Raw genomic sequence first — 144,179 nt, 5'->3', positions numbered from 1 at the left:
CTATAAAGTAGAGTAATAATATAATCATTCATTATTAAGCAAAAACAAACAAGTACTTGACCATTACCGATAGTCAGCATTTGCTCTGAAGCAGATGTATCACTAAGCAATGTAACTCTCATGTTTGTTGTCAGCTGCAGTTTCTTCACATAGCGCCATAGATTTGACGATTTGAGGCAAGTGTTTATTTCGTCGACAGCCGTAGATCTTGGAATTACTGGCAGTATTTGGCGGAAATCGCCAGACAGTAAAATCATTGCTCCTCCAAAACATCCTGACTCATTGCGTAAATCTTTTAATGTTCGGTTAAGTGCTTCTAATGCACGTTTATGCGCCATTGTGCATTCGTCCCAGATGATGATTTTCGATGCCGCTAAAACTTTTGCCATTGCTGAGTGTTTTGCAATATTACACGTTGGTTCTTCAATAGTTTGAAGATTTAACGGTAATTTTAAGAATTTTTCATTTTTCTGAATGAGCCGTACGGCATCCTTCTAACAATGTGACTGCTATTTCAGAAGAAGCAACTGCAACCGCTTTGAAATTGGTGATAATTTCCAATGTTTTCCCAATGTTGGCTGTGGCTGGAGTTCGAAGACAGTTCCAGAAGACTGTCTTCGAAAAAAGGAGTAGTGACGAAGGGTGTTTTAGCAGAGGCGCACACTTGTGTCTTCTTGGGGTTGAACTGGACTAGATTTAGTCGTCGTCTCTCTTTCGTCTGAAGTGTGTACTGTTGACTCATGGTCCAAGTGTTGTCATCCGCTTAGCAACGACTGTTGCTACGGTGCCACATATAATTGATATGCGCGGAAAAGCCAGAGAAAGGCTAAGACCAAACTTTCGCTGCCGTACTCGCAAGTTGTATAATTTCTCGAGGAGCCCATAAGATGGAAAATTCGAGAAAAGGCTTTATGCTCCAGCCGATCGAAGGCTTTGATGTAAGGTATACAAGAAGTTGAGCAACGATGCCGAAGGCCGTACTGACCAAGGCTACGTAAGATACCTCAGGAGTTTGCGTTTTTCTAGTATCTTTACATTTTAAATCTGAAAACCTCATTTAAGCTGCTGAGAGTGGTGCTGAATTTGTAAATAGGTGAATGAAAATTTAAAGTTCAAATGGTTTCGTTGGTAAAGGGCACATAAAACAGTCCTGCATATTTGTACCAGGTACACGAACTTTATAGTTTTGCCAAGTATTCCTACTTTTAATCTTGACTCTCCGTTAGCTGTATGATCCATTTTCTTCCAAATAGAGAATAAAGTTTCTGAAATATAAAAAAATATCGTTATTTGGTTTAAAAATTTGTGCGGTTTGTGCGTGATGACTCTTACTAAAGTATTTCTTCGCGTGCTAGTTGTATAAAGACGTTTCATACGAACTCGTAAACTACCAATTATAGCAGGTTTAGCCTATTTTCATTATCCGCATTGAATTATATATTGTTTTATTACTTTAATAACTTAAACGATGAATTTAAGTGTCAATTAAAATCGGTTTACGAAATTCGTAATTAAATTTGTCTTGATTATTAAGGCGTTTACACAAACATGTTGTAGTGCTAAAGAATTTGTTAAATTGATGCCAATCCTAAAAACTACAGGTTCAAATTGAAAACATATTTTTGTAGTATTTTAACGGAACAACAAATTTACGAGCACACTTATACGGGCCAAATCTGGGACACAACTAATCTTAGTTATAAAACTATAAGAAAAACATTGAAGTAAAATAGAACCATGACCGCCACGACTAAATGGAAAATCCTGCCGCTCCACTTTGAGATCTGGCGTTCCACGTCTTTTTAAGATACCACACACCACCCCTAAGAAACCAGCTGCCATTTCAGATATTTTCTAACTGTTAACTACCCCTAAAGTCCCTACTTTCAAGAGAAGAACGTACCAGTACGATCAAGGCTGGTAACGAACTTGCAAACCTGTGACCTGCCTGCGTGTTTGCTCCCTATGCTATAAAAAATAATAAAAGTATTGATGTCTCCTGTAGTTAACATCTAGACTAGACTAGATACAATCTAGCTAACCAACAGTCGGTAAGTTTTAAAACGTATTCTGAATCCATCGCGCCCTTAAGACAAAATTTTTAAATACGTAATCTTAATTTTGGTACAAGCTTTGACTTGAGTTTTTATTTTATTTCCGTAACAAACACTGGAAAAAATTGATAAAGTAAATTAATGCAACAGTATTATTGTACGAATATAATAAATTAATGATTTATTAATTTATTATATTCGTACAATAATACCGGTACAGGTATCAGAAATATAATTTCATATTCTAGAAGGCCAGAAGTTCGATGTCCAAGAAGGAGAAGATTAAGGTGGCCAGCCCTGTAAACGTTTCAAAGTTTGTATGTCAAAAACGTATTAATTTGTTAGAAAATTATGAGTCATAAGTCGTACTGAGTCTCAACATAGTCAATCATACACCAAGATTTGGAGATATTAACATGTAGCCTTGGCTTTATACTACATAATATAATGCAAGAACTACGAAACCGTACTTCGGTAAGAAAAAGATTGTAGACACACGCAACACACGGTACAACTCAACAGAATGAAATGAAATCCAGTAATAAGTTGATGATAATCACGGGACAGTGATATACCATTTAAGATTATGATTGGATTTTTTTTTAATATTTAACTCTACTCCCCTGCCGTCGTGTCCAGGGACTTTTTATATCTCACAATTTTTTTTTTTAGTGTATTGGACGTGTTAATTTATACATGTTAGTTACCCTTAAGTAACAAATACTAATAAAATCCTTCATACATAAAACAAACAAAAAATTCTTTTATTAAGTAAATAGTCTTAAATCTACATTTTAGTACATCCCTTTTAAGTTCTAGAATCTGTGTTAGGGATGAACGCTCTTTCCTATATGTTGATACTTAATCTTCTCAACAAAGTTCATAACATATATACATATAGTGAAGTTTTAAAGTACATCTAAAATAATTGTAGAACGCACCATTTGTTGTTTGTGCTATATTAAGAGACACTTAATTTGTGTGTTGATTTAAAAATCACTACGGTTTTTAGTATTCAGAGGGAAGCATTAATTATCAAGTGCTTTAAATGGAAATAACAATGTCAACTGTAACAATTACTCAACAGAAGTTTTGTTGGGAAAATGAATGTCATTTCTTTTGTGCACTTATAAAATGGATGTTTTGCTTTCAATTATTTTCTCTTTTAAGTACTGTAAATTAAATATGCTTTCGTCTGTAATTTTGGAATAATTTATTAGTATGATTTTTCTATCTATGCTAGTAAGTTGGAAAACTAAAAATTATTGTTCTATTTAAAAAAAACTTAATTAATAATATATAATTAAGATATACTTTGCGTTCTGATGTTTGTCAATGATTGACTGAAATGTTAATATATACATAACATATCAATGAAACAATTGATATGAAACCTTGACATTAAATATAAAGTTTTGGTTTATAAATGAGGATAATTATGTTAAATAAACATTGAGTAAGTAATTTATGTAGACTATTATTACATTCGCGACGTTTATAGTTTTGATTGAAGTATTAACTGCCGAAGCATTTACTTATATTTGAATTTTGATTTTCTTCATTTGGGTCTTAAAATCGATGCATTTTATGAATTTTAAAAAATTCATTTTAGATATATAAAAGTCACCTAAGTCGCCAAAGGATGACGAAATATTTTCAAATTAAGCTTTGTTTAATAACTTTAACTCAGTTTTTTAAATGTACAAATTATTTATTTTTTCATACGATATTTAAAATAAAAATAATTAATTAATTTTTTTTTTAAAACAGCAGTCAAGATGAATTATATATTAATAAGGTACAGGAGAATGACGTATGTTGCTTTAATTGAATTGGATTCTATTTTTTTAAAGTATATGTACATATTTTGTTTATAATATACGTATATTTATTTCTTAGACAACAGACCTTTTTTAATTTGGGGAAACGCGTTGGCTTGTGAAGACACTTGACACAGCAAGTATCCCTCACAGACCGGGCCATACACTTTTACAAATACGTAGGGAAGATCGGGTCTAGTACTTGCCCCTGCCTCACCATCCCTTCTTCTGAACGCATGGACCCTTGCTTCCCCGCTTGGGAACGTTTTAAGTTTTAAGGATTTAGTGGGCGCGTCACACATTTAGCCGACGGGTTTGCGGTTTAAATAAAAATACAATTTGTTTTTATTAATTATATATTTGAGGACCTAAGTGTAATAAAAATAATTTCCAAATATGTATACATATTATAAATCAGAACCTTTGACATGTTGAGGCAACTTTAACGTGCTAACGTGCTTTAGCTAAGTAAAAAATATTATCACTACATTAAAAGTAGTTACATTTTAATGTAGTGATAATATTTTTTGCGAAAGATATTAGACATGAAATAATACGACAATGTTATAGTACAATTCATTAATATGAGAAGATTTAATTTAAAAAAAATGGTACATTCAATTGAATTAAATCGTTAAATTTTTTTGTTAATTGTTTTTCAACTGTTCAACTACGAAATTTAAATACACCGAAATCAATGACATACTTGAAATTGAATTTCTATTGATATAAAGACGTAAAGAATTTTACAAATTACCATCAGTCAGTCTTGCAATTTATTGACTCTAATCAATGACAAGAACTGTTCACATTTATAAGTACTTCCAAACGCACAAATCATTCTGCTTGTGAATTTCCTAAGCTGCGGAAAATTGTCTTTAGTAGGTTTTTATGTAGAAATCTTTTGGTGTCTCGCCTATGAGTTTAAGTACCTAATGTAATATTTTTTTAATTGGGTATTTTTCAAAATGTTTGGCGGCCCGGATGATTTCTTTCAGAGGGCCGGTGGTTACCCATATATGTCATAAATGGTTACTCAGCTGGCTTTACAACCCAAAAGAAAAAAAAGTCTTTATTCACAACCTATTTTATTAACTTACAGCTAAAATCCCTTACATGAGAAAACGTATTCAAACTTATGGTGCGTTCCGGGTATATGCGTGTCAATGTAACTAGGTACTATTTAATAGTAATCATAACAATACAGTATTGACAATTTTCCTAACCTACATAGTAAAAAAATATATATAAAAAGTTTGGTCCCTGTGTCAATTAACCTTTAAAGCTGACAGCATTTCCTTGAAGTATTGCGATATTTATTCGTTGAGCGAGGAAATCACCAGCACTGGGGTACTACCAGGTGCCAACTTAAATCTCTCAGCGCCTGTGAACTTGCACCCCATGGCCCAAGATATTTACTCCAAAGGGAACAAATTCGAAGTTGGAGGAAATACTCTTATATCTGAGCCGTTTATCACAATAATATATGAAAACTGTTTCTTTTTTTGTGTACAGTATTTTTTCCTAAATTCCTTCACTAAATCATTACGTTCTAACAATGCAATAACTTCTCCCGATAAACTGGGAAACAAATAGGAAAATCCAATAAAGGGAATGGAACGAATACAAGACGTCAGTACGTTTTCAGTGCTAACGACCGATGCACGTGATTAATTTAGGCTGTGCTTTTGAAGGAAATTGTTAATGCGTTGGCTTGTTTTGTACGTAATTTACTTTCCTAGTTTTGATTTTGTTATGTTATAAACTAAATATTAGTAAAGAAATTGTAAATTTGTTTAACGTATATTATAAAACAATTCGTACACAAATATACTGTATTCAAGATAAAAATGCTTGAAAACATACTTGTTCTGCTCCATAGGACAAGTATGCAATGAAGATTGGACAAGCAAACTAGACAAAAACAACCGGTTGCTAATCTAGTTATATAGGTTTAAGCATATTAGAAATTATAAGATTACTAGCGGATCCGACAGACGTTGTCCTGTCTACACGTCTTTAATTTCAAAATTTCAATTTTTAATAAGCCATTTTGATGAAAATTATTATTCAAATATTATGACAATATCTAACGATCCAGCACATGGTCACACACGATATAACACAATGATAACAAAACTTTTTTTAAATTTCGGGACAGACTAAAATTAAAATTCGAATATTATTTAAAATTTGACACTGCGATGGTAGCGCCGTCTGTCGGATCCAATGTAAAACATTCCAAAATCAACAACAACTAATAAATTGAAAATTAATTAAAAAAACATTGTCCACCGGACAAAATTGTGAATCTAAACCATTCCCAGATCCCCTTGAACACACACAAAAAATTTCGTCTAAATTCGGTCCAGTCGTTTAGGAGGAGTTCAGTCACATACACACGCACACAAGAAATATATATATTAAGATATTTAAGAAAAAAATGCTGGTCCTCCTCCATAGGACAACCAAACTAGTGAAAATCAACTAGTTATAAAGACATTTCCATTCTCCGCAGGAAACTGCCCTCCGGAACGGAAAACTAGATTTTTTTGAATATTGTTAATTTATTATTTTGAATAAAGTGTCTTTTTAATAGGCCTAATTGATATAAAAGCTTGAGTTGACTAGACTCGACGTCCTGGTAGACCATGATTTTACAACACACAAATAAACTTTGTGTATAATAATTAAAGATATAATGTACTATTGGCGTTCTGTCTTTATCTAGGAGTTACTAAATCCATCAATGAATTCTTAAGTAATTGAACAGCAACTGAGAGCAGGCAGTTTGCCATGGCTGATAGATAATGTATGACTATGGAGTTTGGTTAACATTAAAAGTTCCAAGTTTAAAAATATTTCTCTCGCTACGTACAACTTCTCACATCATATCTCACAAAACTTTTCCAATTATTTCCATGTAATACGAAATTTACGGAACGGTAAACGTATGCTTCAAACCCATTTTAGTAGCTGCAAAGGAATTCGGCTCATTTAAATAAAAATTAATATATTTTTAATGACACTAATATAATAGTAAAATAAACCTCTATTTCTTCTTATTTCTTTAGATTTTTAAATTTTAGTTAATTTTTTTTATGTAATTAAAACTGTAGTAATAGTAAACAGTTAACTTTTGTAAGATACTCAATTCCTTACTACGCTTTCTTCATTAAATACACTTTAAATATATTATTAATAATCTGCTGCAAATTTCCAAATGCTACAACATTTCTTAAGACAGGGTACAAAAACGAATTTATTTGTCACTATATTATTAGCATATTTATTACAAAACTCAATTTCAGCATTGATAATTAATTTTTCTTTCATTCCGCCTTACTTACACTTGTTACGTTACTCCTATTAACATTTTATATTATTTAAACATAAACATATACTATTTTCTAACGTGTTATAATTAAATTGGACCAAATAGTTTTTATATATTTTTCATAAGTTTAAATTTGGAACTCCAAAGGCAACTGAAGTCTGAAAACTTTTACTGCCCTACGTCAGTACACGGCGCGCGGCCGAAAGACGAACACGTGATGTCAAAATGCGGACGCTTCTCCTGATATACTTCGCGACGTTAGTGCAAAGTGATATTAAGGGTGAAGTGAAGTTAAGGCACGCAAGGACCTTGATAAGGCATGGCCGTTCGAGGGTGCACTTTGCACGACTTCACACAAGGTCGCGGGACCTGGTTCCTCAAGTAATAGAAGCTGAAATTACAAGTGAATTGGGTAAGTTTTATTTAATATTAATGTTTTAAGAGACACCTGTCAATACTGTGGATTAAAACCAAAGTTTTGTAACCATCGATAAAAAAGCGTATTCTTTAAAAAAAACATATAAGATCCTTAAGCCTGTCAGCGTTTTGAGCTTCTCTGTATTAATTGCTTTAAGTACAAAACATAATTTTAAACTACTTAGTGGTATAGATTATTTAGTTATTATAGTTTTAATATCTATTAAAAGAAAATATACAATGTTTTTACACCAAATTTCCGCTTTTGAAGTAGTTTAAATACAATCGATATAGTAGAGGCGCGGCAATATATTTACGAAAAATCACAAAAAATTATTTGTGTTACATGATATCAAAAACTATAGTTTTCATGATTCATCAGCTTCAAGAGTTTTGTAATATAAAATTGTATAGCAATGTAAAAATATTATAGAAATATAAAATTGCAAAGACTAAAATGGTTTTTTTTAAATATTAAAGCTCTTTGTTACAAGTTTTATTTTCATGCATGGTATATTAAAAAATGTTACATATTTATTACAAATTTAACCTTTATTTATATAATTTATTTCAAATGTTCATATTTTTATGTATGAGATTTGTACAAATCTCATACATAAAAATACCTTTCGTCGTGCTAATTCCAATCAGAAGTATTTTATATTATTTATTAAGTTTCAACTGAAGTTATTGATATTCAGATCTTAATTTATATACCTTAAATCACCGAAACATTATTGAAGCTAAACTTAACACTCTTTTAATTATGAAGAACAAAGGGTTTCCTTTCCTTTTGATCTTTATAAAATTTTGAGACGGTTCAAAAAAATATTAAAATAAATTAAAATTTATTATTGGTTTAATATTTTTTGTGGTTTATTGTGGTATAAATATTATAATAAAAACGCATTTTATTCAATAATTTTAGTTATTGTGGTACATTATATGGGTAAAAGTAGTTTAGTAATAAAATTACAATGTAATTTATACCTTCTGTAATATATTAAATACAAAATAAATCAAATCAAATGTAATTCAGCAAAAAGAAATTACAAAATAAGCATTGATTAACAAGAAAAGAACTTAATTATAACTAAAAAAATACTTCAGATCAAAAAATTTACTTTATAGGTAATATTAATTTTAATGGCTGCTATGAAGAAATAAAGACTTATTTATCTTAAAAATGAAATAAAATTTATCTTTTATTATTATTTTATGAAATTTGAATTAAACATAACCATATTCTCTCTAAAGAATACTTATATTTTGAGTACCTACGAATCTAATAAGATAAAGAATCTCAAAAATATCTTATTACCCAAATGGATTAAAAACCGTAGCGTACAAGCTTCGTTGGTGTGTATTTAAACTGAATACATTGAAAGAAGATGCTTGATTGTGACCTAATTCGGTCTTTTTTAATCAAAAGCGAAAATCACGACATAAGGAAAGAAATTTGAGCTCTGAAACTTAAGAACTTCTTTTTACCTTTTAAAAATACTTTCAATTCGCAAAGTCATCTTGAAAACAACACCTTTTATTCCAAAGCCTTTATAAACTAGTTTCTGTCCGTAATATATTTTAAAGAAATTTCTTTGAATTTCCTACCTTTTATCAATCACAATATTATTATTCTTCTAATGAAACAATAAAAACATTACTGTTCAACTTTGATTCGCCGATCGATGTAAATCAGTTTCATCTTGTTTAAATTCATTTAAAACCTTTTATTCTGCAACGTTGAAAAAATTTACATGTTTTGGTCGTTTTAAAAGGTATAAAAAACAAAACACGTGATTTAAGCCATACACAAAGCATTTAGCTTTAATGTTTATTGCGCATTTAACATTTGCTGGAACGGTGAATGAAAACATGTCTTAGACCCAAAAAGTCGACGACGTGTGTCAGGCACTGGAGGCCGATCACCTACTTGCCTATTAGATTTAAAAATGATCATGAAACAGATTCTGAAATCTAAGGCCAAGACCTAAAAGAGGTTGTAGCGCCACTGATTATTATTATTATAGTTAATTATTGAAGTAAGAGGGTAAATGTATAAGTAAGGAGTTTGTTAAGCTGTCACGGAAGCTGTTCATTATAAAGAATATACCCTTTATCGGTTTTGGATAATACCTTTTATACTAATTTTATGAAGTTACAGGGTGGTTTTGTTTGACACAGTTAAGTTACATCCTATACATTACTAACTGTACTCTGCGGTTACACCCGCATTGACTCGGTCGCAGGACGATGCCAAAAGTCAAGCCAAAAGTAAAATATTATTTATTCATATAGATAGACACACTTATGAACGTCAAAAAAATAAATACATTAAATGCTTCTAATAATATATTTACTGCCAGTTCTCAAATCAAGGGCGTAGAACGGAGAAGAACTGCTAATAAAGTCTCCGCCACTCTATTTAATCGCCAAGTTTTTGTTTTGTTTTACACAACGTTTGTAAGGAGCTGCAACCATTACACCATGTTCCAAATGACATCTTAAGATTGTCAAAGATCTTCTATTGGCAGGAGGCATGGAGAAATAGGAGCATGCACTATTCTCGTGGGAACAACACGCGAATAATAGTCGAAATAACTAACATCACCGCATACTAGAATAAAATAGGATCACACATGTAGCACCCGTTAATGTTCTAGAGTCTGAGGCTTTATACAGCAAATACAGTATTAAAATTAATAGAATATTACTTTTAATAAGAAATTATTGTAGTATAGAAAAAATAGTAGTACATATCTTTGCTCTATTGTCAATAGTTTTCGCAGTGGGTGATTTAGGAATCATTGGTATTTTTCACACCTTGTGTTACACTATCGTAATTTCATACAGAACGCTAACTTAGTTAATCTTCGATTGTACTTAATTAAATTACTATATACATAATATAATATAGGTATAGATAAGAATTGCCTCAAACAATCTCTATTTAACATACAGTAAAAAATTATATAAAGCCATTATTTCGTGCAGAAGCCGTGTTCATAAAATAAATTATATTATATGTATTTTCACGAGCGTGGAATTTGATAAATAAGCTTTCTTCCTTCACGTGTGACAGTAATAATGTTGAATTATTTGTGTTTAGGTGTATTATCAATACATTAGGCAGATTTGATTATTACATATAACTTTATGACCCATTCTTATCTAAGGCATCGGTTAGACTAATTTTTAACATGAGTTTACCAGCATTTAAACAAAATTTAGAGTTTCGAACCTATTTCTAACGATTACTATTTTAGGAGGGTTTTTTATAGAACAGGGGCAAACGAACAGGAGGATTATCTATGTTAAGGGATACTATGGAGGACTCTCAATGAGAGGACTCGTGAGTGCATTCTGGAGAACCCTAAGTATAATTTGTTCAGAAATATTTAAGTAAATGGTTATGATATTTTCATCAGCACTTTCTCATCTCTCAAAAACTTTGACCTTTTGCTCCTTTTCAAATTATTAGTAGCTTTTAAGATAGATATGATTCCACTAATTAAGATTCCAACCACGTCAATATTTAACAATTGACATATTCGAATCTTTCGGCAAAATATTCTATCTACGATATTTAATGTAGTTTCCGTTGATGTCCCATAGTCTAAGGACGCCCTGTATATCTATTTTTTCATTAAAAAAAATACTTAATAATAATAATATACATTAGTAGATTTGACTCGATAAATTATTGCGTTAATCAACTCATACGGCCCTTTCACGCCGTAGCTGCATAACAACTAAATCTCAATCATACTGCAACCACGCAGACTCAAGTGTCATCACTGACGGACAACGGCGTTTTGTCGAGTATTAATTTCCGTTGCAACGCTCCCTGCGTTTGACATTTGGCTAAGAGCAGTCTAATTCATGTGATCGTATCGCAGCCTTTATAACGCATTTTCATAGTAATATTTAAATAAATGCTAAGTTATATTTGCATACAATATTTGATTGTAAAAAGGTTGTAGCAGGGTGGCTGAGAACTCTAACATACGAGGAAACTGAGCACATTTTGGTGCGAATTCGCTAGTTTGAGACGGGCCGTATTGTGAACTTGACAGCGTGCACACTCACTCACACACAGCACACACATGCACACATACACACACATTCACACATTCATAGATTAAGTTAATTTAGATTTAGATTTAGTTAAAGTTTGTTTAGTTAAGGGAAGTAGCGAGCCAACCCCAACACAAGTGTCTCTTGACTACTTACGGGGGTTGTCTCATACTCATTTAATGATGTTAAAAAAAAAATTTTGAGAAACAATAAAAATTTTATTATTATTATTATTATTATACAAAACATTCCGTAACTGCTGATACTATTTTGCAGCTAAACCAGATCAGTTGACGCCTCGGGGAGCATGCAAGCTTGAATGTAAACGGAAACTGCAGTCTAAAACTTTCCTTTATTATGGTTAAAAACGTTTGCTTTATATTTTAATTTGGGCCTAAAACATCACACATGTTACAATGATGGCAATACAATTATGAAAAAGGGATATACACCTGTGAAAATAACGTAAGAACTTAATACATCCCTAGTTCTCGGATCCGAGTATTCGGCACCCAATGTGCTGTTTGACGACCACTCGGAACCGATTTTTTTCCTAAATAAAAATAATAATATACAATCATACATATTTTCAACATTCATATTTATTCAATCAAAATTCGCCATAAAGTTTTAGTTTCCGGCTGTTACTTTGTATCCATTGTTTAAGCATTCAATCAGTTAAGAAGCGCAGCGTTAACCAGATACTATTTACTCACAATAGCGTAACCCGCAATATTGCCGTACACATAGTGAGTGGACCTTTTGTATCGAAGCAGTCGCACGGGTCTTCCAAGCATCATTATACAATGAAAATAAATAGACAGCAATTAGCAAGCAATATAAGAAAACAAAAGAAAACAATAGTAACAGTAACTAATTAACACTGGAAGGTTGCTAAAACGACTCGGGGAAAGATGTCTATGGAGTTGCTGGAACTGTTTTAATCTAGCTTTTCTGAGCTTTTGAGTAAAAATAAAGAGGCTATACTAAAAGACTATGATTGCGATAACACTCCAATAAGTCCAGACTAATTTTGGTATCTGCTTCATTAATACATTTTTCTTTTCTGAAAAGGTCTGTGCTTTGTGTTTGCTTATGCTGGGAACGAACTAAAATATTCACACTTAGCAATTTGATACTATGGTAATATTCTGAGTATTTACTTACATAGGCGTAATTAAAGAAATATGTGTGACATACGAAAGTCTCACTTAGCTAAGTCTCCACTCTGAATCTAAACTTTATAGCACCTAAGTCCCAAACTTGATAATCTTAATTTAGTTGAGTGTCGGACATCTTCAGTATGAGAATAAAATTGTGGTAATCTTTTACGGATTATAGTTATGTATTATTGTATTTAATTAAAACTTATGATTATTTAAAATAATTTTAAATTTAACCGACGTTTCGCGTGCTTTACAGCACAAATTGGAGGCGGACACTGATTTTATATTATTTCAATACAGTAGACAACTATTTCTATTAACGTTATTATCGTATTAGCCTTTATATGTGTGGTTAGCCTCTATGGTGGTTGTAATAATATTAAAACTTATCTTTACGAAGACGCCTATTCAAGAATTCAATAACGAAATTGCCTACCTTCGTTGATTTGATACTGAAGACTTATTATCCAATTTATCGCGGAAAATTAATTAAGATAACATTTCATCTGATAAATATTAGAATAGTCGAGGAATTAAAATAGATAAGTGGTTCTGTGTTTATATTGATCACGTTTGGGACCTTGCAAAAACGTTTTAGATTTAGGCAAAGATTCAAGGTAGAGATTTGAAACTTAGTGTGTCCTCCATATGTTTTATACATTTAATTAACCCTGACTAAATAAGTCAGCATAGACCCTTATGAGCAGTATTATATGGCTAAATAATTGCGGATAATACAATGTAATAAAATAAGCCTATATTGTTGTACTTAGTCTGGTATTTATTTATTAACCACGCTACATGTTCTTGGAAGTAAATTTGAGTTGGAAGGCAACTTAAATACAAAATATACCTACTGCGAATAAGATTTATATGGACTGTAGGACAATAATCAATGCTATGAATGATTTAATATGTGTTGCGATTTCGACAGAAAAGCCTACATACTAGCCAACAGACAAAAATAACATTACAGATCTTTTGGAATTCTTCATATTTAGAGAATTATACCCAAATGTTCTCCAAATAGAGGAAGCCTAAGTGGTGGATACGACAAAATCAGTCTAAATTTGGTTTCATAAACTTTCCTAAAGAAATATAAATTACGACCCAGTATTTTCAGTTTATGTACAGATCATCCTGACACTTATATGGACATATGGTTGCCAGCTATGGGGCTGTACTAGTAAAAGCCGCATCCAAATAATCTAACAATTCGAAAACATAGTGATCAGGGGAATAGTTCTCTCTCTGGAATAGTGCTCCCTGGTACATTCTCAATTACGTCCTCCATCGGGACCTGAATGTAGAGGACGTCGCCACATTAATAAAAAAGACTGATGGAGCCCACCTCTTGACACCAAGGGCCTAGTGAGAAGACTGAAAGGACAAATAATTTGAACTAGTGCATTAGTGTTAGTGCACGTTATAAATTAGAACTTTTGATAGAGACTGTAAGTCGAGTTATTGGATACTTCCAAGTACAAAAACCTTGTTGGTAATAATTTACTTTGTTAGACTTAAATAACTTATTAGTCTTAAGTTAGGATAGATCGAAGTGCTCCTGATATCTTAGTAAAGACACATGATTAAAAAATAACAATTGGATTTTTCTGTACATTCAACTAAGTGTTAATAAATTAATAAAATCAATCAATATTTAATCTTTTATACAATTCCGCACTTCACACAGAAAGCCTTTGTTATACCATAAGAATGGTAATTTACATACCACGAATAAACAAATAAAGTAATGTATAAACGTATTTCTCGTCTTTATTTTGCGAATGAAATGAACGTGCTAACGTTGTGTCGTAATCGTTCGTAGCTTATAAGCACTCAAGCTTAACTAAGAAAATAACCTTGTAATTACTCGCATGAAACCTTTGCCTTGAGGCAAACATTAACTTAAAGTAGTGCAGCTACGATAGCAAAACGAATCAATGTTTCAAATTATTACTAACTAGCAGTTTAAACGTTGCATTTTAGAAATGAAATTTTATCCGTTCCTTGGCTTGAGTCGGCGGCATTTAAGCCTTCCTTAATTAGCTTACATATTACTTTTAAAAGAAGGCTCATCTGATGTTAGTGATACCACCCCGCCGATACTCGAATTGCTAGAAGGCTCGCAAGTGCCGTCAAATTAAGATTTGATCTGCCTTAGCTTGTCCCTAAGTCGAATTGATTCGCTAAATTCAGTGGGCAGCTGGTTCCACATAATTGTGAAACGCGGTAAAACTGTCTTTAAAAACGCTCAGTTGTTGCACGACGCATATCGAGGTGATACAGATGGTATTTTGTATTCTACCTGTGTTAATCCAAACAGCTCATCTGCACCCTCTCCACGGTAAACGAGGTAGAAGATGCAGAGAGACCCCACTTGTCTAATCAACACAAATGTCTCCTGATCTTGGATACAATGACTTAGATAATCTGATGTCCGCTTACAAAATATTTCCCGCTAAGGATATACCTATATACAACTTTTTGTCTTTATGCCAAAATGGCTCCGAATGTCCGAGCCGTGCAAGAGATACTCTTGCTCTAATCGCAGTAAAGTTACCTAATAATTTGGTAAAGTGGTAAATTGAATTAATCTCAAAGAAAAGACTAAAAAAAATGCTATGCAGTCCCCGAGTGCCACACGTTTTTTTTTACGCAATACAATACAATTACAAGTCATCAAACACTAATAGGATGAATGGACTAGAAAAATGTACCTAAAACTTTTCTACATAACAATCAATTAAACCGACCAATTGAATAGGTTACATAAATTCAAATGTACCAAATAAACAGGCGAGGACTATTACGGTTTACGTCTTAGATTTTACTATCTCCATTTGGTTTATGTCTGCCTGGTAGTCGGTAAGGCGGGAAGGGTTTTATGTTGATATCAAATCTGAATATGGTGGAAGAAAATATAAAGCTAAGGTTTTATAACCTAATTATTATTATTGGAAGCAGATAGTCCGCGCTAAATGTTTCGTTGCTGACCACGACGCTCAGAAATGAGCTGCCGACTAAAGAGAGAGATTATTATTTTTGGGTTAAAGAAATAAATCAGTGGCGCTACAACCTCTTTAGGTCCTGGCCTCAGATTTCTGAATCTGCTTCATGATCATTTTGTTTTAAATCTAATAGGCAAGTAGGTGATCAGCCTCCAGTGCCTGATACACGTCGTCAACTTTTTGGGTCTAAGACATTTCGGTTTCCTCACGATGTTTCCCTTCACCGTTCGAGCAAATGTTAAATGCGCACATAGAAAGAAAGTCAATTGGTGCGCAGCCCGGGATCGAACCTACGACCAGGTATGAGAGTCGCATGCTGAAGCCACTACGCCAACAATTTTTAGGTTATACTTTTGTTAACATCGAAAACATTCATTGTGTCTAATAAAACTTTTTACTATAATGATGCCGGTTTATGCTTAGTCATTCTTATAATATAAGCACACTCAAATAAATTAAAAAGGCTTAGTTGAAAAACGAAGAATTTTGAGAAATCGCATTTAAAGATTATGATTTGTTCCAATCCGATTTTAATAAAATACTTTTTATGAAACACGATAATGGTACTTTATAGATTTGTTCTTTGATAATCTCACTTTAGTAAGCTTTAATTTCACTTTGAATAACCATTGATTAAAAAAATTATATTTTTGAGCATATAGTACAAAATTTTTCCAAAAAATTGTTTTATACTGAATAATTTCAAGTAACGACAGCAAATATAAATTATTTTTAGTGTTCTTAACGGTTGTAACCAAACTTAACAGTTTTTTGTCCAACGTTTGGGCAGTCTTTGCTTCTTTATATATGGACACTTAACTAATTATTTACTTGTAGCAGTAAGATTGGGGGATGTGGGCAGGGGTGTGAAACACAAACATAATTACAGAGTAATTATTTTCATATTTCTTTTTCTTTAGGCGCTAACCGCTGGAGAATTCAATTTTCTGCCCTTAGCATTTAAAATCACACTAAAAAAAATTCGAAGGCCCTTGTATTAAGGGCTTAATTAGAATAAAATTCTCTTATTTATAAAATTCTCGTATTACGGTGTTTGTAATTAACTCATCAGAAAGGACTCGACCGAGTTTCATGAAATTTTGTATGCATATCGGTTTGATCCGTCAATTGGTCATCTATTTTTCATCATATTAAGGTTGTCCCTAAATTTTTATATTTAAATTTTACTACATTTTTTTTTAAATTATGATACACTATACAAAAATTCATACAGCCCTTGTCAGTCCTTTACGATTAACTTCTATTTTATTTGCTTAATTATAACTTATGACTTGAACTCAGGTTGATTAGAAAATTTCACAGAAACACCTACAAAGTTTTAATTCCAGAAAATCGAATATTCTCTGGGATTGCATAGCAAAATTCCCCATATTGGTATGTACTAAAAGGAGGCTGTGTAAAATCACAATAAGGAGAAACGAAGTTCGCGGGGGCAGCTAGTTTTGAAGTGAAACTTCTTTAGAATCGTTGTGATTTCAAACCGGATGCAACGAAAAAGCGACAGTAAAAAGAGACAGAAACATTAATTCATATGATTTAACGTGGGAGAAAATGAGATAGATAAACTTCTTTCGAATCGTCGTGATTTCAAACCGGATGCAGCGGTAAAGAGAGACAGAAACATCAATTCATCATATGATTTAACGTGGGAGAAAATGACATAGCAGGCATTATACAGCCTCTCTTTACTGCCGCTTTTTCATTTGATCGAATTTCAAACTTTCGATGTTTTAGTTTTTCCCAAATTAAAAATTTATATTAAACTTATAAATTAAAATTTATCATTAAAATATACTGTTTTAAAAGAACACACACATTTAGATAATGGAAAATGATTAATTTACTAGCAGACTCGGCCAAGCGTTGCTGTGGCTAAGGTTTTTGTTATATTACATAGTAGTAAATTAATGAAGGGAAACCGTAGGAGAACTTATGTGAAACGTTGGTACCACGACACGAACCTAAACTAAACTACCTTTAACTCAGCGCCATCTGTTAGAATTGTATCAAATAATAAACAAATGTTAATGTTATCGTAATTTTAGTAAGGATGCCTATTTTTTTTGAAAATGAAATATAGCCTATGTCACTCAGGAATGATGTAGCTTTCCAACAGTGAAAGAATTTTTCAAATCTGCCAAGTAGTTTCGGAGCCTATTCAATTCATACAAACAAACAAAAAATCAAACCTTTCCTCTTTATAATATTAGTATAGATATATAATTAATAATAAAAAAAATGTTTTTGAAGGTTTCACTTCTACCATGTGTGAATTGCACATATGTTTTTTTTTTATAGAACAGGGGGCAAACGGGCAGGAGGCTCACCTGATGTTAAGTGATACCGACGCCCATGGACACTCTCAATGCCAGAGGGCTCGCGAGTTCGTTGCCGGCCTTTTAAGAATTGGTACGCTCTTTTCTTGAAGGACCCTATTTCGAATTGGTTTTTATAAATTTTTATAAGTTTTCTATTAAACTTATAAATATCACGTAGATTATTCCGAGTTCAGTTGAAAATATTGACCCGTATATGAAAAATAAAAACAAGATTTTACCCAATAAAACGGATATCGACGTTTGTCTATGTCAAATTATTCCACTTAGACCCTACCGTATTCGGAATGTATTCGTTCCATTAACTATATTAACGAATAGAAAATACGACCAATGAACCGCTCTTAGCGAACGTCAATATTATTTGGTCTTATAGAATGCTTGGTTAATATAATGTATAGCTTTTACCATTTGTATATAAATGTATGAAACATTTCACTATTAAGTGTATGTGTATTTAGACGCTAGTGTTATTTATTAGTAGTTGTAAGCGATTAAACAAATTATAATTTATACATATTTCATATAGAAATCTTACGCGTATTAAGCGCTGGTTTATTATATATTACTATAGTATATTTATATAAACCTATAACATACAGGGCTAGATCAAATTATTCAATTTTCTCAAGACAACAATAAAACCTTTTGTGTTACGGTTCGCGTCGACAGATGGTTGTAAGCGCCGTGATATTAAGTCTTTACATATGAAATTGACGTTTATTCGCAGGATTTCCATATTAATTTTTTTACAGGTTTTTACTAGTTTTGTGAAAACCATAATTCATTTCTGTTATATTTTTGAAGTGAAACTTCTATATCGGCGTTGGAAAAAAAATTACCGTCACATTTTTCGGTAACGCGTCACATTTTTCCGTTACGCGCAATCTTTTTCTTCCCTACCCTCCCTAGCACAGTTGATTCGAAGAGTTTCGTAGTCATTAATAATCAAAATATAAACTAACAATAACAATAATTATATTATAAGCAATTTAATTCTGTAATAATCTTAGTATTAATAAGGTAAAATAAATAATTATATTATTCGTATTCAAGTGATAAACACCAAAGAGATAAAGTGCCAATATAGTGAAGACAAGTGACAAAGTACACAGTACTTGAAGTGCGTGTAATTAAAGTAATTAATGACAGTATTGTGTGTGTGTGTGTGTATTTAGCGAATTTCTGTGCGTAATTTCCGTTTTTTTAGTATAAACAAATTCTTCGTAGATTTCATTGAAAAGTAACCCTTAAAGAAATCTACGGCGTTTTTTATCCGACTATTATGGCGTATATTAACTAGCTCGTAAGAATATAAATATTGGTAAAAAAATTATTATATTATATATTTATATTATTATATGATTGTTATTTTAAGTATAATTTACCTAATTTCTAAATTATTAGTTTTATAATGTAAATAGTTGTTAGTATTATTTTATTCGCGGTAAATTAGATTTTGTATGTTTTAACATGTAGTTTGGTTCTGTCAATTTCTGTACACTAAATTGTTTATATGTTTTTTTTTTATATAAAACAGGGGTAAACGGGCAGGAGGCTCACCTGATGTTAAATGATACAGCCGCCCATGGACACTCTCGATCGAAATTAGATATTAGTTAAATTGGCTTTGGTAATACGATCTACGGGAAATAACATTATTTTGAAAAACACCAAAGAACCTCATTCCATGTTATGTTACTATTCCTGTTTTCAATTTGACAGGCTTGGAATTATATATTTTAAATGCTGTTTCTGAAATTTAATAGCCCCGTTTAAATTAATTATAAAACATGGAACCAGTTGACGTTTAATTGTATCAGGAATATATGACAGCTATCCTGAACTTTGCATTTGTGGCAGGAATTATCCAGTTTCATTAGTTATCTTTAATGACCGCTACAGCTTAATAAGTTTTTTGCTAGCACGTTTAAATAAAATTGTTTCGTGGGAGTTAACAGATGCCAAAACATATGAAATATATTTGTCTGTGTATTGTTTAAGTTAACTGCAAATACAATTCTAATGTCACAAGATAAGACTACTCCACGTTGTATAAAACTATTTTAAATTAAGTCTCACGTTTGCGAAGTCTAAGTTTAATCTGAATTTATTTAACTTCCTCTTGTAACTTAGCAGAAGTTGCATACAATAATCGAGGGAGAAGAGAAAACTCTCAATAGTCTTCGGTTACATTTGATTTCCCTTACCCTAAGGTTAAGTTGATTAAATTTATTTATATTTATAGTAAATGACTTTTTTAATTGTATTTACTATCAAACTGAACGTATTATTTTAAATAACTTTAGAAAGCAACCATAATTATGCGTTTATATAATTAAATGAAAGTACTGGTATATCGAAGGAGTAGCAAAATGAAGTTATGACTATTTGAGAAGTAAAAATTATTTAGATTATTTATTATCGGCATTAGTACCAGTTAAGTATTTCATTATTTGAACACGTTTAAACGAGTATATCTGTTAAAAATGATAATTTCACAAGTAATATTGGTTTCGATTATTCGATTCAATTAATGGAAATTCAGGGTTTTTTGCAACCATTTTGTTCCATATATTAAAATTTTTTGAATCCGAAAAAAATCATCTAACTAAAAATCTAAATCATTGTCAAATCCACGAGAACACAGATAAATTTAGCAGTTTAATTATACGCACACTGAAGATTTAAATGTATGAAGATGCAGCTAGAAAAGTTTTCTTTATCACTTGAAAAATTTGTAAACAAGCAACGGCTGTTAAGTTTTAATAGTTAAAGTTAGTCGCTGAGTTAATAATTAAGCATCTAAAGTTTCAAGATCACAATTAACAGATGTTGGATGGTTATCCATATCATTTAGGAATCAATGTGTTTTGTTGTCTTACTAAGAACATCGGATAAGTCTTTAAAAGCTTTTGATTCCGCCGTTGGCTATGTATTAATGAATCAGTCGGATGTATTCATAACAGGAATATTGTAGAGTGTAATACTATAATAACGCTTGCAACAACATAATATGATCAAATATTTCACTAATTGAAACTTGATATTGGGACGATGATATACCTAATGTACCTTCGACCAATCGAACAACGGACTAGCTCGCCTGAAGGCGTGCCTGATATCTAGAAGTTGCGTATATCTTTAGCGGTTGGAGTAAGTTTGTTAATGCATAGATGTCGCTATATGTTTTGAAAATGAACTAAGGTCCGAGGTAGAGTAACCCCAACCCTAACCACTGAACTGCTCGTAGTAAACGAAAAATCACATTCCTTTGAGAACTTTTCATCTTGGAATGCATTTGTTTCGGTACTATATATTATATAATGTGCCGATGTACAGTCTTTATAAGTTTTTTCTTAACATATATTTTTCCGTCAGCCTACTAGCAGTTTTGTTTGTCATATACACAGGTTATACTTACACGACTCTTAGCTTTAATGTTTATTTTATTCATTTATATATAATATTTTTTAAATTAATTAAATATAAACATGTTTTTAACTATATTAACATAAGCCTGCATACGCAAAAACACTCTGAACTGACCTATACTATGAATAATCTCACGCGGGCATTTTTCGTCAACTTTAAAGTCATACAATTTATATAAAATCAGTGAATTTAATTATATGGACTGAAGTACTGATTATAGTGTTTAATTTGCTACCCTTCCTTCTTCTGTTACAGTTATATGCCTACGCATATGCACATATAATAAACATGCTACAATGGGATGCATGTTTGACACAACTACGTCTGAAGAGCAGGCAGCAGTGAATGAGCTCCAACTCTTAAACTCAGAAATGTACTTAGAAAATCTAAATGGCGTATGATGTGAAATCACGCAAACACTAGACAAACATAATAAATTGCATGAGTTAACGCTATCAACAACTCCAAACACTTGACTATTAAATTAATTCAAATGTGTATAAATTGAGATTTATATGTGTCGATTTAAATAATTTGCGGTATTCGAAACAAGGTAGGCAAGCCAAGTAATTCCAATCATTAATTCTCAATACAAAGCCGATTTCGATTCATTCAGCGACAATTCAAAAGCCAATGGAAACAATTAATCACGTGGTAAATTCACTTGGAAGTTTCATCAATATGATTGGGATGTTTTATTATTATTTTAATAATATGTGTCAAGAGGCAATGCACTCCTATAAAATAATGTAGTAGGGCACCTATCAGGTACCTAATCTGTTAATATGTTGTACAAAGTACGTAGTACAAAGAATAGAGTATCTTACTTTTAAGAGGCTGTAGGGAGTGTCTAATAGACACTTTATTATGTTAAACATCCCTTTTAGTAAATAGATTAGTTTTAAATTACTTATTAGTATTAAGTTTATTTTCCTTTAATACAATATTCTACAAGTAAGGAAAATAAATTTCTATATATTCTTATAAAAAAGTAACAAATATAATTCAATAGCTGCAAGGATTGTTTTATGAAAAACAGTAATAGTAGTAATATAATATAATATATACATAACTAAAACACATTTATAGTAAACAACAGTTATAGTAAATACTTATAGTAATTATTATTAAATATTATATTACTACCATTACTGTTTTTCATAAAACAATAAATATATAAATAAACAAAGCATGGTGACCATATACGCCGATAGATGACTAACATGTTCTTACACAGCATTTTGATGAGTCTTTATAATATTTTATTGGAAAACCTTCAGGTGCTGTATTACCATAAATAATAGAAAAACGGATCAACAAACAACTTGTAAAGCTTTATAGTGTTTTTGACTCACTCTGAGAATCACTCAGACGTTGGTTCAGGCCAACACTGAGTTTCAAGGGCCTCAACTCAACTTGACGATCGTAGTTCAGCGGTTATGAGCTACTAGCGTAAGGGTGTCTCCTACGATCTCAGCGTGGGCTGCCGTGGGGTGGTCAATTGCCTAAAGTGCAGGACCGAAGGTCACTGAAGTGAGCAAAGTACATAGTAAAAGACTCATACACCTTCCCCGGTGAACGAGATTTTTCCGAGATTATGACTCTCGGTTCTCAAGCGTGTTAACGTTGTAACGCATTCCAGTTCAAAACTCGCCCACAGATCACTGCTAAGGTTTGCCTTACTAAATATATTACTATACGCATTGTTCATGATAGGGATGTCTTACTTGGATCCTAATTATGAAAGTCAATAAGTACCAAAAGTGTAAATGAGCGTAAATTTATTAATCCAATTGTTCCTATGTACGAGTTGCGAAAGTTTTAATGAAAATACAGAGTGAAGTTGCCCCGTCTCCGGCTTACTAATCAGGTGAGTAATATCTGCCAAAACAAAAAGGGTACTTCCGCAAACAAGCTAATTTAATTTAGTTCATATTGTTTCCGTTAGTCATTAATTAATAGTTTTGAACTTTTAACAATACAAATACAGGTACAAGGATGAAGTATGTCGGGTCTGTTCACAAATTTTACCCTCAGCCTTACACAGTATATTGTTGTCGATACTCATGAGTGCGTGGTACCATATCTTGGGAATAAATCTTGAGGTATAAAAATATCGCGCGATAAAGAAATCCGTCTCACATTCCTCTGGTCTCGTCTGTCTGGAAAAGATTTATGTAGTTATGGAATAGGGAGTGCACTGCTTTATAGTATCTCCCGTGGGGTGCTCAGGGAATGTTTGTGATAAGCCGCCGTGGACGAGTTCCAGAACTTAAATCATGGTAGGAACGGAGTCAAAGGAGGCAATTGCAATTTAGATAACTGTTAGCCGCGGTAAATTAGTTAAATCTTCATAAATGTACAATTAAGTGTTTTGTATTCGAAATAAAAGGCTCGTATTGCAAAAGTATGATTTGGATTATATAAAGCATGTTTAGCGTTTGAGCAACAAATGCTAGGTTGTAAACAGAAGATTTATAAATTTAGTTTTACACGTTAAATTCATCACATAATATATATTACTTTACTAATATTAAATAGCTGTTTGGTTGAACGCGCTAATTCAATTAAATATCTTAAGATAGATAATCCATTTATACAGCAATGATGCCATTGAAGCGTAAGCGACTCTTAATCCTGTGCTATTGATTTATGATCATCAACATTGTTTTGTTTTCTTGAAGTTGAATTAGTTTGGATATAAGTTTAAGACAGGCTTTCCCTAAAAATGCTCAGTTGTGGAGCGACGAAAGTCGTCGTATTCTGGCTTTGACGTCAGATGATAAAACTCAGCTATAGGTATATCTATATCCGAACAACTTTTCTGAACACTCTTTATGGTAAATTCTTAACCACAGTCGCGTGGGTACAGATATAGAAGAGCACCGCAGTTTTCTTACAATAGTAAAGATTCAGGTAAGGCAGGACAGAGGTGGCGTCCATGCGTCGGGTTGTCTCTCTCCCTAAAATATGGCGAGGGGGCCGATGGCTGGCCATGCTTCATACTCGTGAACGTGTGCTACTTGTGGTGACTGGTCGTACTTGAATTCGTGTATGCGGTGATATTAGTTATTTATACTACGTATTTGTATTATTTGTTCTCACGAGTATGTAAGTGCATGCTCCTATTTCACCATGCCTCCTGCTGATAGAGGACAAACCTTTGTTTTAAATTTATTTTATTATTCTTTATTACTCAATATGTCATATGGAACATGGTGTAGTGGTTGTAGCTCATTACAAACATTATGTAAAAAAAAACTTGGCGATTAAAAAGAGTAGCGGAGAGGTTATTGCCAGTTATTCTCTTCCGTTCAAGGCCGTAGATTTGAGAAATGACGTTCATAAGTGTACATTATGTTACCTATATGAATAAATAAATTTTGACTTTTGACTTTTTTTAGACCATCCTTGAGAGTGCTAGTCTTATTCTGATCGATTTTTGGATTCCTTATTACTATACTGACACGCGACAGCCGAACGCATAACGCTGCACATCTTCATGACGCTAATATTATTATTATTGCGTTTCATCCGTAAATAAATACCCGTATACGCCTGATGAAGCTTCACTTCAAAAATATCTGATGATGTAAACGTCACACTCAATTCACGTTGCCTGTAAAGCTTAGGTCGTATAAAATTATCTGTAACGTTATGAAATTCGCACGACAAACCAAAATATGAGGTAAAAGTAATGCCGTGTTTTGTACATTTTCTTGTGAGAATTATTTACCGCAGTACCAGTGAAAGCTTTTATAAACTTTTATTATGTTCAAAATAATACCTGTAATATTTACTGAGAAAAGAATACCCTGAAAGCAAAAGATGTTAATCTCAAAGGTTTTAATTAGCTAAGTTTATATTTAAATGAAACCTTAGCAATTATGTAATAAAATGCATTATTTAAATCATGCTGAAACATTTCAAAGAAGTCTGGAAGGTCTCTTTCTAACGAAATATGTTTACGCAGGAAATTATTTTAATTTTTAAAAATCCTTGTTAAAAATAGATTTGTAAGATTAGTTTCATCAATTCATAAATAGTTCACAGCGACTTCGTTTATATGTATTATCTACAACTGTAATATTTTGGTAACACCGTGAATATTAGAACTCAATTTTGCAGGTAATTATATTATAAGTACCAATATTTTACCCCACTACAAAACTAATAAAAATTCGCCTATTCGTGATGACTTTTGTCATTGGAAAGCAGGTAAAATATTTGAATTTATCAATCCTGAATTTCATCCGTTCTAAATTTTTAAATTAATTCACGAATGGTACTCTAATTGCTAACCAATTAACTAGGACGCATTACAAACATTGACATACGATATTAATTCATCGTTCCGATTCACTTGGATGCACTAGAGGCATATGGGATTCAGAAGCACCTTCACTGAGTAAGTAATGGAGAATTAATTAGATAGCATTTCGATCTGAATATTGGAATTAATAGGATGCTCGAAAACACGTAGTATAGACAAAACAAATTATAGCAAAGGTTATTGAAGTAGTACATTTAAAACAATTTAAAGTGTCTTAGCGAGCTTCTCGAAATGTGGTGCTGGAGAAGAATGCTTGGGGTATCTTGGACCGAGTTCCGCACAAACGTCTCGATACTTAAAGAAAAACACTTTTTAACGGATTATAGTTATGTATTATTGTATTTAAACTTATAATTATTTGTACATAATTTTAAATTTAAACCGACGTTTCGCGTGCTTTACAGCGTGCGTGGTCACGGTGATCCGTTAAAAAGTGTTTTTCTTTAAATGTGTAAAAGTTATGTTAATAAAAGACAATACTATGTGTCTCGATACTTCAAGAACTCGGTATTAAGCAGCATCTATTTTCCACAGTACAATCTTGCATCCTTACATTCTGCGGACACGTATCTCGGCGTGGTGATCAGTCAATAGAACGCCTTGTCGTCCAGGGGAAGGTGGAAGGCACTAGACCACGCGGCAGGTCACCTACACGTTGGACTGATCAGATTAAGTCTGCCGTAGGAGAATCACTGAATCAGTGCAGCAGGATGACCTCCAATAGGCAACGATGGTGGAACGTCGTGAAGCGCATCACATCTGCGCCTTCAACCATATACCGATCACGACTACTCTATCAAGAGCGTAGCGAATAAGAAGAAGCGAGCTTTAACCGATAAATGCATCCACATTCACTGAAAATATCTTTATCGTTGCATAATGTAATAGTTCCGTAGAACCTTATTATTATCAAAGCATTTCCGAACGTTCTGGAATTCGATCGTTTATTTGATAAAAGTCGTACTAACTGTAGATCTATTGTCAATGTACTACGTCTCGGTAAGTATAGACAATAGAGCAATTGTAACATAAAAGCAATGCAATAAGTGGTCAAAACGGATGCATGTTAATAGGTTCAAGGTGAGCAGTTAGGGCGATAAATTGTCTGTGGCCGCCATAATAAATTACCGTAGTTAATTTAACAGGACCTATATACAAGAGATAAACCAATCACACTGAGAGCACCAATAGAACAAAGTTGACTTTTTCACAACTGAGTGTTTCTTGGCAGTTTTTGACGCGCAACACCACTATGAAAGCTGCAAATTCGACTGAAGCTCCTTCAAGAAAGGAGCGTACCAATTCATAAAAAGTCGGCAACGCACTTGCAAGCCTTCTGTGCCATCTGTTTGCCAGCACACATAAAAAGAAAAAAAACTGTAGCCGATAGATACACTGGTACCCCTGATGGTACACATAGAGAAAAACGTCAACTCATGAGATAGGAAGCGTGCCCACGTCTTTAATAATATTAAAATCTGCCCAAAAAAATATATCTAGTGCTTAGCAATTATTCTTCTTATTTTAACCATTATTTTTATTTTATTTACTTTACACCATATTACACAAGACTTTATTACCGATATTGCTAACTTTCACTAATATTATTATTATCATTTCCTACTAAGTGTTAATATATTCTTTTATTCGACTGAGGCGCAAACTTATTTATTTTTTGCCGTTCATAAGTGTACATTATGTTACCTATATGATTAAATGAATTTTGACTTTTTTTGACTTTGACTAGCTGACGTGGTCTCTGGCAGAATGACCAGCGCTGTGGCACATTCTGCTGCTCAGCATAATGCTGAGCCAGGGCCATTATCAGCCACAGCACACACGCAATACATGCTTGAGACGAACCGAATGGGAAAAGGAAAAAAATATATACCTCTCATTATATCTTTTATTTAATTTTTTCTCTTTGATTACTGCTATGTTGTGTGTTTATGTGTGTGTGTTGTGTTTGTAAAAATAATATGTCTATGTCCATGTCTAAACTAATGTAGTAGTGTAGTAAACTGAAAATTGCTGTACAGTATAAACATTTATGATTTTATTTGAAAGCTGCATATATATTAGTAGTTTAACAAAGGTTGGTCCTATCTAGCACGAACAATTCATAAAGTTGAATACCTATCGTTATAGAAAAGTAACTGCATACTTTTGAAACTAAACGGAAGCAGGGAAACGCAACGTCCATATTTGTTATACCTATTTCTCTGTTACGAAGTATTATAAAGGATAATTTAATAGACTGCAATCTGAAAAGATTTCATTTATTTAAAAAAGATAATGAGCTATTCTGTGCGCATCCCGGAACTATTTATGGTACCTATAACTAATAACAATGTGTCCCAGAATGGTCCACTCGTTAGAATGTGCAAATATTATAATGCTGTGTGTTCTGAAGTTGATATTTTTCACAATAATATTTGTAAATTTAAGAAGATGGTTCATGGTGAATACTTGCAACCTTAATAACTAATCTGAATTAATTAATATATATTATATATTTTTTCTTTTTATTTTTTTTTGTCATTCAGTTTAATATGTGTATTTTGTTTGGTTGATATTCAGTGTAAAATGCTGTGTACAGATATAATTGGATATCAGATTTTCAGACGTTGTTTAGTGTGTAATAACTGTATGTATGTAATCAATCTGTTTTCTGTTTTTGTACCTAAATGTAAAAATAAAATAAAAGTGTAATTATCTTGCTTGTAAACTTTGTAGCTTAATTACAGAACACGAAATTAAACTTTTCCCCTTATCATATAACTGGAACGGGTTTTGAATTTAAAGCGAAGTACACTAGTGTTCTCTTCATGTACTGTTGCACAATGATATTCCGTATTAGAATTTTTAAACTCACATGTAAATGGGAATTATTTTTTTGCATACAATTGCAATATTCCTTTATTTAAAATTCAGAATAGGTGCTGTTTGTAATGTGTTTTATTTGTGTTAATATTAAAGCCATATGACCATAAAAATACACGGTCAATTTTAAAACTTACTCACGAAATTTTATAGCTTAAAAGAATGATAAGCGATACAATGACCACTATTTAGGCTTTGACTTGTTTAGGATATCGCGGAATGTCATCTACATCATGAGCACTCCCCACATACACACCATCACATACATACCCACACTTTTACACCATCACATAACACAACCAATTTAGGCTTAGTTAAATAAATTAAATCACAATTAGTTAAATGTATTAAATACTTTTTGTTTGTTTGTTCTCTTTTCTAAATCTTTTTCTAGTAAAATGTATCATGTATTCCATCTTTGGCTGTATTTTCAGTGTATTTGTTTATAATTAAATATAATTTATGTTAGCTTTAGGATTACTAAATAAATAAATAAGAAAACAAGCTTTTATTTTATAGTAAACAAAAAACTTTATATTGTTGGTGTAATTTGTTAAAAACCTCATCGTTTTACCTTTGTAGACACTTAAATGATCAAAGCATTTTAAGTAATTACTTACTCGGTTAATACAGCGACGTCGAATCATTTAATATTTCTACAAATTACTTATTTATATATTATGTTTGAATAACATGCCCATTCTGTAAAATAACTTAATCTTTAATGATTATTAGGTATAAATATAAAACTACATACAATTTGTAGGGTACGGGGATAATGAAAAATAAATCATGTCATGAAAAGTAATTTTAAGTGCCACTGATAGGCATAACAGACAGAATGTGCTGCGGTGAAAATCGTTTGTTGTTTTTGCGCACAATAGTATCAAACAAGATGGCTGCGGGCGCATCTGTTTATGAAATGAAATTTTCTCGTGTCTTCCATCGACAGTATTTCCTTCTCTCTCTCTCTGTAGAGTTGTGTTGACATTTTGGTACAGAATATATAATGAAAAGTAAAGAAGGCGGCAAATGTGTTTTAAAACTTTTTCTTAGAATAAAAACTCAATAATTTATTATTTTACTAGCGGATCCGACAGACGTTGTCCTGTCTACACGTCTTTAATTTCAAAATTTCAATTTTTAATTAGCCATTTTGATGAAAATTATTATTCAAATGTTATGACAATATCTAACGATCCAGCACATGGTCACACACGATATAACACAATGATAACAAAACTTTTTTTAAATTTCGGGACAGACTAAAATTAAAATTCGAATATTATTTAAAATTTGACACTGCGATGGTAGCGCCGTCTGTCGGATCCAATGTAAAACATTCCAAAATCAACAACAACTAATAAATTGAAAATTAATTAAAAAAACATTGTCCAGCGGACTAAATTGTGAATCTAAACCATTCCCAGATCCCCTTGAACACACACAAAAAATTTCGTCTAAATCGGTCCAGTCGTTTAGGAGGAGTTCAGTCACATACACACGCACACAAGAAATATATATATTAAGATATTCAAAATATTAGTTTGAATAATGTGCTTATATCCAAACTATTATATATTTAAACCAACTCTACTCTACTCTCATGTATTTACAAAACAATTACACTTTTCGCATTAAACGAATAAACTAGAATGTATACAAATATATGCATGAAACTAACTGGAAGCAGAGCTTTTTCTAAGATAAATGTTTTATACGTTTGCATTTTATACACGTGATTTCTAAACCCTGTAAAGACTGCGGTTGGTGATTGAATCCAAAGCGATAAGTACGGAAATCGAAGTTAATGGTATGGATATTAAGAAGATATTTATTTTTTAGAACTAAGTCATTTTATACAAATTAAAGTTCAATAATGTTGTTGTGATGATCATAAAAAGTGTAGTGAATTGCCTTCATGAAGATATCAACAAGACGTCTTTATTGATATAAACAAAATATTAAAGACGAAATATTAGTGTTTTTTGTATGTATGTTTGTAATTTTTTCACACAAAAATTATTGGACTGATTTCAAAAATTAACCATTCATTCACAATTAGAAAGCTGCATCTTCACTGACTGCAGTTGCATGTAATCCCGACTCGCAATTCATTGCAATATTACATCGCTTTCTCAAGATTAGTACACGTTTATAAAACGTATTTATACCTTAGGTATATATTGAATTAAGTCCCCAGACCGCGTCTATCAGCCTGCATGGACGCTTATAGTTCTAAATGTATCGAATAAACTTTTTAAGGTTTTCATTAAGAGGGAGTAAATTCTGGAACGTTTTAGATGAAAAATTGTAGGATGATATATACACAACATATACTCGAGTGAACTATATTATATAACATTATTTTTTCGGTATTTAGAAAGGAAACATGTTGCGCGTAAACGTTTCTTTTGTCCATAGTGGAAAATTTAATTATCAGAGGAACAAAACAAGTTACTACCGTTTCCGGGTTTTTAATCATGTTTAACGACTGAAGATCTTTGAAGGCGAGTGCAGATGAGCATTGTGCATACAAACCGTTGACTAGTTTTTAACGACAACGGGTTCGAATTAAAATACTGGGTATAGACATACTTTGTTGTTGCTATAATTTTGTTATAACATGATGTTTGAAATAATAGGATATTTGGGGAGTATATCATGTAGATATGTTTTTCTATAAATTTCTAAAAGTGTAAATAAATAAATAATTTGGGCATAAACACTAGGTAAATGAAACAAACATTGATATTAATTGACGTGGAATAAGTGATACCTGTATCTTATATTTCATAATCTAATATTTATATATTTTTTAATTATTAAATTTAAAGGTTAGTCATTAGATATATTTTTATATATTATGTTTTTTTAATTAAAATAAACATTAAAGTCACATTGACATCGCTGGTTTTGTAATTTATAACTAAACGGCGCCGTTTAACTAACGCGCTGAAATATATTCAGCCGAAGCGTTTGTTACAACTTTTAATTAAGTGGCTGGCTAATGCTTAGGCCATTCGTACTTAAGAGTCATTATTTAGCAGAAATGAAAAACATATTAAATTACTTAAGTGAAATTCGCATTATTATTGTGACTACACTCTTCCATTGCATTCGTTGTTTTTCATGAAAATTTGGAAAACACCATCAAAGTTGTAATTATCAATATGGCGTAAGCAGCCATATTGATAATTTGAAGTGTTACGTTTCGAGTTGGAGACTGGCGCAATTGTCGGAATACAATTGAAATAAACAGTTAACAGGCTAGGTTAACTGTTAATTTAAATTTAATATTTATTTACGTACATACGTCATCCATCCAAGTTATACCTAGATGTTTCATCAACTGGCTAAACATTTTTCAGGCCGCTGGCAAAACGGCGCTGTTTATTTAAACGCGATATATCTGCCAGCAATACTAGAACAATATACATAATTAGCTAACTATTTGTCGCATCGAAATCCTCCTCCTTAATTCAAAAACATTGTTATGTATATAAAATCCCTTAAAATGTAAACTCATTTATTCATATAGGTAACACAATGTAGTGTACATTGATATATGAACGTCAAAAACTAAATATTATATTAAACTAGTGATCCGCCCCAGCTTCGCACCGGTGCAATGCTGATGAAAAGCAGGTTTTTATTATGTATTGTTTTTTCTATCGCTGAAAAGCTCCGATAATATACGCGACATATACCATATAGACATATACCATCACGTATTTTTCTGTAGACCTTTTAAATGTGTACAATACTTAGTACATTATTTTGATAAAACTCGTAGGGATCAGCCTGCGTTTGCAATGTAAGCAGAAAAAACATATAAACCTTCCTATTGAATCACTCTATCTATTAAAAAAACCGCATCAAAATCCGTTGCGTAGTTTCAAAGATTTAAGCATACAAAGGGACATAGGGACAGAGAAAGCGACTTTGTTTTATACTATGTAGTGATGATTCTAACTTTACATTTACTGCCAGTTCTTAAATCAAGGGCGTAGAATGGAAGAGAAGCACTGGCAATAAACTCTCCGCCACTGTTTTTAATTGCCAAGTTTTTTGTTTTATAAAATGTTCGTAAGCTGCAACCATTACAACATGTTCCAGATGACATTTTCAGTATAATAATAAAATAAATTTAAAACAAAGATTGGTCCTCTATCAGCAGGAGGCATGGTGAAATAGGAGGAATGAGGAGGAGGATAGGAGGTGGAAAGATAAAAGATAAAGTAGTCTTGATTGACACAATATTATCTAAATATAAGGCTTCTCAAAACACGCAGATTACGGGTAACTGACAAATATTTATTTTTCGTCTAAGATTGTGAGTTATTTTAGGAATGAAGGAGGAAAATAATCGATTAAATATAAAGCCTGTCGTTTCACGTCGCTGCTGCCGCCCACTTAATATCATGCGTTTACGAGATATCTTTATGATACCTGCGACATGTGAGTGCTTTTAACCTTGTAATATGAAATCTAAAGAATTTCGTGTATATTTTGGTCTCCTCTTAGGTTGAATGTATTAGATGGAATGCAGACTCGTTTCTGAACCCCACTGGTGTCAAAAATATGTGTTAATAGTTCGTTTTACATGCCAAATGTATGGAAAATGTTTACGATTTATTTCATGCTTTTGAATAGTTTAAAACACGAAGCGCAGTACAAGCATTTATAGCAAATGGTTTTATTTGTTGTTCCCTATTTGATTTTAGTTATTGTTCGCGACATAGGTCAAAATAAATATCGTAGGCCATTTTTAATTTTTCATTTCTTAGATCATTATGTTTTAATTCATTTCTATCGGGTTAAGTACGCATTTGCCTAGAGATCAAAATATTGAAGCTTTCTTAAGGGAGCCGTAATTCGACAAATTTACCCATTTTTTGACGTAATATTTTTTGGTGCAATAGGGAAAAATGATAAGAGTACATTTTTACGATGCGCACGCACACCGTCATAAAAAACTGACACCCTGAAGCTATAGTCAGCATTTTAGTTTTTTATATTATAAGTATCGTTTTTTCTAAACACGTAAAAGTGAAAGAATAAATTCGAAAAGATTATTTATTATCTTGTTACGAAAAAGAAGTATAACTCCTAACGCGTACATAAATACACGCAGAAATAAAAAACTTGGCAATTAAAAAGAGTCACGGCGTTTATTGTCAGTTCTGCTATTTTGTTCTATGCCCGTGATTTGAGAACTGGCACTAAATGTTAAATTTTGAAGCATTCAATGTTTTTTCCTTTTTTGACGTTCTTAAGTGTACCTACATGAATAAATGATTTTTTTTGTACCGAATAAGTACAGTAAATTCAGAATATAATCTACATACATACCTATCTTTCGCTGAGAATCCATTAATTATAATTACGCTACGTAAGACTTCTCTTGAACATCCAGAATATTTAAGCATTTAACATACCACAAGATTTAATTTAATTATTCTTAGATAAGGGTTTGGCTTGGAAATGAAATTAGAAAGCCTTTTAGCTTTACAATAAATTCTGTTAAAAAACTAATTGAACCAACTTCAAAAACCAACTAAAAATTAATAAATAATATTTCTTATTTATGGGATTTATTAGGTTATTTGTAAGTTCTATTATCGGTACATGTTAATAAACTAGTCTTATCAATCACTAGGCGAGGGCACTGGTTTCAATTTGTTATAAATTTAATTCACACATTAAGAACTCTTTTCTCGGATCCGAGTGGAGCGGAGCCATGGTGGCTGTGCCACCCACTCGGATCCGAGTATTTGGCACCCAATGTGCTGTATGCCAAGCACTCGATCCGAAAAATGTTTTTATTTATAATACAAGTATTCATTCATGCGTATTTTTAATTCACGATTACTTAATCAAAAATTACTTTATATCCATTGTTTAAGCATTTAATGTGTTAATATAATAAAAAATCTGCCATTACAACTATGCTACAACTACAAATCATTTCACATCTTAATCATCGAGTTTGGTCTACGGCGACGGAGCTATGAATATATTTATATATGACTAGCATATGCTACAGAATTTTGTTTCTGTACACGCGTCTTACATAAAAAAAACATCTAATAATGTAAATCATTTTCGACTTCACTTGAGTCCAAGTTCAGGATGTATGTAATTAATTAATTCGTTCATAATTAAACTTCTAAACGGCTGTACAGACTTTGATAATTTTCTATGTGTTCAAGTGGAGTCGAGAATGATTTACATTTTTTTTATGTATGTCTTGTGTACAGGGTAACGTCTGTCGGATCCGCTAATAATATATAAATTACTGGGCTTAAAGGATCCCACAAGAACTCAGATATATTCGTGATAAGTAGTCTAGTAAAGTTCTGTTATAAGCTTCGTATTCTTGATCTTGGACAACATTATTCATAATAATAATAAAAATATTAAATTAATAATAAAGATATTATGCTTAAAATTACAGTGTACATAAAAATGTACACTGTACTTTTAAGCATAATATCTTCATTACGCACCCAGCTATTATTAGCCTTGTGAATGGATCCCACAAAATCCCACATTTATGGAGCCCATTTAGCCGTACTGGTCTATGTAAATTAGTCAGCAGATACGACAATCATAGCTAGATTACACGCCTATGCTAAACTGCGGTCTCTGTACATTGTAACAATTGCTTCTATCTATATCTTTGTATGACGCAGTGCTTGTCAATTAGATGTGATTAATTACGAAGATACTGTTTTGTAATCAGTGTACCTAACTAGTTCAGATCAATTGGATTACTTTATGATGTTAGCAGATTGTGTCTTAGATAATTAGGGTTTATATATGGGCTCTTCCAATATTCGCTTTTGATATAGATTAATCTGTGGGTCAAATTCAGAGTCGATACTAAGTGTAAATCCAATACGTTTTCTCATAAAGGATTCATAGTCTTGACTATGAATTTTAACTGTGCAACTTTCAACCAAAAAGGTGTTTTTGGAACCCCGACTGACCCAATAATCAACCTCGTGTTTTATGTAAAATAATCTATAGTACGGTTCGTTAACAGCATTTCAAGATATTGGACGCGTTGACGCATTATGCGTACGCATAATGTCAATGTATGTTTTTGATAATCCGTTTAAGAAATCACAATCAAACGTAACGTTTCCTTTCCCGCCATTTCTAGAGCCGTAATTGTCTCTTAACAAAATGATTATTTTGTGAAGAGATTATTATTATTTTTATGGTTGTATAAGTGTAACCTGTTGTGGATGCATCCAATGTGTTTGTATTGTGTTTTATTTTTGACTTTGTTTTTATTATAAGGATGTATCTGTTTGGTTTCCCAATAAATAAATAAATAAATTCCTTTGTTAGCAAAGATCACCAGTAAACATCACCGATAGACTGTGTATATGCAAAGCACAGTTAAATTGTTAGCTGTTTTCACAACATATTCTATGTTGTGAACTCATCCCAAATATGGTAGTATATTCAATTTAGTTCTAAATTATAGCCTCGACGGGCCGGATTCCACAACAGATTTATTTCTTACCCAATCTAACGTAGATCAAATTATAATGTCATCCAAAAAGGGACATACGTTGAGGTGATACTTTTGGAGACTTTTCTAAAGAATTATTTGTAATATTCATATACCTATTCACGACAGCTTTGCCGTCTTCTTCACAATCAGTACAGTTATTACAAAAGCCGGTTTCATTGAGTAATGATGCGTATTAAGAAGTGCCTTAAATTTTAAATTAAAATTTTTAAAAGAGAAGATTTTTTATATAAATGGTATTCAATCTAGAAAGTTATAATACATATAATCTTTCTCAGGTTGACCTATTTCATCCAAAAAATCTAAAAAAATGATACTTCACGCACCGTCACTCGATTGTATCGTATCGGGTCATTGAAGCATTCGAATGTTAGGTGGGTGTAAAATTCTTTACGCAACGAACTGAGAGGCTCTTTGAGCGACTGAATTTGGGTCTCAAGATTATGTGACCTAGCGATGATGAAAGACCTATTATATTTAAGAAAATATATTAAAACAAGCTTTTAGGCAAATGTTTTTTTTAACAACGTAGTTTCTTATCAGCCAGTTTCCGACCTGACGCTTCTACATAAAGATGTATTGACTGTATTAAAGATAACAATATCAGCTACACTAAGTACACTTATGCTACGAATGCTACGAAAAACATGAAATAATAAAGAAAAACACTTTTTTAACGGATTGAAGTTATGACCGTGACCACGCACGCTGTAAAGCATGCGAAAACTCGGTTAAATTTAAAATTATGTTTAAATAATTATAAGTTTAAATACAATAATATATAACCTCAATCCGTTAAAAAAGTGTTTTTCTTTAAATGTGTAAAAGTTAATAAAAGACAATACTATGAAATAATAATGTAGGTAACATATTAAAGATGATGATTGAAATGAAATGATTGTTATACTTATAGTTCGCATAAGCAAGGAGTTGTCTCTACTTTAAGAACTGCATATCAGATAACTTGTTAGTATAGTATTTTTTAAAAGGGCAGCCAAGAGATTAAATTGCCGATACAAGATTTGATGTCCAAAACTTTATATTAAATTGCGACACCTGGTTGTCGACAACTGAGCGTTTTTATCGCTCTTTTTGCGGGACACAATTACTATGTGGAACCATCTGCTCATTGAAGTATTTCTGAGCCAGTCGACTAAGGGTACTCCAATAAAACAGCGTACGTATTCTGAAAGGTCGTCAACACACATGCGGCTCCAAGTGTGGCTGGCAGTGTGAGTGTCCATGCTATAACGTTATCACGTGAGCTTCGTGTCCATTTGCCTAAATAAAAAAGAGTTTACTGTAATTTTGATTACTTTATTGTTGTTCTTACAACATCAATTTGCTTTAAAATAGCCAAACTACCAATATATAACATATTTATTATATGTCAATTAATTTATCTTCGACCGGACCGAAAGTACTGGGCCGTTTTTTAATTCTTCCACCATTTGAATGCTACATCATCATAATCACTGATATACATTATCACACTTATATAGACTATTTTAATTACAAGAAAAAAATAATTCTTATTTTTATGATAAAAAAATAATTCTTATATCTTATTACCTTACTAGCCTACTAAAATAACAAAAATGCTATGAAGTCGTAAAAAATGCCTATAAAATATATTTCATCGCATGCGCTGCGAAAACAATTGATTGAATATGTTCCACATTATTATGGAACATATCAATATTTAGTCTTCATTGCGTTACTTACATACTACTGATGTGCACATTCGCTTAAACAGAAAATAATAGTAAAAAAAAATGAAAACTTCCTCTAAGATATTATTCGAAAGGAAATTCCAAGTATTTTCCGAATTCCTGTAACATAAGCCCCGAAGTTGTTTGACTAAGCCGTGCCCTCTGGCGAAAGATAAGAAAATGATTGGATGAAAGGATGTGACTTTGAAGTACGTAATAAAAGCTTCTAAAAGGTGCAAGGGTAACTAAAGTGCTTTTTATAACTTCACTAAGTAATGGTTTTGCTATTTATAAAAGTTAGTGGTATTTTTTATCTTCCGTGGTGTATGGGGTAAAATACGAAGGAATTCCAGAAGAATAAACAATAATGTCAACAATTTTAAGTTATTATATAACAGTTTTACATCGCGCAGTCTGAACATATTACGTCCAATAGTTAAGCATTGAATATGGTAAAAATAAGTATTAAGGTTAGTGCTCAAAATCACCTGCCTTATGAACATACCTCACATTACCTTTACGTACGTACCCTTACATTTACACACATTACCGCCAAATGAAGTATTCCTTGGTTAAATGTATTGAATTTTTATGTAAATATTCTGTATTCCATTTTGGCTACATTTTTAGTGTAATTGTTTGTTTTATATATATATTTGTATCTGTAGGATTATGAAACAACTAAAAAAATAAAACTTTAATAGATAATCTAAATATAATAAAATGGATGCACCATTTAAATATTGAACATACATACTTTTAAGCTACGTTTATTACGCGACGATTAAACCGAAACTGGAATGTAATGTTTTTTTAAGTCGATCTTGTTTTATATTGACAAACATTAAAATTGTCTGTGATATTCAGCATAAGGATTTATTCAGCAAATCAAGTCAAAAATCATTTATTTATATAGGTAACATAATGTACTAACTTTTACAAATTCACTATCTTTTATAAACGTCAAAAAAAAGAAATATACATTAAATGAAGCTAATTTTACATTTACTGCCAGTTCTCAAAAAAAAGAGAGTAGAACGGAAGAGAAGAACTGGTAATAAACTCTCCGCCACTCTTTTTAATCGCCAAGTTTTTTGTACACAATGATTGTAAGGAGCTGCATACATTACACCATGTTCCATATGACATCTTGAGTAATAAACAAAAATAAAATAACGTAAAACCAAAGATTTGTCTTTTATCAGCAGGAGGCATGGTAAAATAGGAGCACGCACTTACATACTCGTGAGAACAACACGCAAATACGTAGTATAAACAACTAATATCACCGCATACACGAATTCAAGTACGACCAGTCACCACAAGTAGCACCCGTTAGCGAGTATGACGCATGGCCAGCCATCGGCCCCCTCGCCATATTAGGAAGAGAGACAACCCGACGCATGGACGCCGCCACAGCTTTTATCGAACCATAAATTCATCAAGTATTTAATTAGTAGTATTATTAAGTATTACCGCTCCGGAACTTAGTAAAACAGGCTAATCACTGAACTGGACAGATTGTATAATTTGTTTGCCATTTGAATTTGATACCTGGATAATTGATTACGCTATCAATGTTATTAATATAATTGAGTACTTAAATAATATACGAGGAATCGCTTTGTTACAAGTGCTGCCTCTAAATTATCTATAATGGATAATTATTAATTACGTCTCGCTATGTCACAAACGCGAACAATATGTTAACTTTTGTTTGTACAGTTTCTGATAACTATCCAAATCGGTTATTTTACACTTTGTGTAAACTGGTTGTAAAATATGTAAATTTACAGTCCATTTAATTTGTTTTTCTTGACGTTCATAAGTGTACATGTTTACCTATATGAATAAAGATATTTTGATTTGATTTGATTTGAAACATAGTATTAAGGAAAACTCAATCAATGAAAAACTCTTTTTGGAAGTTCAGTGAAAGCTTCGCCGAATACAGCTTGAAACGTCCTATGTTAATCGTTTAATTTCGTGTTTCTATCTGATTTTTTACCTGATGGGCCCCATGCCACCAAATTGTGCGCTAAAATAATATAGAAATGACAGCAATCACTATTAAAATAACACGCGATTATGACACGAGGTGCGGCGCGGACGCCATCGAAGGGCGGCGTTCATGCGTGGTTCATGGTTAGATAATTTGTGCACTAAACAGTTAAGGTTTAAAATTACGCCGGTAAATAGAGAAGGCATAGTTGGTAGGATAATACTAAAGTATACTCTATGACGTTACATAATACGTAAAAAGGTAAGTTTTAATGTTTGGTCTTTATTGCCTCTGAAAGACCTGTTAAAAACTAAAATGATTATTTTCAAGAGATTAATTTGAACAGATGGCTAAGTGATTGTATCAACGCTCTAACTTGATTGCATTGCCCTGGACTTTTATTAGGCTTTGGGAAATTGGAAAGCGTATTTTATTCCAATACCTTTAGCGATCTGCCTGCAGCGAAGAAAACATCAAATACCAACCGTCAAACGTCAGCAAGTGTAAAACGTTTATCGAAAATGTTTATGTCAGAGTTTAGATTCTATATATTTCTGACATTTATGAAATATATAGAATCGTACAATGAACTGTCATTGTACAGCTCGCTAGCCAGAGGACTGTGAAATGTGTGTTTAAAATAATTAATATGTATTTAATGTATAGTAACTGTTTTGTATATGTAATGTATGTATGAGCAAGCTACACTAGATGACTAAATATATGAGTGGGTGAGATGTAAGAACCTAACAAACCTACGGTCTAATCAAATCTCAAATCTCTAAAACGTACCCTATAAATAGTGAATATATAAATATATAAATAAGTACGGGATGCCTGTACCAAGAGACTCGAGGTAACAGACGGAGCCCTACGGATAGGATCAAAAGTTCGAGGTGGTGGGATTATCTCAAACCAGGCAGCCTTAAGGGCTTGAAGGAGTCGTCGCCACTTCGAGAGGAAGCGACAAATGAATTAGACAGAGCAATGTTCAAATCTGATTTATTATTAAGACATTATCTCAAATACTAATTACACCTATACACACATACAAAATATTATTCTAATGAGCTAGTGTATCGCGCATCGGCTGTTAAGATTTGGAACACACGTGATCCATATCAGCAGTTGGCTGTTCAAATGATGAAATTTGAACAGTCATAATATTATTACGTAAAAACTACTATAGTTAGTTAAAAATGGTTTAAGGTAAGTTTAGGTTTCTTTTTCTTTTACTTTTGGGCTTGTTGCATGTACGATTTGTGATTGTGTAAATATTAAACGACTACAATGTTGTTACCTGAAGTATTGTTTCTCATGTAAGTGGCATTTTTGTCTGTTTTGAGAAAATAAAGTCTTCAAACCTAAAAATGAATATATTTATGGCAATGGGAGCTTCTAATTACCCTTAATTCCCATGTGATTAACGCATATGACGCCATACGGATATCCAAGTTTCAATTACCGGTACAGTTATTACGGGTTGGTCAGAAGACTTACCCGTTTTAAAAACACAAATTACTAATGAAACACATCTTTATTTAAAACTGACGTTACTTATGGGTTTTTCTAAAAAAAAGCAACTTTCATAAAGGAATATGTATATTCTATAAATATCTATAGTCGAAGCCGTCTTAAAATATTTTATGTTTTAATTCGAAAGTCCTATTGCTATAAGCTTTAAGCTCTACAGGTGGTCGGTCTCAGTCTCACAGTACCCTTGTAATCGGTCCATTCTCTTGATATACCTGAATGGTGAATTATTTTCCGTCCCACATATTGTTACTACAGTATTCACTGTTTAAATCTGATGAATATTGAAATCAGTCTGGTAGATTTAAGACCGTATTAAATCACACGTGGGTAACACTGAAAATTTTAGAACTGGCCAGTTAGAAATATTGCTAATAAAAACTTTTTTGAATTTAAATTTTAGAACTCTTTGGCATTTTATGTTTTACTCTTTTTGGCGGATAAAATAAAACACATGAAAATTAAATTATTAAATTTTTATTAATTAAATATTTAATTAAAAAATAATTTAATTTTCACGTGTAACAATACACGTGAAAATGGACCTAACGGTAAATTTTCGGTCAATGATTTATTATTGCGTTGTGGGCGTATTCAACAAAAAAGCTATGATAGGCTGCGATTAGCATTTCTTATATAACCCCAGCTCGTGCCATTATTTACAAATGGTTTGACATGTTTAAGCAAGGACGTAGCAATCTCAAACTCGAAATATGGTCATTCATATAGGTAAATAAATTCAAATAAACTGTATACTTATGAACTTGAAAAGAGAAGTTAAATTAATCGTAATTAACTTACTTATTACTTTAACGTATTTACTTTTATTATATAATATCCGAATAAGAAAAAATAAATGGCCAAAAAATGCGTTGAACTGTTATTTTTTGGAAAATTGGATATAAGTGTTATCCAGCCGCAGCTAACCATAATAGCCATACAAATTGTTCATACCACAAATTCCAACTTTGCAATGTATCCCCTATATTTAGAGCACTACATCCGATTTTGGTTTGGTTATTAGATGATGTCTTTTGTGAAAGACACATATAGCAAATGTAAGCCTGAGTAAAATTTTACATCGGAGCTATTGACCCCATAAGCTTTATCAAAACCCCTAAAAAATAAAAGAAAATGTTATTCATTCATAATAATTTTGTTCTTTGAAAGGATTATAGTGAGCATCGATTTCATTAAGTTTATTGAGTCGCAAAGGAAGCACATAATACATCTTTGTCGTAAAAATAATCCAGCTAATGCTGTCTTTGATTAATACGAGTATCATCCATTGAAATATAACTTTTGCTACATATCAAACCATTGTCTAGTCTAGCTTTGTTATAATTCTATGTTATAATTCTTGTCATGTATAATGAGTTGTTTCTTTTATTAAAAGCATTTTTATAATACACACATATTTGTTAATATTATGTATCAAAGATACAGTATTTACGATTTTCTTTACCTACATGTATAATAAAAAGAGAATTAAAAAAAAAAGTTTGGTCTCTATGGCAGTGTACCTACCTACCTTTAACACTGGCAGCATATCATTGTTGCATTGCGATACTTATTCGTTGAGCGAGGAAAGTACCAGGATTTTGTCACCTGATCACAAGTTTTATCTACTAGACGCCAACTTCAATATTTAATTAGCGCCTGTGCACTAGAACCCCACGGACCAAGAGTCCCTTCTCAAAAGGGAATCAAATAGAAGTTGGAGAAAGACTCTTAATATATTTAAGCGGTTTATTTTTTTCCGCGTCATATTTATGTAAATAATCTAATTGTATTAAAATCAATAATATATATTTAAACATAACACGATAAGATCATTTTTGAATGAGGTGAAAGTTTTCAAGAAGGTTTTTTTTCATTTGTATTATCCCCGTTTTCGCTTGATTATTAAAAGTACTTCTAAGGACTTAAATCCGTATTACAAAGGGTCTTAGCAAAATAGCTGATTTGCGTAGTAATTGAATTAACGAGTATAACCGATCATCGTCCCGTTAATAATCGGTTAATTAGAGTGAACGAACACATTTCGCTCACCGTGAAGCTATAACGAATGAATGGATGAAAAATCTTAGCAGACAACTAGGCTTACATATTACATACGTGAAACTAAATACTGTGCGTCGTAATCTTGAAGGGGTGCTTCTCGTAATAAATATATGATTTCGTGTGTGTATTGATATTATTATTATTTTATATTATAATGTCAATAAATATTTTTTGTCGAACAAATGCTGGTTAGTGCTGGTAATGCGTTTGTTACTATATTAATATGTCTAAATATCTTAAGTGAAGGTGGTGTAATAAGGTGCAGTAATTTTTTTATGGAACTGGGGCTAAGGTTGTAGCAGGCTCACCTGATATAATACCGCCGCCCCTGGACACTCTCAATGCCAGAGAATGCAGTGACGGTCTTTTAGGAAGTGTTACGCTATTTTCTTGAGGACTCCAAGTCAAATTGGTTCGGAAATACTTTAGTAGAAAGCTGGTTTCACATAGTTGTGGTACGTGGCACACTGCATAAAACGCTCAGTAGCTCTAAATCTCCTGGGCACTTCACAGGCTTCACGTTGCGACCTCACTGTTCCAAGGATTCTTTTTACGCCTTATTACTGAGTACTTGTGAACACATTAGTTTTTGTCTCGTTCAGTAATCATAAGACGTGTCTATAACTTTTGTTATTTATTACCAGCAAATCGTGGGTTCCATTTCAATTCACTGAACTTAGACCCATAACTAATTTGAATTTTGAACATTTGTGTGCGGGCGTCGTTACATGTCATCGTCCGCAAACCGATAATTAATTATGAATACGGATTCTTTGGTTCGATGAATTTGTAAGGATCATGATTTACGGTTGCTCTGAAGGCTATTCAGAAAATTCAGATACAATTGATATAGTATTAGTAGGGGTTTATGTATTGTATTACACAATATGTAGTGTACTGGTTTTTACTGCGCCGAATAAATTATTTGATCCCGATTTTCGATACTTTTGCACTCCTTAACTAGGTGACTGCACTTTCGCGAGTGCAATATTTTTTTTATAGAATGGGGCAAACTGGCAGCAGGCTGATCTGATGTTAATAAATACTGCCCTAGAGACACTCTTACTGCCAGAAGGTTTTTTTAAATATCGCAGGATTTGACATAAACATGACTTTAGATGATATTGTATTAAAATATTTTTCTGTATGTTTTAATTCCTCTACGCTTTTTTTTAAATTCTGTAACATCAATGACGCGACGCTATTTTGGCTTAAATTCTTGTCTGACTGCAATTCCTGTATCGACACATACGCTTTATTGTGATTGTATTCGCGTAGTTGCACACTTCCCGCATTAATCTTATATCGGTCTGGTCTAACTTTGGTCACGTTCTCACAAGTCAATACACTTTTTTAACACTTCAAATACATTTTCCGTAGAATTTAAATAGATTACTATTCAAATTCGAATGTGTTGCTAGTTCCAAATAGAGCCACTGTACACTGCTCAGACTTTTCATACAAATGTATATTAACCTAAAAAACTCTTCATTTTACGTATTGTTCGTTAAACTTTTAATACTATTAAGGTTATATTAGTGACTATGGAACCTATCTATTATATTATATCGTCAAAGTACTGGCTTTGAAAATTCAAATAAAACACATAAAACCCGCCAAAAGGCTTCTATAGACAAGATGGCGTCGCACCAGTTCCTAATACTAATGCTAGCTGTAAACAAATATATTATATTATATATATAATTCTTCTGTGAGTCTGTATGTCACTGAACTTCTCTCAAACGACTGGACCGATTTCGACGAAATTTTTTGTGTGTATTCAAGGGGATCTGGGAATGGTTTAGATTCACAATTTTGTCAGCTGGACAATGTTTTTTTAATTAATTTTTAATTTATTAGTAGTTGTTGATTTTGGAATGTATTACATTGGATCCGACAGACGGCGCTACCATCGGATTGTCAAATTTTAAATAATATTCGAATTTTAATTTTAGTCTGTCCCGACAGTTAGCGCTGCGATCAAATTAAAAAAAGTTTCGTTATCATTGTGTTATTGTAGACCATGTGCTGGATCGTTAGATATTGTCATAACCTTTGAATAATAATTTTCATCAAAATTGTCCAGAATGTTTTAGCTTATTTAAAAAAGTTTGAAATTTTCAAATTAAAGACGTGTAGACAGGACAACGTCTGTCGGGTCCGCTAGTTATATTATACGATCAAAAATAGTAGCCGAAAAAATTAAACTCCAAGATTAGGATAAGGATTAGACAGGCGAAGACATGATTTATTGTCATGATAACTCATCTTGTATTTGATTAACTGTCATCGTTTGTGTCACGTGATTGCCGTATTAAATCTAAATAAAAAAAAATAGATTAATAAAATTATCTAGGTATAATATTTAGAAGTTAGTTTACTTCGTTATCTATTTCATATTAATTACTCTCACAAACACTATTTTTTTACTAAATTGCATTGCTAATAATGTTTTGAAATGTTTATTTTTATCTTATTTTGCCCCAGACTGAAATGTTGTGTCAAAATAAATTTAAGTAATAATTTGAATTTAAAATTTTGTAAGACATCATCTGCACTCTAGTTATAACGCCCAGTGTTGTAAACCCTATGCTATCGTCATATAACTGTGTCATATAGCTGTGTTAGGTGCAGTTCACTGCAACGGACGTTTATCTCACCAGTTTATTACACCCGATCTCCCGAGCGGCTAGACTAAACTAGGTAATAAATGTAAATCTCAATTTAATACTAGCTTCGAGCTAGACGACGAATTTTATATTTTAATATAAATGCAAAAAACATTCAGATAATCTTTCGAATCAAGATGAAAATAAAGTTGTATTATATTTAAGAAGATTTTTGTGAATCGTATTATTTGTCTTGTAAATATAATAAGGAGTATAGTATTTTATAAACTATAAACTGCCGCCATGCTTTCTAGCAAGGTTAGTTTCACAATCTCCCGTATCACCTCGACGTCCGCCGTTCCACAACTGCGCGTTTTTTAAGGCAGTTTTTGCCACGCACCACCAGTTTGATGAACCAGCTGCCCACTGAAGTATTTCCGAACCGAATTCGACTTAGGATCCTTCAAGAAAAGAGCGCACTAATTCTTAAAAGGCCGGCAACGCACTCGCGAGCCCTCTGGCATCGAGTTTTTCCATGGGCTATCACTTAACATCAGGTGAGCCTCCTGCCCGATCGCCCCCTGTTCTGTTAAAAAAAAATCTCCCATGATATGAAGATAAGTGGGCATTTACAATATACTACAATACTAGCGTAATTAAAGGCGTTCGATTTCTTGTCTGAAATTTGATACGTGTCTTAATTGAAATCTGTAGACTTCTGGAGAACCCTTGTCAATAAAAGGTGTCTATGTCCACAATATTCATGATTTTAAAACAGCTGCTTTTTGTTAGCTTAATTAAGCTCTCTGATGCGTTTAAATACATGATATCTCATCTAAATAAAAATAAGTATCCATACCAATATTTTACAACACGTAGGTAATCGCGGGAGCTCAGGAAGTCAGATCTCGTATAAGCATTATCGTATAGAAAGGCAACCAACAAGGAAAAATACGTTCAGTAGCGAGAAAAGTAATAAAACTTTATAGTGAGCTACAGCTAGTCGATATTGAAAAGTGCTTTAAAGTCTACACACTCAAGTACAATCTACAGTTTATATCTTGTTTAGTTTGCTAGGAAATATAGTAATAATTATTTTAGCGTTGCCTTGGGGCAGTATAAGCGGTGCGTCCGCGATTTTCATAGTAATAAATTTAGTTTTGATGGTATGATTAGTATGGAATGGTATTATTCTCCTCTGCTGTTTTGTCTCTTAATAAGAACATATCATTTAAATGAGAGCAGTGTTGACCTAGTGGCTTCAGCGTGCGACTCTCATACCTGAGGTCGTAGGTTCGATCCCTGGCTGTGCACCAATGGAGTTTCTTTCTATGTGCACATTTAACATTTGCTCGAACGGTGAAGGAAAACATCGTGAGGAAACCGAAATGTCTTAGACCCAAAAAGTCGACGACGTGTATCAGGCACTGGACGCTGATCAACTACTTGCCTATTAGATTTAAAAATGATTATGAAATAGATTACTCAGTACTACTACTCTTACTCACGTTATTTTTCTTCACTATTTGAGCGAATGTCAAATGCGCATATAGAAATAAAGTGGTGCACAGCCGAGTATCCTCAACTCTTATCGCCTCAGTGATAAGAGTTGCACGTTCATGCTACTAGGCTAATAGACTCTGTATATATCATAAAATTAGTATGTAGTAAATATTCCGATAGGAATTATAAGCTTACTGAAATATCAAATAAAATAATAATAAAATAAATCTAAGCTTATGCATTTTAAAATTTGAATGATCCATAGTGCGTCAGAGTTGCAGCATTACCCGTTATTTGTAGATAGACAATGGATAATGTGGCAATACAGCTGTATAACCACAATTAAAATTAAATTAAATTAATCTGATTATGTCAGTTATTGTAAATTTATAATATTGTTTCATAATCCCAGGTTAATACTGGCTTGATACAGTTTTATATGTCGTTTATAACTTATCATAACTCAAAATCTCGAATCACGTCGCGTCAAGTAGTTTATAAAGCCATAAATGAAGTCGGAAGTCAAATGCAAATGTAAAAAGGGTCCGACCTCTGAGTTATCAGTTTTCCTCAACAGGGCTCGAGTGGACAGCTCTTGAATACTTTATCGGGGAACTTAGATACATCTACACATCAAAAGTTCATTTTGTTTAGGTCTGCCCAACTTTTCATATTTGCATGACAAACTATGTCGTAAAGTTTTTATTAATATATCGTACCTTCTCTGTATGGGTGAGGTTTTTCTGTTCTTTCATGATCTGAATTTTTTTAATTGGTTGTACAAATGTGCAAGCCAAGCATCTACAGCAGACCATGGTGACCTATGTTAAAGAGTGGCCAGCCTCTTAGGAATGTTCTTTTTGTTTTTAGTTAGAATATACGCCCAGGGGTGACCACGTTAAAGAGAATATTTTTTTTAAATAGCTTAAATTTGTGCCAACTATACAAGTATAGTACAAGGTACTTCACCAATGTCGTGTAGATGAAGAAGGCACGAAGAAGATCGATCGGTGAAAATAATAATTATGCACCTAAAAAAATAGTTGAAATTTGTTTGTTAGTTTAAAGAAAGACAACACAAATATGAGTAATAACATGCTTAAATACTATTCCTATTTATGAATAATTTATAAATAAATTTAATGACTAGTGGAATAAGTGATACCATGATAATCCTATGTTCCAAAAATAACGTATTTTATTTTATTGTATTACTTATATATTTACATAAAAATCTGCAATATGGACTTGACACAACTTGCCTGTATAAAGTTCTTTTGTACCGCCTTTAGATTAGTGGTTAACCCATGTACCGTATCACGTATGTTATCGATCCCCGGGTAACAATAATTACTTTGTTTTCGAACTAAAGCCCAATTACCGTAATGGCTAACGAAAGGCGGTAACTTGACCGAACTTTTGTGTTAAATAAATAAATAAATCAGTGGCGCTACAACCTCTTTAGGTCCTGGCCTCAGATTTTTGAATCTGTTTCATAATCATTTTTAAATCTAATAGGCAAGTAGGTGATCAGCCTTCAGTGCCTGACACACGTCGTCGACGTTTTGGGTCTTAGACATGTCGGATTCTTCACGATTTTTTCCTTCACTCAAAATCTCAAAACTCAAAAATATCTTTATTCATTATATTATACACTGTTCGAGCAAATGTTAAAGCGCACAAGGAAAGAAAGTCCATTGCTGCACAGCCCGGGATTGAACCTACGACCTCAGGTATGAGAGTCGCATGCTAAAACCACTAGGCTAACACTGCTTACAAGCAATCATTGTAAAACATGACTTTATTCGCTTTACACTATGAAACTTAGTGGCCTTTGTCGGAATAAGGAAAATACTTTCTCCAAAGGCGTTGAAAAAATGTTATTGCTTTTATAAAACATGGGGTATATAAGTGCTACTGAGGGTACGATAAATATGAAGCAAATATGTTTTATATTATATGAGTTATGTAAATTGCACAAAACGTTTAGTTTATTAAGATGTTTTATTTAAGCACTTCCTAACAATGGTCTATCTATTGATTTGTTCCTCCGGCTATGTTGTTCCTATCGATGTCCACTGCTCAATCTTGCCCCATCGTCCAACGATTCTTCGGGCAATGTGCCCTGCCAGCTTAACTCGTAAATACTTAACTATGGTCTTATAAATAATGTATTTTTTTAGACCCATTCTATTTTTTAAATTAATTAATATTTTCCGTGTGTACAATTACACTGTTTAATTACCACTTCCATTTCCCAAACTCGCATTATTTTAAAACTCAAAACTCGTGCGCTGAAATAGATCCTTTATAAAACTGCCATGTGACCAACACATACAGTTTATATGCTTGTATCGTGTAGACTTAACGACAGTTACAAGTCTTTGACAAATACCGTCTCAGTCAAAGCTTGACATACCTGATGTCAGTAAATAAACAACTTCCGAGCTGACCACGAACATTTGTTTCTAAACTTTCCTTTTGTCCCAAAACTTTAAGCTTAAACACTCATTAGTTCCAACTGAAAAACACTGGAATTTCTTGTGCCTTATATTCTGCTATCTTCATTTTATATAGAGTCAATAGGAGGTGTCATTTAATAAAACAACATTTAAAGAAATAAGCTGGCGGCTGGTGTAATCTATGCTAAGTAGAAAGAGATCCAAAGAATGAACTATATCGGTCCAGTACGACCGTTATTTAAAATACTGTCACTATTAAAATGCAACATCATCCTAGAAAAAATATACTTACTTTGGCCGCTAATAAATGCTATATTATATTAAAAAAACAAATATATATTTATATCTTTTAATTAAAATATCTTCATCAAGAAATTTTGTAGTTTTTGCGATACGTATACGCATTTTAAGGAAGGACATATTTAAAAATATGTTACTTTATCTTTCCTAAGCGATAGCTATGTACGGCTACAGGTCGACAGCTATTAGTTGTTTACTTTTTTGTGTATAATAAAATACTCTAAACAAGACAAATACATAAAAGTACTACACATCACAGTTAATATGTCGCAAATGTAAATTTGGAACCTTGTCACGTCAAGTCGTTTTCGTTTCATCGAACACCAAGATCACAAAATAAAAACAGAAAATCATTGTAGCAGCAAAAATTCGCTCAGACCATGTAATTTCCATTTCGACATCTCAGAATATGATAATATAAACCCTCTAAGAATTTTACTTCTGTCGCTTGAAGTGGCACTTCAGTTATTTTAAACTATAGTAATTTTATTCTCTCGCTGACCTGACACTTTCGCACTTTTAAGGTGCTTTCCTCATGCATTATATTATTTTAGTTTATTACTTTATATAGCTCGTCATCTTGTTTTTATGAGTCACCATATACCATGTAATTATTCTAGTATAATCTAGTGTAAGCCACAACACAGTATACAAAATTTAGCTTAATGAATATATATACCCATTATATTGCATTAATAATAATTTCTTACAAAATTCTTAACTAAATAGACCACAGACAAATGCTGTCTGTGCAATATTTCAAGTTAAACTGAACGAGAATTACACAATAAGCTTATTCACTTCGCGATATGCACGTGACGTTTAATAAATCCGTGCTGTTGATAGCTCTAGCGGAAGTACCTCTCAATTTATATTTGAATAGGGTTTGCATTTCCGGGATGATTTTATTTCATTCTTTTTGAATTTGGAACTTAAACGTCATCATCTTCACATTTAAGATTTTTTTTTATATAGAACACGGGGCAAACGGGCAGGAGACTCAACTGATGTTAAGTGATACCGCCGCCCATGGACACTCGATGCTAGAGGGCTCGCGAGTGCGTTGCTGGCCTTTTAAGAATTTGTATTTTTTTTTTAATTTTAGACGCAAATAGCCTTTGTGTATTGTTTTATACGTATTAAACGTAGGAGAATCACTGAATCAGTGCAGCAGGATGACCTCTAATAGGCAACGATGGCGGAACCTCGTGAAGCGCATCACATCTGCCCCTTCTATTGCCACAAAGCGATCACGACCGTCCTGTCAAGAGTGTACCAGATAAGAAGAATTAAACGTTATTAAAATTTCCCGCCTTCTTAATAGAATATCAGTCAATATTAACTTTAGCTGACTCTATCTCTCGGAGACCCAATCTGTCCCACACCCTAATCATTCACCCAACACTAGTATAGTATTATTCCAATACTTTGCAATAAAAGTCTCGTTTTTTTTATTATTTAGTACCTGGGTGATCGATTTTTCCTCGGTATATCTTTTTTATTTTTATAAATTGTGTTTTTTGGAAATTGTATTTAAATACGAATTACACACTAATAAAATGATGATATATGAATATAATTATCGAATAAATATTACTATATTCATATTTAAGTTTTTATTTGACTGTCATCTTTAAACGAGCAATTCTATGTTTAAGTTGATAAAACACGAATAAAACGACATTTTCTAGTAATGATTCCTTTAAATTGAAAAAAATTTCATGAAAATCGTTGGAGCCGATTCCAAGATCCCAACTATTATTACTATACTATATACTATTAGAATTGCTCGTTTAAAGATATAAGATATATATAATTTATTTGAAGTTTCGCAATTCTTTACTATATATTTTTATATTTCTTTAGAACAGTCGTCTAGACTCTAGATGATCGCTGGAAAGCGTTGCAACCGTCTGGCTCTTGGTATTTTTATTAATATCCATTGTAACAGTTTTTTTTAATTTCAACGAAGTGTTAAATAAAAGAATAAACTTGGCAAACACTGTTAAAGGAATTGAATATATATGCATAGACAAAAATCACGCTACACTTCTCTAAACAAGTAAATGATCCAATATTAAAAACCCATTCTCAGAGATAATAGACATTTGTTTCTGACCCTCTTCACAGACAACCCTTAAACTTGTCAAATATAGGCCAAGCTTTCAAACAGTGAGTTGAGACAGATTGACATTTATACATCATTTAAAAAAGACGGCTTAAATTCATAAATTATTTTTTAAACTAAGTAACTAATCTAACTAGATTAGAATATAAACGATCTTAATTTTTTTAATATACATACGTCTCAATAAAAGTAAAAATTATCAATAAAAAATAAAAGTAAAGAAAATAATTTTAACCGACTTCCATGTATCGAAAGAAGGTTTAAAATACTTGCATTATTTATCTTGATTTCATAACTGCTAGAACACCTTCCTTAGCAACAGAAATTAAGAATACGTAAAGTAAGAATAAGTAATAAGTCCTGGGCGGCGGTATCACTTAACATCAGGTGAGCCTCCTGCCCGTTTGCCCCCTGTTCTATAAAAAAAACTGAACTAAATACAATTTTCGTAAATTTATCTGCTACAAAATCAATCAACATGCAAAATAATAATTGTATTTAAATTTAAAATTGGTGTTTTAATAAACATTTAATGTGTAAGTATTTCTGGGCCACAATTATTACGGTACAACCCGTGTCCTGCAACAAGTTGTTATTTGATTTAACACCACAACTGGAAATGCGGTCGTAGTCTGTACGAAACGTTAAAATAAATTTACTTTAGTTTAATATTGCTAATAATTATTATATATTTTTTCACACTTCGTTACATAAATACAAATAACAACATTATCAGAGATTCAACGGGCGGCCTTATCACTAACAGGCAACCCTAGTAAAGGAAACAAATAATCATATATATATATATATATGGGTAAAGTGCAAAAAGTGAGCAGTGTTGGCCTAGTGGCTTCAGCGTGCCTGACGTCGTAGGTTCGATCCCCGGCTGTGCACCAATGGTATTTCTCTCTATGTGCCGACACATACAGTGAAGAGCATTGGTTCACGGCAGGGTTTGATTCTACGACCTCAGAACGGAGTTGCATGCGTCAGGCCTTAATCAATCTTTTATGAAAATGATAAAATATAATTTATATTTATACATATCTTGTGTTGTGTGCTATGAGAAATTCAAAGTTAATTTTTTTAACACTGAGTCAGAAGCCTTATGATTGAAAATTCTCTAGACTTAATTTATTAATAAAACAAAATTAACATTATAGTATTATATGTTTATAATATTAATTAAGGTTCTTATCATTTCATTAAAAATTATTTGTTATGATATCTTCTCTTATGTAAATATATTTAGGTGGCTTTTGTTATAAAAAAGAAACATAGATCCTTAAATGAACTTTAAAAGCTTTTGATTGTTTTCGGACAGAAGACGAATGGCCGATTTTGAGCGGAATTTTACGGAAGAATTGCCTACAAAAGTAAATTAACTTATCGATGCCGAAATTCCAATAAAGGTGGCGACCTTGAATTTTATAATAATATAGAGTTCACTCTTTCTTTATCCCGACAAAATTGCTACCAATAAATAATGCCAAGCCATCAATTGCCCCGACGTAATGAAAGTCGCGATTTGTTGTTGCCATAAACAAAATCCTCTTTTATAGGGCGAGATAGCGGATTTTACAAGCGAGTCGTGTCTGCGAAATCCCCTTAACGCGAGAATATTTTTACATGATACTATCAATATTGGCCTATCACAGACAGAGGATTTCCTTGTTAACGTTTGTTTTGATTTGAGAAAAAGACTGAAAACAATCTGTATATGACAAGCCAAAAGCGTCTCTATTCATCCAAAAGACTCCGTTGTTTCAGATCAAAACAAATGCATTGATTAATAGTATACCTTCTTTGTTTCAGAGAGTATAGACAAATCTGGAGAAGATCCAGTAGTAGCAGCGTTAAGACCCTACGGTGCTCCTGATGAAGATGGCTATACAACACCAGACACTTTTCAAAAATATTTCGGAAATTATTCCGGGACCTTCCACCGTGATCCAACAGATGATGCCCTCTTAGACCATTTAATTAACCTCGAACACAGTTACGATAACGATACGCAAAAAGACGATAACACGGTTACGGTAGACAGCATGACAAATGATACAGTAGACAACATAACATCAAAGCCGTTCCACGAAGATGTTGTTACGAAATTCTTAAGATTAATTGAAACACAACACTTGATGGGCGAGAATTGCACAGCTGGGACTCATTTGAATTTAGGTGAGGGGGTTGTAGACAGGTACGCTCAAGAGAGGTTTCGAGTTGAAGCAGATGTCGCGGTTAACAGAGCTAACATGCTGACGAGATTATGGAAATATGCGGGGCCATCTGTCATGCATAATGAATATTTGCTGCATGCGAGCGTATTCTCGATGGTTGAGTTCGATGACAACGTATTCGGTGCGGGGAACTGCTACGACCAGTATCAGTACAAGGATTACCAACTTTTTTGCCCGTTTGCGTATCGGTTGCCCGAAGGACCAATATTGGCTAAGGATTTGGCGGTCGAGTATAAATATTTGAGCAACATGTCGGAGTGGTTCTACATTGCGCGGAAGAATGCTGAGCGTGTGATCCGAAATCACAATCAGTTCAAACGTGGTGAGTTGTTTTTTTTTTACTAAAAATATCCAAATCACTGACGTTATTGAAAGGATTTTTTTCTTTAGGAAGTTTTTTTATTTTATCCTAGAACAGTAATACAGAAAACATTAGATATATAAAAATACTAGCGGATCCGACAGACGTTGTCCTGTCTACACGTCTTTAATTTCAAAATTTCAATTTTTAATAAGCCATTTTGATGAAAATTATTATTCAAATGTTATGACAATATCTAACGATCCAGCACATATATATATAACACAATGATAACAAAACTTTTTTTAAATTTCGGGACAGACTAAAATTAAAATTCGAATATTATTTAAAATTTGACACTGCGATGGTAGCGCCGTCTGTCGGATCCAATGTAAAACATTCCAAAATCAACAACAACTAATAAATTGAAAATTAATTAAAAAAACATTGTCCAGCGGACAAAATTGTGAATCTAAACCATTCCCAGATCCCCTTGAACACACACAAAAAAATTCGTCTAAATCGGTCCAGTCGTTTAGGAGGAGTTCAGTCACATACACACGCACACAAGAAATATATATATTAAGATGAAGATATAAACAATATTTGAGATATATATAGGTATATATCTCCTGTCTAATCAAACTCAAACTAATATTGTTATTTAAGTATTACTCGCATACACTAAAGACAATAACCGTCTTATACATTGAAACAATAGTTTATAAGATAATTTATATACTTATGAGGCGTGATATTAAAGGAAGTTTATAATTAAATTATTCAGATTACAAAGCTGAATATTTTAAGTACTGTCTCAACAAAGATACTAATAAAACTAATGATAATATTACTTATTATATTACTTGTACTATGTTCTAATTTCAGGACAAAAAACGAACCTTTTTGTATTAGGAAGTAAGGGGGGTAATTCACCCGGTCATATCCCGGGACAATGTCTGGCTCTATGAGAATTCAATTTTTTTTAAAAAAAGCTTGTTATATACAAGCTGCATAAATGTGTAATAAAAAATTGTGTATTATAACAAGAGGCGTCACCAAGTGAGACCACCAACGAGAAATAAAAACAATTTTCAACGAACGATGCAAGAGTCAGTATAAGACCAAAGAATATGGAAAATAGCTATAATAGCTATAACAAGCAGCCTGTCCAAGGTTCACCTGGCAGGACATTAACTTTGTAAATTTATTTCCAAAATATTAAAAAAATAAATGAGTCACATCAAGGCTCAATGTAACATAAACAAATTTAAGAAATCATTTTAATTAGTTTTTTAAGTTTAGGTTTATTCGTACAAAACCAAAATTCTTATTAAAATAACATTATATTCGAGAAATCCTTTAAAAATCCACATTGTTCGATTATACTATTTAAAAATTGACAGTAATCAGGAGAACAATTGTGCTGAATAGAAGTCTGAATGCTCGTAAAACTCTCCCTAACGGGATTAATGTAGAGATAGGGAAAGATATACTATTGGATTCACGAACTATTAGTTCTGTCTAATCGCTCTTTGACAATCTTAATCGTATATTAAATTATCTCTAATTTAAATTTGATTTGTCTAAATTATAGTCCCCCACACAAATGACTGATTAATTTTAGTTTATAAGACAAGGTTAAGTACATTAAGTTAACAATTACGCTGCCATTATGTAACTATAATGGTTGCAGCTCCTTACAAACGTTGTATAAAAAAACCTGGCATTATACAGAGTGGCGGCAGTTCTCTTCCGTTCAACGCCCTTGATTTGAGAACTGGCAGTAAATGTAAATGCACAATTAATTTAATTTTTTGACGTTTATTAGTGTACTTGTTTACCTATATAAAGATGTTTTTATTTTGTTTTGTTTTTATTATATTTTTATGAACTATGTGTAATGTATGTTGTAGTCATAAGTTTTCCCTGAGATCGTTGGTTTGAACCCTGGCTGTACTCACTCATCGTCTGTGTGTTTAACACTCGCTAGAGTGAGAAAGTAAAATATCGTGCGAACACCTATTAAAAAATAATGATCACAAAGCAGATACATACATCTGAGGCCCCAAGCTAAGGTTATCTAAGTCACTTTCGCCACGTCTCTTTGCGTAGCCAAAAGAAATTTTTTTTTCCTTTAGCGAATTTTTTTTAGATAAAGAAAAGTAAATTTAATGAAGTAAATAAAACAAACGATACTTTATAGAATAACAATACTGCATATATAGCAATATATTATTTATTATTCTGGTTTTAAAATTACCTTTTAGCTTGTCAATAAGGAAAAGTGTTATCATAGTAAACATGTTATAAATTTATAATATGCTATTCAATAACTAAAATAATAAAACATATATATTTATCTTTCTTAACTGTTGATACTACTCTACCCTATATTTTTAGGCCTGGTAAATAATATATATTAATTTAGGATTTGCACAGTATTAAAATATTTAATTATAACTGGCATATGACATAACCTCAACGTCCTAAGTGAAGATCGTAGAAGAAGTCGAAACAACAGAGGTTCGAAGTAGGAACCTTGATGCACTAAAAAGATTGTGATGGCGAAACGTTCTTAAGGAGTCTCAGGCTAACAGTGACAGTATTACCATTGATGATGATTAAAAGTAAAATATGTCATAAAACAAAAAATAAACATAATTTTTGTTTTAAAAAAAATTCTGAGAGTCATTTAATTTAAAACACACAAATTAAAAACAGTAATAAAACAACATCAGTTTATTGCAAAATTTAAATCAACATTGCTTTTCATATAAATTTTAATTTGTAATCTTAGTAACATCACATTTGTATGAAAATATTAATACCTTCGTTGAGACGAGTAATCAATAGTTCTTCACGTTTCTAATGTTCGGATTAAAAATTCCAAAAAGTCCTCCATTGCTTTGTCTGTACACATCCATATTTTCCAAATCAGGACCTTGTTGTATTGTTACCGTCTCTTTATTGATATATATGCAAGTCGCTGGTTTAATAACGTTAAAAGTTATTCTGTAAGGAATCACAACTTTCACCTTCTGACCTTCAAAGTACCAGCGAGCTTGTGCGGCATTCAGAATATCCGGCAGTATTCTAACATCATTGAATTCTTGACCATTGCCTTTTATTATCGTGTTTATCATTCTATGTTTTACTTGCAAAGTGACGTCTGTTGCTGCAAAACCAGGCGAGTATATTAATACATACGAATCATCAGTGTACATTTCTTGAACATTGTTGGAAACCGCATTGCAGTGATTGTTATACGCTTCTTCGCCGTATATCACTTTCTTAGCCAAGCCTTCGAAGTGTCTTCTAACATGTATCTCATGTAGGGTGGTACAGTGATGATTATGCGACAATAAACATGCCTTACAGCAGCTACTCATCGCAGTACAAAGAAACGCCAGAAGTACAACGCGATTCATGTTGTTAGATACAAATTGCTACTGCGGTCTGAATACAACGTCGAGAGATTTTATTAGCCGTGATAACTTTAACCAGTCGGTAGCCGTAGGGTGGTAAATAATTGTACCACGACCTATTTTGCCGGATATAATTCGCGTAGGCGTGTTTTAAAAATGTTCATATAAGATTTACACTAAAGTTTGTATGTGTTAAAAACTTTATTTATACTTTGGGTATACCCAAATTAATCCAAATTAAAGTTTGTGTTGTACTTATATTTGCATTTCTTATAAGTACTCATAGACATGTAAAAATGTTGTCATACTCGCATACTTAAATGAAGATATAGAAAGCGGAAGCGTAGCTGCCTCATGCAAACCTGGAGTCGACCAACCAACCAACTAGGGGTTATGGGACATTTAGTCAAAATAGTAGAAAATTTACACACTATATTTTCATTAATGAAAATATATTTTATAAATTATTACTTATGTTATCTGTATTCACAAATTGTATTAAAGTACTAGTGAAATCAAAAACAAAGTAAGACAGAGACAAGGGCATCTTTGGAGGAGGCCTTCACCCAATAATGGGGTTCCTACAAATTATATTATTTAAGTATACTAAAATCTAACCAAGCTAGCTAATAATACAAAAAAATAATGTAATAGTAAATATAATCTAGTAGTAAATATGATATATATAGTAGATGGTATTAATTTTAATTAGATAAGTAAGCGTATATTTGTAGGAAATAAAAAGGCTTTTTTATTTTTTTTTATTTTATTTATTTTATTTACTAGTGAAATCGCAAACTTTAGGTTGTGTTGTAACTTCTAGTTCAAAAAATTAATAATATTAAATTTTAAAATAAATATTTCAACAGTCAGCTCCCACTGGGTTAGTGTCTATTTTAGGTTTTCCTCAAAAACTGATAGTTTGTAACATCCCTATTATTTAGACGCACCAAATTGTTGCTAATAATAATTATTCTGTTATGTTCTTTAGCATATGCATAGTCATTCAAACACATAGAACATATTTGTATGCATTTATTTTAAAAGTAATAATTATATTAACGCATTTTACGTAGAATGGCTAAGTTACATACTATAGCGTCCAATCTACTCTAAAATCCTTAGTTTTAAAAACCGAATACTAAAAATAAAGTCTGTATTGTCAGACTAAAAAAAATTCAAGGTTAGTCAAAAGTCAATCAGTCCTTTATTTTGTTGGAATTTTTTTTACGTATTGTGATCTATTTAGTCTTTCTAGCCGTTATACTAAATTTCGTGTTAGGTTGTATATTTGTCCATAAGTATATCGTAAATTCAGCCGATATTCATATCAGCTTAGTTGAGTATCAACTCAAATCGATATTTATATGGTATATAACTAAGATAACTATTAGTTATTAACCATAAATATTACTAACAGTTATGTCAGTTACATTCGCCACGTCTCTTTGGGTAACCAGAAGTAAAATCTTATGTACAAGGTTTATGTGTGATAAACTTTCCTTCTAGCTTATGTAATCAAAATCGTTTTAACATTTTTAGACATATAAGTATCCACACTTTTATAAAAATAAAATATATCAAATGGATATGTAGGTAATTTAGGTAAATTATTTTGACAATTTTTTCCTTCTTTAAATGACTACTGGCCCATTACGTCTACGTTGACTAGTTGCGGGTTTTTCTATGTGTGTTATGAGCAATGAATTCCAATTGCTATAATTGATAATCACAAAGACTGTTAATCATAGTTAGATGATAGAGGATTTTTTATGTAGTATCGGGAAAAGCAAAAAGTAGCTATGTTAAATTATTACAATTATTTTATATGAAAATAAGTTATTCAATATTATTATAATCCTTCATTAAATTAACGAAACATGAAAACAAAGTTTTTTCGTAATTCTTGGTATGAAATAGATTTAATGTACTAATGAAAATAATTTATTTTTACTAATTACTTTAAATAAACGGTGTATTTACTGTTTATAACTATTATCATTATTAATTATACCAGACACGTTCTTTTTTATAAACAGGGACAACCCCTACATGATAGCCTATAAGGCACGGAATCAGAAATATATGTGACAGAGAAGCGAAGCAGCAAATATTAATGTCGATATCTCCCCTTCCTAAAAAGGAACTTTACTAACTTATAGGGTTGGCATCTTCCGCCTGGCCCGGGTGACAACTACTCCAGAAATATTCTCATAATATTATTTCTCTTCAAAAGTCACACAGTCGGACACTCCGAAGGCTTCTTTATTTGAACTTAAGTTAACAGAAAATATTTAAATTGCTTATTTTATTCGTATTGTGAAGGCTCCAACACAATCGGACCGATTTGATAATATATATTTTTTACATTACATTTTAAAATCGACAAAGCTTTAACTTTCGCATTGTTCGACTCTAGGATTTAAAATTGACAGTAATCAAGACAGCAATTATGCTGAATGCTGAATGTCTGATGACTCGTAATACTGTCCCCAACGGGATAAATGTAGAGATAGGGAAAGAGATGCTATTGGATTCACGAATTTTAATAGGTTGTGTCTAATCGCTCTTACAAAATCTTAATCGTTTATTAGATTATATCTAATTTAAATGTTATTTGTCTAAATTATAGTCCCCGACACAAATGCCCGATTAATTTAAGTTCATAAGATGTATGGTTAAGTACATTTAGTTAACAATTGGCTTACGTTGCCATTACTTTCAATGTACTCTGTGTAATGTAAGTTGTAGTAAGTTTATCCCTGAGATTGTAGGTTCGTTACTGGCTGTAAATACTTATCGTCTGTGCGTATTTAACACTCGCTAGGGCGGGAAACTTAAATATCGTGCGAAAACCTATTAAAAAAAGTAATGATCACAAAACAGATACAAAAATCTGAGGCTCCAAACTAAGGTTATCTTAGTCACCTTCGCCACGTCTCTTTGTGTAGCCAAAAGTAAAAGTAAGTGTGCAAGGTTTGAAGTGTAAGCAATTTTACTTTTAACTTCATCCACAACACTTGATAGTTTATTCGAATTTTCCTTTAGATAAATTTTTTTAGATAAAGAAAAGTAAATTTAATGAAATAAATAAAACAAACGATATTTTATAAGATAACAATACTGCTGCATATATATCAATATCTTATATGTTATTCTGGTTTTAAAATAAACTTTTAGCTTGTCAATAAGGAAAAGTGTTATCATAGTGAACATGTTATAAATTGATAATATGCTATTCAATAACTAAAATGATAAAACATATATTTATCTTTCTTAAATGTTGATACTACTCTACCCTATATTTTTAGGCCTGGTTATTAATATATATTAATTTAGGATTTGCACTGTATTAAAATATCTATATCTATATATATATATAAAAGAAAGTCGTGTTAGTTACACCACTTATAACTCAAGAACGGAAGAACAGATTTGGGTGAAAATTGGTATGGAGGTAGCTTAGAGCCAGGAGACGGACATAGGATACTTTTTATCCCGTTCGACAGCGTTCCCGTGGGACTTGACATGAAACGTCAGTCACTATAAAACGTGGTATAACAAAAAAGAATCATACTTGGAATAATAAAACGCAAATGATAGCTATGTAATTGACGTATAATGACAGCTATGTAATGACGTATATATGACAATTTGATATTTGTAAGAAATCAATATTCAAAATATTTCTATTAAATAAATAATTAAATGTAATGATAGTGCCATTGCCCATTCGTATAAACAGTGAAGAGAACTATAAAACTCGGTATGGTCGTATGTATACAGTTCATCCAAAGAATGATGAATGTTTCTATTTGTTGTTGTTGTCGAATGACGCATTTAATCGAGTATTGGAACGGGAACGTGAATATGATCACCAGGAATTAGATTAAGTAGTTTAAACGAATGTACCCCTGTTGAATTACCAACAAAAGCAAGTTTATGATACTTTAATGAAGGCAAACGATGATGAAAATGGTGGTTTATATTTCCTAGATGCCCTTGGTGGAACTGGCAAGACATTCCTCATGTCATTAGTTTTAGCCACTGTTCGGGCGAGATCCAACATAGCGGTTGCAGTTGCTTCTTCTGAAATAGCAGCCACATTGTTAGAAGGATGCCGTACGGCTCATTCAGAATTAAACTTACCGTTAAATCTTATTCATCAAACTATTGAAGATAGTTAGAGAACATATCTTATCAAACTATTGAAGAACCAACGTGTAATATTGCAAAACACTCAGCAATGGCCAAAGTTTTACCGGCATCGAAAATCATCATCTGGGACGAATGCACAATGGCGCATAAACGTGCATTAAAAGCACTTAACCGAACATTAAAAGATTTACGCAATGACTCGAGATGTTTTGGAGGAGCAATGATTTTACTGTCTGGCGATTTCTGCTAAATACTGCCAGTAATTCCAAGATCTACGGCTGTCGACGAAATAAACGCTTGCCTCAAATCGTCAAATCTATGGCGCTATGTGAAGAAACTGCAGCTGACAACAAACATGAGAGTTACATTGCTTAGTGATACATCTGCTGAAGATTTCTCGGAGCAATTGCTCACTATCGGTAATGGTCAAGTACCTGTCGATGAATGGAATCAAAAGACGAACTTATCAACAATGTATTTCCAAACATTATTTCTTACTACAAAAATAATGAATGGTTGAGTGAGCGAGCAATTTTAGCGGCTAAGAATAAAGATGTAGATGACCTGAACTACATAATTCAAAATAAGATCATTGGAACAATGCATTCATTCAAATCTATTGACTACGTCACAAATAAAGATGAAGCCACCAACTATCCAATTGAAAATGCACAATTTACGCCTAAAGGTTGGCTCCGTAGTAATCATGCTTCGAAACATAAACCAACCAAAACTGTGCAACGGTATGCGTTTGGTGGTTAGAAAATTGAAGAACAATGTAATTTACGCTACGATAATGATAGAAAAATTCAAAGGTGAGGAAGTTCTTATTCCGAGGATCCCGATGATCCCAACCGATATGCCGTTTGAATTTAAAAGACTTCAATTTCCGATACTTGCATTTGCCAAGGTACTTAAGTGAAGAGTAACCTATGTACTAAAATACAGAAATAATAATGAATGATTAATGTAGGTATTTAATTTTTTTGTATATTGTTCCAATAAAAAGAAACTGCTTATTTATTGCCATTAAGGCGGAACAAAGTTCGCCGGGTCAGCTCGTTTAATTATAAATGGCATATGACATTACCTCAACGTCCTAAGTGAAGATCGTAGTGGAATTCGAAACAATAGAGTTTCGAAGTAGGTAACCTTGATGCACTAAAAAGATTGAGATGGTAAAGTCATTAAACAAAAAAAAACGTAATTTTTGTTTTAAAAAAAATATGAGAGTCATTTAATTTAAAACACACAAATTAAAAACAGTGATAAAACAATATCAGTTTATTGCAAAATATAAATGAACATTGCTTTTCATATAAATTTTAATTTGTAATCTTAGTAACATCACATTTGAATGAAAATATTAATACCTTCGTTGAGACGAGTAATCAATAGTTCTTCACGTTTCTAATGTTCGGATTAAAATTACTTCCAAAACGTCCTCCATTGCCTTGTCTGTACACATCCATATTTTCCAAATCAGGATCTTGTTGTATTGTTACCGTCTCTTTATTGATATCTATGCAAGTCACTGGTTTAATAACGTTAAAACTTATTCTGTAAGGAATCACAACTTTCACCTTCTGACCTTCCAAGTACCATCCAGCTTGTGCGGCATTCAGAATATCCGGCAGTATTCTAACATCATTGAATTCTTGACCATTACCTTTTATTATTATGTTTATCATTCTATGTTTGACTTGCAAAGTAACGTCTGTTGATGAAAAATCAGGCGAGTATATTAATATATACGAATCATCAGTGTACATTTCTTGAACGTTGTTGGAAACCGCATTGCAGTGATTGTTATACGCTTCTTCGCCGTCTATCACTTGGTTAGCCAAGTCTTCGAAGTGGTTCCTAAAATTCCTCCCATGGCCGTGATCGTGATGGAAATGGTGATGACGATGCTTCCATGGACATGGATTGTCCCCGGTATACCAGTGGCTACTCACCGCAGTATAAAGAAACGCCAGAAGTACAACGCGATACATGTTGTAAGATGTAAATTCCTACTGCGGTTTAAATGCAACATCGAGCGACTTTATTGGCCATGATAACTTTGATAACCTTAACCTGTCGGTAACCGTAGTATGGTAAATAATTGTACCACGATCTATTTAGCGGGATATAATTCACGTAGGTGTGATTTTAAAAATATATAACAAAAATTTTAAAAAAATCATATACAATGTATTCTAAAAATTATATCACCTAAGTGATTTTTTTATGTAAAAGGAGGCAAATAGGCATGAGGTTCACTTGATGTTAAGCAGAACCGCCGCCTATTAATATTGCCAGAAGGCTCTTAAGTGCGTTGCTGGCCTTTCAAGCATTGATACGCTCTTTTTTTGTAAGACCCTGAGTCAAATTGGTTCGGAAATACTTCAGTGTACAGCTGGTTCCACATAGTGGTGGTCCGTGGCAAAAACTGACGTCGAAGTGATACGGATGGTAAAAATATATACCCTAATTAATCCAAAATAAAGTTTGTGCTGAACTTATATATTTCTTACAAGTACTTATGTATATGTATGTATTGTAAAAATGGTTTCACACGCACACACTATAATGAAGATATGGAAAGCGGAAGTGTGGCAGTCCCAGGCAAACCTGGAGTCGTACAGTTTCAGATGAGGCAAAGAAAGCCAGAAAGACTTGGAGCGAGGTGAAATACGAGACTCAAGGCGGAACGCGATGTCGATTCAGTAACGCCCTCTGCACCAACATTTAGTCAAGTTAAGTCATAATGAAGATGTAGAGAATATAGTTATATATTATAGAGTATTGTAAAAGCTATTAATAGCCATCATAGTTTCATAGATAACAATATATTATATATGTACATACATGATTACTGTAATGTTATTTATATTTACAAATTATGTTAAAGTAGGTACTAGTCAAATCTTAAACTTTGGGTTGTATTATTACTTTTATTTTCCCAATTATCCTAAAATTAATAATGTAATTTTATAAAAAATTAATATATATATATTTAATTTGCAAAGATATATTTTAACCTTAAACGGAAGCAATGAAACGGCTCCCACCGGGTTAGTGTCATTTGGGTTTTCCTCAATTCAATTATTGTTTATAACATCCTTGTTATTTAGACGCACCATATCTTAAAAAAATATATAAATCGCCTGTTACGATGTTTGTTCGGGATGAATCTTAAACTTCTTAACCGATTTTAAATTAAATTGGCACACCGTGAGAAATCTGTGTCTGTCTGTTTAGATCTTTAATGATAGTCGCAATTTCATATGATTGCAAATTATTTGTCTATAATTAATTGACAGTCACAATTATCTGTTAACTCCAAAAGATTCTAACAGACGTCGATACGTAATAGATAGTACGTAATCAATTGATGGCACTGCTATGGTAAACCGACAAACGTGTCATATAAGCTACAATTCAATATCATGATTACCACGTGTTATTGAGGCTAAAGTATAAATTAAATTTATTTTGTGAAACGAAGGAGAAACGAAGTTCGCGGGGGCAGCTAGTATAATATAGATAGGTAGATAATCTAGGTAAATTATTTTGACAGTTATTTAACTTCTTTATGCCCATTGGGCCATTATGTCTACGTTGGCGACCTGCGGTTTTTTTAGTGTGTGTTATAAGCAATGATTTCAAATTGCTATGTTAGATAATTACAATGGCTGTTAATCATGATTAGAAGATATAATATCTTTTGTGTAGAATTGTGAAACAGTAGGTAATATTACAATTATTATATATGAAAATTAGTTATTCTATATTAATTAAAATTCGATTTTTGCCGTGAATTCCATTTAATACAACTTAAAAATAAACTGTTATTACAATAATATATTTTAAATGTTTTTTTTAAATGAACGGTGTATTTATTGTTTATAACTATTATTATTATCAATTATATCAGTCCCTGTTTTCTTTTACTCCTACATGATAGTATAAGGCACGCAATCAGATAGATAGATAGATGTGTGACTGAGAAGCTATGCAGCAAATATATGTGTCGAAATCTTCCCTTTCCTAAAAAGTAACTTTATTCACTTAAAGGGATTGCGTCTCCCGCCTGGCCCGGGCGACAACTACTCCAGAAATACCCTCATAATATTTTTGGGCTAGTCGGGGTCTCCTGCCCAGCGCTACCCGCGTTAATTCTCGTGCTGTTTATATGAGTGACATATTTGACGATCTAGCAGCAGAATTGTTCCAGCTGCGATCTGTGCTTGAGCAACATATCGGATAGTCCATCCCTGGATGTCAGTCTCGTGCTCCAAGTCGCACAGTCGGACACTCCTAAGGCATATTTTCGTTACTTGAACTAAAGTCAACAGGAAACATTTAAATGCTTTATTTTATTCGTATTCGAGAACAATCGAACCAATTTAAGAAAAAATATTTTATTATTTCTCATAATAATTTATTTTTAAGTTTTTTAGTAAAAAAACAGACAAATCCTTTAAAAAAATCACAATTTTCGACTATAGCATTTAACATTGACAGTAATCTAGAGAGGAATTGTGCTTAATACTGAATGTCTGAAAACTCGTAAACTGTCCCTAACCGGATAAAAAGAGATAGGGATAGATATGCTTCTTACACAATCTTTATCATTTATTAAATTATCTCTAATTTAAATTTTATTTGTCTAAATTATAGTCCCCGAAACAAATGCCAGATTAATTAAAGTTCATAAGACGTATGGTTTACATTAATTTAGTTGTAGTCATAAGTTTTTCCCTGAGATCGTAGGTTCGAATCCTGGCTGTGCGTATTTAACACTCGCTAGAGCGAGAAAGTAAAATATCGTGCGAACACCTATTAAAAAAAATGATCACAAAACAGATACAGAAATCTGAGGCCCCAAGCTAAGGTTATCTAAGTCACTATCGCCACATCTCTTTGCGTAGCCAAACTTCATCCACAACACTTGATAGTTTATTAAAATTTTCCTTTAGCGAAATTGCAAGAATATGTCTAGATAAAGATATTTTACAGAATAACAATAATGTATAGTTAGAAATATATTATTTGTTATTCTGGTTTTTAAATTAACTTTTAGCATGTCAATAAGGACAAGTGTTATCACTGTGAACATCTTATAAATTGATAATATGCTATTCAATAAGTATAATAATATAATAAAAACATATATTTATTTCTCACAAAAACTTACAAAACTTCATAACATGATATGTTATGAATAACTTTTTAGTTATTCATAACATATCATGTTATGAAGTTTTTATTTAATATTTTTATTAAAACAAACATTTATCTTTTAAAACTGTTGATACTTCTCTTCCCTATATTTCTAGGCCTTGGTAATTAATTTTTTTTTTATTTTTATTTATTTATTTATTTATAATATTAATATTAATATTAGTATATAATAATTAAGGATGTGCACTATATAAAAAAAATATAAATGGCGGAAGATAGCAGGCTAAGGCCAACAGGGGCTGTATTACCAATGATGATAATTTATAGTCTTTGTCATAAAACTAAAATAAAAATATTTTTTGTTTAAAAAAAATCTGAGAGTCATTAAATTTAAAACACACAAATCAAAAACAGTAATAAAAAATTTCAGTTTATTGCAAAATATAAATCAACATTGCTTTTCATATAAATTTTAATTTGTGATCTTCGTAACATCACATTTGTTTGAAATTATTAATACCTTCGTTGAGACGAGTAATCAGTAGTTCTTCACGTTTTTAATGTTCGGATTAAAATTACTTCCAAAACGTCCTCCTTTGCCTTGTCTGTACACATCCATATTTTCCAAATCAGGACTTTGTTGTATTGTTACCGTCTCTTTATTGATATCTATGCAAGTCGTTGGTTTAATAACATTTAAACTTATTCTGTAAGGAATCACAACTTTCACCTTCTGACCTTCCAAGTGCCAGCCAGCTTGTGCGACATTCAGAATATCCGGCAGTATTCTAACATCATTGAATTCTTGACCATTGCCTTTTATTATTGTGTTTATCATTCTATGTTTGACTTGCAAAGTGACGTCTGTTGCTGCAAAACCAGGCGAGTATATTAATATATACGAATCATCAGTGTACATTTCTTGAACGTTGTTGAAGACCACATTGCAGTGAGAGTTATACGCTTCTTCGCCATATATCACTTTCTTAGCCAAGCGCTCGAAGTGTCTTCTAACATGTCTCTCATGTAGGATGGTACTGCGATGATTATGCGGCCATGAACATGCCTTACAGTAGCTACTTATCGCAGTATAAAGAAACGCCAGTAGTACAACGCGATTCATGTTGTAAGATCCACTACTACTGCGGTCTAAATGCAACGTCCAGCGACTTTATTGGCCATGCTTTGATAAACTTAACCTGTCGGTAGCAGAAGTGTGGCAAATAATTGTACCGCGACCTATTTTGCGATAGATATAAATGAATAGGCGTGATTTTTAAAATAATATATTCATATAAGATGTATTATATAGTTTGTATCACATAAGGGAATATACCCAAATTAATCCAAATTAAAGTTTGTGTTGTACTTATATATGTATTTCTTAGAAGTACTCATAGACATGTAAAAATGTTGTCATACTCCTATACTAAATTGAAGATATGGAAAGCGGAAGTATGGCTGTCTCATGCATACTTGGAGTCGTACCGTTGCAGATGAGGCAAGGAGAGCCGAAAAGACTTGGAGCGAGGTGAAATGCGAGGCTCAAAACGCGATGAGGACTCAGTGACGCCCTCTGCCCCAACTAGGGTTTATAGGACATTTAGTCAAGTTTAGTCATAATAGAGAATATAGCCACCATAGTTTCGTACATGAAAATATATATACATACATGATTACTTATGTTATTTGTATTAAAGTACTAGTCAAATGGTAAACTTTAGAATTGTAACTTCTATTTGCCCGATATTCCTTAAATTAATAAATAATATTAAATTTAAAAATATATATTTCCACATTAATGATATACCTAAAATGGAAGTACGGCTCCCACTGGTTTAGTGTGATGTGGGTTTTTCCCAAATTAATAATTGTTTAAAACATCCTTATTATTTAGACCTATTTGCCCGATTTTCCTTAAATTAATGAATAATATTAAATTTAAAAATATATATTTCAACATTAATGATATACCTAAAATGGAAGGAGGGCTCCCACTGGTTTAGTGTGATGTGAGTTTTCCCCAAATTAATAATTGTTTAAAACATCCTTATTATTTAGACGTACCAAATTGTTTGCTAATTAAATGGTTTATTATTAAGTCTACAACATGATACATAGTACTAAATCTACAGATAATTTTATAAAATCTTCTATTTAAAATGTATGACAATTTAAGTAGACATAAGTGCAAACAATAGAAATTACAAAATACAATTTTAAGCATATACTATAAGCACTATACAAGATAAGACAAGTTCACAGTAAAATAAAATAAGATTACCATATTTTTAGTACTAAAAGCAGAAAAGAAAATCAGCAATTCTTTAGTATACGTATTGTAATGCAAACACATAGAACATATTTTTCTGCATTTATTTAAAAAATAATAATTATATGTAACGCATTTCACGTAGAATGGCTAAGCTACATATTATAGCGTTCAATCTACTCTTAAATCCTTAATTTTAAAAACCGAATACTAAATAAAATCTGTATTGCCAAACTAAAAATTTTTTATGAAAATGAGTTATTCAATATTAACAATTTGATTGTTACAGTGAATTCCATTAAATATCAAAACTAGAAAACAATTTATTCGGTTTTTCCGTTGCGTTAATAAGATATGAATATGAGGAAAGAAATTAACGAAATATGAATGATAGTGCGTGATGTTTATTATTGTTTTGAATACCAGAGGTCATCGCGACTGCGTCACCGACCTTGTAAGAATTGGTATGATCTTTTTTAAACGACATTTAGTCGAATTGTTTCGGAAAAGTGTACTTCATTGGGCAGTTGGTTCCATATAGTGGTGGTGCGCGGCAGAAACTATCTTATACATTTAATTATATTAATATACAATTACAAACTAAAAATATATCTAATAACTAACCTTAAAATTTAATTATTAAAAAATATTATTAAAAGGAGTCCCTTTAGGCAAGGTTCCGAAGATACTAGCAGCTCTTTGAATAGCTAGACTAATTCTTTGTGCAAGGTAGCTTCTTCGTTCTCCCTTTAAACTATCTTAACTCCCTTTCCACTGTCAATGTGCCAAGTCTACTTGAGCAAGAGACGATGGCGTGATACGGCTGAAGAAACTAGAGCATGCAAATACATGGGTCTAGGCTCCGAATATGATTTTGTGCAATCCGGTGTCAAGACCCTTGGTCCATGGAGTCCTATTCCTATAAGATTTTTTAAGGAAATAGAAAAAGGTTAGTCGACATCACAGAAGACCGAAGAGCTGGCAGCTTGGACAAAGAATTAGTCTAGCTATTCAATGGGAGAACGCTGCCAGTATCTTCGGAACCTTGCCTAAAGGGCTCCTTTTATATATATTTTATTTATTATATTAAAAGGTTAGTTTATGTTTTAGATGTGTTAATAATATGTTGTCCACTTTTAATCGATTAAAAATAAATTAATAAAAAGTCCAAATTTTAAAAAAATACTTAAATTAAAAAGAAAAATTTTCTGAAAGAGTGTTTAATTTGACTAAGAGTAAGGTTTTACATAGAAAAACATTGATGGCCATGAACTTAATGAACACAGTCAATTTGTGGAAAGCAATGACGATGTCTTATGTGTATAATAGACCAGACGAGCTCTAAGGGACGATATAACGTCCGTAATTATTGAAAATACATCTCCAGGTCTCCATGAGTTATGAGAGTCACTTCGCATTTTATTACCCGTTTGTTTCCTATCAAATGAATTTATGTTTCGTTTTCAGGCTACAACACATATACATTCAACGACACAACACACACAGAACGCGAGGAAGACGAGATTCTGGCTGTTACGTATGAAGATGGCAAGTGGTCGAAGCCGTACTATGACTGCGGTGGCGGTAACATATGGATGTTGACATATACGGTACCTTTCTTCGGATACAACAACGGCACTTATTTTTTCAAGTAAGTTTAAGTGTTAAATTTAACTGTATATATGTAATAATATATGTTGATGCGTGACCATTAGTTACACAGTAGAAATATATCAAAATGTTTAGATTGCACATATGTATTTTTTAATCCAGTTTGTATATTACTTTTAATGTTTAGGTTATTTTCTCTTTATCATTGTATTGTTTCCGTATAAATTTAGTGTGTTGTCATTGATGCACATGCATGTGTTTTGTCTTGTTTTTTGTGTCATGTAAATGTTTGGATGTGTTTTGTTAGTGTGCCTTTTACAAAGTCGGTTTTCTGTAAAGTCGTTTTACTGACGATAGTTGAACGTGACAACGTCATAAGAAAATACTGATGGAATGGTTGCATTTTTCAAAAGAAAATTTAAATTATATTTGTTTGATAGGTACTCTATATGGATATACTAGCTGACCCGGCGAACTTTGTTCCGCCTTAATGGCAATAAATAAGCAGTTTGGGTTTTTTTATTGGAAAAAATACAAAAAAATTAAATACCTACATTAATCATTCATTATTATTTCTGTATTTTAGTACATAGGTTGCTCTTCACTTAAGTACCTTGTGATACACATTTTTTCATTTTTTGTTTTATTATCAGGCGCAAAAACAAACAACGCTGATGGTCTTCCGACCCGTGAACATGCCACGTATAATTGACCATGGGAAAAACATGAATGTTCTAGATTTAAACCACAAACTTTTAAGGATTGGCCTTGTGATTTGTTGATGGTCATGGCAAATGCAAGACGTATCGGAAATTGAAGTCTTTTAAATTCAAACGGCATATCGGTTGGGATCATCGGGATCCTCGGAATAAGAACTTCCTCACCTTTGAATTTTCCTATCATTATCGTAGCGTAAATTACATTGTTCTTCAATTTTCTAACCGCCAAACGCATACCATTATGTAGTTCAGGTCATCTACATCTTTATTCTTTTTCTTCTTTTTTATCAGTAAGCAATGTAACTCTCATGTTTGTTGTCAGCTGCAGTTTCGTCACATAGCGCCATAGATTTGACGATTTGAGGCAAGCGTTTATTTCGTCGACAGCCGTAGATCTTGGAATTACTGGCAGTATTTGGCGGAAATCGCCAGACAGTAAAATCATTGCTCCTCCAAAACATCTCGATTCATTGCGTAAATCTTTTAATGTTCGGTTAAGTGCTTCCAATGCACGTTTATGCGCCATTGTGCATTCGTCCCAGATGATGATTTTCGATGCCGCTAAAACTTTGGCCATTGCTGAGTGTTTTGCAATATTACACGTTGGTTCTCCAATAGTTTGAAGATTTAACGGTAATTTTAATTCTGAATGAGCCGTACGGCATCCTTCTAACAATGTGGCTGCTATTTCAGAAGAAGCAACTGCAACCGCTATGTTGGATCTCGCCCGAACAGTTGCTAAAACTAATGACATGAGGAATGTCTTGCCAGTTCCACCAAGGGCACCTAGGAAATATAAACCACCATTTTCATCATCGTTTGCCTTCATTAAAGTATCATAAACTTCCTTTACTCGATTAAATGCGTCATTCGACAACAACAACAAATAGAAACATTCATCATTCTTTGGATGAACTGTATACATACGACCATACCGAGTTTTATAGTTCTCTTCACTGTTTATACGAATGGGCAATAGCACTATCATTATAATTAAATTGTAAATTGTAAAAATAATTAAACGTATTTATTTAATAGAAATATTTTGAATATTGATTTCTTACAAATATCAAATTGTCATATATACGTCATTACATAGCTGTCATTATACGTCAATTACATAGCTATCATTTGCGTTTTATTATTCCAAGTCTGATTCTTATTTGTTATACCACTTTTTATAGTGACTGACGTTTCATGTCAAGTCCCACGGGAACGCTGTCGAACGGGATAAAAAGTATCCTATGTCCGTCTCCTGGCTCTAAGCTACCTCCATACCAATTTTCACTCAAATCTGTTCTTTCGTTCTTGAGTTATAAGTGGTGTAACTAACACGACTTTCTTTTATATATATAGATATAGAGATCGAATAAATAGAAATCACAATTGAATTGATCAAGTTACTTAATTTGTACTCATAAATACAATTGTCAATTTTTTAACTAACGAACGCTGCCGAACGTAGCCTCGGGTAGATTGTGCCTCTTTGTCGGTCGGTCCTCGCTCTCGCTTGCACTTCAAGCCTTAAATTTAACAGAGGCAACGCCGCATGCGTCATGTTTTTCGTGCGTGCAGCCGGCTCCATCGAATTATAAGACATTGTCACGTCAAAAAAAAAATGTAATGTATAAACTTATTTTGAATATAAAGGCAAAAGTGCACCTCTACAGCGTACGCGAGTTCTGCGTTTGAGCACTGCGATAGCGATTAAAAAATTCGCTCCTTGCTAGCCCCGCGGGTTACAGAGAAATTGGTGATTAAAGTTTAAAAATCGGCGCTGAGATACCCTTCATATATTATATTTGAACAAAAATTTAAGCTACATTTATATACAACTAGCAGACTCTGCAACCAAGCGTTGCTGTGGCTAAGGTTTTTGTTATATTACATAGAAGTTTAACTGTTCAAGGGAAACGGTAGGAGATCTTATGTGAAACGTTGGTACTTTTAAAAACAGCGCCATCTGTATCAAATAATAAACAAATATTTGCAATAAAATAATATTGCGATTATAATTAAAGATCTAAACTATCCTATCTCTTAAGTTGGATCAGACGGCTCACGGTGTGCCAATTTAATTTAAAATTGATTAAGTAGTTTAAGAGTCTATCGCGGACAACCACCGTGACATTAGATTTATATATTTTAAGATTTTATCGGATAGTAATGCGAATTTATTACAAGTGGATTTCGTTTATTTTTACCCAACCAAAAACAACCTAACAAATACCTTTTAGACAGCTTTTGTGAAATCTTTACAATAATCGGTTGTTGTCGAATATATCGTGTTATCGAAAAACACAACTACAATACTCCGCGGGAGGCTTCTTTTAAAAATAATTTGCCTAAATTTAGTTTATTGACATTACTAGTGCTATTGGCATGGCAGCATTCATTCACTAATAAATAAGTGTTTAAACAAGCTGTATTTTAAAGGTCTAGTGTACATTATTGAAGACATTTCGTTAAAGAATTCGTGGAAACGAGGTATCTTATTATCGTAACGACTTAGCATAGTTAAGCCTATATAATATAGGAATAATTGGTAAATAATAACTCGCTCCGTCATAGCGAACAATGAAGAGTTGGATCATAAAAATAATAAATTGTTTGATGAATAAAACATTAACAAGAGCTGTTACATAAATAACGGAACACACGCTCTCAAATATTAAGAATTATGATATAATAAATCCCTAAAACAAGCGATGTGTTCAAAAAATATTAGCAGATTAAATGACAATATTTTAACATGTATAAATGAAAGATATTTTATTTTGAACACAAAACATCAGGTTTGATTAGTAATATTGAAAAATTTTTGTATAAAAAATCAGATGTTCTTCAGATTTCTTTTCATGACTGATGGAATAATGGATGAATGAATTCCGATTACCAGAATAATAACGTAAAACTTGTGAATAAAGTACTAAACCAAAATGCATTTCTGGAACAAACACAATTATTCATTGTAATAAATAGATTACAGATTCTTCCCCATGTTTACAAAACTAAATCAATCAGGTTTTTTGTATAAACTGTTATAGATTTTGCCATATCACTATGCTTTTACTATTTATATGATACTAGATTATTATCCTCACATCATTCATCAAGAACTATATTTATTCAATAAAGAATCTTATGTAGTTTACCTAGTGTCTTCAGCATGCGACTCTCATACAATAGGTCGTAGGTTCGAACCCCGGCTGTGCCAATGAAGTTTCTTTCTATGTGCGAATTTAACATTTGCACGAACGGTGAAGGAAAACATCGTGAGGAAAGCGACATGTCTTAGACCCAAAAAGTCGACGACGTGTGTCAGGCACTGGAGGCTGATCACCTAGTTGCCTATTAGATTTAAAAATGATCATGAAAGAGATTCAGAAATCTTAGGCCAAGACCTAAAGAGGTTGTAGCGCCACTGATTTTTTTTTATATTATGGAAGAGCTGGGAACCCTAAGATAATTTTTACTTAAAATGGATAAACAGATTTTTATTTTATTATATTTTATTTAGTTCGTTAACTTTGATAACAAAGATCGTCAGTCACTATTAAATTCTATAGATGTCTGAAACGTCTTAGCTATAAATCAAGATCTCTTGATGTTTGATTAGGTTAAGCTTTTAGATTTATTAGTTGTACATTTTTATCAAATATTCTTTCAGATACAAAAAAGTAATTAGATGCTTTTACTTTTTTATTACTTTATTAGAAGCGAAAGTGAATTTATACGTACGCGAGAATGGTACGATAAGATAATACCAATACCTTACTAAGGCTTTCTGAACGTCTACGAATTATAGGTAAATATTTTTGTAACCAAGACTCCTTCATTTCGACTTCGTCTACTACCCAGGGAATTCGATTCGATTGAAACAATTCGATAACTGTTTCTATGGTAACCAAAGCTACTATTCACCAACTAAGTAACTATAAAGAAAACGTGTGTAAAAATATACTGAAAATAAAAACTGCAACAAATGAGTGGGTTTGAAAATGTTTAATAAGATATCGTGGATTGTATGAATTTAATTAAATATGTTTAATCGTATTGATGTTTCAGTTTATATATATATATATATATATATATATATATTATAAAATAATATTACAGCGTTCTGAAGCTAATTTACTAAGATTATATATTAACATTACAGGATCAATAATTCATCTTATCACAAAAAAAGTTAAAATATATATGCTGTTTTAAAAGTTTACAGCAGTGTTGGCCTAGTGGCTTCAACGTGCGACTATCATACCAGAGGTCGTAGGTTCGATCCCCAGCTGTGCACCAATCTTTCTATTTGCGTATTTAACATTTGCTCGAACGGTGAAGGAAAACATCGTGAGGAAAGCGACATGTCTTAGACTCAAAAAGTCGACGACGTTTATCAGGCACTGGAGGCTAATCACCTTCTTCAACTTGCCTATTACATTTAAAAATGATCATGAAACAGACTGTGAAATCTGAGGCCAAGACCTAAAGAGGTTACACGTTATTGTCGAAATTATTTTATACAAACATTACGATTTAGATTAAAAGAAGTATATTAACTTAAACATTATATTTTTGTAAACGTCGTTCTTCCAAGATCCCTTGTTTTTTTTCTACCCGCAAATACTCATACATTTTTAAGAATGCTTTTATAGAATAAGTAAGTCTGTTTACATCTGTATTATAATTAATTGTAGTGTAATTTTCTATTAAATACAAAATAAAATGACGAATACCGATAACCGTTATATAAGAAAGGAACTAAGATCTTGCTCACTAAATGATACCTTGAATCATTTATTCGAATGTCTTATATATATATTTACACTGAATATAATACAATTTAATCACGCACAACGGACCTGTTAAGTCTGTTAGTCTGTTAGTCTAATTGCGGAAATGGAGTCCCCACACACACACACACACACATAATACAATTAAAATATGTAACATGTGCTACCAACCACTTTTCTACATTTAAATAGCAAATAGGTCAGTTGTAAAACTCAAATAACCCTACATTCTTATTTATAGAGATACTTGCAAAAGTCTTTGTATCTGGGTATGTGATTCATCTAAACCCTTTATTTAAATGACTAAACGACGCGTTTTTCTAGTTAATGTTACTTTGCATGATCTGTCATTGAGAGGGGTCAAATGGGTGTGGTACAAGTTATTACTACGTTCCTTTCGTGTAAGTTTCAATTATGATGTGTTTCATGACAATCAAAGCTAAATATAAATAAGTTTATTATGGAATATAAGATACAGGTATCACTTATTCCACGTCATTAACTTTGGTTCTATAGACATCTCTACACTTCGACAAAGAAGATAGAGGGTGTAAAAAAATTCTCGGTACTCTATTAAAATAGCAAATCATTATACAAAAAGACTATCGCATACAACACTATTGACATAATTCGTCTTTTATTTAACCGATGATTCATAGATCCAAAACTTTTAACTTCGTATTATTTCATTACTTTTTTTATTTAGAAAACTTAATGTACACTTATGAACGTCAAAAAAAAGATACATACATTATTTAATGTATATTTCTTTTTTTTGACGTTCTAATATTACATTTACTGCCAGTTCCTCTTACCCGCTCTACGCCCTTGACTTGCGAACTGGTTGTAAATGTAAACTTACAATTAATTTAATTTGTTTTTCTTGACGTTCATAAGTGTACATGTTTACCTATATTAATAAAGATATTTTTTATTTGATTGATTTGATTTGATAAATACATAAAAAATCACTTTTATCTTAAAAAAGACCCCTTTCAGTGCTTTTACAATACAAATATTCTCTATATATATCATAATGTTAATAACTATTGACACCATGCAAAATATAGTTAATATACACGAACATACAAGTCCATGACTTGCACTAAACACTAAACGTTACAGGATAACCGGGTCTCGCAAGCTGAACTCGCGACACTAACTGCTTCAGTTAAATTAAACCACACTCCTGAGTTGTATTTCTGATTTATATCCCAGCTTACATGTATTTAAACTTTATTCCGTACCTAAGCTAACCTAAGTTATTTCACTCGATTAAGCTGGAAATACCTCTGATTCAATTCCGATTCAGTATTAAGTTTTAGTACCACAATTTTCAAGTTTGTAACAACAGCGCTAAGTTGAATGAAGATATGGGTCAGTTATCGTCATAATTATTGTAGTCGGGCAGATTGTTAGATATTAAATTTAAGATTAGGAAAGAATTAGGAATTCGGAATGAATTAGGAAAGATTAAGAAATTCTTTTTTCTTTAATGGCTTTAATTTGTCCTAACTGGACACAAGGTACTTCGCCAGTGTCGTGTAGATGGAGAAAGCACGAAGGAGATTGATCGGTGAAAAAGTCATATTTATTAATTTAAATTTCTTATTAATTAGACATGTTTGCTTATTAATCTCTACTATTTGTCAATGGTCACCCTTTAAGCCTACTTAGTGCGTCACTAATCAAAAATCGAATCTAATAATTTTTCTCTTTTCACTTACAACCATTCTAACAATGTTAGGTGTGATACAAGAAACTTATGTTTGAATTTGGAAAACTGCTATAAACTTTATCTATGCTAAAAATTTATATGTGCAATGTTAACAATAACTATAAATTCGTCGAACGATCGCGAAACAATTTGTAAGGTTTATCTCATAATACATAACGGGCATCGTGGATTCACGATTTTGAATTCTCTTTTTTTTAATCATTTTATTTTAAATCGGGTAATAGTTTACAATAACACAAGAATTTAGTATGAAATAATGAATAATTTATGCAAATCGGGATGCAATTTGCTTAAATGTTTTACAATTTAAATCGGTATTCTACATTTGCGGGGCATTAATAAATGTTTGATTCCCGACAAAATAACATTCAGTATGATTGCCCATCATCTACTTTCCCAGTCCGCACATTAAAGGCGGAAACACATTATTAAAATGCCGCGCGACACAACATGTCAAAATCCGATGTGCACATTACCAACACGCGACACCACGACTCGCTTGCAAATTCAGAATTATTTCAGACTAGCGACCCGCCCCGGCTTCGCACGGGTACAATGCTGATACTAAATACACTACAGAAAATCTGTGAACGTTGTATATAAAAATGTGGGTTATCCATAAGCGATAGACATATACCATCACGGACTTTTCTGTAGACCTTTTCAATGTGTACAATACTTAGTATATTATTTTGATAAAACTTGTAGGGTTCAGCCTGGGTTTGCAATGTAAGCGGAAAAAATGTAATTATTTACGACATCACATTAGAAACCTCAAAAATAACAGTACTTCTCCACTATTTCATGGATGTTATTATACATACAAACCTTTCAATCTTGAATCACTCTATCTATTAAAAAAACCGCATTAAAATCCGTTGCGTAGTTTCAAAGATTTAAGCATACAAAGGGACATAGGGACAGAGAAAGCGACTTTGTTTTATAATATGTAGTGATGACAATAGTGAAGGTGTATAATCGTGTGCTAATTATGCTATAAATTTAAGTCAGATGAAGATTATGAAGATTTGATGCAAAATTTGGGTAGACATCTGATAATATACATGACCAAAATTGACATTAAATGCTTTCAAACTGTTCTACCAGCTTCTACCTGTACTGCTGTATTTTCTTCTTTTGATGGCATAATGTGTGTGTATGTGACATTCGTGCGAAGAACGACTGACACGTGGCGTCTGGTGTTGTCAAGAAGCACACTGATCAGTCGATCGAGTCGAGTGGCCACCATCGACAACACAACGATGTAATGATCGGGTGGCGTGTGCTTGCATGGAGTCGCGTCGGATGTTCAAAGTGTGATTCTAGCCATAGTAGTACAATTTGATTCGTGTCGGATCGCGGGGCGTTTTAGTAATGTGTTTCCGCCTTAAGTGTTTCATACAACTATGTTAGATAATTAGAAATTAGCTGCTCATAATAACTAAACGTGTGTTTTTCCAGAGGCACAAGTGGAATTGATATAGATTTGCGACGCGTTGATATTGACCAGTGTCCTCTGAAGCCTGGCTCCAAGCAGCTGAATATCTTCGCCGGTACTGATAAGTGTAAGAAGAAAACTACAGAGGTTTGATATTTTATAACTATAAAGTTTTTTTTATTTTTGCTAGCAAAAGTAGTTTTGCTATTAATATTATTTAATCAACAGGCGCACCCACACAGAGGAAGCAGCCTCGCGAGGCAAATGCCTCGGTTAGTGTAGACGTGCCTTAGCTGAGAGAAGCGCGCGATCTGCCGCGGGCGAGCTACCGAGTGCCTGAGCCGTCGAGTGTCGGCTTTTTTACTTGCTCAAAGGCACCTTCAGTCGTTTACCGTGCGCACTCTGAAGGCTCGGGCTTGCCGCGCGCGGAAAATGCCTCGCGAGGCTCGCTCTGTGTGGACGCGCCTGTTGATTGTAATTATTTTAATTAAAATCTATTTACTGAATATTATTACATTGCTATTAAATATGGGGGTTGGTTGTACATGTATTTGATAACGCCATGTCCATCCCTCCATACCTTTTAGCCTTTTAAGGCAGTTATCGCCGCCCACCATCATATCAAAATCCATTATATCAATTTAATAAATAACTTTGTAAGTTAGTGATAAATAAATTATGGAGTTAAATATTAAAATAAATACCGTATATATTTAATTAAACCTTTGTCGGTTTTGATTTATTTTCTATGAATGTTTGAGAAAGACTATCGTTAAATTCATATCTTAAGTGAAGTTCGTCTATTGCCCTAAACGGCCCCGGGTACATCGTAAGATGCCTAAGAATTGATGCTAACTTCAGGCGGATTGCCACAATGGGACTATTTATTTAAGAACTAGTGATGTGAAAGCCTCTATATTACTATTAAGGATTATGCAATGACATATTTATAATTACTATTGAGCAAATAAGAACCGACTTCAAAATTATACAAAATATTTATTGAACTTAGACAATACATTTTAAATTTTTCATACCGAATATGATCATTAAAAATATGTATAAAATAGCTACGTATATACGTTTATTCTAAAAACTATATATTTTTTTCACATCAAAGCTTCACTAGCTTATTTTTGCATAAAAATTACAAAATTTATGCTCACAATATTACATTAAAATATATTTAATTATAGAAAACCAAATCGAAGCAATATCTAACTTAATGTATATTATCATTAAAAGAAACAAATTTAAAATAGTCAATATAAAACAAAAACTGTTTGAATTAAAAATCAAGTAAATAGTTTTCTTCAATTAACTAACACGTAACATTTATAAAAGCCAAGATGTATCTCACCTTTAGGACCGATTAATCTAGTCGAGATTTACCGCTTAAGTAAATAAACTCTGCTAAGCTGTGATCTCGGCACATCACTAATTGAAGAAATTATCAGGAATTATCTTCCCGCTGAGATAAAACTCCCAGGGCTGTGATCGAGATATCGCCTGCCTTTTGTTTACAGCCCGCCATCCTAGCTAATAGCTGATATACATCTAAGATATCTCCGTAAAGTTATAGTCCCATCGTATTGACTATTAATTTAATCACATAATATAGAGCAGTGTTGGTCTAGTGGCTTCAGCAAGCGACTCTTACCACTGAGGATGAATCGAACCCCGGCTGTGCACCAATGGACTTTCTGTCTATGTATTGCTAGGGTGAAGTAAGAAGGAAACCGGCTTATGTTAGACCCAAAAAGTCGATGGAACGTTTCAGGCACAGAAGGCTAACCTACTTACATTAAATTGACTTGAAATGTTTGGTCCAGAGCTAAATAGGTTTTTGTACATAGGTAGTTCAACTGATTTATTTGTTATTAGTTATTAAATGGAGTGCCTCATTAATCCTGCTTACCAAAGTAATTTGTTTAATGTTATTTCTTCGATGTTTTTTTTAGCAAGTAATTGAAGGGATGTTGCTTGATCAATGTTTTTGTTTCTTTCTTAATATCGTATGAGCACAGCCCCTAATGATTGCAAAAGTTTATAAAGATGTTTTATGTTTATAACAAAACAAAAAGAACAAGTATATGTTAGAAATAAGATGTTTTCGTTTCTAATATAATATAAAGTTTTGTTGAAATTAATTAACCTGTTTTTACGTTCTATAAATGAAACAACTGGCGGTCCAACCTTTTCCTCTGAGCCTGTCGGCTTTTTAGGTCTAAAGCAAGCCCGTTTCATCGGGGTGTTTTCTTCATCCTTCCAGCGTAGAAGAAAGTCCATAGATAGAAAGTCCATTGGTGAACAGTCGGGCATCAAACCTCAAGAATGAGAGTCGCATGCCGAAATTTTTCTCTTTTTTACGGTTTATAGCAATGACAATATTCAAAATGTAATGGTATGTAAGAATACCGGCTGTGCATGGGGACTCCTATGATATTACATTCCATATATCATATTGTAAAACAAGATGTCAAGCACACAAGGCTGATTAACTTATCTATAAAGAAAAGCAAATGACGGCCTTATTGCTTTCGAGGTATCTCTTCCAGGCAACCACTGTGAGAAAAAAAAATAATGTTTTAAATAAGGTAGGCAAGAAGTGCAATAATAATAATATTACATTAAGAAGAAACTAAACAGGAACAAAAATAAACTAAACTGATACTGGACACATGAAAAGCAAAAAGTAAAAAATGTCAATGAAACAAATTAAATACTATAAAAAAGTCTTTTCACAAGACTTTTTAAGTCAATTATAAATTCACAAGTCAAAAAACATAGCAGCGTCTCTAATTAGGATTTGAATACTGCAATGTCGACATTGTAAAATGCAATTGTACCAAATTGACAGTGGGATGGTTGCAAATTTGTGCACGTATTTTTGACAAGCGTTTTAAACGTTCATTTTCAAGCTACAAGTACAACAGCTTTAAGATTTATTTATTTACTAGCAGACTCGGCCAAGTGTTGCTGTGGCTAAGGTTTTTGTTATATTACATAGTAGTAAACTATTCAAAGGAAATAATATGATACTAGATTATTATTCTTACATATCAAGAACTATATTTATTCAAAAAAGAATCTTATGGAGTTTACTATTAAGTATATTATGGAAGAAGAGCAGTGTTGGCCTAGTGGCTTCAGCGTGCGACTCATGTCATCAAATCATGAAACAGATTCAAAAATCTGAGGCCAGGACCTAAAGATTATATAAAAAAAGACACAAAGAGATTTTCTACTTTTCTGCTAGTTGATTATAAACTGGATTAAAATTCCCAGTATACACATCTCAGCCAACATTTGAACTAGTACAATCGGTCGGTACTTCGCTAAGCTAATACAATAAGCTGAAGTTGTGAACGATATTGGGGCCCGATATTGTTTCAAATATCCCGTATTGATCCATTCAGTTTGACTTTTAGAAATGGTATTGAATCCAATATTGTCCTAGATGTTTGTCATAAAGATATCAATGAATGATCGACAGTTGTTTATACAAGCGAGTGCTCAACGTTTATATCCCAAAAAGTATCTTAACAGTTTTGAGAAAATTAATTCTTTTAAAGTAATATTAACTTAGTAGGTGCGGTTTACAAAGTGGGTACATTTATTGTTATTTATTATCTTTTGTCGATCCGAAGTGGTGGAGGCCTGATGACCTGTAACAAAGGTGCCCAACCTTTAGCAGGCATCAGTCTCACATAAACAATAACTATCCCTTAAAAGAAGAATGACAATTATTTACATACATTAAGAAATAGTTGTAACTTATCATGTATGAAGTTTTGTGAGAAATAAATAAAGATTATTATTATTATTTATTTATGTGCTTGGTCTTATGATAAAGAAATATATTATGATGGAACCAACTTTCAACCTCCAAGACTTAATTACCAGTCCCGACAATGTTTGGCAATAGGTTTTGGGCAACAACTCTTTTGCGTTTGTTCCATAGACCATATTTTTTTGAAGCATATAAACCTGGCACACGTTGATTTTTGTTTTAAAATATGCTGGTTTTCCCTGTTTTCTTCACCATACGGACAAGTGCACTCATAAAACTACACATTTATTTTATTCACATTTTATATGTTTACGCACAATTAAGGTACGAGTTTCGCACGCCTAAACATTAAGGCCTGTATTCACTTTGATTAGTGCAGGTGATTAGTGATTAGGAGAAAACATCGACACGATTGCGACCGATTAGTGCAGGTGATTAGTTAAAATCATTTATTCATGTAGGTAACATAATGAACGTCAAAAAAGAAATATGCATTAAATGCTTCTAATTTAACATTTACTGCCAGTTCTCAAAACAAAAGCGTATAAACGCAACGGAAGAGAAGAACTGGCAACTCTCCGCCACTCTTTTTAACATGACTTAGTATCGTGATTAGAAGGGGTTTCTTATATACTATAGTATTTTTTTGCGAACTGCCAGTAGCCACGTCGCTAACCCCTTACTCGCAGCGTGCCTGACAAAACATATCATTGTATTGTTTAGCTTCGGATTTACTTAACAGAGCCACTAAACAAGAATTTTACTCTACTTGCACTATCCTGCACTGATCATCCTCAATTACTAATCACTTGCACTCGCACTAATCAAAGTGAATACAGGCCTTTAGAAACAAGATACACAATTTTATTATTATTAAATGTTTAATTTATTAATGAAAATAATTTGTAAGCGACTGTTTTGCATAATATGTACTTAGGTTAAATCTAAAAAAAACTCTTTTAGCAGTTACAGTCGTCAAAATAAATCTTTATGTTTTTTTCATTACTGTAAGCTTTTCTTCATATCAAAACGTTAACAGAAGCAAAAACAAAATAGCTTTTAAGGAATTTTTTACCACAGAGCACGTTAAATGGAAAGTTAATAAATGGTTTTCGATAAGCGAAAATGCGCCAACCATTTTTCATTCAAACCTGGCACGCGTAGGCTTCGAGCAAACTTTCCTAAAATATTGTGTGTCTTGTATTGAAGGTTTTTTCACACACCTGTGAAAGGATTATTACAATATTTTACTACGAGGTGTCCTAGGAGCTGAAGCTTTTACTTATTACTGTTAGGCAGCCAGTGTCATCCCAAAGATACATTGATGAAATCATGTCGGTTATAGGCCAGTGAGTAAATAAAAAAAAATATTAAAAAACAACAATGAAATTAATTTACACAATAAAATTGAGGCTTTGGCGTTCTCGCTAGGAAAACTCTTGCCAAGGAAACTAATGCTCATAAACACGTCGATGAGAATACATCTACTAAAGAAATACATCTTAATATATATATTTCTTGTATGCGTGTGTATGTGACTGAACTCCTCCTAAACGACTGGACCGATTTAGACGAAATTTTTTGTGTGTGTTCAAGGGGATCTGGGAATGGTTTAGATTCACAATTTTGTCCGCTGGACAATGTTTTTTTAATTAATTTTCAATTTATTAGTTGTTGTTGATTTTGGAATGTTTTACATTGGATCCGACAGACGGCGCTACCATCGCAGTGTCAAATTTTAAATAATATTCGAATTTTAATTTTAGTCTGTCCCGAAATTTAAAAAAAGTTTTGTTATCATTGTGTTATATCGTGTGTGACCATGTGCTGGATCGTTAGATATTGTCATAACATTTGAATAATAATTTTCATCAAAATGGCTTATTAAAAATTGAAATTTTGAAATTAAAGACGTGTAGACAGGACAACGTCTGTCGGATCCGCTAGTAGACAATATAAAAAACATTAACAATATACCAAACTCCGCCCGCGTGTGTCCGATATTTATCTAAGAAAGTTTTTTTTTATAGAACAGGGGGCAATCAAACAAAAGGCCCATCTGATGTTAAGAGATACCACTGCTCAGGTGGTGCGCTTTTTATAATCGCTCTTTTATAGAAGGACCCTACATCGAATTGGTTCGTAAATACTTCGATGGGTAGCGGGCAGCTGATAGCGACAACATACTGGTAGTGCGGAGAAACTGCCTTAAAAATGCTCGGTTTTGTAAAAATATATTCAATATACAAATATGTATTAATATAAATTTTCAAGTGCTGCCATGCATAGAAGTTATGGTATATTTTTTGTAAATGTGAATTTTAAAGCCTATTTCATACAATCTGGTGGATGGTATCCGTCAGGATTATTATTTACTATCCATATGTCCTTTATTTAACAATGCAGTCCTGTCGTTCGCTTTAAACTCTGTCTATCAAACGCATGCAATATTTCCCATACGAAAAATCATATTTTTTTTGGGTTGTTTCAGCATTGGCGTTTGTTATTTTAAACTGGATCTTAATATAAAAAAAACGTGTGTATACGTGTGTGTACACGCGTTAGAAGTTATACTTCTTTGGCGTAACAAAATAAAAACCTTTTCAAAAATTTTATTCTACGTTTTGTTACGAAAGTTTAATTATAACCCATAATCTAGTTAAATTAAGTTAATTTAAATATCGCAAAAACACTGTTATGTTGACTATAGCTAAATTCCGGGCGTCGGTTTTTTTGTGACGGTGAGCGCGCGCATCGTAAAAATTTACTCTAATCATTATCACGCGCCAAAAGAACTATAACTTAAAAAATTTAAATCCTTATTCTTAATCGTATCGAGTCCCGTAATCCGCTAAGCGGGGCTGAAACATTTTTGATTTTGATTCTCTTATATGCCGTCGCTAATCTTCGCACTAGCAAGAATTTATACAAAATATTTATATTCAGGTTTAGAAATTAATAATCCATAAGTGAGGTCAGTTTTAAAGACTGAGGAAGGAAGAAGTTCGACTTTATTATTCGCTTATATACAATAAGATAATACCAGTACCTAATAATAACATAATATATACCGAAACATACATACATAAATGGCACCATAACCCTTCATATCTTGGCGTCTGTTTGATTGATGATGAGTATTCTGTGTCATTTTCGATTTGTTGACTAAAAGACCGAATATCCGCAATTATACTTTTGGTGAACTGTTCACTAATGCACCAAAAGTACAATTCTGAGTTTAATTTTTAGTCTGAGTTTTAGAACCTGACGTTTAGCCCAACACACCAAGACAGAAAAGAGTATATTTTGAGTTTTTCGAATGAAAATCTAAAGGCAACAGTTCACTTTATTGTATTTGATTACAGTGTGTGCCAGTCCCAGGTTTGGGTTTCCGTCGCGGCTCGTATCGCTGTGTATGTCGGCGAGGCTTCTATTTTCCCAATACAACAGCTGAAAACCGCTACTACAATGGAAGTGTGATTGAAGAGGAATACGAGAAACATTTACAGGTACTAACGATATTTAACGTCTTGCCAGGGCTTGCTTTTATGTTATATATTTTCTATATTCTTATGTTATATAACTTCAGATATGAGTAATCTAACTGCCTAGCCTCATTTAGTGAGTATTTACGAAACAATTTAACTTAGGCTGTACAATTCTTAAAAGGCCCGCAACGCATTCGCGAGTCCTGGCATTGAGAGTGTCCATGGGCGGCGGTATCACTTTATATCAGATAAGCCTCCTTGCCGTTTGCCCCTATTCTATAAAAAATATACTAAACATGTTATCTGCCAAATAACACTATGGTAAAAACAATCTATGAAATAGACATTCCAATATATCTACCGTGTACGCTATTATTATGGGTTAATGAATTCAGAAAAATGTTTAGATATTTTACCAAAATTGAATCGTATGAAAATGAAATTTGAACAAAATATAAATACCGAATCCAAACGCTAAATGTTTTTATAAATATTCAGGTCAATAATAAGCATTGTTATTTGAGTTATGCATTGAAACCTGACCAAACTTTTTTATTTTTATTATTTTTACTATGGTTGCTTGTACTAAACAATTTTAAATAAATATAGACAATATCTAATCAAAACAAAACAATTATAATGGATGAGAAACATAATTTTTTGATGTACACATTTATGCAGTTTCTAAAAGAGGATTTTTAATAAAATATAAGTGTACAAGCGATCCGTATCTGTCTTTCTGTATCTGTTTCGCATTCATTTGTTTTTTTCTATTTTATATCTGGTGTCTGACATGCGCTATCATCTCTTTAGTAGTCAGCGATGCCAGTTTCTTCTTTATGTTTCCCTCCAACGTACGAACGAGTGCTAATTCGCACAGATAAAAAGTCTATTGGGTCTCAGGGGTTTAAACCTCAGAGATGAGCGTCGTACACTGAACTCACTAGACTAACACACTTTCGAGATTCTCATTGTGAAGTTTATTATATAGGAATAGAACAATATTGAAATCAACTATTTAGTTATGATTAGTATTTTTTCGGTAACCTTATAGGTTAGGTCCAATAGCCACAGTGCAACCGTCTTCTTGCACTCATTTTTTGTTATATTGTGGCAAGAATTTAGATTTGACGAACAGTGAGTACCTTCCAATGTTTGTATGTCTCTGCCGTGGGATAAATGAACGGAAGGAAAGCGCTTACCATGAGAATTGCTCTATGATGTAATAGTTACTGGTTAGAAACATTTTGTATAACAAAAAATATCAACTCAAAAGAATGTCGGAGAATGGTTGTCAGTTCGTCACAGCCCGCCTTTACTGTAAATTTAAAGCATTTATTTATATAAATTGAGAAATGGACTTGAATATAGCTTTAATTAGCTAGTTTGGATTTGCCAATAAAAGACAGACCACATTCTAATTAGGTATATCATGTACAACAGATCAACGTGAGGCTAGTAATTACAATGCTAGAGAGCTTAAGAGAACCGTTGCACGAGAGAAAATACGCACACACTTTCTGGGTTAAATCATTTTTGCAAAAAAACACTTATTTTTAAGATCTTTATATAAAATAATAGTTATTAGTCAGTAGGAAATCTTATGAATGAAAATATCGATATTCCAATTTTATATTCAAGTTCAGCGGAAAAACATAATGTTGAACAACAATAAATATAAAACAAACCTCGATCGAACTACGGACATTCATATCCGCGCGTAGCACGTGCTACGAGTGAGCTACGATCTGTACTACCTCTACATTGCAACGTAGCTCGTAGATATAATCGTTACACGAGGCAATTGAAAGCATTTGGCTGGACGCCAAGTGGTCGCAGTCTTGTGGCTTAAATGGCCTTATTTTTAAGCGATACTTTTGTTTACTGCTCCTCTTATTGAATGAGGTTTTTAGTTTAACAGTTAACATTTAAAAAGCAGTTTGTCACTCTTGGCTTGGCCGTAAAATACATTTAGATCATTGTGTAAACTGCATCTATTTGGGAATTTAACGACAGAAGTAAACCATGATTATACGTGGTTTCCACTTATTACATAAACAGACAGATATTTGATACATTAATACAAACCACAGCGGTTTTTTAGTATAACATACTGTGATATATTAGACCATTTTCTAAAATTTTAGGAAAAGCTGTCCTAGAGCTTTTTATTTTCCATTCACTGAAAAGCCAACTTATAATTTATTTGATTCGCAGCAGTATCAGAGCCTTTACGGTCAACAGTCAGCCTTTCATTGCGTGCCCTGCGCTGAAGGCTGTGAGGCCTGTATCGACGGTTCACCATGTGTGGCGGCCCTTAACTGGGTAGCTAGAACAACGATTTTCACACTCGCCTGCCTTGTGATATCCTGTCTGCCTTTTATTATCTGGTTCACGATTAAGTATGGACATGTTCGGGTGAGTAGTAATTGAAATAAATTTATAATGTTAATCATAGTATTTGTGATATCTTAAATTTGAATTTTAAATGCAATCATTATAAGAAAACCTTATTCAAATTCTAATAACACGATACAACTATATTCTAACTTAAAGGCCAACCTAACGCGAATATTTTTAATTTTTTTAAATTAAATACTTCAAGGCATATTCAAAAATATGACAGAGAACACGAAAGATGAAATGGAGCCTTTCACTACATTCTGATAAGTCAACATCTCTAGTCTAATAATAGACACAAACTATTTTTAACTTTTTTGACAAAAAATTTACTGTTAAGCTAAAGCTGACTACGCTTACTACGACTTACGCTGACTAATTTGTAATCGAACTTGTTTACCAAATTAATAACTCAACAGGTAGTTAGAGCAGCCAGCCCAGCACTGCTCAGGGTGATCGTATTGGGAGCTTTGTTAATCTATTGCACGACGTTGGTGATGTATGGAAGACCAACACTATTTACATGTACTGCCAGGGTCTGGCTTAGGGAGGTTGGCTTCTGTCTGACATATGGCGCCTTGATGCTGAAGACTTGGAGGTAATTTTTTAATATATTATATATTTTAATTACCTTAACTAATAATTTCAAATACGGTAATAACCGATACAAAGCAGTATTCATTTATACTTTATTTTTTTAATAAATACTAGATTTTAAACTCATTCGACGTTTCGCGATTTCGAAAATATTTAAACTATCTCAACTTTTGGTTATCTTGCATGGCATGCATTCCGGCAGCTGTATCAACTTAAATGAAGTACTCATTTTATTTGTTGCATATACCACATTATATGGAAATAATTACATTAGAACATAAATAAAGAAATGTTTAACAATAATTGGTCTCCTCTAAATGTCTCTTTCATCTGTTTGATTTGGAGATTATAACTGTCTTACTCCAGTGGTGTACCCAACCCTTTCTTTGGTACCCAAGTCTTTGTTTGCCTGTCGAACTGTCCATTGTGTAATACAATAATACCCTCTTGTCCTCATCCATTCCATTTTTGGTTTAATCAAAAATATATTAGGAAAAATATGAAAATTATTACAACACCATTGTTTGTTATTTGAACAAATTAAGTGTCTATCGAATTGAAATATTGTGTACCTTATATTTGATTGAACTTTACAATTTCATAGAAAAAGCAAAAAATTTATATACGTAATAACTATGGAATTTGACAAACTTTACTTAGTTTTAATTAATTAATGTATTCTAAATCAAGATAAACGAAAGCTGGTCTTGTAAACGTGATAATTTCATGATTAGGTAAGTAGTCGTTCCATTGTCGAAAAATTCTATAAACATTAATTACTTACTATTCATAATATATAAACAAATTGCTGATGTAAGTGCTAATCAATCGATAAACAATTTTATATAAATTGAAAAACCTCTATAATATCAAATTTAATATAATAGGAGTAAGAAGACCGGAAACAATTACACTAAAACTAATATTGTATTGCGTCTAAGTTCTCTTGTATACTTGACATGATTTAAGTTATGCCTTGAAATTGCGTTGTGGTTTGGCAATTTTGTAGCAATTTATTCATATAACGTCGGAATTTAATATATTGTTTAAAAATCTGTTGACATTATAAAGCAATGTATCTTCAGAAAACCAGCAAGCTCTTTAACTCTCACTAGGTAACTCTACCTTCAATTGCCCAAAAATTTGAGGTGAAAACTTTTTTGTTTCATTAATATTAATTTTTCTTTAATATTTATCATTTTGCTGACTGTAGACCTTCAAACATTTATATAATCGTTTTGGAGTTTATTATATACCCTTTTTTTACCATTTGCAATCAACCTCTTGGCTTTTATAATATGATATTTTACTATATTAGGGATAAAATATTAATTTGTTTTTTATGAAACTTAAAACACTTATTCGTTTGCAATCTACTTACTTTACTAAGGCAAGTAATTTTTTTTCTCTTAAGCCACTTGGTCAAAACTGTTTTCCATTAATTATAAGTCATGTAACTAAGCAATTTCACAATACCATAAATATAATTAATCTGTCAGACATTTCAATGGATGACAGAAATCCATTAAAAATAATCAAAGGAAATGTTAATGTAACAAATAGCTATACGGAATTATTAGACATCTTGTCAAGGTTTAAATTTTGAATTTTTTGTGACCTCTCTTGAAAATACTCTTTAATTTTTGGTTTATGAAAGGCGTACTAGCCGATGATTATAATTTTTACGGATATTATTTTTACGTCTAATAATGTTTTCTGGAACGTGTTGTTTTTCCGAAATAATTTATGTCATTTTAAATATTAGAATTTAAGATTTTCGACAAGGTTTAGCTGATTAAAAACTTTTTATGTACATACGTATTCATGAAGTCTTTACTACACCTAATCTAATAAAACATCAAACCGCGGGTCAAATTGAATAATAAAAGGGCTGGAAAGGGCTCCACGTTCTATATTAATAAATAAAACACTGGGACTTCTTTAGAAAACAAGATTTTGTTTATTTACACAGAAATGACAACTCGGCTGCTTTAGACAGATAAAGAGACCTTTGTTGAATTAAATGTTTTGCGCTATGTTTACGTACTGGTGCTGTGAACTCTGAATATATTTTCTTTATTTGAATGGATAAACTTTAATTTTAATTTATGATTATTTTTTATTTACTAAAAATCTTTTTAAAAGAAGTGAGAAGTTAATCAAGAAGAATGATATGCAAATGCAATGCAAATGTAACAAATAATACACGAGAAATCAACAAACAAAAGAAATTAATTACGTAAAACAAGCTAAAGATTATTTTTTAAATAAAAAAAAAATTGTGTGTGTCAGCTCCGACGCACGACTGGAGTTTACTCCTTAAGTACGATTGTCTAAACATACGCAAAAAGAGTTTATCCAACTGAAAATAAGATTAATACCATATGAAAGGGTAAATTAACAAATTAATGAAAATAAAATACATATATCTTAATATATATATTTCTTGTGTGCGTGTGTATGTAACTAAACTCCTCCTAAACGACTGGTCCTCTACGCGGCAAATGTATGGGCTGACGCGGCAAAAAAGAGGTACATGATCAAAAGACTGGACACAGTGCAAAGAAGTTTTGCTATAAAGATATGTAGGGCTTATAGGACAGCTCCACTCAGCTCCCTCAGAGTGCTGGCAGGCTTACTCCCCCTAGATCTGAGAGTACACGAAAACAAAACATTATACCAAATTAAAAAGGGGCATATGACCTGCGAGTACTTAGGGGGAGCTGAGGTGGAAACGAAAACACCTTTTCATAAAAGTCTTCACCCGGCAAAGACAGCAGTGGAATATGTTATTCTAACAAACTAAGAACTAGCGATAAATAATGAAAGCATTCAAATATATACGGATGGTAGTAAGACGCAAGAAGGGGTGGGAGCTGCGATCTCCCTTTGGAAGGGAGAAAAAGAAATAAAGAGTCAAAAGCTGCCTCTGGCACATTTCTGCACCGTGTATCAGGCAGAACTGGTGGCGTTACAAAGAGCGGCGCAGACAGCGGTGCAGCGGAAGGAGACCGAGGTCCTCATATACAGCGACTCAAGGTCTGCATTGGATGCGGTTGCGGGGGGACGCTCTTTCGATCCCCTGGTCACCGAGATCCGCGAGCTTCTTACCCAGCACCCAGAGAAGAGCGTCAAACTTTTCTGGGTAAAAGCACACGCGGGGAGAAGAGGGAACGAAAGAGCGGACCAGTTGGCCAAAGAAGCCACTAACACAAAGCGGAGGCCAGTCTACGACCGCTGCCCGCTATCATACATTAAAAAATTAATACGCGCAGGCACGGTGCGGGAATGGGTCAAGAGACAGTCCGAAGAAACAACCGGGGCGACAACTAGGATGTTCTTGCCCGACCCAGAAGCTGCGTACAAAATCGCAAGGACCAAAGGGTTTAACCCTATAATGACCCAAATTTTGACAGGGCATGGAGCCTTCGCGGAATACCTCCACCGTTTCAAAATAAAAACGAGTCCCGCATGTGAATGCGACGAAAACACAATACAAACGGTGGAGCATCTCCTAGTGGAGTGCCCCATATTCGCCATTCAAAGGCACGATCTGGAGCAGACCGTGGGGATGCGGATGACACGCAATGTGCTGCCCGACATCCTTGCGGGGCACAGGACGGCCCTGGAAAAATTTTGCGAGCGGATTCTGCGGAGGACGCGAATATTCAACGGCGCCCGGAATATTGCTACGCCCTGTAATTAATTCAAAATGACCAAAATGCTAAATTTTTATGAAAGTATGTAAAGTGAATGTAAATAAACAAAGAAAATAAATATACAATTTAAATAAAGAAAACTACTACACTATACTAGGAAATGTAAAATGTTAAGTAAATGTGAATGCATAAAGCTGCTGTAAGAAACACAATATAATATAACATAACAATATTAAAATAAAAATAAAAAATTGAATGAACAAAATAAATACAGCAAAAAAGGACCCTGATAAGCAAAAGTCAGGGGTGGGTTCGCAGCTCCATTTAAAAAAAAAAAAAAAAAAACCACTGGACCGATTTAGACGAAATTTTTTGTGTGTGTTCAAGGGGATCTGGGAATGGTTTAGATTCACAATTTTGTCCGCTGGACAATGTTTTTTTAATTAATTTTCAATTCATTAGTTGTTGATTGATTGATTTTGGAATGTTTTAAATTGGATCCGACAGATGGCGCTACCATCGCAGTGTCAAATTTTAAATAATATTCGAATTTTAATTTTAGTCTGTCCCGAAATTTAAAAAAAGTTTTGTTATCATTGTGTTATATCGTGTGTGACCATGTGCTGGATCGTTAGATATTGTCATAACATTTGTATAATAATTTTCATCAAAATGTCTTATTAAAAATTGAAATTTTGAAATTAAAGACGTGTAGACAGGACAACGTCTGTCGGATCCGCTAGTAAATATATATTTATTCATTTTATATACATTTATTATAACTAATCGGCGAAATATTTTACATTAAACTTTTCACAATAGTCAATTTCAGATGTGCACAAATATTTCATTAGGAATGTTGATAAATTATGTAATTATTATTATCTGACAATTATCATTTATTTTTTAAAATAATCCAACCAAATTAGAAAGTTGCGCACCATAGGTGCGCACCAAAAAAGTAACGAGGTCATTCATCAGTAGATTTTACCTGTCATATTTTTCTCATACCGGGCGCCTTATATATGAAAATCGATTCTTAAGGAGTAAACTCCAAAAAGTTAAGAAGAACTTTTGTAAGTTCACTATCATATATAGAGAACTTACAAAAGTTCTGTCCTTTTTAGAAACTCTTTCGACATCACTTAGTTTAATATTACACCCAAATCGTTGAATTATCCTTGAAATTACTTCTGCAGCGAGTAAAAGTGTAACGGGTCGAACGCAACGATAACAGAGGCATTAACTTTTAGCTGCCGGCTGTCAAGTACAACTTAGCGCTTTTATTTTATGTCACGGTTGCCATTATTCATTATTTTAGCTCTCTTTCTTAGTACCAACTTATACTTGACAGGTTTGTTATGAACGTGTCAATATCAATTCTGGATAAAGGCCATAATGTTGACTTTTCAGGTTATTAAAGAAAAAAGAGCGGCAACGCACTCGCGAGCCCTCTGGCATTGAGAGTGTCCATGGGCGGCGGTATCACTTAACATCAGGTGAGCCTCCTGCCCGTTTGCCCCCTGTTCTATAAAAAAAAAATAATGCGTGGAGTCGAGAGTCAAACTTCATTAAAATTGCTTACACACAACTGATCGCATCTTTGACAATTAAATAATGAATATTATAAATTGGTTAACAAGCACGTATTTCAGCTAATTTCACGACGCTCACACTGTTTACTCTGTTGCATAGCAAGAATACCACGCGCATGTTCTTGGGAAATACCGACTCACTCTCTTTCTCTTTACTTTGTAACTTTGTTACATTGTAACATTTATACCCAATTGGAATTCATTGCTTGAGCGTTTCCGGCACAAAAACACGCACACGCAAAAATCACCGATCTGTTTCGACACTAAAAGATTACCTTGGTTTAATTAATTCCTTGATGCTTGAAGAGCCTCTGTATGCCATGCATGTAATAAATAAAATATTAATAGTATAAGATGACTGTACTTTTGGCTCTTAATAATTGAGCCTACACATACCTCTTTTATAATCAAATATTTCATATTCTAAATAAGTCTAAAAATACAATTCATGTCGTACCGCCGGGAATTCCAACTTCGAAATTCTTAATTTAAAAATTAAGAATTCATTAAGATTTAAATTTGATTACGTTGAAGCAGGAAGAGGGTATAGTTAAAAATAATTAAGGTAAATTGACAATTTGTAGAAATTTAATTGATTAGAGTCGGGAGTGATTCTGAAAGTTAAATAATTTACTTTTACTTTAAGTAAATATAACTATATTATGTTGTTATTTTCACTATGAAGCCAAATAAAATGTGCGTCCTAATAATAACAAAAACGCGGCAGAAAAATTTATTTGTTACAAGTAAAAAAATATTGAGTGTGTAATTAAAAATCTATATTGTATTATGATTCCTGCATGTTTTTTAAAACTAATATCGTTTCGAAAAAACGGACCAGACCCACCCAAAAACAAAACACGATATTGTGGCAAAATACGACTTTATGTTATCTCAACAGATATTTTATCTTCCATCTACGTTGCCAATGTTATTTTTAAGACTTGCGTTTTTTTATAATGTATAAGTTAATGTACGAACAATAGAAATCGTAGACATAGAAATTGGTGCACACCCGGGGTTTGAACTTATGGCCTAAGACTAACAAGAGTCGAGACGCGCGAAACTCTTATTCTGGACTATGAATCTTACTAAGTCACTATATCATTTTTTTTTCTTTTTTTTATTGTAAAGATGTATCTGTTTTGTTTCCAAATAAATAAATCAGTTACCGGGTCTATAAAACTGTTAATCCTTATTTATGAAATAATAAAAATAAGGAAATTCTGTCAAAGGGAAGAGAAATCAAACCTAAACGTTTCCTGATAGTAATTCGTGTCTTACAAAAACGCTGAAGATTCGAGCTTTAACGAGAACATAGGTATATTCAAATAAGTTTGCGTTACATCAAAGCCTTTGATATTGGTTTTTTCTAGCGCTTTGTATTTCGTTACAACTCCGAAGCTACGCTTTGGTGGAACGAATGGAAATTGCTTTTCAAATTTTCTACATTGACGTATTAATTCCTTCCAGATCTTTATTATTTATGGTAATATAATATTAAATATTTTTTTTAAATAAATAAAAAAGTCATATGCCTATTAATTTCCACCTATGTAATACTATGTCACACAGTCGAGGAAAACCAGGAAACCCAAATACTTATCGCGAGTCTCAGGCACAGAAGGGTAATCTGCCAAACCTTGCCTTATAAAATAATTTCTCACCTGATGTTAGGTGATTCCATCGCCCGCGATTAATCACGCTAAAAGACTCAAATTTTACATTTTTTTTTAAAAGTGCGTTGTCGCCTATTTAGCATTGGTTTCCTCTTTTTCTTTATTTTATAAAATTTAGGGCCTGCCCTGAGATGATTACAGGAGATAATGTACCAAAATCGAAAAGTATTGCGTCGGTACTTGTATTTTCTTGTAGTTACTTAATAAAACTTGCTTTCTTATATATGTTTTTTTACTACGTAGCACTTCTATCAAGAACGTATCCGTCAGCCTGTGATCCTCCACTTGAGGTTGTTACGTAATTGATTGATTGAGTATAAGTTATGAAGCATAAATCACTTCACAATTCACGGGTCACTAGAGTTTTCGGTAGTTTATATGACTTACGCAACACGTTTTCCAGACTTTATAACACAAGTTCACTATCATTACGCTATTTTAGGTAACGTACGTCAACTTCTCACAAATGTTTATGCTATAGAAACAGAGATTGTGTTAGAAAATATGTATGTACTGCACATATATTCATTTATTAGCAGTTATTATTCATTTATTAGTTTACCTTAAAGTCATTAATATTACTTGGGGTACTACATACAGTAAGAAAGGATAGAAAAAAGGCAAGGATAGGTTAAAGCCAAATATTTGTTTATTACCTTTTTACATTCATTTCACAAATTACAAAGTTCAATAAAAGTTCTATGCATGTGCATTATTGCATGGTACACCATTGCCGGGTGATCAAAATTGTGGAACCACCTGCCCAATGAAGTATTTCCGAACCAATTTGACTTAGGGTCCTTCAAGAAAAGAGCGTACAAATTCTTAAAAGGCCGGCAATGCACTCGCGAGCCCTCTAGCATCGAGAGTTATCACGGGCGGCGGTATCACTTAACATCAGGTGAGCCTCCTGCCCGTTTGCCCTGTTCTATAAAAAATGTAGAAAAAATATATTTAGACAACCAAGACAGTTCGTTATATATGTGAATTACATTTGTCCACAGGATCTCAGTAATCTTTCAAGTTCGTTCAGCGAAAGCCGTGAAGATATCCGACATGTATCTATTACGTCGAATTGGTGTGATTGTGGGTGTAGCCTGCGTGTTACTGTCTATACGTACACTCGTAGCGCCACCTGCGGTCATTGTGGGAAGGACGAAGGACGACCTGAAAGCGTATCTCTGCAATACAGACTGGTGGGACCATTCATTTACGACATGTAAGATTTATTTATCATTATAACTAGTGACCCAGCTTCGCACGGGTGCAATGCTGATGAAAAGCAGGTTTTTATTATGTATTGTTATTTCCGTCGCTGGAAGGCAGCGTCGCAGCCTGCGTTTGATGCGAAAATCCGTTGCGTAGTTTCAAAGATTTAAGCATACAAAGGGACATAGGGACAGAGAAAGCGACTTTGTTTTATACTATGTATAGTGATTACCAATTAGATAGAATTTTATTTACATATAAATCAGTTGTAACCTTTTTAGGTTTGAGTCACAGCCCATCTGTTTCATAATCGTTTGTAAATCCAAGTAGCCTTCTGTGGCTGACACCCGCCTTTCTTCAACGTGGGGGAAATGTTAAATAGAAAGAAATTTCATTGGCGCACAGCCGGGGATTGAACCTACGCCCTCAGGGATGAGAGACCCACGCTGAAACCACTGGGAAAACATGCTTTAATTTATTTATATAAAAAATTACACAATTATGTATATGGTTTACAGACGCTAGTTCCTAAACTAGGGACATCCTTTAGTTGTGGGTGACCAGATACTTTTCCGTTGTTTATATTTATCTGGACAATATCTGACAATAGTTTATTGTTGTTTGTTTTTAGTCTATTCTAGCTTCAACGTCGATTTATTAATTTTATAAAAATTTCGCTGAGAATATCTTTCGCTACGAGGATGCAATTATTTAATTTAATACCTTCCCTTAAATATATATGCGTATTCCTGATATTCACAAACATTATTTACTCAACTCGGTTCACTAGAACGATAGTGGTTAACGAGAAACTAAGTTGAGTAAATAAATTCACTGTTTCTAGAATGTTTCAACCATTAACTGCTTAATACAGTTAAGATTTATTCAATCCAGAGCTGAGAGCGCTCACAAGAACGATATAGTAAAAGAAATTAATTTTTGTAACAATAAAAATAGTATTTTTTAGATATGTTCTTTGATGAACAATTTTTTCTTATCATTAATAGTTTTCGCAGATCTTTCATCTTTATAATATTTAGAAGTAAAATGTTCTATTTAATGTTGAAGCTAAGAAGACAATGAAACTGCGACAAGACAAGAACTGTAGCCAAAGATAAACAAATAAATAAGATAAATACCACATGTTGCCGTTACGTAAATTCTCTCAATACCAGTATACACCCAAAAATTTCCTATCCAAGAACACTCGATAAGAAGTAGTTTCTTTCATGAATAAAATATTAAAAATGTATCGCGACAGGCAGATATGTATGTTTACGACACTGAGATAAGAACCTGGCATTGCCGCTTGCCAAGTGCGCGTGAATTTTATGAAAATTTCAACGTCGAATCAATATAATAAAGTTGTAACTGATAATTTTTGACTAGTTCCACAACTGCGCGTTTTTCAAGGCAGTTTTAGCCGCGCACCACCACTTTGTGGAACCAGCTGGCCATTTTTCATATTTCAGAACCAATTTGACTTAGATTCCTTCAAGGAAAGAGCATACTAATTCTTAAAAGGCCGGCAACGCACTCGCCCTCTGGCATTGAGAGTGTCCATGGGCGGCGGTATATTAACATCAGGTGATCCTGCCCGTTTGCGCAAAAACTCTGCAACCGACCGTCGTCCCGTGCGGACGTCTGCTCCAGTGCTCTCTCGCTCGCTCCGTGTGAGTCATCGCCGCTTGCCACTGTGTACAGTGCGCACGCGCTCTCCGACTGCTGCCTTTGCCGCCTGCTGCGCTCTCATTGGTCGCTTCGCGCCTTCGGTGGACAACGGGCTTTGAAGGCTGCAATTTATGATCGCGGGTTTACCTGCGGCCGCTCAGATAGCCACCTAACGGTGCCAAACGGTTATCTGTCGGTTAACGCCTTGTGCGGGAGTGTTTTGTCCGGGGTGCAATCACCGTGCCTTTTTCAAGGCGCGTAACAGCCCCTCCGCTTCCTCCAAGTCCTGTTGGCGGCCGGGCCTCTTAGTAGGCACGCGATAGGGAGTAGGTACTCCAACTACTTTCCTAGCAACCGGCTAAAAACAGGTCCACTGTTGGACGGGTCCTGTCACATCCGTAGGGGCTCTATTTACCCAAACTCCTACGGGCTGGTTAGGTCGGTGACAAACCACACCTCCGCTATCACCAGCGGAGACGCATACACGTTAGGGCAAATCACTAGCTTAGGTACTCACTACCAGTAGGCTTAGGTACACACTCGTCGTCAAACTGTTGGCTTCCCGCCTTCAGAATGGCGTCCGAGGACCCACCTGACATGAGCAGTTTAATGCTCTTTTTAAACAATCGTTATCCAGACGTTATTCGGGCCTTTAATGAGTCCGTTGTCGCTGACTCGCCGCGTTCGCCGTCACCGCCGCCGCGTAAGGTGTATAATAAAAATGCCTCCGCGAAGGCATCGCGATTAATTATCGACCAATCCGGTTCTCGCACGCGCATCGATGAATGCGGTACCACCTCACGCACCGACCAATCAGGGTCTCGCTCGCGCTCGCGCTCACCGCTCCGTGCGGAAAGCGTAAGCGATGAGTTAATAAGCCAATCACGGCCTTCGTCGCGCATGTCGACTCAATCCGCCCGGGCGGAATCATTAAACGAAACGTCGTCGAACGAGTCAGACGGCTTCGAAACGGTAGGGCGCAAGAAAAAGCGCTCGGCTAAAGGCGGTCCTCCGGCCAAGAGGCCAACTCAGCCCTCAAGCCCTCCTAAGAGGGATCTTAGCTCCCTTTTATCGGGAAAACCCGCGCCGTCCGCTCCCGCGGACCGTATTAAAACACCGCCGCCCGTTTACATTAGGGACAAGGGTGTATGGCCCGCCCTCTCTAAGCTCCTCGACACTAAGTCGATAAATTACAAAGCCCGTACGCTGCGGGATAATTTATGCGTACAGGTGTTTTCATCGGATCACCACCGCTTTTTAACCTCCCACCTTCGCTCTGAAGGTATCGGAGGACATACTTTCCCCCTACCCGAGGAGCGCGTCCTCAGGGTAGTTGTCAAGGGCATTCCGAAGGAAATAGACTCCGGGATAGTCCAAACCGACTTAGTTGAGCAAGGGTACCCCGTTAGGGAGGTATTTAGAATGCTCCAACGCACTACCAAGGAAGAGTACGATATGGTACTCGTAGTGCTAGATCTCACTCCGAGCGGGAAAAAGATATTCGGTCTCAGAGAGTGTTGCAAGCTCTCCGGACTGAGGGTCGAAACTCCCCTCAAACATTCATTTACACGACAGTGTCATCGCTGTCAACTCTACGGGCACGCAGCCCGTAACTGTTTCGCCAGGGCGCGTTGCGTTAAGTGCTTAGGCGACCATGGCACCGCGGACTGCAAGCGCACACTTCCGTGCGCCGAGCCGCCGGCGTGCGTGCTTTGCGGGCAACGGGGGCACCCAGCGAATTATCGCGGTTGTCCTCGAGCCCCCAAGGCGCATAAGCCGGCGTCTAGGCGCGCGGCGGGGCGTGACGCGGCCCGCCGTGGCCTGGGAGCAAAGCCCACTTACGTGCCGGCCCCGCAGCCCGAAAATAGCCCCTGGGTCAAGCCCCCGGCAACGGAGGGCCCTCCCCAGCTCACGTCAGAGGCCTTCCCGCCTCTACCAACCAAAGCGGCACCTGCGGCGCCTTCCCAGGCGCCAGCGCCAACACCCGCCACAACGGAGAGGACCACCCCTAAGGCGAGCCCTCCTCCTCAAGCCCCCCGCCCTCCCGCGGAGGCATCTGCGGAGTCCGCAAAAGTTCACAGCGCATTTAATCTTGCGCTTAGCGTTGTAGGCGCGTTAGACCTGGATGCCCTGGTTGCATTCCACGAAGCCTATACGTCAGCTAAAGGTGTGAACGCTAAGGTTGACGTCGTTTCTCAGCATGCCCTGCTACTACAATCCGTGCGGCAATTTGTACAATCTAACACACCGAAATAGCTACGACCACGTCTAGGGTCAAGGCTCGATCGCTGTCCGTAGTGACATTTAACGCAAACGGTTTCAAGCCGCAGGCAGATTTGGTCCGAGATTTCCTCGTTCGCCACCAAATAGATATTTTCCTCGTACAGGAAACGTTTCTTAAACCCAGCGTCCGCGCACCTAGATTCGCGAATTACGTCGCGGTTAGAAACGACCGACCTACGGCGAAAGGCGGAACGCTCATCTACTATAGACGTGCGCTTCACTGCTCGCCGCTAGACCCGCCGTCGCTAACAAACATAGAGTGCTCTGTGTTACGCGTGGCTATGACCGGTCATCAGCCGATTATTATCGTGTCGGTGTATCTCCCTCCATCTAAGGACATCCTAGAGAGCGATCTTAGGACTCTGTTTGCGCTGGGCCCCTCGGTCTTATTGGTCGGGGATCTCAATAGCAAGCACGGGGACTGGAATAGCTCAAAAGAAAACCCTAACGGGCGAGCCCTCAGTAGGCTTATTGACGTGCTCAATTTCAATGTCATAGCCCCCATTCAACCGACTCGTCGCGGCATAACTTGTAACGGCCTTCTCTCAACGGACGTCTTAGACGTAGCGGTTCTACGAAACGTAGCACTACAGCCGCGTAGCGTAGAAGTGCTACACGAATTAGACTCAGATCATTTCCCGGTTCAATTTGAATTCGGCCCACCTAATACCCAAGAGAAGAGGTACAAGTCCATTGTCGACTGGCAGAAGCTAGACGAGGCCCTCAAGCCCGTCGAAACTTCTGACCTCTCTAACATCCCCGACGATTTAGTCTCGTCCGCTCACGCGTTAGACGCGATCTCCTCGGTCACAAATTACATTCAGACCAAGGTCGCCGAATCGTCCCGGAAGGTCCCAGATGAGTTCGCTCAACGCTGGGAGCTTCCCCCGGACGCGAGGCGTCTGTTGACCGAGAAGAACGCGGCGACTCGCGCCTTCGCCAGAGCGCCGACCGACGATAACCGCAGAGCACTCCGCGCCTCGCAGCGCCGAGTCAAAGAGCGCATGCGTGAAATAAGAAACGAACGCTGGGACCGTCTTACCAGCGAATTGTCACCTTCGCATACGGCCTATTGGTCTCTCGCGCGTTCCCTTAAAACCGACACGGTGGCTTCTATGCCCCCTCTCAAGCGTCCAAATCTGCCTGACGCATTCGATGACGACGAAAAAGCCGAGTGCTTAGCCGTCAACCTAGTGGAGCAGTGCACGCCGTATCTCGACCATAGCGACCCGGCGCACGTCGAACACGTGAACCGCGAAGTCAAACGCATAGTTGCACTGCCCCTCTCTCCCGAGCCGCTCCCGCCTACGTCGATCGCCGAGGTCAAAACTCTAATCAAGAGTTCACTGCCTCGTAAATCTCCAGGTCTCGACGCCATCTCGAATAAGGTCCTCCGGTGCCTCCCGCCCCATCTGATATGCTTGCTAGTGGCCATATTCAATTGCCTACTCGAAAACTGCACCTTCCCGGCGCAGTGGAAAGAGGCCATTGTCATAGGTATTCACAAACCGGGCAAGCCTCGTAACAATCCCACCAGTTACCGCCCTATCAGCCTTCTCAACACGCTGAGCAAGCTGTACGAGAAGGTAGTGAAAAAGCGCCTCCTAGACTATGCCCTAGAGAAGGGGCTCATCCCCGATGAGCAGTTTGGCTTTAGGCCGGCCCACTCGTGCGTCCATCAAGTCCATCGGATCACGGAGCACATCCTTTCAGGGATGAACAGCTCACTGAAACCGAGAGCCACGGGTGCGCTCTTCTTCGACATAGCGAAGGCGTTCGACAAGGTGTGGCACAACGGCTTGATTTACAAGCTCTATCACCTTCAAGTGCCACTGAGACTCGTGCGTATCGTACACGACTTCTTGTCCGACCGTTCAATTCGCTATCGCGTGGAAGGAACGTTATCGTCTCCTCGTCCAATCAGGGCCGGAGTACCGCAAGGCTCGGTGCTTTCGCCCCTTCTCTTCACGCTGTATACCGGCGACATCCCTAGGGCTCCGAATGTGGAGCTAGCCCTCTATGCCGACGACACCGCTCTCTATACCACTCATAAAGACAGAGGTGTCATCGTGGATAGACTCCAGACCGCAACCACGTCGCTAGGCGAATGGTTCCGGAAATGGGGCTTCCAATTAAATCCCGAGAAAAGCGTTGCAGTTCTCTTTGCCAGGGGCAACCCCGGTGCTAACGCTAATACTCGGGAAAAATTTCTCCTCAAAAAAGAGGTCACCCTTTACGGACAAGCCATTCCATGGCAAAAGTCCGTCAAATATCTAGGAGTCACGCTCGACAGCGGCATGTATTTTCGTAAGCATGTAGCCGCCGTTCGCAAGAAGGCCGCTTTTGTCCTCTCTCGCCTCCATTACCTCCTAAATAAAAGGAGTCACATGTCCCTTAGACACAAGGTAACCTTGTACAAGGCCTGCGTCCGACCGTGCATGACTTACGCTAGCGTAGTCTTCGCGCACTGTGCCCCCTCGTACATCCACCGGTTACAGGTGCTACAGTCGCGTTTCATGAGAATTGCGACCGGCGCACCCTTCTACGTGAGAAACGTCGATCTCCACTATGACCTGGAGCTCCCTACCATAGCCCAATGGATGAAGTTGGCGTCCAAACGCCACTTCGACAAGGCTAAACACCATCCCAACCCACTGGTGCGTAAAAGCATCAATTACTACCCCTTCCCGACTAAAAAGGCTCGTAGGAGGCCCCGACACGTACTAACGGATCCGGATGATCCAATCACAGTAGCTAACGATAAATTAAAAGCCGCCCGCGCGGCCAATAATAATAGCAGTAGCAATAGACAGATTAGGGTAAAAAACCGCCTTCACCGGGGAAGGCGAGGACCTTTACTTCGCACTTCGCTCACTCCAGTGAGCTTCCGTCCTGCCCTTCAGGCCAACAGCGAGATTCCATTCAAAAAAAAAAAAAAAAAAAAAAAAAAAAAAAAAAAAAAAAAAACCCGTTTGCGCCCTGTTCTATAGAAAAAATAGTTTCGCTTTAATATGATTTTTTTTACTTAGCCAGTATTTGGTACTATGCTACCCCATAGTGACTCTGATTTCTCGGAATAAAACCTAAAACTTCTAAACAAAACAAAACTTTTCAGTTTTTCTCTCAAAGTTCAAAGAAGAATCTGGTCAAGCCGTCTTCGAGTTTTGCGCTTAGTTAGGTATTTTGCGATTCATTTATATTTCTGTAGAAAAACAAACAGAAAACATTTTAAACGCGTGATTGATTTATTAGAACATTTATATATTACCTTCATCATATATATGTAAACAATATGTATTTAGAACAAATATTTCATTGACTAACTATAATAAATTATGTTTTAATGGGGATAGCGAACAGGCGACATAGATTATGTGCGGAAAGAACACACCAGGAAGCTTGCAAGTGGGTTGCTGGCCTTTAAAAAATATCCGTCATTTAAATTATCCATTCATGTTCCTTTATTATGATGAAAGTTCTGTTATACATTCAGACATGCGACCTTATGAAATATACAACATTATGAATAAAACCAACGCGATTTTCCATATGGAAAATTCCCCTCACAAAATTGCAATACTGTTTTTACTACCTCATATCATGCATTTCAAGAGACGAATAAATGATATACGCATAGAGGAAAATAAAAAATATTGCGTTGTTGTTTTGTCCTGTATTATTTGTATTGCGTTATGAACCCCTACATTCCCCACATGTCTTTTTATATGTTATAGGAGGTAAACGGGCAAGAGGCTCCCTGATAAGGGATAAACCCATAGACACTCACATGGTCAGAAAGCTCGCATGTACGTTGCGGGCCTTTCAAGAATTGGTACGCTCTCTTCTTGAAGGACCCATAAACCATGAAATCTCTAACCGTTTTAAAAGATCGTGACAAGATGATGACAGCAATCATTCTCCACACACGTCCTAACTTAACACTAACATTTCATATCACATGTAAAATATTAATTTTTTTTATTGATAAACAGGCTTGCTAACGCTTGGAACACTGTTACATCGCTAAAAATAGAAAATCTATAAATACAATTTTAAATGTGACAAACACTTATAACAAGGCAAACATGACATTATTTGACAAAACAAAAAAAAACACTAGTAAAAAAGATAACTTAAGAAATTGACAATTAATTAATCAGTTTTTTTTTTGTTTTAAAGAGCCCTGTAATGGAAAACAGAACAGGGCAAGGACGTCTATTCTTTGGCTATTTGACAACTGAAATCGTAGATGAAGCCGAAACATAAATATTGTGTTAACCTATATAAGAAACCAGATATATGGAACATTTTTGTACTTTATTGTTACAGTGGAAGTGATTTTCCTGGTATGGGGTATCCGTTTGTGTATAATGGTCCGGAAAGCGCCTTCCGAGTTCAACGAAAGCCGGTTCATCTCTATGGCGATATACAACGAGTTCCTGCTCTCTGTCTTCCTCAATATATCAATGTAAGTGACACGTTGTTAATAATGTTTCTAGTATAACGATATCTACTACATCATTGTATTCAGATTTTTCAAAATAGATCCATACAAAATTATAAGTTTAAAGTAAATGAATACCGTAATTTACGTTCAAAAATATATGATGTGTATATTGTTACAATATACAAACCGTAGTGGTTTTCAAAAATAAACTGTAATTTTTTTACGTGTCTTTACTAATCATGGAACATTACTATCTAGATAGTAATCTTCAAAGTAATGATATACAAATTTAGTTAAATCTAGATATGTCAAAAATCGCAAATCTCAACTAAAGATTGCATAGTTCCCAGTTTACCTCATTATCAATGCTAAATCTCGAATTATTATAACTTTAGTTTTTATCTGTTCCTTCTCATAAGTTTTTTAAAAAAGCAATACGGCTTTTAATAAAACGTGTTAGTTATAAGTTAAGTTACATTCCAGGAATTAATGTACACTGGACATGTAGCACTCTTAATTTTTATTGAACATTAAATAAAGAATTTTTGAAATTGAAATTGAATTGATATATGTACAAATGTATAATTTATGTCTAACCCAATTTACCTTCAGTCTTTATTAAAGAAAACTGTACAATTAATACATGAAAAAGCAAATATCTTACTTGATATAAATGCGAATTAATTTAATTATTAGAAATGCTTTTCTGTACATTGGCAATAAAGTTATAATTAAATTACAGTTTACCAAACAGAGACATCATATTGCTATATATCTCGTGATGTAATGTTTCTGTTCATTATTAAGTAATTATCTTAATTTATTTAATACATTTAATTAAAGCGTGTAGTAATTGCAATTCTAAAGTTTGATAAAACTTTAGTAATTTTATCAAACTATCACTTTTTCTTTTTACCTAAAAGTATTACAGAGAAGTGGAAAATAAAAACTATGTCTATATAATGTTTTATCCATTAAGCTATTTAAAATCTATTTATATAAATTTCATCTGAAATTTCAGACTGATATTTAAATAAATTACCCGAGTCAAGATTGAATTTGCTCCAATATCATTAAAAGAAAATCGAAGTTAATTGCTTTCATATTCAGAATTCATAATCTATAAATTGATGATTGAAAATAATGAAATTTGCTTACTCAAAATTAATAATTACGAAAAACATGAATAGCGATTTACGTGTTTTTCGATTAACGCTTTTAAATGGATTCCGGTTTTTATAATGATTCAAAAATCGAACATTAATTACTCTTCTATAGAATGATTGGTTGCGAAATTAAATAGCTTATAGTCGAGACGTCAACGATTGCAGTATGTTAAAATTAATCTAATTTTTGATACCATCGTGCACAGTTTCCGTATAATGACTATTCGAGTATAGGCAAATTAAAAATAAACTAAATCGACTTTTTACTAAAAAAATAATAGAATTCAATTGACATACATATAATACCGATGCTTAATTATTGTTAACATGACGATCATTACTACTGTTATGTAAACATTAATTTAATGTTACATTGAACTCACAATACAAGACCAGTATTGACAGACTAATTTAAATATTTTATCTTCAAAGTAGAATTTATTTTAAATTATTTTTGAAAACCATTGAAAACTCTTAAGAGTGATATAGTAACATCAGCAAGACATATTTATATTTACAACATATATTTTAGTGCTTTAATTTAAAAATAGCTTAAGGATTTTTTGACATATGTTATTACTTTCATATCCGTAATAACTTCGGAGCTGGCTACCATTAAAGTATATGAGTAGCTCTTATTACGTTTTGATTAAAAATTTGAAAGTTCGCTAAAGTGCTACCCCACACAGACCGTTTACTTTTCCGGGATAAAAACCTAAGTACCTGCTAAAGAAAATTATTTTATACTAATTTTCTTTCATACAATTGAAATTATCTGTAAATTAAAATATAAACTATACATATCGGTCTAGCCATTCTCAAGTTTTAGTAAGACAAACTAATAGAAAATAATTTTTCTATATTACTTAAGGCGAGATTTACAGACAGCGCTGAGTGAGATGCTAGCGTAAGAGTGTTGCATGACTTTCTCGCATCTCAGTCTCACACAAACTCATATAAAGTCTCGTATAAAACGACAGTTCTAGGATTGTTCCCTTTTTATACTAAACCTGTTTGCACTGTAAAGTTTTTTAATATTCATTTATCTTAAGTGCAGAAACGATACAATATATAAAACAGCTCGGGTTCAGGCTTTAGTATTATATATTTATTTAGTTTTTTTAGAATTCATACTTACGGAAGTAATTCAATACTGAAGTATTTCCGAACCAATTCGACTTAGGGTTCTTCAAGAAGAGAGCGTACCAATTCTTAAAAGGTCGGCAGTGCGCTTGCGAGCCTCCTGGCAGTGCGAGTGTCCATGGGCAGCAGTGTCACTTAACATCAGGTGAGCCTCCTGCCCGTTTGCCCCCTGTTCTATAAAAAAAAATATTTGCGAAGCGAATATACAATATAGAAAGGACAATATAACAGACTGGAATGTATCCCTTGAAAGCGATAAGATCGCCTTCTTTCCTGCCTTTAATTTTGTCAATTATATTATAATACAGTATACAACGCAGCGTTTATAAATATAATAAATAAATAACAAGTTCAATTTTCTAAATTTGTTTTGTAATTCGTTATATCTTGACGCGCAGAACATCAAAATTCTGAGGATGGACAAAACTAATATTGAACAATAATGTTATATCAAGTTATATGAAAAAACTTCGTAGCCTAAGAAAATACAAGTGCAGACTGAAAGCCAGCTGATGGAAATCAAGAATTTTTGCACTTTGGCGTGATAAAAACCTGAAATTATTGGTACATAACATCAGGTTCTGCCCGTTTGCCCCATGTTCTATAAAAAAAACATATTACATTAATTTAAATTTTTGAAGAAGTCTGTTTCACTTCGTTCATCGTTACACTTTTTAGGTCCGGCTTAAGTATTTGGCCTGTTTCTTTTTATGTTCTTAATTGATCTTGTTGTTCATATATTTCGTATAATCTACGATTAAAATATCTTTCTTACAAATATTTTTCATTCATGCAAAGAAAAAGTCATGCACGCATTTTGCCTTTGTAAAATTGTCAAATGTCTAATCCAGCTTTGCTAAAATTAACAGTCTGTAAATTAAAAATACAGATACTGTTATTGGGACCTGTGCTTTTCAACGAAATTGAGTGTGTATTTTTGTAAAAATATTTTCCGCCATACGCAAAGGTTTAGCTTTGTAGAATCGAAGCTATACACTATGGAGATTTAGATTTTAATTAAAAACAAATATTTATTGAAAATAGTACTGGACAATTTTTTGTCATATACGGTGATTTAAAGTTTTAAAACAAAAATCCGAAAACCCAAATATGTCTAAAGTTTATTACTATCGTTCACTGATTAATGTAGATTTTCTGATTTGGTGCATCACCTCCTTTTTACAGCGTATTAAGGACATTTATAACGTTTAAAGTGAATGAAAAATAAAATCTACATAAATAAAGAATTTTTACCCATGCATATGTGAACACCATATATCAGCTAAGGCACCGTTCGTGCCAAAACAACTATCGTGGGCGATAGTGCGTTGCCTCATTTAAAGTTCGAAAAGCCAGAAACCTGCACTATTTGAAATTCTGGTACTTTTCCTATGAAACCTACTTTAACGGCTACGGACGTCAACTCTGGCCTTGGCTAATCGAAAATTGAAAATATATCTGTTAAGAGAGCGCTACCTGCTTAATGTGATCCCGAGATTTCTGTTTTGCACACCGTGTTGGACATAGTATTGTCATTTATTAACATAACTTTTACACATTTAAAGAAAGACACTTGTAAACTTATAATTATTTAAACATAATTTTAAAATTACGTTTAAATAATTATAAGTATATATTATATAGTTTACAATAATACATAACTTCAATCCGTTAAAAAAGTTGTTTTTTAAAGGGTCATATCCTTTTTCTTATAAAAAAGATCATCCAACGCCGTCGACTTTTTAGTTAAGGTTTAAACATAAGCAAGCTGATTTCCTCACGATGCTACCCTTCATCGTACGAAAGTTTTAAGTTGTCACTTTAATTTAATTTCGCCAGTTTAGCGGACGATATTTTATGTCGTAAAAGCTTTTATTTTAAACTACTGTATGACTCTTACGGTTGTAGCGAAAGCCTCAATGCACAACTGAGTATGGCAGTTAGGGCTGCCACTATTTCATCATTTCGCCTGTTTCTTGAAGGTAACCAGCGGACAACAAGGATCCTTACTTGCTACGGTCCTGGCATACCTTTTGCTTCATGCACTTACATGATATTCATGCATGCTAGTACCTCCTGGATTTGGTTCAAGTATGTACAAGGATTACCTAACCCAATTTCATCATCCAAAATTGCTTTGTAATAAAGCATTCTCTTTCAACCCAGACTGCTTATATCACTGACCACCTCATTTGTTTTCCTTTTGCGCTCTGGTGCTTAGACGCAACGGACGTGTGATAGGTTATCTTCGATTTTTGTTTTTTAAACTAAGAACCCTTGTCAAGAATATATTCTATAGTGTCTTCATTTTGATTTTTACTTATTTTTTTTTATTTATTTATTTCCAGTAAATTTTCCTATCATAACAGTTACAACTAATGCGATAGAATTCCATTATATTACCCACACCAACTAACCTACATACAAACATTAAAAAATTAAACTTAAATTCCTAAATCTTATAACTAACAGTATAGCAAGCAACTCTTGTGAACTCAGCCAGCGTACAAACAAATAAGTCCACCTCAATGGAAATTTTGTTAATGATCTGTATTGCTCGCGTGGCGCTTTGCTAACCAAGTTGGAATGTGCGCGCGGTACATCCAAAAGCTTAGACGTAAGCCTCAGGTTTCTACTTGGTACCCGTAGACCCAGTCTCTCCATTATATCCGGATTATGCACCCGACCCGTAAGTATTTTAATATATAAACTGAAGAAACAATATGATAATTTTCGTGAATTAACTTTAAAATTTGTCATCAGTCAGATAAGCTACACAACAACAAGTATTTCTTTCTTGTCATTAGTTTCTTCCAATTAACCAATGGATGTATGGCTTAAAGCACTTTTTAGATTTAATTTATCATTCTACGTTTCTTTAAAATATTATTTAAATTATGCTTCTCAAAAATGTTACTTTTGGAATACCTCCATATTAACTAAAAACGACAACCCTAAACTTTCAAGTATCTATAAGCACTGGTGCGTGCGCGAGGGTTTGACAAAGTTATACATGTCAAGTATATATGAGTGCTGCTCTTGGTAGCAATTATGATGTATAACGATAAAAGTAGAGTAACTATTGCCTTTTTTATTATATATATATTACTAAACTAACATTTAAAGCAGAGAATATAATAGCAAAATAAAAACTCAAAATTTTAAATCATTTATTTATGTAGATAACACAATGAACACTTATAATAATATAATATAATATATTTATTTTATTTCTCACAAAAACATATACAATAATTGTCATTCTTCTTTGGAGCACTGCTATTGCTTAAGTGAGACTGATGCATGTTAAAGGTTGTACACCTGCGTTACAGGTCATCAGGCCTCCACCACTTCGGATCGACAAAATGATTAAATGTAAAGAATATACAATTATATTAATTATAAGGAAACCACATGGTGTATGCGTGTATGTTTGTGTATGTGTGTGTTAAATAATATACTTATGAACGTCAAAAAAGAAATATATATTAAACTAGCTGCCCACTTCTTTTGCAAAATAAATTTTGTAAATAAAGTTGGACCAGACTGCTCACGGTGTACCAATTTAATTTAAAATCGGTTAAGTAGTTTAGGAGTCCATCGCGGACAAACATCGTGACAGGAGATTTATATATATCAAGATTTAAAGCTAAATTTACGTGTATGTCTTACGATACGTCGTTGATTTGAGAACTATTAGAAGCAATAAAGACACGTGCGGACTGAAGACCAGCTTTTGTAAAGCAATTAGTTTTCAATAAGTTGGCAAATAAGGCTCAAAATATCCAGTATTTTGAGTCATTACGTTAATTTAAATGATTTAAGAAGTTGCTTTTTTATAGTTTACTTTGTTTACGTAGCACTTAAAAGTACTTAATAGAATCGGCATACTTCTATATTTTGGTCATATATTTTGTATTTTTTTTTTGTTGTTTGAATAAATCGTAATTTTTGCTGTCACATTTCTGTTTTGCTGATTTCAATTAAATAACTATGAAACTATTGATTGATTCTTGATATACAATTTGACTGATAATGAAAAATCGAATTTCGAAATTCTCTTGAACGAACAAGTCGTGAATATTATGTTCTTTGCAATTACAAAGTAGTATTGATAATCACAAAGCTCAGGAAAATGGCTTTTAATGTAACATTTTCAACAAAATGTCAGAAACAAACGCTACGTTTAGGATAGCTAATGGCCAGGGCTTTGTTATCACGGGATCTTTAATACAATAGGTAATTTGTTCTCTAACAAATTCTTACAAAATTTGATAGATAAAGTCTTCATGGGTCTATTGATTAGCTCTCGATCGTGAGGATCAATTCCTGACGAGGCCAATAAATTAAAATTCCCCATACTGTTATAAGAAACTTCTTTACAATGAAATCCACCAAACACTGTACTTGAACACTCGTGCCGGTCCTGCTTTTCCTTCAAAGTATGAGAATAATGGGTAAGTAACTTTTTGTATTTCCGTATTAGGCCTTGAGTAGCGACTAACTTAGTTTAAGTAAGTACGCTTTATCCACTCATGTATCCAACATAATTTATTCTTGGTTCTGTGGGCTACAACGAGCTAAGAGTACGCAGAGAATTCGCGCTTGTCATGTACTTAACAAAGTTGTTACATGGCAAGGATAGTAATTCGGCAGTACTTCAGTACCTTAGCTTCAATGTGCCTGATGGCTACGTCATAAAGCGGCATCCTCCACCGTTACTTCATGTGCCCACAGCTAGGAACTAACCTCCTGCAAAGGGCACATGTTATTCGGTGTCCTAATTTACTTAACGAAATACATAAGATATCGGATCTTTTTTAATGTCCATTGAGGTGCTGAGCTGAGCTGGCAAAAGTAATATTATTTGTTAGTTCCTACAGTTAGTAAATTTCTTGTATTTTGTAATTTCATATGTTTTTCTTTTTGTGTTTCGTATGTAAAGTGTATTATAATTGTCCACTCGTGTCAATTTAGGGTCACCTGTTAAGGCAGGAGTGTTTTTATAAATAAATATATATTTTTACGATCTTGTTGAAATGTTTAATTGTTATTAATTTGACTAATTTACAAAACATTTATTTACGCAGACAGCTAACCCATCTAATATTAAGTAAAAAAGCAAAATGTTAAAATAATTGGAATCTCCTTAACACCAGAATTCTTTGGGTTAATAATCTATGCAAACTTTTCATTAAATTCAACCCTTTGAAGTTCTTAATCGTCCATGAATAACAAACGTAGAGTCCAAAATTACCAAAAATTTCTCAAGAAATCAACCGTCAGCCCACTTGCTGGTTAATTGTTTTATTACGAAACTCTTCTTGGCAATTAAAATAATTGAATAAACCTAACCTATCAACCGTAACAAAGTGGTTTTATGACTTTATAATGATTCGCATTATTGCACTGTAATTTTGCACAGAGCGTTATCAAGTGGTTTCGACAAGCGACTCTCATCCTTCAGCGGTTCGTCTCGTTCGAATGTTCTGTGCAATGGTCTTTGTCCACATTTATTCGTAACTTTAAAAGGCCGGGAACCTAACGGGATTTTAAACGAACTCGTGAGCCCTCTGGCATTGTCCATGAACCTCTTGTTAATTATACCATGGGTATATCTATAATATATCTTTAAAAAAATGCGCGTAAAATATTCAAGATTTTTAAGAATTATACTCTTATATCTAAATGCGTTCTCATTCAGTACACAGTTTTAATAAGCTAGCGGCACCCATCAATCATTTCGTAACAACCAATATCGGGCCGAACAAATATTTCCAATGGGAAACAGGAAGGTTAATTATTTTTATATCGTCAATGAGAAGCTGTCGTTAAGAGGCAATCCATCATGGAACCAATATGATGTTATGATATACGATATGATTATCTAGTAATGTAGTTTCGTTTATTTTTATTAATTAGTAATCTTAGGCTTATTTCCTACATACCTATACATCGATCTAATGTCGTGTTAGTTAGTTTTTAGTAGCTTCGTGCCAAGCTTTTTTAGTAGAAGTATTAATAAAATCCGCAATAACTTCCAAATTCACAAAAAATACTCAAATTGGTCCAGTCGTCTTCGAGTTTTGCTCTTTATATTTAGAGATGCATTTATATTTATGAAGATAATCTATTTTTATAAAGGCGCGTCCACACAGAGTGAGAAATCTCGCAGTTAGTGTGGACGTGCTTCGGCCGAGGCAAGCGCCCGAGCCATCGAGTGTTGGCTTGTTGATTTTCTTATTCGTTTGCCGCGTGTACTCTAGAGGCTCGCGCTCGCTTGCGCGCGGCCACTTCGCGATAAGTTGCGGCAAATGCCTCGCGAGGCTGATCACTCTGTGTGGACGCGCCTAATGACAAATATTTGCTGCGCATTTGTGTCAAAGACCCGTCACAAGCATACGCAGTCGTTCATTTCGAATAGGAACTTGACGAAACTATTCAACTTAACGATAACCTCTAAATTAGTTTGCTTAGTCACTGTATTAATATCTATTACTAGCAGACACGGCCAAGCGTTGCTGTGGCTAAGGTTTTTGTTATATTACATAGTAGTAAATTAATCAAGGGAAACCGTAGGAGAACTTATGTGAAACGTTGGTACCACGACACGGACCTAAACTAAACTACCTTTAACTCAGCGCCATCTGTTAGAATTGTATCAAATAATAAACAAATGTTAATGTTATCGTAATTTTAGTAAGGATGCCTATTTTTTTTGAAAATGAAATATAGCCTATGTCACTCAGGAATGATGTAGCTTTCCAACAGTGAAAGAATTTTTCAAATCTGCCAAGTAGTTTCGGAGCCTATTCAATTCATACAAACAAACAAAAAATCAAACCTTTCCTCTTTATAATATTAGTATAGATATGAGAAGGATATAGATAACTCATAGTAGCTGATCCCTGCTGTAATTTTCAACTTACATATCATATATATAAGCGCGTAATTCTTAACCGTTATTTAAAGCTTTATAACATTACTAAATATTGTTCACAGGCTGTTCCTCCAATCTCCCGCTAACCCTGATTTGCTGTACATAATTTTCTTCTGCCACACCCAACTGACTGTCACCTTGCTGCTGTGTTTCATATTCGGTAGTAAGGTATGTGTAATCTCGTCTTATATCTTAAAGTTATCCCATTATCTGTAAGTTGCAATAGCGATACAGATAATGAGTTTTTGTTTCGCGCGATCCCAAAGCATTTGCACTACGGATGTTAAGAGAACTACATCGAACTTGCAAACAAAATCACTATTGGAAGTTACGGAGTATAGGTGCTTACCTCAAACAGAGGTCTTACTCTACGCCAAAGAGATTTTGCGAGAGAGAGAGAGAGAGCTTCAATGGCTTGTGTGTGAACTAATTATCATATATGTCAGTTGAGAACTCTCGTATCAATATAACTTATCTCTCTGGAGTTGGGAAGCCTTGAATCGTTCTTCATATACAAATTAAATACAGATTTATATAGGTTAAAGCATTTTGATATACACATCAAATGTAAAGTAGTTTCAAAGTTGTCGTAATATTTGGATGTGTTTAAGTATTAATGTATATAGTTAATTTATTAATCGTGGGTAAATATCACATAATAATCATTAAAACATCAAAAATTTAAAAATGAAATATATAATTATAAAATTGTTTTATTTATGTAGGTATTTTTTTAATAGTGGTTTCACTCGCGTAGATACCGTATGGACTATAGATATATTTCTGTTATCATAAAAGTTTTACTTTACTTAGTTTTATTAGTTCTTAATTACTTCCTTTCTGATTATTAGATACACATTTAAATTCATAATCTAATTAACGTATAGTTTTTACTTCACGAATCGACGAATCTAATACATGTTTAAATTCGTAACATCCTTAAGGTATTGAAAATTCTTGTTTCGAAGTAAATAAAATAATTTTATTTAATCAGTGCAGGAATTTTTAACTTGATTATTATAAATTGTAAAAAATGAAAACAAAGTTCCGACTTTGGATAGGCCAACATACCTAGGCTCATGGGCAAAACATTATTTTTTGTACATATTTATAAGTTCTATAATGCTGTACAACATTTTTTTGTTCATCACGTATAGTTCAATACGTATAGTTTCCACAGCTCACGCGATGATAGATTTTTTATACATTATTTTTTCACACCTTGGGTTATATTATTGCATTTTCCTTAGGGATCCCTATTTTTTTTAATATAGCATATGTCAGTCAGTGAAGATGCAGCTTCTAATGGTAAAATAATGAAATCGGTTTAATAGTTTTTATGTGAAAACATTACACACATAAATACAAAAACACAAAAGTTTCTTCTTTATGATATAAGAATAGATAAAAAGGTTTAAAATATAAGTTATTAATGCATATTATAACATTATAATTGTTATTTATGAAAAGTAATTATATATTATATATTTAGGCTTACATGGTCTTCAAGGGGCAGGGTAAAGATGAGAGGGAGAAAACGGGAAAGTTTAGATCCAAGCCCGCCGAGTCAACATATACTATGACGACTAACAGGAGTACTCGTTTCTGTGATAATATGACTGAAAGGGAATTAGAGGTAAGTACTTCTAATTTAGCTACATCTGTTATGTCAAATCTCAAAGATCCAGCGCTTTTAGGTTGGATTAGTTAATCCTGAGTTCTGACTAGTCAAAGGCCAAACAAATGAAGTTTTCTGGCTTCTGACCAAAGAGTTTTCGTCAAACCGGGGAGAACGTAATTTGGTCAGGCAAACGTCGAAACTCATTGACATCTTGGTTTTACCAATTAAACTTCAATTAAGAATTAGAATGTTTATTAGATTAACAAAACGTATTCATGGTTTTGTTTCCATAATGGAAAATAAAAAAAGTCTTCATACACTATAGTATAGTAATTAATTATGGTACAGTAGTAGAGGCAGTATAACATTTCTTTTAACAATAATGTTTTCTTTTGCAATTAAAAGTTTATAAGGCCCCCAAATTAAGAATCATTTGCACTTATTGTTACTAGTTGCTACAAATACAGTCGACGTTTTACTGAGTCTATCAATCACTAACAAGATCGAATCGGGATTGCCCGAATAATAGTATATTTAATTATTTTATATACATAAATATACACATTTTTAAAGACGTATGTAAAACGATCACTTTGTAGTGATATAGCAAAAAAAGTATATATTTTTGAAGAGAAATTAAATGAGACATGTTAAATTTTCATCCGTTTTATAGGAGGAGTTTCAGAAGATATGCAAACAGCTAGAGAAACTTCGAGAACGCTGTATACCAGTCAATACAATTCCAAGAAAAATTACAGCAATGCTTGATGCTGCTGCCGTACATGAACGTAAACCTTGCGCATCAGACTCCGCACCCCTTAAACTTAACACAGTTTTCAGTGCAGTCGCAGACAAACTCATGTGTACCGTGACCCCAGCGGAAGAATCTACCAGCAGTGGTAGAGATATGACATTCGACGCCCCTCCTTCCTATAAACAAAAATTCACACCAACAAAGAGCACAGATAATAGCAACGCAGAGCAAAGTCAAACGGATGTGACCACCGATTCTCCAAAACGTAAAGCAGATGATGAAAAAGACGGTGTGTTCAAAATTTCAGGTGAAGCAAACTGTAGTGATATAAGACCACCAGAAGTTAGTAGAAACGGTTATAATAGTGATAAATGCGATAAAAGTGATAAAAGTGTCGTGAAACTAAGCTCTGGGCCTGAAGTTAAAGTGAGATCGGGTCATGCAAGGACTCATGCGATTGTTATTAATCTAGATGATAAGAGCAGGTTTACAGAAGAAGTTACTGTGTAAGGCAAAATCCAAATATTGAGTATTTGATGTGTACGAGTTTTGTAATGTCTGCGTATATTTGATGAAAAATGTTGAAAACAAAAATGTTTTATTTGTATAAAAGTTTTCTAACTATTAAAGTTTTCATAATAAATACTAGACACAGGCAGCGTTAAATACTTTGTCAATCGCAAGATAGAGATATTAGGAGTAAGAACAGTAATTGTTTTATATTATTTAAATGGAAAGTAACTAATTTGAACGATAGGGCGAGTCACGTTTATTAACAGCGCAGATGTAGCGAAAATTAAATAAAACATTCTCTTAAAATTCTAAATACTAGATGGAATCATCTACTTCATTTCGTCTTGCTTAATTAAGTAAAATTACTTAAATAAAAAAGTGTTGGTAAGTGAATTGCTCTAGAGATATATTAATAATTGAAGTTTTTAAAACGAACTTTTTTTACATTCCTAATGGTGTTAAAACACTACGCAATACAATAGAATGTGTTAAAAAAAATTAATTATACCTATGTATTCGGTAGTGGAAAATACTAAAATATTAACATTTATTTTAACTAGCGTTATAACAATTTATTAATCAGTTTGATTATTTATATTTACAGTATATATTATGCTAGTCTAAACTGTGATTTTAAACGTTTACGTAAATGTATATAGTTATAGCTCTATGCATATCAAATTTAACATTCCGTTGAATATAATTATCATGTAAATAATCTGGAGAAATCTGAAGTGTTTATTATTATACGTTGTTATATATTATTAATATTATGCGACTTGTAAATATTTTAAGCGGAGGTTTTGTACTAATTGAATTATAAATACATTTTGGTACGTTCAGCAAACGCAAAACGTCGTGAGGAAAATTAGGAATAATATGTATTAGGCTTTCAAAAGTTGTTACTATATTTGAAGTAAAACTATTTGATACAAAACTAACATGAAAAAATATCCATATAATAAAATAGAGTTACGTCTTTGTGCTTACATGTTGAAAATAATCTTTGAGTCACAAGAAAGTTCGTCTCAGCAGAATTTAAAATTTAATGTCTCTAGTCCACTCCGCCTGGTATTTAGCAAATCAGCACCGTTATAAGTGCCACTTAGTTTGTTCATCTCTCACATTTTCCTAAGTGCTATTTTCCGCGGAATTCACTGGGGGAAATCAAATATTTATCAAAGGTATACGTTTAATTTCTGTCTTGTACAAATAGGCTGCTGGCTGGGAAAGTACTGTTTTTAAAATATTTAAAATAAGAATGTGCTTACATAGGAAATTAAAAATATTTTTTTTTTCACTATCCAGCAAAATCGTATTACCTTTTCAGATTGTCAAGTAAAATCGAACGTTGACCAAATAGTTCGTTACAATCACGCCAAAGTCATGTTTAGAATTCAGCAATTCGCATTTACATATGTGAAACGTAGCGAAAAACTGTTATGGCATTTAAAAACTCCCATGAATGCTATTGATGATATCAATAGACGCACAAGTTTTGGCTGTTATGTTGCCAGCAGATTGACAATTTTTTATTAGTTATTAAGAATTGAATATTATAATCATAGGCAGCTATGATAGCAGTGGATAAACTTAGTCACGAATTTTAAAATTTTTAGTCCGAACTTTTTTGTCTTTATTTATGAATTTATTAATATTACTTATGAATAAAAGAAATTGTAATTTTCAAATCATTCAAACTATGAAGTAAACATATTAACCCTGGTTGATCCGTCACAATACATCAACTTTTATGTAACAATAATCAGAATCATGTTATATATTAAGGATAAATTAGGGGTAGATTACTCTATCATTTGTGAGTGACATCTCTTAGACGTACCATTCGTTACAAGATCAATCCATCTTCTTTCCCTAGAGATGCAAAAAATTATGCCTTTAATATTATGTAGCGCCAAACTCAGTTAATCATATTAGACATTTTTTCATTAAAAATCCTCCTTTGATATTTCGAAATCTCGATAAAATTTGTAGAGATAAGAAATACATAAGTAACCTAGGCACAGTGCTAAGAATAGATCTTAAGAATATATTGAATTTTGACGCAGTCAATAACAGAAATCTTAAAACTTTTAATCATGGCCGTATATGATTAAGCTTTATGTGGTACTTTCCGAGTCCAAATAGATTTTTTTATGTTCTAGACGTGGCACATACAAATTATATATGATAAGACAACTTTTTAATAAACTTAAAGCTCTAATATCAAAGGCAGTTGCTTGCCGAACCCGACTCTTATAAAGCACGACGTGACCTTTGCAATTACATAATATAAAACGCTGGCACATTTATTCTATGAACGATTATTTAATTTCTTTTTTATTAAATAAAAGATGTTTAGAGGTCCGATATTAACAATAAATATAAATTCAATAAAACAAAATAAAAAGTAGAATATAATATCTTAACTGTAAAATATAATGAAAGACGTCTAGTGAAAAAAATGCTAAAAACACCACCATAGTGTTACTATTCAAAGTCATAGTATACTCCTTCCTCAAAGGCCAGAAACGCACTCCCTAAAAATTGGTGTCAATGGGCTTATATGCCCACTGTAGGCTCCTTTACCGCCCTATTATATAAAAAAACTTACTTTAAACTAAAACTTTGTTGTACATTTTTTTTTATAGAACAGGGCAAACGGGCAGGAGGCTCATCTGATGTTAAGTGATACCGCCGCCAATGGAAGCTCTCGCTGTTAGAGGGCTCGCGAGTGCGTTGCCGGCCTTGCGTTTGCATTTGCGTACAAATTCATAAAAGTACATGCATAATACTGTCAAAAACGCAATATATTAATTATTTATTAACACAACAATAAAAGAAGTTAGTACAAGTAGACGAGATCTCGAAGTTATTTTTGAACAAAGCCCCAACTAGGATATTAAAACTCAAGTTAATTGAAAGAAAACTTGGAAGGTTTCCAAACTTTTTAATTGTTCAGTTACAATACCAGTATCGCATTAGCGAGCCCTCTGGCATTTTATTCGTGGTATTAATATCATATAAGGCATATACAATTCCTGTAATAATTAAAGAGTTGTTTATGTTTGTTTAAAATATATAAAATAATACAAATATAGGTCTTGATACTTTTAGAAATAATCGTACATGTAATGACGTATTTAAATCATAAAACTCATATTCCCTATTATACTAGATGTAATTAGATGTCGATCGGTCCTAATTGATTTAAATTTACCTAGCGTAGGCCAGTTTTAATATTCATGTATTGGACATATGAAGAATATAAAATTAAGGTACGTCCGAAAAACTAAAGCAGTATATTAAAAAGTTTATTGTAAAATTAATTTAAGACAGCACACATTGATGTTAATGAATAATAAAACAATATTGCTCCAAGTCTGTGAACTTCACACTATTGTTACGGCTGAGTACTAATCTTCCGTACTTACTCATGTATTTTTCTTCAAAGTTAATATTAATATTACAAGTTGAAATTTTGTAAGAGCTAATTTCAGGTTTGAATCTTGAAATAGTTTTAGATATTAATCCACGAATGCTTGATCATATATAACACCATTCTTAATTAATGCCATTAAGACGAAATACATATTCCTCAAGCGAGGCCTACACACAAATTGCTAAAAAGGCCCGTTCAAATATTACATAGGCAGATCTACTGCACTCTATCTCTCCTCTTCCGTATGCCAGGAAAAGTAAAAAATGCTCTCAAGATTATATAGTACATAAACGTATTAATTTTTTATAGGAATCCTCGAAAATGCATTTCGTTTCCAAGCATAGACATAAGACAATGTGAGTGTAATATTTGTAAAAAAGTTAATAATTAATGCTGACGTATTCCAAATAAGAAAGCCAAAGACAATGTGCTTACATAATTCTTGATAACGTAGATATACGTGTCCTTCAATGTTTACCTTCTTTTAGAATTAATTCTAATTATATGTTAACGAATTCAAGGTTTAAAAACATACATAAAACGCATTGAGCTCAGATTTTCTTCAGAGGTTTTTTAAAATAATGTAATACCCTTACAAAGAATGAGCCTATTAAAATAATGAGTGTTCTTTGTTCATAACAGTATCGTCCTTAAGACCCCATTATTTAAGGATTATTTTCTTTGTCACGCTTGGAACAATAAGGATTGGATTGAGATAACTTCTGTTTCTATAACTCTGAAGGCTTAGTGTTTTGGCTCTTACCCAGCGCTCAGATGTGCACCTATGAATTCTTCTTTCTTTTAATGAAATGGTGTAAGGTAAGGTAGAATTTTCTTTTCAGGTGTCAAGTTTAATGCCTTGCATTGAGATTAGTAAAGGAATGTTTTTTTGTATAATTATAATAATTAAATAATCAAAACAAGTTTATGTTTTAACAAGCTTTGTTTTGAAACAAATGTGCTACCATAATATTTTAAATATATTATAATGTTTAGTTTCAAATTTTTTTACGATTTCCTATGCTATTCTTTCAGAGGAAATGCAATAATGCTTCCTGTATATAACAATCAATATAACCATAATGTTAAACTCTTACTTACTTTATAGATTACGTAAATAAGTTTTATCGTTATTGAATTCTCTTCCAATTACGTGTAAGATATATAATGTAAATATGCTTCAATTGTTCGCAATAATGTAGATTTAAGTGTTATTAGGAAATAAATGTATTATTTGTTTTTAATAAAACGTACCGTCACAGTCATAGAAAATGATATGACAAAACTAACCTCCCAGGTTAGTTGTCAAATAAGAATGTAAAACAAAAGATTGTATACTTCCTTGGATGCTGATTGGCGTAATTTCTAGTCCGTTTGACCAATCACAATCGAATCCAACGTTTTTAGTGAAACCGTTCATCTTTATCAAATTATATTTATACTGTGATAGTTAATGATAGAATACTATTCTTGTCATCACACTAATTAGGTACTGAATGTGAACTATATTTCTTCCTATAAGGTGAATTATGCTTAAAATTGTATGTAAAGCAAATACGATCTGTGAATAAAAGCGGTGTTCTAAATAAATAAATAAGTACATTTAATTATTCCTTTTCTTAAAAACCCTATTATTATACCTATATTTAAAACACGTTTTATTATAATTTTATATTTTCCCTTTTGTCTAGTACTAAAACGGTGAAATAAAAGTTGTTCAGTTAAGAATATAATAATCAAACAATATAAGACCGATATGTTTATTTTTAATAATATAATGCGTGTAAAGTTTGTCTAAATTATTGTACAAATACTTATTGCTCGCGTAACAGTCGCAGCATGGTAATCAAGAGTGTCCATGGGCGGCGGTATCACTTAACATCAGGTGAGCCTTCTGCCAGTTTCCCCCTGTTCTATAAAAAAATTTCATATATAAAATGTTTTTGTGATACACCACCGGATTTGAACGTATTAAACGTCATAATAACAGAAACGAACACAATGTTTGTGACTTTTGTCATTAGTACTTAATTCTCGACCCTCATAAAGCTTTGTTACGAACCGCGACTTCAGTAATAGAAACAAATTGGAGGCAGCAAAGAAATTTTCTTTGAAATTGCGTTAATGGTCTGTCGTTTATGTTGTCCTTTTAGTATGATTACTTATTTTTAACTGACTACAAAAAAACTGCAGCAATTTTGACGTTTTTGTTTATTTTATTTGTTTGGTCTTATTGATTTTTGGAGCCCCATTTAAAGAAAATTGATTGAATACATCTTCTGTCTATGAACAGAGTAATGTCATTGACATGTCAAATGTGAGACCAGTAAAATGGTCCAATTGAATTGTGTATATATATAAAGCAACTGCATAAATATTATTTAGATAATTATGTTTGTTTTATCACTTATGTTAATTGCTAGTATTGGCCATTCGTATCATCATCCATGAATTTGGGAAATTGGCGAATTCTATTTCACAGGAAGGGTTTCAAATTCCGTTCGTAGTTTACAGGATATTAACTCTCTCGTGAAAGATCTGAAAGCCCAACATTTATAGGAATAAAATTAGATATTGTCTGATAGGCAGACCTAACCGATATGCACACAGAATTTTACGTAACGTACGTACGTACGGTCGATCCATTTCGGAGGAGTTTAATTACACGAGAATTATATATTTTAGATATATTTGAAAAAAAAATATTAAAAGAAATAGTTTTTTTAGCGAGCCCCCTGGGATTGAGAGTGTCTGTTATACTCTGTTACAATCTAAAATCCATGCCAGTCTCAATAGCTACCAGAATCTGCCTAAAGAACGTTATTAGTATACTCTTGCCGTAAATTATTGACGGAATACCCATAAATGCCATCCATCGAATTACCACAAGTCTATGTAGGAAATTTTCTAATTTAGGTATTACAGCTCTGTTTGAGTTCCATACCTCAGTACTTTAGGAACGTTAAAGTGCCGATATCCGATACTCCTTTTAGTTCACTGCACGTAATGCTTTCAATTCCAACGTTTTCAAAAGGAATAGAGACTGTTATACGTCGTGTATTAGCGGTTGAAATAGGCTGAAATACTACCTTTGTAATAAACGATGGTGGCTTGATACGTATCTCTTGTCTATTTTGAATAGAAATTGCCTGTTCGTATGCCTTTGATAGAAGAGAGAGAACAAGTTCCATGAATGTGTTCACGTGAGTCACAGGCTAAAAATTGATTTATAAATACAAGTGGTGATATTGGAGGACAGGAAATTGCCTTAATCAGTAGAATTTTTACGTAATTATTGTATATCTGAATTGGAAAATCTTTATTACGCCCTTGATTTGAGAACTGGCAGTAAATGTAAAATTAGAATCATTTCATATTTATTTTCTATTTTTTGACGTTCATAAGTGTACTTGGTTACCTATATATGAATAAATTATTTTTGTCTTTGTCTTTGTCTTTATACTACACATATAATTATCAAGGAGTAAATATTTTACAGCAAAAGTGGTTGCTAAAAGAAATCGCTTGTCTTTGGAAAAAATAATATTGTCTCGGTATGTAACTTTGTCAGATTTTATGTGGTGAGGTCCGTAATTCTTTTTGTAGAGGAAAAAGCGTCTTCTAATGACTGGGCAACTAATTTTCCGGAAACGTGTGACGTCACAAATAATTTAATCGGAATAAGAAAAACCTTCTTAGTCCTGTTTTATTCTTCGTCTCATATTCTAGACGATATTTTTATCAAGACTGTATGAGAAATACCACGGGATAGTAGGGAGACACAGGTGCCCTAAATATAGGCAGATAGAAGATTTAGATGCGTTAGCAGGAAAGAGAAAGAAAGCCATGAATGAAGATATCTAGGACAGCTGGAAGTCTTTACCCGTGAAGGGGTTCCGATCAATTCCGAATGGGACTGATTTTAGTTACAAAATCTATTCACAAGAAAAATGTATATTACAAATCTATATTTAACATTTGTAAAAATAGGAAATAAAAAGGTGTTATTATTATTTATTATCCTTTATATATATTTACCTTACCTAAAAATATAATAGTTTTATTTTATTAATGTGTTTTATTAATAGTAACGTTTGTTTTAAATTTTTTATTTTTGTTATGTGTGTTTTTGTATAAGGCGATAAAGGATAAATAAATAAATATATATTATTGTTAACATCAAAGCTATCCACATCTCCAGAAAACAATTACCTAAAATGTAACGTTGATTTAGGTCGTGTGGCTGACAACTATAGGTTGACGAAGTACCGGTTGGAGTCGCGCCAGACATGTCCAGGTTTACTTTGGTTATTTATTGCGTATGAAAGCAAAGCTTATTTAGGATAACAACTAAGCTTAGTGTGCTCTATACAATTCCTAGTGCAAATCAGTAAATATTCGGCCTTTGGACTGCTTAAACACCTGTTTCTATTGTAGAAATGTGCATGTGTGAGTGTACACTCGGCCACAAAGGTGATGTTAATAAAATATGTTTTAATGCTTGACCAACATTCTAAATAACTTAACTTACCTGTTGTTATGACATGTTAATGTTTTACTAAATGACATTATAAAATTAATATGACATTTGCATGCCGATTTATATGAGGCGGATTGTGCAGATTTTGTATGTATTTAATTGTACCACTATCATAGAAAACGATTTCATTTCATTTTAATGCTTAAGTAACTTGTTTAAGTGAATGAACGACATAGGGTAGTGACAGTCTCAATCAGCCATTTACAATATATATATAAAGCAGGTTCCTGATCCTTTCTCGATCACTTTTTTTAAAATCAATCTGAAACAGAGACGAACAAAACAAAACTTCTTGAAGTATACTAACTATTCGCCTTGTACTAAAATCAATAATTAATGTTTTAGCAATAGAAGTTTTGTTATATTTATTCGTACTGTAAATTGTTTTTTCCAAGAAAATGATAAATTCCAAAACAAATCAATCTAATGTCAAATATATCTAATGAATCATATAAAATGACCTTTAATAATTTTATAAAATTACCCCAAAGCATATAGTCTCCCCAGACTGGTACTCAAACTCACTGTAGTTAACTACATAAAAGTTTTTATTTTCTAACAATGTAATTATATAATGTCTAAATTCTAAAGCATTTGAACGTTCTCCCACAAAAATGCTACGAATTTTCAACTTAAATCATTTTACAAAGAGTTAGCCGAAACGTAAACCATTTAGGCGTGACTCGATTTAAAGAATTCAAATAAAGATATTCCTTCATTTTTAAATGCTTTCAAAAAGCGCAGTTACAGTAGAAATATTGTGCGGCTTAAAGCCCTTCGTACACTGGGTCTTTATTAAAACGCATTGCCATTATATAATCTATAATTATCTAATATAATATATAAAAAAATAAATCATAATATAAAATAAATTAGATACGCATATTCTAAAAGAAATGATTCCAAAGACGCATTAACTCTAAATTTTATCAATCTTCTCTTGCAAAGCTGCTCGCTTACGTCCTTACTGTTTTTTTATTTATTTTTATAACAGGGAAAACGACAGGATCATAACTGATAAGTGATAAATAGACACATTGCCAAAGGCGAAAGTGAATCAAGGGGTACGCTCTTTTCTTGAAGGACTCAGTCGAATTGGTTCGGAAACACTTCAGTAGGCAGCTCCACATAGTGTTGGTGTATGGCAAAAACAGTCTTATAAACGCCCAGAGGTGAAAGTAGTAACACCATGCGGGGCCGATTATGCACTTTGTAGTTGCAAACGGCGGCTCGAAGTATCGTAACGCCTTGGTGAGCACACAAAGCTAACTTCCAGTAGTCTTTAATATCAATACGAAACTCAATATTGTTATCGGGATCACTGTTGGTTTTGCTATTGGTAATCGCAAAGTAATGTTGGTTGTGTGTCGTTAAATTAACCCTCAGTTCAGTGTACCACCAACCTTACAACGATCCAAACGAATGGTATTCGGTTTTCAAATTAATTATAAAAGAAGCAGATTTATGACGAATGAATTTAAATAATTCTTTATGCATTTAATTTAATGATTAATCGTGATCGTTTTTTTGATTATATCCAAATATATCTGTAGATCAATGGGTAAAATGTCGGCTGCGTATAATGTCGTTTTTCGCCCATTCATTTATTTTCTTTAGAATCAGCGAATGTAGACTAAAAGATACACCAGAACTATTTGATGGGCAGACTGTCTTAATAGTTGTGTTCTTTCGTTTAAGAAGCTCAAAATTTTACTTAGAATGGTCTTATTCGCTCACAAAAACATAAATATTTTTAGGTCAACGGGAATGGACAAATTCCGAAGTGGGCTCAGGGAACAATTGGTAATCCAAGAAATTTGTCTGGGGTTGTACAGGAAAAACCTTTTTTTATTACAATAGAGGTTTCTTTTATTAAATTGTATTAACTAACTATAAAAAACTTATCAAAAACATTTAAAGATATTCTTTTTATTATATATATTATTCTTTAGACTTAATATACATACAACTTTTGTAAAAAAATATTGTGTCACATAATATGCGAATAAATAACTTAGAGTTTATTATATTTTTGTACCATATTCTTGCAAATAACTTAATATTATAACAGTTTAGATACGGAAATTATTTTTTACACACGTCAAACCAGCTAACGAACCCTTACGAATAATACTCTCTTTTCAAACGCACGCCGCGGATTCAGCTGACAAAACATTTGACAGGACATAGTACGATTTGGTATTCTAATAAACACTGACCGCGGCAAAAACGCGGCTAGCGTGAGATTATTTAAATTTGGAACTAATATGATGAACGTCAAATCAATTACGCTCGGCTTTGGTATTCTGTTGTCATTTGACAGGTAAATTCGACTCTGCAGTTTATACGTCAAATTAAAATTAGCTTTTCGCCTCTGTGGTTTAGATATCCATTTTGAACAAAGAGAAACGAACACTTCTGGGTTTCGTGAATAATATTAATTAATACAGCATTTTATTAAAAAATGTTTAGAAAGGCTTAGAAAAATTTAACTTTGTTGTTATTATAAAACGCCCGTTTCTTGTACAAAGATTATTATCTACAGAAATAGACGAAATTTACAGTTGGACGAATAAAACGCAAAACTATTTGTACTTTTTTATTTTTCGAATAACCAAGGATTTAATTGAACGTAGAGTTTGATTATGTGAAGCAATAAGATAATCCTGTTTATCTCACAGTAATTGTTGGATACATTCGTGATGATGCCTTGTCTCGTGCAGAGCAAGTACCTACTTTCCTCAAATGTCAAGAATGCTGTGGCTATAAGTAAAGCCACTGTCCTAATTTTTATTATTCGTTAAGTGCAGTATTTTGATAGGATTTGATAGGAAATATGAAATAATTTCAGGCTCAAGTTCAGAATGTCGCGTTTGTAACAAGGACAAGATACCCTGGATGAAGAAGGAGACAACACAGTGGAAATTTGCAAATCATTCAACATCAAATATAACTTTACTACTTTAACTTAACTTTACTTATATATTATTATATATACTAAACATTACTATAAAGTATATATTCTCATTACATACATGTTAAGGTTATATATATTTAGGCTTTTTGTATAATTATAACTTTTTTTTTAATTTAGTTAAATATCCTTCGATATAGATTTAAATAATGAGCTCCATGTGAGGCGAGGTTTGAAGTATATTTCAGTTGTTCTAAAAAAAAACAAAATTATTTATTCAGTTAACACAACGCTTACGAACGTCAAAAATGAATTGACTTCAAATCAAGGGCGTAGAACGGAAAGAGAAAAAGTGGCAATAAACTTTCCCCCACTGTTTTAATCGCAAGGTTTTTTGTTTTACACAATGTTTGTAAGGGGGCTGCAACCATTAAACCATGTTCCACATGACTTAAGTTATTTATAGTTTAATAATAATAATAATAAAAAGTAAATATCAATGAAAAATGAAGTGTAATATCATACTTTTAAACTATAGAAAATAAGAAAGCCTATATATTTTTCGGTTACTCCATAAATAATTTCGGTAACACGAATAAATATATTTTAATTTTGTAGAAAGCTTCGCTTACTTCATTACTCGTTCAGTTTCCCCCGGGGTCTAACAGTGCTTACTAACGTTACTAATTAAACCAGGAAGTATTATTAAATTGTATTTATTATAAAGACTATAATAATTACATTTATTTTTATTTCAAGTCAGAAACTAAAATTTACTATATGGATATTATATGCATATTGTGCAATTTGATTTTGAGAGTGGGTGCCTGGAAGAGATCGCTCGAAAGCGATAAGGCCACCAGTTGTTCTCCTTTTCAATTAACTATGTTCAAATTATACTGTATAAATTTAATGACGCTTGTATGGTGACCCCACTCGATTCTGCAGCTAACTGAATTAATTTTAAATGAAAGTTGGGTATCAGGTAATCCAAAAAAATTGCCACAATTACCTTAAATTAATTTTCTGATATAAATTGTTCGATAAAATATTCATCGTAACTTAAGTGTATAAAACAAGCTTTACAAGTGCAATCAAAAGCTCGAACATTAAAGCCAACTTTTGAACTAAGATTCCGCTCGTTGATTTCTTCTGAACGATGTATAAAAGCCTTCACAAAAAGCTTTGTCCCGTATTTCGTAATTTTGTATCAGGAATGCTCGTTTTTACCTTCGCAACACAGGCTGACTTTTTGGTTTTATTTCTTAACTTCAGTTCGAATAACGTACTTATATTCTATGAAAGTTTTTACTTAAATCTAGTATCTGATGTTCACCAAAAATATTCGATCACCAACTTCAACCTCTAATAGATGGGGTAAATACCAGTAAATAACGCAATAAATTCACGACTATCACTTAATATCAGTATCACTTAACATAAGGTACATAATTAACATCTGATGGTTCCACCAACTACTCCATCTGGAAAGCGATAAGAAATATCAAAAAACCTACAACACATATTCCTCCCTTACGAGATTCTAATGGGAATTGGGCTGCAAGTAACATACAAAAAGTTAGGAGGTTTGCTGATCACCTAGAAAATATATTTCAAATCGATGAAGAAGATTCACTTGACTTCGAAGAAACATCGTTAGAAGAGTTAAACATCCGTCTAGTCACACCGAAAGAAGTTATAAGAGAAATTAAATGTTTAACTAAGAAAAAGGCGCCAGGTTTTGATTTAATTACGGGTGAGGTACTACAGCATCTCCCCCGTAAAGCCGTAGTTAAAATGACAACCTTAATTAATGCCACATTTCGACTTCAATATGTTCCCAGTATGTGGAAAGTTGCGGAAGTTATAATGATTCCCAAGCCAGGAAAACCACCACACGAAGTAACATCTTACCGGCCAATCTCACTGTTACCTGTTATAGCAAAACTATTTGAGAAACTCTTTCTCAAACGTCTTAACCCCATTATTGCCAAAAAGCAGCTCATACCGGATTACCAATTCGGTTTCAGAGATAAACATTCTACCATAGAGCAGGTCCATAGAATTACAAATAATATTGAAATAGCACTAGAAGAACAAAAAGTCTGCTCCACGGTCTTTCTGGATGTAGCTCAGGCTTTTGACAAAGTGTGGCACCGAGGACTTGTTTACAAATTGAAGAAACTACTGCCTCGTCAATTTTCAAATATCCTCGAGTCATATTTAACACAAAGAACGTTTAGGGTACGACAAGAAGATGATTATTCAGAACTGAAACAAATAAAAGCTGGGGTGCCGCAAGGGAGTGTATTAGGTCCGGTCCTGTACCTCTTATACACGTGCGATATCCCTGAACTAGAAGATAACATAATCGCGACCTTTGCCGATGATACTGCTATCATGTCTACGGCAGCTCCTGAAAAGGAAGCGGTAGTAAAACTACAAAGAGCTATAAATATTGTTGGCTTGTGGACCAAGAAGTGGCGGATAAGACTAAATCAGTCGAAATCAGTTCACATTAACTTTTCCAACAAGACATCAAATTACCTGCCAGTATACATTGATAACGACAAAGTTCCGTTCGAAAATTCAGCTAAGTACCTAGGTATGACGCTGGACACTAAACTACGATGGAAGGTCCATGTTAAAAAGAAGCGCGAAGAGTTGGATCTCCGTTACACTAAATTGTACTGGTTGCTGGGAAGGCATTCCACCTTATCAGTACAAAATAAATTATTGATATACAAACAAGTCCTGACACCTGTATGGACTTATGGTTGCCAGCTGTGGGGCTGCACCAGTAATAGTAACATCCAAGTGATCCAACGTTTCCAAAACAAACTGCTCAGGGGAATAGTCAATGCTCCCTGGTACATTCGCAATTACGACCTCCACCGGGACCTTAATGTTGAGGACGTCGCTACAGTAATAAAAAAGACTGCTGGAGCACACGAACATAGGCTCCACCATCACGTGAATGTCGAGGCTATCCAACTCCTTGACACCACGGACTTAGTGAGAAGACTGAAAAGGACAAAACCATTTGAACTAGTGATTTAGTGATAATGTACGTAAATATCAAGTGCTAAAGAGTGTCTGCAACATAGAACACAAGAACAGAGTGTGAAGAAGGGAAGACCTTTAATAGAGACTGTAAGTAGTGTTATTGGACACTCACTTATATAATAATCCTTTTTAGTAAATTAGGTTAGACTTAAATTACTTATTAGTCTTAAGTTAGGCTAGATCGTAATGTTCCATGATGTCTCAGTGAAGACACATGTATATAGAAAAAAAAAAAAAAACTTAACATAAGGTGAGCCTCCTGCCCGTTTGCCCCCTGTTCTATATAAAAAAAAACAAAAAAAAGACTGTATGTATATTTTTTAATTATTTTCAAATTCTCATACCGTAAAGTTTAAAATAAGCAGTAAATATTTAAAGTTATTTAAAGTACGGGGAAGATTTAGATTTCTGCGTCCTATTAATTTGTAATTTATCGCGTACTGTCTATCCTATTATGCCTTCATACGCATCTGTTATTTCATAGCGAAAGAAGCATACAAAATGCTACACAATAATATCAGTACAGTTAAGAAAAAGTATCCCTTAGATATCTTCTGAAAACTGAAATCAATTTCTTTAATAGAAGATTTACAAATTTAGAAAAAGTTGCAATCCCTCTTGCAAGTTTAAATATTTGCTAATACAAGCTAAAATTACAAACAGTTCTGAGCTTTTCAACGATTTCTCTTGCAAACTTTGTGATTATATAATTAAAATCGCTATCGCTTTATTTTACTCTCTCAGTTAACGATATACGGCTACATAAACCTAAATCAAAATAATTAAAATATGTATCGGCATAGTACGCCATATTATATGTGTTTGTTTTCTTTATACAATTATATGAAATATTAATAGGTATTTGGGGACGTAACGGGGTTGAGGTGATTTGAAAGTTTAATGTTATATCGATATTGTTGTTAGATTTTTTTTTGCGTCCATGCGTCGGGTTGTCTCTCTCCCTAAAATATGGCGAGGGGGCCGATGGCTGGCCATACGTCATACTCGAGAACGGGTGCTTCTTGTGGTGACTGGTCGTACTTGAATTCGTGTATGCGGTGATTTTAGTTGTTTATACTACGTATTTGCATGTTGTTCTCACTAGTATATAAGTGCGTGCTCCTATTTCACCATGCCTTCTGCTTATAGAGGACAAATCTTTGTTTTTAATTTAATTTATTATTCTCTATTACTCAAGATGTCATATTATGTCACATGGATGTAATGGTTGCAGCTCCTTACAAACATTGTGTAAAAAAAAAACTTGGCGATTAAAAAGAGTGGCGGAGAGTTTATTGCCAGTTCTTCTCTTCCATTCTACGCCCTTGATTTGAGAACTGGCAGTTAATGTAAAATTAGAATCATTTAATGAATATTTCTTTTTTTTGACGTTCATAAGTATACATTATGTTACCTATATGAATAAATGATTTTTGTTTGTCTGTTTTTTGTAATATTTGTTTTTTTAAGTAACAGGAGGCAAACGGGCGCACCTGATGTTAGGTGATACCGCCACCTATGGACACCCGCATTGCCTATTATACTTAGTTTATTAAGTTGTTTCTACACTTCTTGAAGCGTGTTCTCCAACTCTCTTCGGCCACAATTGGTTTAACAAGGTTTATTTGAGTGATATTCTCAACAAAAAGTTTGATGATTATCGCATTTTGGAGATTATGGTGATGATCGAAATCTTTTTATAATTGGCTGTATTTAATAAAAAGTTATTAAACATAACTTAACTATTGCGCCGTATCTTAATAAAATTTAAGTATCTTCTCTTGTTATATTATGTATAAATTAATAAATCATTTTCATGTAATACCTTAATTTTCTTGGGTCTTGATTAAGTGTTTTAACGAGGCTTTTAACTCAGAGATATTAAAACTGTAATGGGTTTTAATTACTTAACTAATTGAACTTCAAAGCTACTGAAAAGGATCGTTTTCGAAATAATTTCAAATCCCTGGTGATCTCGGGTCAAGACTGATTATTATGATGAAATATGATTACGACGCGGTCTAAAAAACTATCTTGAAAATGCCATTGAACTACTATATATACTAAACTTGTATACAGTTCTATGGTTAAATGTACAGGACTGACGTATTCCTTTCCTAAAACCTTCTTATCTTACGCATCGGAGTCATGGAATTGCGTCTGTAAATCTAAGGTAAGACTGTCATCTCGCAATAAGAAGGGGACGCGATGTGGGAGAGCGAGTACCTTGAATTTTTAGTATAGCTTTAGATTTATCTCATCTACCTAGTTAAGTTTAAAATTTCTTATAAACGCAATATATTCCTCTTCTCTTCATCGCATCTTTTACGACGTGTAGAGAGCAGCAAAGAAGTTGGTTTCTGTGTGGGCAAACCTGCACATTTGGTTGGTTGTCATTAGTGAGGTACCTGGAGCGCAATCTGGGCTCCACATCAAATGATATATAGGATGATGCAGAAGCCAATACAAAAAAAAAATCATCAGTATTGAAGAATGTACGGCGTGTATCCAACTTTATTCGTAATAGGTTTTCTGCCTCTGAGTTTGAGTTTGCGCATAGCTACTAAAGTTACTATTGGAAAGGAAAACAATCCGGAAGTGATCGAATGCCGAGGCCTCAGGATGCCTGATAGAGTTAGAAGGCGACATCGGCCGTCATTAATTCAATCAAAATACGTTTATTCAGTTTTGACGTGTCTTGCAAGCTTTTGAATTTCAAAAACGCTTATAAAATTCGTGAAAGAGCAAAGCTATTACTTGCATTCTATTGGTACACTGAGCTATAACTAACCTCTCCAAATGGGAACACATGACAATATATAGAAATGTAGTGAACTAAAAGGTCTACTTTAAGTCAGTTCCTATACTTTAAGAAATACGCAGTTTTTTTTTAAATATTTAAATCTATTACTGTTTCATGTTGTCCTGTTATATTCTAAGAATGCGTTAGTATGTGATGTAAATGCAAATACATTTAATTTCATACTTAGATGAAACATTAAGAAAATGTTTTCAGTATAAAATATGTATAGGAAGTATAACATAATGGCGCTTCTAAACGGGCCATGTTTTGCTGCAATTGATGGCTGCAACACATGGCCCGGCAACATTGCAAACAATGTCAGCCACACTATGCAATGTTGCAGTAATGTCCCGGCCATATAGCCAAACATGTTTTGTGTAGCCACTTATGGCCGATATGGCCCCGATGGGTTGCCGAACGATCGCTAGGCTATCGAATTCAACTGCAATATTGCACAGCCAGTTCTATTGTTGTTTCAGTCACTCTCTTTGTTATGGCATAGTGTATCCTTTTCTACGCGACATGAAGTTTGCTATGAGTGAAGTGTGCCTGTTGCTATATTCTGTGTTTTGCGATCAGCTGCATTTTGACAACTACGTCAAAATGGTTACTGGTCTAACAAGACAATTACTGATTTTATTGAAGAAATACATTTGCACCCCGAGTTGTGGGATATAAAAACCGGCTCATACAAAGATAGAAATTCTAAAAAAGATGCATGGAATGAAATCGCTGAAAAGTTTGGCATAACAAGTAACGAGGCTTACAAAAAATTCAGAAGCCTAAGAACTTACGCAAATAATGAGGAGAAAAAGAAGAAAAGTGGTAGTGCTGGCGGTAAAACAGTAAAGTGGTTTGCTTAAGATGCGATATCGTTTCTCTTTACTCAAAATACCACGAATATAGGATTACATAGTGAAAATGAAAACTTCTAACGTAAGTATCTTTAATAAAATATTTTAGTCATTATAAATGTACATATCTCTGTATTACGTATGTATCATATCGATTGATAAATTGAACTTCTTCCCTCGAAATCTTTTGCAACTTGTTTCCATTCTGTTACTCCTGACGGCATCTGAAAGGCTTAAAGATATACTAAAAATTTTATTTATGCATTCACAGGCGACTGAAACTACATACTGACATCAGTGCTGACCCACGTGAAGTCGTAGAATCAGAAACAACCGACACTTTGGAAGCCGTCGATACTACTCCAAAACCACGTACTAAAAGGCTCAAAATATTATACGCGATGCTGGCGAAAATAAAAACGAATATGCTGCTACTAGATACCTATTATTATTAAATTTGAAAAGTACATAATAGTTACTACCTATGCGTAACATATTTAATAAACCTATGTTAACTTACCTTGATGTATTATTTTAATCCTTCTATAATAGCTGTACACACCTCTTGTATAAAAGTTGAAATCTAACACTCTACTTGAAATCTAACATCTAACACGGAACAGGTACATAAAACTTTTAAATGAATCTCCTGTTGCCAAAAACCGTAGAGTTATCGCAAATCTCGTGATGGCGATGAAACAGGTATTGCTGTTCTCATGTTTGTATCATTTCTTTTTATTTTTGGTCCAATTTTGTTTAAGAGAAAGTCAAAGTCGCCTTTTGAAATTCTAGCCAAGTTCTTGAATAATTTATTATCAAGGCTTATTACTGCTAGACTCAAATTGTCTACAGTTTCACGCCTATTTAAATAAGGTCGAATCCTCAATCTCTTCTTTTTCTGTTCTTTTAAAATTAATATAAGCTGCTGCGACAAGTGTGATTTCATCAGCCATTGTTGCCGGTATGTGTGGCCCGTTTAGGTGTCTGCATCATGGGCCATACTATTGCTGACATATTGCAACACATGGCCCGGCCATAGATTGCTCGGCCATCATCTGCATTAAAACATTTTTGTGATGGCCGGACAATTAATTGCCAATAGTGCAGCCATCAATTGCAGAAAAACATGGCCCGTTTAGAAGCCCCATAAGGTAAACAGTTTCTGTATCTGCCATAGAGTGCGTGTAACATTTATTCACCCGCCTAATCATTGAACTGATTTTTACAATTAGAAATGCTGCTTTAAACCTGGTTTTAAGTCAGTGTTTTGTCGTTTGTTGTGTTACGTTGGATTTCAAACAAATTGTAAAAACTCGATAGTATTTGTGAGCGTATTTTGTTTATTGCAATTTTTTTTTGTATATTGCAAAAGATAGATAAAGTGGAAATTCTGTAAGCTTCCAATACAAAGAAAATGTTTTCAGCGCACGTGGAGTCTGCGAAATCCTGTTTAAAATAATAATAATTCCTAAACAATTAATTTCAAATATACATGAATAACGTTGTGAAATTAAGATAAAAAGTTTATATGTACCCTTACTCCTTTTGTCTATTGATTCCGTATGCATTAAGAAATATCACAAAGCACTAAATCGCTGAAATCTTTTCTGTTGAACTTAAAACTTAAAGATTTTTAATGGGGGTTTTCGCTTCTAGTTCATGGACATATACGTGCATAACACGAATGTCAAAATCAAGCTGCAATCAGCCATTTGGTAGTCTCGATGACTCTTATGGATCTTTGTGCAAAGATCTCGAAAGCTCAAAGCTTTAAAGGCCAATGCAGTGTTGCATCTGAAGTTAAAACTAGTTGGTCTCTTTATCTACAGACGCTTAGAGATTTGGTTTTAACAGCACTTCGCTGACTAAACTGTATTGAAAATGGCCATCTTTTATTTATTTAAAGATTTTGATGTTTTTTTTATACAGACATTTCGCCACAATCCCGATCGATCGATATAAAGTGAGATGTGATCTATTAGAAGAGACGATTCTCCAGGAGAGCTTGTTCAACCACCGCTGGAATGACCCCATAACATACTGTCTTGGGAAGATGGAGAGGGGCAAAGAGTACCACTCCTTTTTTTTTATAGAACCGGGGGCAAACGGACAGGAGGCTCACCTGATGTTAAGTAATACCGCCGCCCATGGACACTCTCAATGCCAGAGGGCTCGCGAGTGCGTTGCCGATCTTTTAAGAATTGGTACTCCTTTCCATAAGGAACAACGACCTAAATCATGCAGTGCGGCATGTGAAGATGTCAAACGCAAGACACAAACATAAAAATCTGTTTTAAAAAAATAAATAAATAATAAAATCAAATATTTTGGTCAAATGTGACCTAAATATTTATTTGAAAGTGTAAAAAAAACTGGTATGTGCTGTTTATTACGAATATTGATAGTCCACAATTAATTAACAAAATACATAGTTTCAATATTATATAATGAAAGATTTCCATGCATCTGATTTGAATTTAATTGAAAATGTATCATGTGTATCATGAAAATGTTCAATGAATGACTTAAAGTCGGTTTAATTCTTTTTAATTACTTTTATTGCCAATATCGAGTGCTGTCTTTATCGTTAAAATATTATAATATATATAATCACAAACGTCTAATTTTAGAAGGGACATTTAATTGAAAGAACCCCATTAGGATAAAATAAAAAAATCCATCTAGAGGTTGGTTGAGGTAATTATTTTTATAGCCAAGAGGGCATCCTTTATCAAAATTCAATAGACACGAATAAAATGCTTCAACAAAGGATGTAAATTGACTCTTTCGTTAAAATCCCTATTGTCCGAAATTATTGGTTCTCGTCAGACCGACATTTATGTAATTTGAGTAAATATTAGCTACCAGCTGTGCCCGACATTTTGTTTGGTACAATTAATAACTAAACTTAACATAATAATAAACGCATAAAGTGTGTAAAAGGGTCATTAATAATTTCGTCGTTTATAAGCGAGAAAGAAATCAGTTTTTTGTCTGCATACTTGGTCGATTGTTAGATTCATGCATGTTTCTTCACGTAGAATTGCGCGCATAGAAAACATTCTTGTACAGCCAGACCACAGACGTTGCACACTAAATCGCTGGATCAGCCCAGCCCATGCATGCTCAATCAGTCACAACTTACAACGATACAAGATATTACATACTCTTTCCATTATGTCCTTAAGCAGGTGCTGTATTGAATTATACAGACAGACAATTAGATACAGCAAGCTACGGCAGCATAGCAGCAAAGCCGACAGGAATTACATATTTCTTAATTTTTATTGACTTTTCCTTCAGTAAAAAAATATTTTGAACCATTTTGTGCATAGTATTTGAATGTGAAGTATAGTTGGTTTTTTATTGTATACAATTAATGTTAGTTGTAAGAATACGAAACAAATAATTAAATTCTATGAATATACAAAGTTGGTATATAAGCTTACGATGTCTCGATCTGAACCACCACAGCTACTAGCGTTCGTAGTCCGTAACAAAGTAAATAAACATTTCTGAGAAAGGGATAAGGTTTCGTAGGCCGCTCTATCCGGGATTATCCCGAGTTTACTTTTTACAAATAAGAATATTTTAAGAAGATAAAACTTTTACTTATCAAAACAGAAATAATATAGTATTGTCTTTTATTGACATAAATTATATATAATATTTCTAAACAAAACACTTTTAACGGATTAAAGTAATGTATTATTGAAACGTCGGTTAAATTTTAATTATATTATATTATAACTTTAATCCATTAAAAAGTGTTTTCTTTAGAAATATTATATACTAGCTGACCTGGCAAACGTCGTCTTGCCAAACTACTACCTTTAACTCAGCGCCATCTGTTAGAATTGTATCAAATAATAAACAAATGTTAATGTTATCGTAATTTTAGTAAGGATGCCTATTTTTTTGAAAATGAAATATAGCCTATGTCACTCAGGAATGATGTAGCTTTCCAACAGTGAAAGAATTTTTCAAATCTGCCAAGTAGTTTCGGAGCCTATTCAATTCATACAAACAAACAAACAAAAAATCAAACCTTTCCTCTTTATAATATTAGTCTATTATAATTCTTCTTAAGATAAATTTCACAGTTATAATATGTATTATATTATATGCTACTGATACATACACTGTTAATAGTGATTGTTACCCTATTAGCAAAAATATTAATAATGTTCTTTTATTTTTTTTTTATTTTTTTTTTATAGAACAGGGGGCAAACGGGCACTTAAATCACCTGATGTTAAGTGATACCGCCCATGGACACTCTCAGTGCCAGAAGGCTCGCGAGTGCGTTGCCGTTGAAGGACCCTAAGTCGAATTGGTTTTTCTGTCTTCCAGGTTTATTATACTTTGTAACTGTTTTTTTCTGACGGTAAAATTTACTTTTTAAAACAATCTACTTCCTGAACCTTTCAGCTAGTTTGCTTACGTGTTTCCTCTGTTATTGCGTACAATTCTGCGTTATAGTGGTCCTATGATTAAGGTAATGATGTCATTCAAGAAAAGAAGAACAGAAATCTGACGTCATACGACTGACTTTCGTTTATAGTACAATTATTATATGTATCTGAAAGAAAGAATTTTAAATAATTATTGTATGGAAATTCTCCGGAACAAAATAAGGGCAACTCCCACTGGGCTAATTAAATGAAGCTTACGGCGATCTGGAGTCTACCAATTTATTAGCATTTGTCAGGGGAATTATGTTTATAAAAGACAATTAAATGTTATTATATTTTATACATATATGCGGGAGCGGCGATAGTAATGTGGCTACCGTATTTCCAATGTTTCATCTCTGGCTCTGGATTTACAGTGGTCTGATGATAATGATGATCGACGATGAAATAGATAATAACTATTGGTCGCCAGGAAATGTCTAATTTTGCTTTAAACTACTTAAACATGTCTCTATACGAAAACTTCGTTTGTATAAATAGTATAGTGTACGATTGGCCTCATGACCTCTTAATATGTTAGAATAAAGAAATTAAATAACTCATATCATTTATTAAGTGCTATTAAGTGCTGAAGAACAATGTTTTGTATGAATTTATTATTAATTTGAAGAAATATTTTAGCTTGCGATGCTTAAATCTTTGTATACTCACCCATAACTTGCTTCTAATAACATGGTTTCATAAGCTGAATTTCTGGAAATTATGATAAGGTTTCGCAGCGTCTATTATCTCGTATTTCAAGATCTGATTTAATAGCGACAATACCAGGAAATCAGCTTGTCGTCTCGAGCAGCAAATCTCTGGGAGAATTAGGTGCACATTATAGACAAAGCATTCAGTGACTTGACTTCAGAGAAATCTGCTCGTAATTTTGGATTCATATCTGTAGCTGAGATCCATTATCGCATGTCAAGACAGAATGCATAATACCATCCGTATCATCTCTACATATGTCTTTCAGCAACTGAGCGTTTCTGAAGGCAGTTTTTGCCACGTAACTATGTGGAACAAGCTGCCCACTGAAGTATTTTCGAACCAATTCGATGTAGGGTCTATAGACTGGCAATGCACTTGTGAACATTTTGGCAATGTGTGTGTCCATGGGCGGGGATGTAACTTAATATCAGGTAAGACTTCTATCAGTTTGCACCGACCGAATTTTACTTACTTAAAAACGTGTTATTAGTTAAAACAAACAGAAATCTTTACTGTATCATTTAACGTAGATCATACTTGTTCTAATTACTGTGAAGCAAAATCTGACCTGAAGTAACCTCTAAAACTTTGATAGAACTAATCAAAATGAGTTTAATTCTTGTCCATAGGTAATATATAATGTTAAAAACATATTATATGTAACTTAACCGACAACTTCAGTATATAAAAAAATTCATCAATTTTTCAATCCAAAGATATAAAGATCCGCGGAACGAAATATGTAGTTATTATCTAAAACATATCATCTTAATATGACATTAAAATCAACCAAAAATTATTAGCCGAACTCATAACTATATTTAAACATAATAAAAACAATCTAGTTTGGTTGGTTTTATCAAGAATTTATTAACATATACAAAATCATGTTAAACAAAAACTTTGGTCACTTCCGGTTTACCATAGATATTTATGTTTAGAAACTGATAAACGCTATATTCCGGACTTAGTGGTACATCTATTTCAAAATCCCATTTATCACATTTCATAGGTAAATCAACACCTAGTTTCACTTTATACGGGATTGTTATAACTAGATCTTCGCCTTCAATCCACCATATCGCGTCTCTGGTTTCCAAATTCGATGGTAGGATTTTGATAGCTGAGAACTCATTTCCTCCTTTAAATCCAGCCTTTATCACCATAACACTATTCGTGATTTTGATATTCACAAACTCTTCTAAGTCCTTTTGAAGTATATACTTAAGAATGTAACCATCAGAATCGTATGTTTCTCGTTCGTTGTGGAAGTCATTGCATGAATTTGCTACAATGCCATCAGCAATTCGTAAATGGGTAGCTATTTCTTCAATTATCGCATCCGGATTAGGAATATTTGTTTTAGTGGGTTTATGATAACCATTTTCCTGTTTGTGCCACCTTGCTTCGGCATATATAAACAATGTTAGTATGTATAAACGATACATCTTTCTTGGAATTGTAATCTATACTGGGCATTTTGTTGTTTCTTATCAAGAGTGCTGTGAACTAATGAACTTAGCTTGTTTTAGTTTTAATTAAAGAAATATAAAATAATATTTATATTTTTTGCTTTGTTTCACTTATGTTTGATGCTTTGGTAAAATGTCATTGATTTGAAAATCCTTTCATCTTCATCATCAACGTCAATGCATGTATTTTAATGTAAACATCATAATAAATTGATGGAATTGTATCACAAGAAACTAGATTAACTAGACCAATCATTAGATTACTAAATTGACAATGGTATAAAATTATTATTAGTTTAGTTTTAGTTTTTTTGAGTTTCTTTCTTTAATTTTTTTC

At 33.4% G+C, this 144,179-nt stretch overlaps 1 protein-coding gene and 2 long non-coding RNA genes across 3 annotated transcripts; 2 read left to right on the top strand and 1 right to left on the bottom strand.

The window, feature by feature from the left end:
- The first annotated feature begins 54,580 nt into the window (after positions 1–54,580).
- LOC110993646 (probable G-protein coupled receptor CG31760) lies at positions 54,581–119,978 on the top strand. The gene is made up of 11 exons (XM_045632629.1): positions 54,581–55,314; positions 71,791–71,974; positions 80,646–80,769; positions 87,781–87,924; positions 90,121–90,321; positions 90,723–90,901; positions 98,838–99,052; positions 107,326–107,464; positions 116,755–116,860; positions 118,185–118,328; positions 118,987–119,978. The coding sequence occupies exons 1-11, from the start codon at positions 54,801–54,803 to the stop codon at positions 119,575–119,577; spliced, it is 2,541 nt and encodes an 846-aa protein (XP_045488585.1). The 5' UTR covers positions 54,581–54,800; the 3' UTR covers positions 119,578–119,978.
- A 17,164-nt stretch (positions 119,979–137,142) lies between these two features.
- LOC123690077 lies at positions 137,143–137,658 on the top strand. The gene is made up of 2 exons (XR_006750892.1): positions 137,143–137,281; positions 137,471–137,658. It is a non-coding gene; the product is annotated as an uncharacterized LOC123690077 (long non-coding RNA).
- Positions 137,275–138,174, bottom strand: LOC111003392. Its single transcript, XR_006750893.1, has 2 exons — positions 137,720–138,174; positions 137,275–137,423 (listed from the first exon to the last, which is right to left on the bottom strand). It is a non-coding gene; the product is annotated as an uncharacterized LOC111003392 (long non-coding RNA).
- Positions 138,175–144,179: the final 6,005 nt, after the last annotated feature.

The sequence above is a fragment of the Pieris rapae genome, chromosome 20 (genome assembly GCF_905147795.1).
Source record: "Pieris rapae chromosome 20, ilPieRapa1.1, whole genome shotgun sequence".
In the NCBI taxonomy this organism is placed as follows: domain Eukaryota; kingdom Metazoa; phylum Arthropoda; class Insecta; order Lepidoptera; family Pieridae; genus Pieris; species Pieris rapae.
This window is presented reverse-complemented; position numbering and strand designations above follow the sequence as displayed.

Bases quoted from the DNA above. Each gene is read 5' to 3' on its own strand.
- LOC110993646 (XM_045632629.1), top strand. From the start codon at position 54,801: ATGACAAATGATACAGTAGACAACATAACATCAAAGCCGTTCCACGAA. The intron at 90,322-90,722 runs GTGAGTAGTAAT...ATAACTCAACAG, and splicing joins TTAAGTATGGACATGTTCGG to GTAGTTAGAGCAGCCAGCCC. The intron at 107,465-116,754 runs GTAAGTGACACG...TATTGTTCACAG, and splicing joins GTCTTCCTCAATATATCAAT to GCTGTTCCTCCAATCTCCCG.